This window comes from Phocoena phocoena, chromosome 9 (assembly GCF_963924675.1).
Source record: "Phocoena phocoena chromosome 9, mPhoPho1.1, whole genome shotgun sequence".
In the NCBI taxonomy this organism is placed as follows: Eukaryota; Metazoa; Chordata; class Mammalia; order Artiodactyla; family Phocoenidae; genus Phocoena; species Phocoena phocoena.
Window position 1 is genome coordinate 78,730,189 of NC_089227.1, and position 144,179 is coordinate 78,874,367.

At 37.1% G+C, this 144,179-nt stretch overlaps 3 protein-coding genes and 1 non-coding gene across 6 annotated transcripts in view; 2 read left to right on the top strand and 2 right to left on the bottom strand.

The window, feature by feature from the left end:
• Nucleotides 1–21,996: 21,996 nt before the first annotated feature.
• On the bottom strand, nt 21,997–76,759 carry IQUB (IQ motif and ubiquitin domain containing). Its single transcript, XM_065884198.1, has 12 exons — nt 76,339–76,759; nt 73,904–74,038; nt 70,604–70,765; nt 70,342–70,514; nt 69,971–70,126; nt 57,130–57,340; nt 48,342–48,517; nt 40,098–40,268; nt 37,554–37,730; nt 28,012–28,260; nt 27,126–27,311; nt 21,997–22,179 (listed from the first exon to the last, which is right to left on the bottom strand). The coding sequence occupies exons 1-12, from the start codon at nt 76,757–76,759 to the stop codon at nt 21,997–21,999; spliced, it is 2,400 nt and encodes a 799-aa protein (XP_065740270.1).
• On the top strand, nt 58,237–58,296 carry LOC136128617 (U7 small nuclear RNA). The gene has a single exon (XR_010656208.1). It is a non-coding gene; the product is annotated as a U7 small nuclear RNA (small nuclear RNA).
• A 13,233-nt stretch (nt 76,760–89,992) lies between the features above and the next one.
• Nucleotides 89,993–103,202, bottom strand: NDUFA5 (NADH:ubiquinone oxidoreductase subunit A5). 3 transcript variants are annotated; one of them, XM_065883996.1, is made up of 5 exons: nt 103,165–103,202; nt 102,813–102,857; nt 98,587–98,703; nt 93,360–93,425; nt 89,993–90,299 (listed from the first exon to the last, which is right to left on the bottom strand). In XM_065883996.1, exons 1-5 carry the CDS (start codon nt 103,183–103,185, stop codon nt 90,198–90,200), a joined length of 351 nt encoding a protein of 116 aa, XP_065740068.1. In that variant the 5' UTR covers nt 103,186–103,202; the 3' UTR covers nt 89,993–90,197. The 3 variants fall into 3 exon arrangements, with proteins under 3 accessions (XP_065740068.1, XP_065740069.1, XP_065740070.1); XM_065883997.1 differs by lacking the exon at nt 102,813–102,857 and having other exon boundaries at nt 90,138–90,299; nt 103,165–103,185; XM_065883998.1 differs by lacking the exon at nt 98,587–98,703 and having other exon boundaries at nt 90,138–90,299; nt 103,165–103,185.
• Nucleotides 103,203–131,537: 28,335 nt separating this feature from the next.
• The window catches only part of ASB15 (ankyrin repeat and SOCS box containing 15), a 20,480-nt gene continuing 7,838 nt past the window's right edge, over nt 131,538–144,179 (top strand). The window contains exons 1-6 of the mRNA XM_065884102.1: nt 131,538–131,644; nt 133,233–133,285; nt 133,372–133,503; nt 134,640–134,798; nt 141,220–141,465; nt 143,165–143,336. Coding sequence (XP_065740174.1) covers nt 131,538–131,644; nt 133,233–133,285; nt 133,372–133,503; nt 134,640–134,798; nt 141,220–141,465; nt 143,165–143,336 — 869 coding nt within the window. The remainder of the gene's footprint in view (nt 131,645–133,232; nt 133,286–133,371; nt 133,504–134,639; nt 134,799–141,219; nt 141,466–143,164; nt 143,337–144,179) is intronic.

A 144,179-nucleotide genomic window follows, 5' to 3' on the forward strand; every position in this document is an offset into this window, starting at 1 on the left:
TTTCTCCAAAGAAGACATACAGATGGCCAAGAAGCACATGAAAAGCTGCTCAACATCACTAATTATGAGAGAAATGCAAATCACAACTGCAATGAGGTATCACCTCACACTGGTTAGAATGGGCATCATCAGAAAATCTACAAACAACAAATGCTGGAGAGGGTGTGGAGAAAGGGAACCCTCTTGCACTGTTGGTGGGAATGTAAATTGATACAACTACTATGGAGAACAGTAGGGCGGTTCCTCAAAAAACTAAAAATAGAATTACCGTATGACCCAGCAATCCCACTACTGGGCATATACCCTGAGAAAACCATAATTCAAAAAGACACATGCACCCCAATGTTCATTGCAGCACTATTTACAGTAGCCAGGTCATGGCAGCAACCTAAAATGCCCATCAACGGACAAATGGATAAAGAAGATGTGGTACATATATACAGTGGAATATTACTCAGCCATAAAAAGGAACGAAATTGGGTCATTTGTAGAGACGTGGATGGACCTAGAGAGTGTTATACAGAGTGAAGTAAGTCATAAAGAGAAAAACAAATATCGTATATTAACACATATATGTGGAATCTAGAGTAATGGCACAGATGAACCAGTTTGCAAGGCGGAAATAGAGACGCAGATGTAGAGAACAAATGTATGGAAACCAAGGGGGGAAAGTGGCAGGCGGTGGTGGTGGGATGAATTGGGAGATTGGGATTGACATATATACACTAATATGTATAAAATAGATAAGTAATAAGAACCTGCTGTATAAAAAAATAAAATTAAAAAAAAAATTTTAAAGTTTAAAAAAAGAACCTATTTTGTTAAATTTTATAATAAAATGTATATAGATTTACACACATATGTCTCATGTATATATATATTATATGTAGTATATATAATAAAATCTTCATTCCATCCTTTTAATTTACCTTATAAAAATTTCATATTTACCATATTCTACATATTAAGAATACATAAAAATACAGAGTAGCTACTGGATAAACTAGTTTTTAGTAGTATATACTTCTTTCTTTTGTTAATACATAGGAAAAGCTTAATCTTAACACCTAAAGAAATTAATGGAGTTATTTCTGACTTTTCATACATAATTCTTTTTTAATTATTCCCCAAAGCTGAACATCAGAGTCTAATATATGAATGTATACCCATTTATTCAAGGAATACTATCCCTCTTAGCATCCTCTTTGCTTCTTAAATAAATTATATTAGTTATTCATATAATGCATTAGTAATGAATAATTACATAAGTTTTTGTCTTTAAAACCTTCCAAAAACTTACAGTAGTTATAGTAGCTACAGTAGTATTCATTACATTAGTTCTTATATAATTTTAATCTTGCATTGACTGCTTTTTATATTTTATGAGATTTATACCATAATTTATCTTAGACATTTTTATTATATCCTGAAAATGCATTATTTTGTAATTGTTTATGTAAAGTGAAAAAGGGAGCCAGACTTTCTGACAGAAAGGAAGTCTAATTTGACTGATTGTGTTGATTGTGAGGATTGGCTTTGTTAATTACATTAAATGGCAGATATTATACAGAAATTTATGTTACTTCAGGTCCTCCAAGAAGCACGTGCCAAGACAGAATCAGACAGGCAAGAGATTTACTAGGAAAAAATCCTGTGGAGAAAAAGGAGAAAGGAGCTGGGGTTGGCAGGATAGCCTTTAGACTACAATGCAGTTCTGACACCTACGAAAAGAGAAATTGCTACTGTATCAGTTTCACCTTGGAAACTGGAAAGAGCATCATTCCCACTCTTGCAACAAAGAAAAAGCTAGAAAAATGTCAAATTAACAAGTTTCCTTTAACCAATCAGACAACTGAGGGCACAAGGCAAACAAATGACCAGAAATCTGCGGACAGGGGCTTGCAGGGAGAAGCAGTTGCTTATCTATGGTGGATGCTGTCAGATACCACAGATACCAGTAAAGAGTCAGCTGAATAAAGTTAATAAATTACAAAGGGATGAGTGTAGGCCAGTATGAGTGTGAAGTTCCTGAAGACCAGATATCCAGAGATAAAAGGTGTTCATATTTCTTGCACGCTTTTCCTCCAAAAACCTCAAAAGGCACTCACTGAAATGATTGGGAAGAATCTAGAGAAAGTTCCCTGTGGTACAGTTTGGGAGAGGAATCAACAACCACCTCCGAAGAACTCTGACTATACAGTTCAGATGTTACCCTTCTCCTGAGCCTATCCAAATTCTGGTCTGGTTTGTGTTTATTGTAGACCTAAAATTCTGGAAATGCAAGCACCACAGAGATTATCTGGGCCAAATAGTTCACTGTAAAGATGAAGAAATTAAGTTACCTATCCAAAGTTAAATACATAGCACAATGCAGCATCAGAACTAAAGCCCAAGTCTCCTCAAATGTCCCATAGTACCTTTCAATAACACTTTCTTATTCTTTAGCTGTGGTATGCATATACATTCCAGCCTAAACGACACATATGGGAACACTATAAAATCTTAATTTAGATTTCCTGTTCAACCTTCGGAATTAGCCACATTACTCTAGCTAATGCGTGTGTAAATGAGACAAACATACTGTGGATAATATTAAAGTCAGAAATGCTAATTGGCATTTCTGCTTTGGACAGGTGAAGTGGGGCTGCATTTCTCTACCTGAGTAACATTGGCAAATGAAAATACAGACCGTTGCACAGAGTGTATTATTTAGTTTCCTGATTGGCACCCCTTCCCAGGGATATGGTCAATCTCTTTCATTAAATATGAACTCACTTATAATGCATCATCAGAACAATTCAGAGATCAGAAAAAGAAAGCGAGAGAGAAAAGAGAAAACTCAGATTGATTTGATATTAACAGTTGAAAACATTCAACTTCTGGGTTTCATACATGAGTAAACTACTAAATAAATTTAGTTTGAATGAACACTCATTTCTTAGATTGAGTAGTTTTAAAAACCTAATAAATTCAGTCGATCTGATATACTCATATATTATTTTAGAGGAAGTAATTTTTATGCCCAAAGTGAAATTATGGACTACACATATAATTGCATATGAATAAAAACCTGCCTCAAATTTTTCTTCTCAGAAATGTGCCTTTAGGTTATATGAATCTGAGTAATATTATATGCACATAGTCAAATATATAAAAGACATGTGACTGAATATTTACCTTCAAAAATATAGATTTTATTCAAAGAATAGCACTTGACTATTTTGCATTTCTATAAAATAAAATTATATTGCAATTATAACATATTACATTTGTTGAATATAGCTAAAGCACTGCCTAGAGGGAAATTTATAGGATGAAATGTTTCTATGAGGAAAGAAAAGAGGTTTCAAATCAATTCACTAAGTTTCACTTGAAGATTAGGAAAAGATAAGTATTAACCCCCCCAAAAAATAGAAACTATGACTTAATAAAAGAGCAGGTATTAATGAAATATATAGCAATCAGTAGAGAAAATTAAAGTACCAATAAAAGAAGGCAGAAAAGATCTTATTTTCAACAAATGGTACAAGAACAACTAGATATCCTCCATATTAAAAAAAAGAAACTTTAGAACCAGAGTAATTTCCAGCTACTGGCCTATTGCATTTGAGTTACATCGTTCAAACTTTTGACATTATGCACAGGATCACTGATTTTTATATACAGTTTGCAAGTGTTTTAAATAGAGTTTAAAAAGAAATTATAGAGAAAAACACCAGTTCATTAAGAGTTTTACCATGTGTTATTCAGGAGTGTTAATGTTCTGGGGAGGGGGCCTGAGGGGGGATAGAGAAAGTGAAGGAAGAGAGAAAAGTATTGCATATGTAGATTTAGTATTGAATAGAAATTGTTATGAATATTTAAGTTGTATTACTGTTTGAATATTTTTCATCGCAGGCATGAGTTAATTTTATATAAAATAAAAATTTTCTTTGTAATTTCAAAAAAAATTGAAAACCAAAAAAATTAAAAAGCTGATTCACTTTGTTATACAGCAGAAACACAAGGTTGTAAAGCAATTATACTCCAATAAAGATGTAAAAAAAAATTTTTTTAATTAAAAAAAGAAAGTTTAATCAATCCTTATCTCACATAATGTACAGAAATTAATTCAAGATGGATCAAGGACTTAAATGTAAAGCTTAAACTACAAAGTAGAAGGAAATAATATCTGCTCAACTTTGGTGAAGGTAAACTCTTCTTAGAGAGGAAACAAAAAGCATAGACCACCAGAGAAACAATTGATTAATTGGACTTTAACAAGTTAAAAACTGTTACTCATGAAAAGACACCATTAATAAAATTAAACAGAGAGCCAGGGTCTAGGAGAATATCCACAATACATGTATCTAAAAAGGACCTGTATCCAGAATTTATAAAAAACACTTACACCTAAATAATAAGAAAAACAATCCAATTAAAGAATGGGCAAAACACTTGAAAAAACATTCCAACAGAATGCATAAGAATGATCAATATGAACATGATAACCGCTCAACATCATTAGTCATCAGGGAAGTACAAATTAAAATTACAATGAGATGCCACTTATATCCACCAAAATGACAAAAAGACCTACACCACCAACTGCTGGTGAGGATGCAGAGCAAAGAAAATTCTTGTACGCTGTTGGGGTGGGGGTATAAAATAATACAACCAATTCTGGAAAACCGTTTAGCATTTTCTGCTAAAGTCAGAGATATACCTAGCCTACAACCCAACAATTTCAGTTCTAGATATTTACTCAATAGCAATAAAAGCATGTCTGTTAAAAGGCTTGATAAAAGAAAGTTTATAGGAGCTTATTTGTAATAGTCAAAAAAACTGGAAACAATCCAAATAAAATATCACTCAACAGTAAATATCAACAAACTGCTGAGACATCCAACAACATCAGTGAATCTTGAAAATGTTATATTGAGCAAAAGAAGCTAAGCACAAGAGTCCTTTATAAAACTCAAGAACTGGCAATGCTAATGTTTGATCATTGAAATCAGACTTGTGATTATCTATGGTGGGTAGGAACTGACTATAATGGGTCACAAAAGTACTTTCTAAGGTAATGTAAATGACCTATAACTTGATTGTCATGTTGGTTATACAGGTGTATACATTTTTTGAAATCCATTGAATTATACATTTAGGATCTACACATTTCACTATTTACAAATTTTACCTCAACAATAAAATGATGCAATAAAAAATTAATTCCTTATGTACACTTCAGTCACTGCAAATAAAAATTGTAAATAATTATAAGTATATTGGGGGACTTGGCATCCTTTTTATGAGTCAGACATTGCCAGACTTATGTCTTATAAAATATAGTTTTTATTAAAAGAATAACTCGACTATTTTTGCTAGTTCTTATTCATAGCATTATATTCATAGCATTCTGTATTGATGTTTTTAAAACAAAGCATCGTTATGATGTGTCAAATACCTAAGGCCACTTTCCTTCTCCACATTTCCATAACTCATGGAGGGAGACTGAACAGTACGTGGCATTTTGGCTTACACAATAAAGTTTATCCTTAAGAGTTATTCACAGGGAAAAGATGGTTTAAAAGGCAGATCAAGATGAGCTAGGTCAAATAATACCATAATTAAAAAGCTGGAAAAAAACAGCAGACTAAATTTGTGCTAAAAATAGTTAATATCACTGGAATTTTGTCCAAAGAAAACAATTACAAAAATATATTGTTAATATAAAACAGCTAGAGATTTTGTTTAGCAAATAAGAATTTTTTATTTTCCATTAGAAAGCAACTTAAAAATTTTTTTCAACTCAAGGGTCTTTTCCTGGCTACTTGCTGTGCATAGTAGAAATTAGTTTCTTACTCACACTGGGAGACCAACTCCAGCTGGTTTTATTCATATCGATTTAAAAACAGGAAAGGAGAATAGAGCTATCGCAATATATAATTTTTTATCCTAATAATTGATATTTTTAAAACTTTCACATTGCTAGAGAATATTTGTAAACTAATAAAGCCTAAAAAGTTTAAGACCACATACAGTTCTTTGTTTCAAAGCCTCCTGAAGTTTGAGAGAATTACTGGCTTTACAAATTAGAAAAGAGAGAATTAGTGAGTTGTCTTCCTAAAATTGCCCAGCTGCCTCTAATTTGGGAAAGATAAATGCAGGTTAGGAAGACCATTGGAAGCTGCCAAACACAAGCATTAGCAGGAAGCCAAGCTGAGTGGGAGGAGAGAGACAGCAATCCATCTGCAGATAAAGCTCTTGTGAAGTTGGGGAAGTTTTTTTCTGAGGAAGTGCCACAGAAAGTTCATAATAATTTCTTGAACACTTGTAAAATTCATAGCAGCAAGGTATCAGCAGTAGCTGTTCACACTTTATACACCTGAAACCTTCACCTCCAGAAAGTAGAGTTCTGTCTCTTTTGAATCGTTTTCATGTACATTAAAAGGAAACAGTGAGAATAAGGGATCACACTTGGACCAAATTAGGATACAACGGCTTTGGACGAATCCCCACAGTACGTGAATAACCACGTAGGGCACCAAGAAGATGACCGGTCATTGAAGGGTAAACCTAATTCTGTGTGTCTCCTATCAACATACTGCATATGAAATAATAAAAGAAAGATTATACTGGTTTATAAAACACTTAAGCAAAGAAACACTAATCCTTCATTAAACATTTAACACTTCCTGTGTCCCATATATTTTATATACACACTCTAATTTTTAACAATCCTGCAGCTGAAATAATGCCAACTTCACTTTACAGATGAGGAGACACAGAAAGACTGCAATTATTTGTCTGTCTGTCTACATGGGTTCCTTGAGGGCATGAATAGTATTTTACTTGACATATGGCCCCAAGGCATAATAACTAGTCCATATTAAACTCAAGAAGTATGTGTTTAATAAATGAGTAAATGACTGAATGAGGTACAGTTGGGCTGACCTTGCAAAATACATAGGACTGGAATAAGCAAAAGCAGGGGAGTGAAGGTGGAAAAGAAAACCGGGAGGAATATCCAGCATGTGAAGACACACTTTATCAAAGAGGGATAGGCTTATAAGTATAGATGATAACCATTTGAAGAGCTATTAGGAAAGAAAAACGGAATTTCCTTCTTTCAATTACTTGTCTTGTACCTAAGTCAATTCACAAATCCAATACTGATGTAAAACACCAAACTTCAGTGTATCATTCTGTTGGAGAGTCAGAAAAAACACAGACTTCTGACTTGTATAAAACTTTATACTCTGTTCAAATCGATTTGTGTGTGCATCCCCTATATTCGTCTTCACATCAAGTCACTCGAATCAGCAATGATTAAACATTGCTGAATTCTGTTTTGATACGCTCTTAATTTCAGTTTCGACACGATGTAAAAATGTCAACTCTCTAGAATCTGAGAACAATCACTCTTCGCATGTATTTGTTAAGATTATAATTCAATTCTGCATTGTGTATGGGAGAGAAGAAATTCAAATTCAGTTTACATTTCACAAACATCTTGCAACAGCTGTCCACAAGATCCTATGAAAAGCAGACTTTGACTCTCGGTCATTATCACAAACTGTCCATATTTGAAAGATTCATAGTTTAGTATGTATTTTCCTTTCCTGATTACATAAATATGCACATTTATGGGAACTTAATGGAAATATTTCCTCCTGAATCATTAAGGTTGAAAATTCAGTATAGGTATGTATTTTTAACATTCATTGATAACATTTTAATCTATTTTTATGTGTATTAGATTTTGTTTACTGTAAGAAAACAAAAATGTCTTTAAAATCTGCAGTGCATTAAATTTAAGTTGGTAAAAGGATTATCAGAATTCTCTCCAAGCTAAGAGCATCCAGGGGACTTCTAGTTCCCAATCCAGCAAGTAAAAGCTTAGAAGTCACCACTTCGCCCTAACAAGTAAAAAGCTAAACAAACTGAAAAAGCAGCAACTCTTCTTAGATCTGTAAGAGAAGTGAAGTCACAGGACGAACCCCTACCCCCAATATTGGAGAGAAAAACAGGCAAATACAGAGAATCACAACCTATTGGAGCAGAAACCTCCATGGGAACCAGTGCCAGGGTAGGGACCCTGAACTGTAATTGATGAATTGCTAGAGGCTCAGTGTGGACAAGTCTGAGAGATAGAAAATCCAGGGGAATCCAGGCATCAGAGATCTCCACATTTTGTAAGTTTTATTTCCTGGAGCTCTCTAAGATTCTCACAGTGAAGATTAGAGAAAAATCCCCTCATGCTTAGGGGGAATGGGGAAATTAATCATTTCAAAATATGCCAGATTATTCAGTTCTTTTGAACAAGCTCTGCCCTCAGGAGAAACTATTACCAGAGACAAACCTACTGGGACTTTATCAGCACCTAACGGACCCGGGAGAAGGGAAATACCCAACTCCAGCTCACTCTAGCCCATCCTGTCCCACTAAGTGGGAAAGAAAAACGAAAACAAAAACCAAGAAGTACGTGTGAAGTTCAAAATCCAGACTCACTAAAAGACCGACACTCAATCACAGGACTACAGAACCCTTCCCCTCCCCGTACACCTTACCACCACTACTAAAGTCCTATATTACAGCAGTTCCTTTTACCCAGTTAATGACCCATTATTAAAAAAAAAAATTACAATATATACTAAAAGACAAACAACACAGTTTGAAGAGACAGAGCAAGCATCAAAGCCAGATCCAGATGTGGCAGAGATATTGGAATGATCAGACCAGAAACTTAAAACAGCTATGATTAATATGCTAAGGGTTCCAATGGATAAAGTAGGCAAGCATGCATGAACAGATGGGCAATGTAAGCAGAGATGGAAATCCTAAGAGAGAACCAAAAAGAAATGCTAGAGATCAAAAACACTGTAATAAGTGCAGATAAAACGAAAACTTTTGTTTTTCTTATTCTTAATTAATCTAAAAGATAAATTCATTCAAAATCATAGCAAAAATGTATTCGGCTATATATACACTCATGTACACTTATATATAAGTGAAACAAATGACAGCAATGATACAAGGGATGGGAGGGAGGAATCAGGATTATTTTGTTGTTATAAGGTACTGGTACTACCCGGGAAGCGGTATAGTGGTATTTGAGAGTGGACTCAGATTAGTTATAAAGGTATATTGCAAACTCTAGGGTAACCATTAAGTAACACTTAAAAAAAAAAAAAGGTATAACTGATGAGACCATGAGAAAATTAGAGTAAATATAATAAAGAGAGGAGAGACAATAGATTCACATAAAATACTCAGTTAAAACCAAAAAAGACAGAAAAAGAATGGAAGACAAGAGTAGAAACAAAGAACATGGGTAACAAATATGAGAGATATTACTACAACCAAATAACAATCACTTGGAAAGTCACTGGTTTAAATGCACCAATTAAAACAGAGATTGTCAAAGTGTATCATAAAACAATACGCACCTATATGTTGCCTACATAAAACTCACTTTAAATATAAAGACAATTTTTATACAGATTAAAAGTAAACGATTGGAAAGAGATATTCTATGCTAATACTAATCAAAAGAAAACATGAATAGCTATATTAATTTTAAATCAAGCAGATATCAGAACAAGGAAAGTTACCAGGGATAAAGAGCGGCATTACATAATGATAAAGGGGTCAATGCTCCAAGAGGACGTAACAATCCTTAATGTGTTATGCACCTAACAACAGAGCCTCAAACTGCATGAGGTAAAAACTGGTAGAACTGCAAGGAGAAATAGATGAATCCACTTTTATAGTTGGAGACTTCAACATCCCTCTATTAGAAATAGATCCAGTAGGCAGAAAATCAGTAAGGACATAGTTGAATTCAACAACACTTTCAATTAACCGAATATAATGGATATCTACAGACTATATACTCCAACATGATACACATTTTTCTCAAGCCAAGAGCATCCAGTACTTTATTTTTGACTAAACTTTTTTGGTTCTCCCTCAGAAAGTCTTTCTTTTAAATATATATTATGATTCTATAAAATATACTGTGTGATAGTTTTTAAAGTCCAAAATGAAATTTCATAATGCCCGTTATGGAATGATACATTATTCCTATAAAGCAACATGGTGTATTGCATCTGTAAGGGTACCATAGCATACTACCTGGAGTATAATTTGGAGTGGCAAGGGAGTCTTATTGTGAGACCTAACGAGAATAAAATAATCTTATATCCAAAAAAATGTGGAAAATGTTTCTTCTCAACCAGGTATTGGTAGCTCTCAACCTGTGGAAAAGAAAAATTATGACCTGTTCACTTAGGACGACACACTAACTTAACCATTTGGGCTCTCTAAAGAATTGTTTTGTGAGTCTCAAAATCCAATTCACTGTGAATATTACTATGAATATTACTGTGTTCCCTGGAGAGATTCCTCCCTGTGCATAAAAGTCTACACACTCATTGAGTCCAAGGTTGAAGGGATGTGCATAGGTTATGTAGTATAATAGTGAAACAGGACACACTCAGCCTTATCCTTTTGTTCCTAGTCCTGTGCATTCTTAAGATAAGACAGCAGCATCCATTAACCAGCTCTACCCGTTGTTTCCCAGTCTATGCATTCTGGCTGTGAGGGAGACACCACTTATTGGCCAAGGATTTAAAGCATGTGCTGTATCCTGTAGGACAGCACTCCAACCTCTCAGGGTGTTGACACCCAGATGGCGCCATAACTGACCCTTTAGTAGGCCATGCCAGAGTTTTATCAAGTCAGGTATTTCTGGGTAATAGAGACATGGTAAGATTGGTGAATTCTGTGAGCATGACCCATTGTCTCACTTCTGCCTCTGTAAAGCAAGTTCTTTGATTGAAGGTAATATAATACATGATACCACAGATGTCACATCTGTAACCAGAGCTGCAGTTGGCATCATCACCTGATTATCTTTTTTTTTTAATTTATTTATTTTTGGCTGTGTTGGGACTTTGCTGCTGCACACGGGCCTTCTCTAGTTGCGGTGAGCGGGGGCTACTCTTCGTTGCAGTGTGTGGGCTTCTCATTGCGGTGGCTTCTCATCGCGGAGCACAGGCTCTAGGCGCACGGGCTTCAGTAGTTGCCGCATGCAGGCTCAGTAGTTGTGGCTCACGGGCTCTAGAGCACAGGCTCCGTAGTTGTGGCACACAGGCTTAGTTACTCCTCGGCATGTGGGATCTTCCCAGACTAGGGATCAAACCCGTGTCCCCTGCACCGAGGCGGATTCTCAACCACTGCGTCACCAGGGAAGCCCCATCATCTGATTATCTTTATGATAATCCACAGCTTTTCTTTAAGATCTGGATAGGATCTGCACCAGCCCAAAGCATAATTAAATGGGACTGTGGTAGGAATCCTAACCTTCCCAGTATTTGGTGGCATCAATTCCCCCATCGATGCAGTATTGGTTTTGGTTTACTTTTTCTGTGGGAAAGGAGAGATCTGGAGGACAGTTTCAGGGACTTTCACTTGGCCCTTTCTATTATAATAATCCTCACTGCATAAACAAGGAAACATATGGGAGAATCCTGCTAGTTACTAAGTACATGCATTTCCACTTTATATTCTAACCTTGGGGAAATGAGCACAGGATGGTTCTGTGGTTGCCAGGCACTCATTGCTGAATTGATTTGGAGCAGGAACCAGCTTACTGCCTAGCCATCACAGACTCCCAGTAAGCCACAGTGATGTTTTGAATCTCTGGAGATCAGAGTCATCTCAGAGCCAGTATCTAAGAGCACTTACAAGGTTTGGGTATTTGTTTCCTCCTGGGCACTGTCAATGAGATAGGTCCCACTGGAGAAGGCTTGGAGGAACATACACAGTAAACACACGTTTGTGGAAGAGTCATTCTTTAAAGAGAGCCAGTCTCTCCCCACATAAAGAGTCTGTGGGTCTGTGTTAAATTAATTAAACAAGAAAGCCATTAGACTGAGGGAGCTCTAATGCCATGGCAGCAGCGTACATAAGGAAACCAAAAATCTAAGCCTGTAAATGTCTCAGGGTTATGAAATCAAAATGCTAAGGACAACCAATCACAAAGACCCAACTAGGCTTTAAGTTATAGCCAATCAAATAATTTCTGTTCTCCAATTGGAAAAGAAGTAAAACTCTCACTGTTTGCAGATGACATGATACTACACATAGAGAATCCTAAAGATGCTACCAGAAAACTTCTAGAGCTAATCAAGGAATTTGGTAAAGTAGCAGGATACAAAAGTAACGCACAGAAATCTCTTGCATTCCTATATACTAATGATGAAAAATTTGAAAGAGAAATTAAGGAAACACTCCCATTTACCACTGCAACAAAAAGAATAAAATACCTAGGAATATAAACCTACCTAAGGAGACAAAAGACCTGTATACAGAAAACTACAAGACACTGATGAAAGAAATTAAAGATGATACAAACAGATGGAGAGATATACCATGTTCTCAGATTGGAAGAATCAACATTGTGAAAATGACTATACTACCCAAAGCAATCTACAGATTCAATGCAATCCCTGTCAAATTACCAATGGCATTTTTCACAGAAGTAGAACAAAAAATTGCATAATTTGTATGGAAACACAAAAGACCCCGAATAGCCAAAGCAATCTTGAGAAAGAAAAATGGAGCTGGAGGAATCAGGCTCACTGACTTCAGACTATACTAAAAAGCTACAGTAACCAAGACAGTATGGTACTGGCACAAAAACAGAAATATAGATCAATGGAACAGGATACAAAGCCCAGAGATAAACCCATGTACATATGGTCACCTTATCTTTGATAAAGGAGGCAAGAATATACAATGGAGAAAAGACAGCCTCTTCAATAAGTGGTGCTGGGAAAACTGGACAGCTACATGTAAAAGAATGAAATTAGAACACTCCCTAACACCATACACATAAATAAACTCAAAATGGATTAAAGACCTATATGTAAGGCCAGACACTATAAAACTCTCAGAGGAAAACATAGGAAGAACACTCCATGACATAAATCACAGAAAGATCCTTTTTGACCTCCTACAGAAATGGAAATAAAGACAAAAATAAAGAAATGGGACCTAATGAAACTTAAAATCTTTTTCACAGCAAAGGAAACCATAAACGAGACAAAAAGACAACCCTCAGAATGGGAGAAAATATTTGCAAACAAAGCAACTTACAAAGGATTAATCTCCAAAATATACAAGCAGCTCATGCAGCTTAATATCAAAAAAACAAACAACCCAATCCAAAAATGGACAGAAGACCTAAATAGACATTTCTCCAAAGAAGATATACAGATTGCCAACAAACACATGAAAGGATGCTCAACATCACTAATCATTAGAGAAATGCAAATCAAAACTACAATGAGGTGTCACCTCACACCAGTCAGAATGGCCATCGTCAAAAAATCTACAAACAACAAATGCTGGAGAGGGTGTGGAGAAAAGGGAACCCTCTTGCAGTGTTCGTGGGAATGTAAATTGATACAACCACCATGGAGAGCAGTATTGAGCTTCCTTAAAAAACTAAAAATAGAACTACCATATGACCCAGCAATCCCACTACTGGGCATATACCCTGAGAAAACCATAATTCAAAAAGAGTCATGTACCACAATGTTCATTGCAGCTCTATTTACAATAGCCAGGACATGGAAGCAACCTAAGTGTCCACTGACAGATGAATGGATAAAGAAGATGTGGCACATATATATAATGGAATATTACTCAGCCATAAAAAGAAACGAAATTGAGTTATTTGTAGTGAGGTGGATGGACCTAGAGACTGTCATACAGGGTAAAGTAAGTCAGAAGGAGAAAAACAAATACCGTATGCTAACACATATATATGGAACCTAAAAAAATAATTTTACAAACTGGTTCTGAAGAACCTAGGGGCAGGACCGGAATAAAGACTCAGACGTAGAGAATGGACTTGAGGACACGGGGAGGGGATCAGGGTAAGCTAGGACAAAGTGAGAGAGTGGCATGGACACATGTACACTACCAAATGTAAAACAGATAGCTAGTGGGAAGCAGCCGCATAGCACAGGGAGATCAGCTCTGTGCTTTGTGACCACCTAGGGGGGTGGAACAGGGAGGGTGGGAGGGAGACGCATGAGGGAGGAGATATGGGGATATATGTATATGTATAGCTGATTCACTTTGTTATAAAGCAGAAACTAACACACCATTGTAAAGCAATTATACTCCAATAAAGATGTTAAAATAATAATAATAATTTCTGTTCTTTGTTTCCACACTTTCTCAATATAAATCTTTCCCCTGGTTCCTTTTGGCAGAACGCCCCTAACCACTTAAGGTTTGACACGGCCCAATTCAAAGAGATTGTACTCAAATAAACTCTTAAAATGTTTAATATGCCTCTATATTTTAACATCTGTGAAATAGCTTAAGTTTGAGAACTCTGGTAAAAGACCAAGATTCCTCACTACCATACCTTAACTAATTATTTTTCTGACCTTTGGAACTGGAATTTTTCTGCTCATATAGAACCATACTGCTATAGTGGATTGAAAGGTGGCTCCTAAAAAGATATATCCATGTCCCAGTACATGGACCTGGTACATGTGACCTTATGTGAACAAAGAATATTTCCAGATGTGATTGCATGAAGGATCTCTAGATGAAATCATCCTGGATTACCCAGGTAGGCCCTTAACCCAATGACGAGTGTCGACATAGAGACAGAAGAAAAGACACAGACACACATAGAGGAGGAGGCCCAGTGACCACAGGGCAGAAATTGGAGTGATGCAGCCAAAGCAGCCGAAGAATGCCTGGAGCCAGCAGAAGCTAGAAGAGCAATGAGGAATTCTCCCATAGGACATGCGGAGGGAATGAGGCTCCGCTGAACCTTGATTTTAGACTTCTGGCCTCCAGAACTGTGGGAGAAGAGATCCCTGTTGTTTTAAACCACGCAATCTGTGGTAATTTGTTACAGCCTCTAAAAAACTAATACAGCAGTCCATTTCATGCCCATGGATCTGATCATCAATTAACCATTGTTATAAATCCCTGCAGGAACAAACCACTCTGCCCCTAGGGTTCTTATTATAACTGCCCACTTTTTTCTGATGCTTAAGTTTCAGCCTCACTTCTAGCACTGGGGATTGCATTATTCCCATTAAACCAGGCTGTCAAATTCCACTGCAGCCACCACTGTCATCTCCAGCTTACAGGGAACAGTCACCACAGAGTTTTTCAAGGATCATAATCCACTTACGATCGCATTTTTTAATGTCTTGGTGAAGACCCTCTTGTGGAGTATAGACACCTTTAAGAGGCATCTGAGAAAGTTGCACATAACAGATCCACTCCAACAACCCATCTTCCTAATATTTTCCAGGGGGAGTTCTGGCATTTCAAGCTCACTGATATAGGTCACTTTTGAGTTTAGGCTCCAGTTAACACATATAGCAATTCTCAGGGCCTCAAGCCAACACATTAAATCTTGAATTCTAGGCAAGAACATCAATTTGGCTTGATATAATCTTTTGTTTTATCCTTTTTAGTCTAACATCCTTACAATAAATTCTTATATATACTCCCCTGAATCTAAGTAAAAATTGACACGCTCCTGAAACTCTTTCAGTATACAGGCTAACTCATACCAGACCATACATTGTTCTTCCTCACCAGTATCCTTACCTAAGCATGAGATCTAACCTGGGTGCACATCTAATTGACAAGACAACTCTACACACATTACAATCAGGCTTCAGACTTAATCCTTAGCCACGTATTCCCTGTATATGCAGGAGATAATTTCTTTAGAGCTGTCTTAAGGGCTTTCTGAATTTCTGTCTGGGTCTGTATTGGACATTTAAGGCTTTCAATATATCCATTTCTTTATGGACTCCCTCTAGTGTAAGAATACCCATCTTATGCCACAATCTTTGTCATCAAACTGACTAATTGCATTTCATCTCCCTAAGCTTATCGGCCATCCTGCACCCCGTTCCATGCCTCCACTGGCGCAGTTCTGAGTAATCATGATGCTACCACACACTGCACATTACCAGTGTCCCATTTCCTATATGGAGGGTACCCACGTGCTCTTCAAACATGTAAGCAGCCCGAGCCTAGGATTACATCTTAAAGTCCGTTTACTGGGACCACTCTTGGTACCAATTACTGCTTTGTTCATGGTCCAGCAGAACCTGTTGGCAGATTCAAACTGGCTAATTTGAGAAGTATTTAGTAAAAGGACTGTTTACAAAGGAGATGACATTGTTTAAGGAAATCAAAAAGAAAAAGTGAAGCACCTTAACCCAGCTACAAAAGAAAGCCATTATCACCCATAAGCTGAAGAAGTAAAGAGAAGGAATGAGCCCCAGAACTCAAAGAGAGTTGAAGAGTAGGAGGGATGACCGTCCAACCACAGCTGTGGTCTTAGGCAGATAAAAGCAGTCACTTGACAACAACAGACCAAAAGGCAGATGGGAGAAGCCAGGCTAATAAATATCTCAACCTCTTTCTCTCAGACCTCAAATTTCCTGCTGATGCTTCCTATTGACCAAACCCAACTGAGGAATATTGTGCACTCATTGATGCACTGCATAAATATCAGCCTCCAAGGGCACGAAGATGAGAAGAGAAGGGGGGAAGGTAGAACTGAAGAAGCACATGAAGAATATCCGGGAAAAACCATATGCTTTTATCTTTTAATACACTTTTTGGATTTGGTTTGCAGTCAAATGCTCTACCACTGAGCTATTCCCCCTATTTGCTAATATTTTGTTTAGGATTTTTGCATCTATATTCATAGTGAAATTGGCCTATCATTTTCTTTCTTGTACTATCCTTGTCAAATTTTGATATCAAGGATATGCTGGCCTCATGAATTGGGGAGCATTCATTCTATTTATTAGAAGAAGAATATCTAGTTAGTAGAATCAGAATCTTTCATTCCTTTAATGCTCAAAAGTGACACAAGATCATTTTATTTGCGTTACATTGGACAAAGCATGCTACATAATCCTGCCTCACTTCAAGAGGATGGAGAATTGCAATCAATCACCCAGTGTTCCTGGAAAGAGAAGAGAAACCGCATTTTGTACCTCTTGACTCATTTCCCTTTTTTTTGTTTTCCATTTCTAAGGTTATCTGTATCAAGAACTGTGAAGTATCTGAAATGCTGTCCTAATTGCAAGGTAACAAGTTTGGTGCCACAAGTTCATAAATGATAGTAAAAGACATGAGACTCCTGGGTCAGAGATAAACCACAATTTATTTTTCACAGAAACAGCAGCAGCCAGAAGATCAGCATTTTGCTCTAAATCCCTCAGGGCGACACAAAGTCCAGAAGACACACGCACACAGTGAGCTGCTTCATAGACTGGGAATGCTGGGCTTAGAGACTCTGAATCTTTTACAGGGAACAGTGAACGCTATCTCTATCTTCTAAGACTGCTTGCTTTACAAACATCCTTGAAAAAAGGAGAACTAAGTACCTCTGCTCAAAAGACGTGCAGAAATGTTAAAAACCTATGGAGAATTGTTTCGCAACTGACTTTTCATTTTAAGCCTACTTGCATACCCAATGTAGAGATAATTCTCCATTTATATTGTGAATAATACTTTATCAAAATACAGTAACTTCTTTTGCTCTTTTTCTTCTTGATTTCATCCTCGATATTAATATTGCCACTAATTATTTTGTTGTCTATTTGTATATGACTGATATAGTTTTACTATGTATCTTTAAATGTCATTTTATTGGGGGTACATATCTGGTACACAGCTTGTAGTTCACTCCTTTGATACCATATAAGAATAACTATCCTTGGGTTTCCCTGGTGGCGCAGTGGTTGAGAGTCCGCCTGCCGATGCAGGGGACACGGGTTCGTGTCCCGGTCCGGGAGGATCCCACGTGCCGCGGAGCGGCTGGGCCCGTGAGCCATGGCCGCTGAGCCTGCGCGTCCGGAACAGCGGGAGAGGCCACAACAGTGAGAGGCCCGCGTACCGCAAAAAAAAAAAAAAAAAAAACAGAATAACTATCCTTTACTAGAATTTTAACCCATCCAAATTTATGCACTGTGATATTTTTAATCTTGTTTTTCTCTTATATATACTTCCTATTAACCTAAAAAAACAAACAAAACCCCTTTATTTCACAAAAGTTCTCAAGTTTGTCACTGTTCCCTTTTTCTCTCTAGAAATGTGGAGTTTATAATTCAATTTTCATTCTGCTAGCAGTTGCCTTTAAATTTTTTAACTAAATATTTGAATACCAACTTTCCTACCTATATATCCATTTACTCATCTCCCCTTGAAAAGATTTGGAACACTTTTATCCCTCTGAACCCTCCTACAGCAGACATTTAGTGACAATACTCAGGGTATTTTTTTGTTGTTGATTCATATTTTTGTTTTTTGCAGTATAGATTTTTATTTGAAAATTTATTTTTGTTCATTGCATTGTTTCATAACCATACAAATCATGATCATTTAGAAAGGATTGAAGTTGCAGTGCTCACTGCCATTTCTCATATACGGTATCATGCCCAGACCCTACCTCCATAGTTTCAAGGTCAGCTGGAGGACAGAATGAGTACACAGACTGATGACATGCTTCCTGCCTAACAATGTCTTCCTGTTGTCTTCACCAAAAATAATTTGCCTGAAAGTAAAATTCTTAGGTCATTTTTTCACCCTCAAAATTCAAAAGTCTTCAACGGAAGTGTTCCTCCTTCACCTTCTGGCACTTAGTGTTGCAGAAGAGAAATCTATGCTGTTGTTATTGACTTTTTTCCTTGTGGCTTTTCCTCTTCAACTTGAATGCTTATAGAATTTGTCCAATATTTCTGAAATCCAGAAATGTCATGAGGTTGTGTCTATGTATATCTCTATATTAATTTTCCCAGTACTTGGTAGATCCTTTATACAGCTATGGATATATGCCTTTTTAGCTTAGGGAAATTAGCTTTAAATCTCCCTTTGCTAATTGTTCCTCCTCCTCTACTCCATTTTAGGCTTATGTTATTTCTAGTGTAGACAAAGCAAAGCTGTTACACTTATCATTTTTGCTCATCTTCCTCATTTCTTTGACTTTTCCTCTGAATTCAAGGGGACTAGCTTTTTTTTTTCTTTCTGACCGCACCGTGTGGCATGCAGGATCTTAGTTGCTCGACCAGGGATCAAACTCATGCCACCTGCATTGGGAATGCAGAGTCTTAACCACTGACTGGACTGCCAGGGAAATCTCTAGGGGACTATCTTGAGCTAATCCACCCAATCCCTGTATTAGCTTTAGCTTTCAAGTACCAAATCTGCTCTTCATTGCCATTAGTGTGTTGTTTATTCTAATTCAGCAATTGTTTATTTTGTTGTATTTATTTATTTATTGTAATGATTTATGTAATAGCAATTTTTCCCAGTATTTTTTTCCAAAAGATGAAAAATGCTATCAAATGTCCTTAATATAGTCGAGATCTGTTAAATGAATATTTGTTCTCATTCTTCAAAAGGATCCCTTTTTTGATTTTTGAATCTTTACGTATACAGTGACCATCTTTTGTCAGCTTGTTTTTGCAATACTGGGATATAAAACTTTGTTCTGTTCTACTGTTTAGGTCTCTATCCATATAATATAGTCCTCCTAAAGGAGAAAGAAGGAAACACCTTCTACAGTTTCATTTGTTAGTGGGCCAGGGGAGGTGTGCTCATCAGGTCATAAACTAGAGAAATGCAGGTCCTTCTAAGGCAGGGGAATTTAACTTCTTAACTGGTTGCTGTCCAGTACCCTGGTGCCAGGATTCTAGTAGGCAGAAACCGGACTTTTTCCCTGCTGGCTGCTCTCTAGCCTGATACCATCTCTAGCCCCTTCTGCTGTGGATTTTTGGAGACCTGTGTAAAATGAGAGCTGTAGTTCCAATGGGATGGAAAAGAGTTTCCCAGAAGAGTTGACCTCATTAAGCAAAGTCTCTCTGTTGTTGAGCCTGTTTTTTTTTTTTTTTTGGCTCTTTGTGGTTATTTTCCCAGCCCTAAATTAAGGTGCTGCCCCTTTTCATGTATGATTCAATAGCTCTGGTTGCCTGCCCTCACTCTGCCCCCCACCAGTTGTACTCCACAAGTCTTCCATTACTATAAGCAAGTGCTTTACTCCTAGGGCAACAGAGGAACTCTCAAAGTCCTCTATTTGCCCCTATCTATTGCCCCCTTGCTGCCTGCTGCCCCAGCCCTTCCTGCTGCCTTCTCATGCTCTTCCTACTCTGACCTGGGGGTTTCTCCCGAACTGTCTTGTGAAAACCTGGTCATTTCCATTCCAGTGTAAACCCACTTTTGTCTGTGTTAAATTTTTACCTGTTTATTAGTGATCAGAATGGTCCCCAATCTAATCCTATCTGTAATTTATTGCTTCGAAAGTTCCCAGAACATCTGAATTGTCTATGAAAATTTGAAAATAACAACAGCTTTATAGTGCTTCCCTTTTCAATGTTTGGTTCCTTAAAAACAATAATCATGTGCCATGCTTTTGCTAAGTAAAAACTCTGTGGCTATCCTAGAAAATATGTTGCTAAAATGTTGGTAAATATTTATGTGGAATAAATATTAATATTTAGATTGAATTCCTTGACTCCTTGATCACTAAACTTGAGAGAACAGCCTCATTAATTACTGATTGAAATTAAGAGAATTCTCTCTCTCTATATATATATAATATATATACATACGCACATATATATACTTATATGTAAGTATAATATATGCAAATATATATATTTATGTTGTGTGTGTATGAAATATTGCTACTTGAATTATAGCTCTTCACTTTCACTTTTAATTCTTCTCTCTAGCTGGATGCCTTCTCTTTAGCCAGCCAAATCCACTCTCCCACTTGTCTCCCCTGATCTTTACCCTGAAGCTATATGAATTATGTCCACAGACTTCTATTTCTTCTGCTTTCCTTTTGGGTTCTTCCAATGGGAAACCCAAGCAAGAGACTGGAGGAAGAGAGAAGTGTGAGGTCTGATATTTATTTCTCTAGCTCATGAGATCACCTAGGGCCCTGAGAGTTGCTCACTGATCTTCTCAGTTATCTCCTTTACACTCTCTTTCTGGGTTCCCAGACCGTTCCCTCCCCAGATCCATTTGAGATTAGGGTAGACACAGCTTATGTGATAGTGACCCTACACTCCTACACTATTCCCTTAGTTTCCTTACACACTGCTCACGCTTTATAAGAAGTCCCTTTGTAAATAAACTCTCTTTGAATTATCCTATTTTGAACGTATTTCCTGTTAAGATTGACTCATATACCGTTGTTCATCATTGTACGTCCCTGACATGCATGTGGTCAAGGTTATTCCTTTGGTTTATTAGGGAAAGGAACTGTTATAGTTTACTTGACCATTTTTATTGTTCTTACAGAGTTTCGTCATTGCCCCACAGGGAGTTTTTCTACCATAGAATAAAATATAGTTCCACTGTTCACCCTGTTTTCCAGTATGGAATGAACTTTTTTGTTTGTTTGTTTTTTCATTGAAATTTTGAGAAGAATGGAAGATGAAAGTAGAAGATAAAATGTGAAGATTCAAATCCCTATATTAAAACATAGCATCTTTTATCCTATATGTAAAGATTTTCATGAAGGAGAATTCTATAATGTTTCCTCTCATCCGTATACTGACTATTCTCCTATAACTACATTTTTTTCCTAAAATAAACGTTTTGAGTGGAAAGTTAAGCCTAGCTTTTGTTTGTCTGTTGATTTTAACTGTAATATAATGTCGTTGAAATTTTTAAAAATTTTAATGTGAAAATAAGTAAAAATAAAATGTTCTCTTTAAAATATTAATTTCAGTAACACAATTATATTTAAATTTAACACTAACAATAAAGCATTTGTATAGGGATGTTTTCTCTTCATACAACTTACGACACTATGACGAACAATTAAAATCAATAAAAGATAAAATGCTACTACCGTACTGTGTGACCTCTGTATTACTCTATTAGCAGTGGACAAAAGTGCTGATCATCAAACAAATAGTCCTGGATCTTTTAAGGACTAGGCCTGTGGATATGTATAATCTTAGATGTTGGTTCTGATTGATGTTTCTTTCTGATCTCATCTACTTCACCATCACCAAGTAAAAATGAAGCCAGCACTGGAATTTGTGAAAAATAGTTCTTAGCCAGGAAATGTTTGTGTTTGATCTTGTGAATAAACAAGGGTTCATATCCCTGAAAAGAAAAGAAAATCAAATTCTATTAAATGTCACAAATATATTTTGCCAAGTAAAAACACTTTTATGCCTCAGTGCCTTTACTTCTCAGTTCTTTCAGCCCAGAAAACATTTATTCTCACTTTGTCCATCATCTTTCGGGGCTCAGCTTTTATGACGCTTTAACCTGGAAGCCTTTCTTGATTCTCCCTCTGACCTCTCTAAGTCTAAACTAACCCCTCCTTCTTCCATACTTGCAAGCACTTTCATGTATTTTAATTGTAATATCTAGTTCATTCTGCCTTGAATTTCACTATTTACTTGCGAGTCTCTTCCATGATGATAAGGAAGGCTCCTTAAAGATTCAAACTGGGTCTTTTTTAAAAAAAATATTTATTTTGGCTGCGCTGGGTCTTAGTTGCAGCACGAGGGATCTTTTTTTAGTTGTGGCATGTGGGCTTCTTAGTTGCAGCACTAGTTCCCCGACCAGGGATTGAACCCGGGTCCCCTCCATTGGGAGTGTGGAGTCTGACCCACTGGACCACTAGGGAAGTCCCTCACACTGGGTCTTTTTCATACACGTGTGTCTTGGCACCATAAGGTAAAGAGTCAATCAATATTTTTGTGTGAATGCTCTTGTCACCTTAGTTCTCTTTAAATCTATTTCAATACTGATACAATTACCCACTTGAATTTTTTTTCCTAAAATTAGTCCTTCCCTCTATATCTCCAGAGTTCAAAATAAAGATCACAATGGTGCTGTGACAATGTAAGCTTCTCTTTAGTCACCCCTTTTACTATCTAAGATATGAGTCCCTGCACTGTTTCTCTTGTGTTTCTCTTCTGTCTTCTAAATAGAAAATAACTTTCTTGCCTTTATCAAATCTTTGTGTCTTTCCATTTTTATTTGTTCATGATTAATTTTTAGGCTTCTTGTCTCTCCACAGCTATAGCAGCACTTTGAACTTTCTCTGTTATGTAGCTTTGCCACATTATAAGACAATCTGTTTTCTAATGAGAGGGGCACACTGCTACTTGCCAACCCAATATTCATCCTCTCTTGCATTTATATTTAGAGGCCCGACTCTATATAGGGGCCTTATTTTGTATTTTGTGATGTGCTCAGCTTTCTTAGGCTTTATTATAGCTAGGGGTGGCCATATGACAAGTTTCTGACATGTGTGTGTGTGTGTGTGTGTGTGTGTGTGTGTATATATATACATATATACATATGTGTGTATGTGTATATATATACACACATATATGGCAGAAATATATATATATTTATATATACACACATGTATATATGTACGTTTTTTAAAAAGAAGTTATTGGATAAAGCTTACAGGGAAGCTTTTTAGGAGTGGGAAGTACCTTTAGGCTTTTGCCATATCTAGGAGGGGGATATAATGCAGAAGATGAAGTAGCTATCTGTCTCTAAGAGTACACAATCATTAGGATTAAAGCCAAAGGTTAAATATGGCTGAGGAAGAAGTTAGAAGGCCTGGGTTTCTGAGAGCATTGTGGAGCTACCATACAAGTCCCCAGATGCCAAACTCTGGATTCCTATTATATAAGACAACTAACCCCATATTTGATTAAGTCATTATACTGCTTAGTCTGTTATTTGCAGCTAAACTCAAATGCAACTGAAACAATGAAGTATTTCCTTGCTTTTCCCCAAGCACTTATCACAATATCCGGCAGACTGAAAAGCAAATTCTGGTTGAATTAATAAATACTGTCTATTCTCTTTATTAATCTTTTTTGCTTTTTGTTGTTTTGGCTGCGTTGCGTCTTTGTTGCTACGTGCGGGTTTTCTCTAGTTGTGGCAAGCAGGGGCTGCTCTTCGTTGCGGTGCATGGGCTTCTCATCACGGTGGCTTCTCTTGTTGTGGAGCATGGGTTCTAGGCGCACAGGCTTCAGTAGTTGTGGCACGTGGGCTCAGTAGTTGTGGCTCGCAGGCTTTAGAGCACAGGCTCAGTAGCTGTGGCACACAGGCTTAGTTGCTCTGCGGCATGTGGGATCTTCCCAGACCAGGGCTCGAACCTGTGTCCCCTGCATTGGCAGGCAGATTCTTAACCACTGAGCCACCAGGAAAGCCCCTCTTCATTAATCTTAATTGACTCTTCTTTTCAACCAAATCACAAATACTACCTGTACCTCCTCCTAAAATTTGTGTTCTGAAAGGTTAGGTATCTCTTTACTAAGATATTTCCTTACTAAAGATCCTTCCATAGTGTCAAGTCAAGATAAAGAAAGCCCTGGAGAAAAGGAGCCAAAGGATGTGGCATTCTTAAAGAAAGCATTATGTAGAAATATCCTAGGCTTATTTTAAAGTTTCCTCTCTATGGTATATATGTATATATACACAATGGAATATTATTCAGCCGTAAAAAAGAATGAAATTCCACCATTAGCAACAACACAGATGACCTAGAGAGTATTATACTTAGGGAAATAAGTCAGAGAGAGAAAAACAAATACTCTATATTATCACTTGCATGTACAATCTAAAAAATAAAACAAATGTATATAACAAAATAAAAACAGAGTCACAGGTGCAGAGAAAAAACTAGTGGCTGCCAGTGGGGAAAAGGAAGGCAAGATGGGAGTATGGATTAAGAGGCACAATCTACTATGTATAAATAAATAAGCAACAAGAACATATTGTACAGCATAGGCAAATATGGCCATTGTTTTATAATAACTTTAGAGTATAATCTATACAAATATTGAATCACTGTGCTGTACACCTGAAACTAATATATTATAAATCAGCTATACTTAAATTTTTTTAAAAAAGTTTCCTCTCTACAGACAAATTCACCAGGTCAAAATATTCATTTAACCTTATTCCAACACTTCTTAGCCCATATTTCATTCAAGAAATACTAACACATTTCCGTTATACAACATTAAACAAAACATGTGGAGAACTTTATAGGTTTTCAAAGTGCATAAAGGCAAAAAGTAATCATTAAAGATGAGAATAGCACATTATGGTACATACAATAAAAGGAACAATAAGTAACTCTTAAAGAATAATATAATATGGAAAAAATATCCAATATCCATTATCCCCATTTTATAGATGAGAAAACCGGGGCATTGAGACATTAACAAACCTGCCCAACTTCTCCCATAAGTGATAGAGTCAGAATTCAAAGCTCTAATCTACTCTAATCCTTTAGACCAATTTCATGTTTTTCGCTAACCTTTATAAAATTTTGCAAAGCAAAGAAGGAAGGTCTTAATGTCCTGCAGATCGTTAGTGACAGAAATGGGGAAATACTGGGTCAGGTGTCTTGACTTTAAATCCACTATTGTCCTACTCTGGCCATTGCACACACCAGGAGAAACTGATCTGCCTCATATACAGTTCAAAGAACAGAAGTCTTTTTCCATGCTTTTCCTACAATTTGTATCATGATTGCAGGAGTCAAGATTATTTTAATTTTTGAGTAGTTTTTTACTCAATGAGATAGCAAATACCTCTGTGCATTTAGGAAATTCTGGAAATTACCAGGACATAAACTATTCTTTAAGTAGGCTGAATATTAATACTTAAAAGATTATACCAGCCCAAAACCATAAAAAGGCAAATTTTTTAGTTTGTCTGAAATGACAATTATATTTGAAGTCATTTCTTTATTTACACTAGGGTTGCTTGGCATAAACGGAGCTCTATTTACAGAAATTCAATAAGATCCTGAAATTAGAAATGCATGTGAATAGAACATTTAGTTTGACACTGCAGTAATTTGATTAAATACACAAAGGGAGTTGTGTGCATGAATTGAAGAAGCAGTGGAATATCAGCTTTGGGAATGAACTTCAATCCCACTATGGGTCCTATATGAAACACTATTGCTAGTATTGGCTAGGCTTTCAGTGATTAAATATTTATGAGGCAGCTTAGTTTACTAAATATAATATTTAACATAGCTTCAGTTTCTTGTTACCCTTTCCTTCAGTCCCTAGAGTAAAATTTTTCTTAGCCTGACTCCTAATGGAAAATTATTCAAAAATTTAAAACTTTAACTAGTTTCTCCTCTTTACTCCTTCCCCCTCCCTAATAAAAGCACAGGCAGGAAATAGCACGATTCAAAACGACTATTATATTTGAAGTCATTTCTGTATTTTCCCTTAGCTGACGTCTTGCATGGAATTAAAGTACAGCAATTTAATCAGCAGAAGGCAGAGAATCAATATCAGCTGTTGGGATCATAGGCTTGCTTAGTATAAACGGAGCTTTCAGGGAACTCATCAGGGACCCCTCAATTCTGTTCATCAAAATGTTTTACAGATTGCATCTTATAAGTTACTGGAATTAAATGGTATTTAATTTTTACAGTGCTTTCCCCACTCCTAGTTAATTGGAAGCAAATGAAAAATGAAGCCTCAGAACTATACCCCATCAGTATGATTGTCATTTAGGGCACAAAATTATGAACAGAATTTATTTGAGAATCTACCGTGCTTTTAGGCAGACTTGTGATGATTAATCAAAGGACAGACTTTAGGTTTCAAAATACCTATCTGGTGATAATATTCATTTATTCATTCAACAAATACTTATTAATTCCCTAGTCTGTGACACTGTTGTAGGTATTAGAGATATAGACACAAATAAACTAAACAATATCCCTGTTCTTATGGAATTTACTGTGGAACTAATGTGCTTGAACTTGCTATTATTAGGAGGGTCTGGTTTCATGTTAGGTACTTGAAAGACTTTCAGATGTCTTATCTTTACCTTTTAAGTGTCTTAGCTTCCTTTCAATTTTAATCTCTGCCATACATACCATCCATGTATTTTGTTACTGTTATCCATGGGTTCTCTGTTTCTTAATCCAATGGAAGTATTTAACTTATGCATGGAATGTAGTAAAAGGCAGTCAAGTTACCTCTAATAATTCCAATGACCAAATTAAGGTCCCAAATAAAGTTTGACCTCCTTACCTCTTCAACACTCTTTAGCTTGAGATGAGCAGTGCCTTCATCTTTGGTAAGAAGAATGCAGTTCCAGGGCGACCACTCCAAGGACTTATCCCACCTGACCATGACCAGATCATTGAGATCGTTCCAGGCACTGAGCACTGACTGGGATGCCCAGATGTTCTCAGTCAGGTACTGAATATCTTGGAGCTGCATGTCAAAACATTTGTGAAAAACAATGTTTTCTTCTAAACATAAAATTTTAAATTATTCTATTACTTGAGAAAACAAATTATACTGAGTATATTTTTTAAAGGAAAACATTATTCATGAGGTTTTCTGTGCACATAGCTTATTTCTCATCAAATCTCTGCTCATTCTGCCCAAACCATAATATGTTACCAATCTCACAGTCATGACTGCATCTTTAACCCAGAGTAAGCTGTGTATATTTCTTCCAATATGCTAATTTTACCTTACATTTATATGGTATTAAGTACTTTTCAAAATTCATTAGTAACTATCATCTTATCCCCAGGGTTACTGCAGATCATTTTATTCCCATTTTACAAATGAGGAAATTAAGATTTAATAAAGAATAAGCAATTCGCTTAGCGTTACTAAAAACTATTGTTTTAATGAAAAAAGAGGGAAAAGGGAAGAAATGAAATAAGTGTTTTAAAACTTTTTTAAAAAATTTTAAACCATATTAGCTAAAGCTCTTGAAATGACTTTCTGTCACAAGGTCTGCATATATAAACTCAGAATTGCCAGAGAGGCAAGCTTCACAAAGAATAAACATGGGAAGGAGAAACATTATTTTAATAGGTTTGGATGGGAAAGCAGAAATCTTTTCTGTAAAATCAATGGACAAATTTCATCCATGATTGGCAACATTTAGTGATCATACCTGCATCAGGAAAGCAATTTTAGAATCATCTTCATAATCAGCTTCTGAATAGTAAAGTCGTTGAAGTAAACATTTGTACTTCAAACATGATTCTCGTTTTCGAGTCTCATTGTCAAGGTTAATGCAGTGACGACAGCGGTAAATGTGGTGTGAGGTGCATGATACAGCAAACTCTGTAGAAGGCAAATAGAGCTGGCAACTGAGGCAAAAGTAAATCTTCTTATAAAACTTCAGTGGGTCTTGAGGGACCTGAAAGAAAGAAAGAAAGAAAGAAAGAAAGAAAGAAAGAAAGAAAGAAAGAAAGGAGGGAGGGAGGGAGGGAGTAAGGAAAGGGAGGAAGAGATGAAGGAAAGGAAGGAAGGAAGGAAGGAAGGAAGGAAGGAAGGAAGAAAGAAAGAAAGAAAGAAAGAAAGAAAGAAAGAAAGAAAGAAAGAAAGAAAAGAAAGGAAGGAAGAAAGAAGGAAAGAAAGAAAGAAAGAAGGAAAGGAAAGAAAGAAAGAAAAAAGAAAAGAAACGAAAGAAAGAAAGAAGAAAGAAAGAAAGAAAGAAAGAAAAAGAAAGAAAGAAAGAAAGAAAGAAAGAAAGAAAGAAAGAAAGAAAGAAAGAAAGAAAGAAGGAAAGAAAGAAAGAAAGAAAGAAAGAAACTATAACAACCAGGCCAAATGCTAAGGGCTAATTTATCTTAGAATGAGATAACAAGTTGGTTAATTTTAAAGTCATATTTTTTCCTTAACTTCCTACTCTATACAAAATTTAAATTTCAAGTAGTATTCATTTACCCTGCCAAAATATTAAAAATCTCTATTATTCATAAACTTTTAGATATACATGGTAAAATCACCTAGAAAATTAACTGACTGAAAAAAATGAGTCGGTAGAGGCTTTGAGTTACAATAGTAAGAAAACTTCCCAAGAAGAAAAGAAAAGAAAGTGCTTTGGCACTTATTTTTAAGAATTTAGATTTTTGGTGCTATGCTGTGTTAATTATTTTTACAGGCAATAGCTAGATTCACACAGAAATTAAAGCCCACTAAACCAAGTGTTCTCATTTCATTTATCTTAACACTAAATTTAGATTGGCTCAATTATCAATATTCAAAATTTGAAATTCTGCATTATATGGTAGTTCTATTTTTAATTTTTTGAGGACCCTCCATAATTCTACATTTCCACTAACAGTACACAAGGATTCCCTTTCTTCCACATCCTTGCCAACACTTGTTACCCTCTGTCTTTTTGAGTAGACATTTTAACTTTGGTGAGATGATATTTCACTGAGCTTTTGATTTGCATTTCTTTGATTAGTGACAATGAGCACTTTTTCACGTACATGTTGGCCATTTGTATGTCTTCTTTGGGAAAATGTTTATTCAGGTCCTTTGCCCATTTTTAAATTGGATTAAAATTATTTTGTTATTGAGTCGTACATGTTGTTTTTGATACTAATTCATCGGATAAATGGTTTGCAAATATTTTCTCCCATTCAATAGGTTGCTTTCATTTTGTTGAATTCTTTCCTTTGTTGTGCAAAAACTTTTTAGGTTGATAAAATCCCATTTGTCTATTTTTGCTGTTGTTGCCTTTGCCTTTGGTGTCATGAGCAAAAAATTGTTGTCAAAGCCAATGTCAAGAAACATTTCCCCTATGTTTTCTTCTAGGAGATTTACAGTTTCAGGTTTTACATTTAAATAATTAATCCATTTTGAGTCGATTTTTGTATGTGGTGTGAGATAAGGGCCCAATTTCATTTTTTTTTGGCATGTGGCTGTCTAGTTTTCCCAACACCATTTATTGAAGAGACTGTCCTTTCCCCGTTGTGTATTCTTGGCTCCTTTGTTGTAAATTAATTGACCATATAAGTATGGGTTAATTTCTGGGCTCTCGATTCTGTTTCATTGACCTATGTGTCTGTTTTTATGCCAATAATATACTGTTTTGATTACTATAGCATTGTAATATAGTTTGAAATCAGGAAGCGTGATGCCCCCAGCTTTGCTTTTCTTTCTCAAGATTGCTTTGGTTACTCTGGGTCTTTTGTGTTTCCATACAAATTTTAGGATTTTTTTTTCCTATCTCTGTGAAAAATGCCATTGGAAGTTTGACAGGGATTGATTGCACTGAAGCTGTAGATCACTTTGGGTAGTAAGAACATTTTAACAATATTAATTCTTCCAAAAATGTCTTAAATACAAAACAAACAATAAAAGCATGATCCATTTTAAAACTGAACAAATTGAACGTCATCAAAACAAAAACTTCTGCTCTGTTAGAGATACGGTTAAGAGAATAAAAAGACAAGCCACAGACTGAGAAAATATTTGCAAATCATGTGTCTTACAAAGGACTTATATGCAAAATATATTAAAAATTTCAATAACGAGAAAATAAGCAACTCAACTGAAAAAATGGGAGTGACAAAAGATGTTGAGACACTTCACCAAAAAGATATATGGATGTCAAAAACATGCATGAACAGATGCTTAATATTATTACTCATTGGGAAAATGCAGATTAAAATACTACACACCTATTAGAATTCCAAAAATGAAATAAAAACTGACAATACCAAGTGCTGACAAGGATGCAAAGCAACTGGAACTCTTATACATTGCAGATGAAGTGCAACATGGTATAATCAGTTTGGAAAAACATTTGGCAGTCTTTATACAGGTAAATATGCATTTACCATATGACTCAACAATCCCACTTCCTAGGTATTTAACCCCAAACAACCAACTTACACAAAAACTCACAATTGAGTGTTCGTAGTGACTTTATTCACAAAAGCCCAAAACTCTAAACAATTTAATGTCCTGCAATTGTAAACAGATAAATTCTGGCACACCCAGACCATAAAAATATTATTCAGTTATAACAAAAAACTAATGATACACTAAAAAAATATGGGTGAATATCAAATACAATATGCTAAATGAAGGAAGCCAGTCTTGAAAGACTACAGGCATACCTTGGAGATATTGCAGGTTCAGTTTCAGACCACTGAAATAAAACGAATAATAGCAATAAAGCAAGTCACATGAATTTTTTTGTTTCCCAGTGCATATAAAGTTATGTTTACACTATACTGTAATCTGTTAAATGTACAATAGCATTAAGTCTAAAAAAACAATGTACATAATTAAAAATACTTTATTACTTAGAGATGCTATCATCTGAGTCTTCTTTTTTCTGGTGAAGGGTCTTGCCCTCCTTAAGGGCTACTGATTGGTCAGGGTGATGATTGCTGAAGTTTGGGGTAGCTGTGGCACCTTCTTAAAATAAGACAATCAAGTTTGCTGCACTGATTGACTCTTCCTTTCATTATGCTAATGGTTTCTCAGTAGCATGCAATACTGTTTGACAGCATTTTACCCACAGTAGAACTTCTCTCAAAATTGGATGACTCCTCTCAAACCTTGCCACTGCTTCATCAACTAAGTTTATGTAATATTCTAAATCATTTGTTGTGATTCCAACAACCTTCACGGCATCTTCACCAAAAGTAGATTCCATTCCAATAAACCACTTTCTTTGCTCAGCCATAAGAAGCAACTCCTCATTTATTAAAGTTTTATCATGAGTTGGAGCAATTCAATTACATCTTCAGGCTCCACTTCTAATTCTAGTTCTCTTGCTATTCTCACCACATCTGCAGTTACTTCCTCCACTAAAGTCTTGAATCCATCAAAGTCATCCATGAGGGATGGAATAAACTTCTGCCAAACCCCTGTTAATGTTGATATTTTGACCTCTTCCCATGGGTCACAAATGCTCTTAATGGCATCTAGAATGATGAATCCTTTCCAGAAGGTTTTCAATTTACTTTGCCCACATCCATCAGAGGAGTCATTATCTATGGCAGCTATAGCCTTATGAAATGTATTTATTTATTTTAAAAAATTATTGAAATATAGTTGATGTACAATATTATGTTAGTTTCAGATGTTCTACATAATGATTTAACATTTGCATACAATATGAAATGATCATCTGGATAAGTCTAGTAACCACCTGTCCCAGTACAAAGTTATTACAATATTATTGACCATATTCCTTATGCTGTATATTACCTCCCTGTGACTTATTTACTACATAGCTAGAGGTTTGTACCTCCTAATCCCCTTCAACTATTTTGCCGCCCACCCCGCTCCGACGCTCTTACTTCTGGCAATCACCTATTTGTTCTCTGTATCTACAAGTATCTTTTCGTTTTGCTTTGTTTTTTTTAGTTTTTAGATTCTACTTATAAGTGAGGTTGTGCAGTATTTTTCTTTCTCTGTCTGACTTATTTCACTTAACATAATGCCCTCTAGATCCATCCATGTTGTAGCCAATGGTAAGATCTCATCTTTATGGCTAATACTCCATTGTGTGTGTGTTGGTGTATATATATATATATATATATATATACACACACACACACACACACACACACACACACACACACACACATACCACATCTTCTTTATCCATTTGTCTATCAATAGATAATTAGCATGCTTCCATATCTTGGCTATTATAAACAGTGCTGCAATGAATACTGGAATACATATCTTTTCAAATTAGTCTTTTTGTTTTCTTTGGGTAAATACACATAAGTGAAATTGCTGGGTTACATGGCAGTTCTATTTTTAATTTTTTGAGGAAACTCCACATTGTTTTCCATAGCGGCTGTACCAATATAAATTCTACCAACAGTGCACAAGGGTTCCCTGTTCTCCATATCCTCACCAACCCCTGTTATTTGTTGTCTTTTTGATGATGGCTCTTCCACAGGTGTGAGGTGATATCTCATGGTGGTTTTGATTTGCATTTCCCCGATGATTAGTGACGTTGAGCAGATTTTCACACGTCTGTTGGCCATCTGCATGTCCTTCTTGGAAAAAGGTCTATTCAGGTCCTATGCCCATTTTTAATCCTGTTGTTTGTTTTTGATGTTGGGTTGTATGCATTCTTTGTATATTTTGGATATTAACCTCTAATTAGACATTTCATTTGGAAATACCTTCTCCCATTCAGTATGCTGCCTTTTCACTTTATTGATAGTTTCATTCACTGTGCAAAAGACTTTTAGTTTGATGTACTCCCACTCACTTATTTTTAGCTTTGTTTCCCTTGCCTGAGGACACGTATCCAAAAAATACTTCTAAGACTGATGTCAAAGAGCATACTGCCTAGGTTTTCTTCTAAGAGTTTTAAAGTTTCAGGTTTTACATTTAAGTCTTTATTCCATTAAGTTGATTTTTGTATTTGGTGTGATAAAGTAGTCCAGTTTGATTCTTTTGCATGTGGCTGTCCAGTTTTCCCAACACCATTTATTAAAGAGACTGTCTTTTCCCCCAGTGTGTATTCTTGCCTTCTTTGTCATAGATTAATTGTCCATATAAATGTAGGGTTGTTTCTGGGCTCTCTATTCTGTTTCACTGATCTATGGATCTGTTTTTGTGCCAGTACCATACTGTTTTGATTACTGTAGCTTTGTAGTACAGTCTGAAGTCAAGGAGCATGATACCTCCAGCTTTGTTCTTCTTTCTCAAGATTGTTTTGACTACTCAAAGTCTTTTGTGTTTCCATACACATTTTAGAGCTATTTGTTCTAGTTCTGTGGAAAATGCCCTTGGAATTTTGAAAGAGGTTGCATTAAATCTGTAGACTGCCTTGGATATTATGTGATTTTAACAATATTAATTCTTCCATTTGTTTGTGTCACCTTCAATTTCTCTCATCAATGTCATAGTTTTCTGAGTACAAGTTTTACCTCGTTGGTTAGATTTATTCCTAGGTATTGTATTCTCTTTGATGTAATTATAAATGGGATTGTTTTCTTAATTTCTCTTTCTGAGAGTTTGTTATTAGTGTATAGATATGCAATAGATTTCTGTATATTAATTTTGTATCCTGCAACTTTACTGGATTCATTGATGAATTCTAATCGTTTTTTGGTGTTATCTTTAGGATTTTCTCTACATAGTATCATGTCATCTGCAAATAGTGATAGTTTTACTTCCTTCTTTCCAATTTGAATTCCCTTCATTTCTTTCTCTTGTATGATTACTGTGGTTAGGACTGCCAATACTATGTTGAATAAAAGTGGCAAGAGTGGGCATCCTTGTCTTGTTTCTGATCTTAGAGGAAATGCTTTCACCTTTCCACTATTGAATATGATGTTGGTTGTAGGTTTGTCATATATGGCCTTTATTATGTTGAGGTATGTTCCCTCTATGCACTTTGTTGAGAGTTTTTATCACAAATGAATGAAGTTTATCATAGCTTCTTCTTCACCTATTGAATTGATCTTATAATTTTCATTCTTCAGTTTGTTAATGTGGTGTATCACACTGATTTGCAGCATTGAACCAATCTTGCATCCCAGAGATAAATCCCACTTGATCATGGTGTATGATCCTTCCAGTGTGTTACTGAATTCGGTTTGCTAACATTTTGCTGAGGACTTTTGCATCTATGTTCATCAGTGATATTGGCGTGTAATTTTCTGTGATGTCTTTGTCTGGTTTCAGTATCAGGGTGATGCTGGCCTCATAGAATGAGTTTGGAAGTATTCCTTCCTCTTCAGTTTTTTGGAGTAGTTTGAGAAGGACAGATGATAACTCTTTTTTAAATGTTTGGTAGAATTTCCCGTGAAGCAGTCTAGGCCTAAACTTTTATTTGTTGGGAGTTTTTGATTACTGATTCAATTTCATTACTGGTAACTGGTCTGTTCATATTTTCTATTTCTTCCAGGTTCAGTCTTAGGAGATTGTATGTTTCTAGGAATTTATCCAGTTCTTCTAGGTTGTCCACTTTATTGGTGTGTAATTGTTCATAAGAATCTCCTATGATCCTTTAATTTCTGTGGTGTTGGTTGTAACCTCTCTTTCATTTCTGATTTTATTGATTTGGCCCCTCGTTTTTTCTTGATGAGTCTGGCAAAAAGTTTATCAATTTTGTTTATCTTTTCAAAGAACCAGCTCTTAGTTTCATTGATATTAGTCTCTTTATTTCTGCTCTGATCTGTATTATTTCTTTCCTTCTACTAACTTTAGGTTTTGTTTCTTCTTCTTTTTCTAGTTCCTTTAGGTGTAATGTTAGGTTGTTTATTTTGAGATTTTTCTTATTTCCTGATGTAGGCTTGTATCACTATCAGCTTCCCTCTTAGAACTGTGTCTGCTGAATCCCATTGATTTTGGATCATTGTCTTTCCATTTTTATCGTCGCCACGTATTTTTTTTATTTCCTCTTTGATTTATTCAGTGACCCATGTTTAGCAGCATATTATTTAACCTCCAAATGTTTTTACCTTTTGTAGTTTTTTTTTCTTGCAGTTAATTTCTAGTCTCATAGCATTGTGGTTGGAAAAGATGCTTGATATGATTTCAATATTCTTAAATTTATTGAGACTTGGTATTAACCTTCATAAAAATAAAGAGAGTTAGGGCTTTGCTATGGAAGAGGCTTTGGCTTATGGAAATGTTATGGCTGGTTTGATCTTCTATCTAGACCACTCAAATTCTCTCCATATCAGCAATAGGGCTGTTTCATTTTCTTAGCACTCATGTGTTCACTGAAGTAGCACTTTTAATTTCCTTCAAGAACTTTTCCTTTGCATTTACAAGTTGACTAACTATTTAGTGCAAGAGGCTTAACTTTTCGCCTATTTCAGCTTTCGACAAGCCTTCCTCACTAAGTTTAATCATTTCTAGCTTTAAATTCTCCAATTTAAAGGGAGAGGTGTGCAACTCTTCCTTTCACTTGAACTCTTAGAGGCTGTTGTAGGGTTATTAACTGGCCTAATCTCAATAATGTTGTGTCTCAGGGGATAGGGAAACCTGAGGAGAGGGAGAGAGTTGGAAGTACCACCAGTTGGTGGAGAAGTCAGGACACACACACGTCAATTAAGTCTGCTGTTTTATGTGGGTGAGGTCCATGGTGCCCCAAAACAATTACAATAGTAACATCAAAGATCAGTGACCACAGATCACCGTAACAAATATAACAATAATGAAAAAGCCTGAAACATTCCAAGAATTACCAAAATGTGACAAGAAGACACAAAGGGAGCAAATACTCTTGGAAAAATTGTGCCAAAAGACTTGCTCAATGCAGGGTTGTCACAACCTTCAATTTGTAAAAAGAAAGAAAAGAAAAAGAAAAAGAACACATACACAGTATCTGCAAAACTCAGTAAAGTGAAGTGCAATAAGACATGGTATACTTGCACATAGCATATCATTCCATTCATGTGACACTCTAGGTTAGGTATAACTATAGAAATAAAATTCTGATCAGTGTTTGCCAAGGGTTAGGTAGCCAGGGGAAGGGCTGATTACAAAGTAGCAGCATGAGGGAATTTGGGGGAGGTGATAAGACTATTTTTTATCTTGATTGTGCTGTTGGCTGTTGATTATATGACTCTGAATTTGTCAAAACTCACCAAAAAGATTGAATTTTACCAAAGGTAAATTTAAAAAGTGAATAAAATGATACAATGTTATATGAATGTGTAGAATATTAAATTCTATTATACTACTGCAAGCATATAAAAACTGAGTAAGTCTATAGAAGACTAAAAGGTAGCTTGGAAAAATGAAACACCGATGTGAATAAGAAATAATTCAATGGTCAACTTTTCTATTGAACTTTTGTTATATTTTGAAATTATCTTGCAATACAGTTAAGTTTCAAAACTTCATTAAAAAGAAAGAATATAAAAAATAAACAATTTTAATTTTTCTAAAAATTTTGACTAAATATTGAGATTTTGTTTATGTTAAAAAAGCAAAATACATGTTTAGTCAGCTTTTTAAACAGATTATTAGTCTAAACATAATCACTGGAACAAAACGCTGTTTCAAATTCTTTAGTAAACCACCTCCCCAAAACTTTACTAAAGGTGTTTTAAATAGTTTTGCAAAGTAAGAAGGCAGTAAGGCACTTATCTTGGCTTTAGAGAGAAAAATCCCCAAAGGAGGCTAAACATGTTAGAGTTGGAAAAGGTAGTTTAATTCAAATACGTGTTACATTTGAAGTTCTCGCAGGATATCTATGTGGATCTGTTCAGTAATAATTATAACTCCATGATAAGTATTATAAAGGAACACAAACAGGTGCATGTAGAATATCAGATACGAAGAGTTTAACTTTCTCTGAGGCCTAATGAAGGAGGGTACATGTGAATTGAGTCTTAGAAAATGAAGAGGAGTTGGCTGGGTAAAGTAGGGGACAGCATTCCAAGTGGAAGCAACAGCACATGGAAAAGCATGATGGTGTGAGAGATCATGATGTGTTCCACACACTGTAATATTCAACTGGATATTTAATCCAGAGAGTAGGAGAGAATTCAAGCTTGGAAATACAAACAGAAAAAGCTAAATGATTCATTTATCAACATAAAAAATATCATTCAAAGGAGATTTCACCAATAAGATGGTCTTCCACATGGACCTCCTAGTAAGGTATTAAAGCAAAATCTGCATATACTTCGACTTACTATAGCACGTCTTAGAATTTTGATAAAGGAACACAGGGAAGAAAAGGTAGAGTACCTTAAGGTGTCTTGCAACTTCTGGATTAAACAGAGGTGTTTTGATGTAATGAAAAAAGAGTGTTGCAATCCTTTTTCTGAGTCCTTCAAGGTTCTCATGTTTGACTCCTCTCATCATAAGGTCAACCTCCCTGTCAATCAATTCTAGAATTTCCTGAGTCAGTTTACATTCATGTTCCTGTGTAAAACACAACCATATTCAGTATAGAATTTTAAAAATCACTAGTTTTTAAAATTATCACCCAAACAAACTGAAAACTACATTCCAAAGGTAACAAAACATTGCTGACATAAGTATAAATTGGTGCCACTAATTTAGAAAAAATTTTGACATTATCTAGTAGAACTTAAGATATGCATAATCTACAACCCAGCAATTCTACTCTTAAGTGCTTTAAAAAATGTGCACGGAGTCATCATTCACACCAGCTCAAAATGAGAAACAACTAAATATCCATAAATAAATTGATTACAAAAATAATGACGGCTTATTCATACAGTAGAGTATTACCTGATATATGGACATGAATTAACTAGAGCTATATACAGTAACAAGTTTAAATCTTACAAATTAATGTTGAGCAAATGAAGCAAGGCACAAAATAATACATACAGTCTCATTCCATTTAAATAAAATCCAAAAATAAACAACACTACACCGTATTATTTAGAGATGTATACAGAGGTGGTAACTATGAAGAAAAATCAAGGAAATGACTACCATGAAAGTCTGTATGGTAATTACTTTTAGAGGACGAGAGGGTGAGTTGCAGATATGAAGAGAAAGAGGGACGTTGGCAATGTCCCGTTTTGGGGCCAGAGGGCAGTAACAAGACTGGTAGTTTTATATTTGCTAAACTATACACGTATATTTTATACATTTTTTTCTGCATGTTTATATAATTCACAATAATCTTTAACAAAGTAATAGAAATGATGGTGATTGAATAAGAAAGCCCAAGTAAGAGTGAAGTGATTAAAACAGAAGGATTTAGGAGTAATAAAAGAGAAGTAAGTTGCTCCAACTGCCCAAGAGGGACTACAAAAAACATAGTTTGAATGAAGGAGTCAGAGGGTAACGTCAGTAACTGTAAAATAATGCTCTTCTCTTCTTTTTAATATGTACTTGGTATGGCTAATACAAGAGTCTGCATCAGTGGTCTTTGACCCTGAGGGCACATTAGAATGACCTAGGGAAGATTTTAAAAGATTTTAACAGTGCCCTCACACTTGAGAATCTGATTTAACTGCTCTGAAATGGGGCCTAGATATCATTCCTATTCATTTATTCTCATACTCTCTCTCCCTTCCTCTGTGTATCTCTTTCTCTCTTTCAAGCTCTCCAGATGATTCTAACATACACCCAGGTTCAAAATTCACTGGTCTATATTAGCAACTGTCATCAAAATAATACTTATTATTTAGTGAGGGCTCCCTATTTGTAAGCATTGAGACACATAAATTATATATTTTATTTATATTCTAATACATACGTATGTATAAATATATACACATATATATGTGTGTATCTTCAAAGCAACTAATTTTACAGATGATGAAACTGATTTTCAGAAATATTAAATAACTAATCTACGGTTGTGCAGCCACCATAAACACAGCCAGAAATCCAGTCATGCTTAAAAGCCTTAATCCTCCATCAAATACTGTTAAATAAATGTATATGTGGATATATTAGGTTAAACATATTAAGACATGCACAACTTATCTTTTATGAGTCCATCCTTTGGTTTTTTTAATTAACCAGCTAATGGTCCTAATTATGTCAGGTAAGAATATTTCTACTGTACTCTCTACCTGCACTCTCCTTTTGCCAATTTGGTCTTTCTACTGCCCTCTACAGATACCATGCTTATTTCCCAGCTCTGGACCTATGGCTTCTCCCCTCTTCCTATCTCTAGCTTCAAAGGCATAGTCACTTGACAAACATCTCTGAAAAGGCTGTCCAGAAAAAAGGCAGTCAATGCCTTATTGAGTCCATGCCTCTGCTTTCAAGATGGGCAGAAATATGAGAGACCTATGGGGACTTACCTTCCAACAAGAACCATTTACTCAACTACTTAAAGTGCCTTAAATCAATAACTGATGAGGAAAAGGAGGTAAAAATACTTATACTGATGCTGCATTAAAACTGCTAAAAATAAAATTTTCATTAAAAAGTGTGAAAATATATAGCCAATAACTGCTGTTTTATTGAACTGAGTTGAGTTCTAATCTCATGCTGTATATATCTACATTCATTGCAAAATTAAGGATACATTTACATTTAGAATATTCATTGTGTTATATTTACTTTTGTATGTGTCATAATATATAGTTTGAGAACTTGTAGATAAATGTTAATGCATAAACCATATCCTCCCCCAATTATACCCAAACAATACAGTTGTTCACAAAATAAAATTCATATATATAGACATTTATTATCTTTATAATTACTTAATACAAACCATCTTGTTTATTTTAGTATTCAATTTTTTTATTGATAGTGGTAGTGATACCCAAAAACTAAGAGAAACTCACGTACCTTTACAGTATGTTTGAGTGTTAACAGCACATCCAGTCTCTCATCTTGAGAGATATTTTTCAGCACAATGCAGTTATAGATGTTTTGCAGCTCTCTGGCTCTGATGGTGAATTGTGTATCCATCTCAATTATTTTGCCATCAAATGTTCTCCATAGCTTTGGAGCTGAACACTTAAAAATAATGTTTATAATTATCAGTTAATTAAAAGTTCAAAAATAATTTTGTTCCTTCTACTATAAGTTAACCTTATTATCATGTGCTTTAAGGAATAAAACTATCACTAAAACTTAAGAAAATTATTTGAAGAATTTGTAGACCATGGGAAAGTAAAACAATTTAGGAAAAAAAATATGAGAGAGCTTTAGTCTGCAGAAGTACAAACACTTCCTCAGGATTCAGAATTTGCTACTAATTTGTACTAACTAGTATGATGGTTAGCTTGATGGATTTATGAAATAACCCCTGGGGAACAAAGCATGCTATTTAGAATGCTAAAAAAATTATCTACTTGGTTCAATTATACTGAGTTGTATGAATGTGTCTTGATCATGCCTTGCCAATTGAGAACAACCCTTGTGGGACAATGATTACAATCCTCAAGGCATTAGACCTACAGATATAGCAATATGGGCCTCAGTTACAGTTCTGTTTCCTATAAAAATAAATCTATAACAAGTTCACAGTTCTTCACAAAGCAGATGTCCATAGGGAAACAGCTGTATTTAGCTATTTTAGCAGTGCTGTGGCCCCTGCCTCCCTGACAATGGCTAAGATTCTCACTTCCTACTTCCAAATCTGGCTTGGTGCCTCCCAACATAGCCCGTCTCCTGAACTGAGGGTCAAAGATGGAGCCAACTTGCCCTGAAGCTCATGTGAGGAGTCCCAGGCTAAGAATTCAGAGATAGGAAATGGAGTGAGTCCTCCACTGACTCAGGACCACAACAAAATATTTAAAGACTATGTTTGCCAGTGCTTTTGTTCCCTCCTACTCAAACTATTGAGACTTTAAGAGAAGATGCATTGACCTAGAAAGAGCACAGTGAAAATTCACTGACTCTTCTACTTTAAGGTATAAAGCTGCTCAGTTTCTTTCCCCGATTATAATCTATCAAAAAGGAGGCTATGTTGATCACGATTTCTAACTGTCCAAATGCTGCATTTTTGTAGACTGATTGGTAATTGCTTTGGAGACCCGTAGTCCAATTTATGCCATACTTGCAAGCATTTAAATCTTAGATTTGATATAATTTAAAGTTTAAATAGAATCCTATGCTATGTATCACAATAAATCATCAGGAATGTAGAATAGCCAAATAGAGAAACCATTTAAGGCTGTATTTAGTATGACAGTAGTATGAATTTCTAGTTACAGCCTCAATTTACCTTTAATTTTTTTACATTTCATATTAGCTAAATTACATTGAAAACTACAAAGCTACCATTTAACAACTATATTTGATATGTTTTCAAAGTAATGGCATCATTTTCTGATCAAAGGTAAAATGAACGTTGTGCAGAGCTAGGAATCTTCATCAGAAACTTTAGATCCTCAGTTCTAGTTTTAATCTAGCAAATGAGAAGCTGCAGCCCTATGATTAATTTCTATTTTTAAGCCATAAATCTAATATTAAATAATATAGAGTTAATTAGCAGATTTATAAAATTAATAAAATTTATTAAGGATTACAAAAGGGAAATAGCTCAATAAGAAAATATTTTATGATTTAATTATTATCACTTAGAAATTTTTAAAAATATATTGTTTTAAATGGATACAGCCCTGTTTGGGGTAGGCCTCAGAGTGTTACTGAAAACTAATGTTTGCTGCAAAGCTCTTTTTAAAACCTTTAAGGAATAAGCAATCTTAGGCTAAGTTTCATATAGCAATATTCTAAAGTCTAAAGCCTTAATCTTTGTGCACAGTTTTCCTCAGGGTGGCTCTATTAAATGCAATTTCCCTTCTTCCAGTAATGTGATCAATATCTTTAGCTCTTCAGGCTGATAAGTTATTTCATTTGTAATAATCCACGTACAATAACCTTTTAATGAAATGCTTAGTCCATCTACTTTATCGTGGTTTTTTTTCAGCTGTTGTATTGATTTAACTCTACCTTTCCTCCAAGTTTTTAGCCCCATCTAAGATACTGTGATATAGTAATACCTTGGATTTTTTCCAAATATATTTAACATCCAAATCGTTTCTACCCTTCGATTTTTAACTTAAATCCTAACTTTTCTATAAAGATTCCTAACTACTATGGTTTGAAACCACTGAAATCACTATTATCTGTCCTATTGCACACATAAAAACACACACACACACACACACACACACACACATGCAGTGGGGCAATGCAATTTGTTCTATAATTATAACTCTATTTCTCCCTACAGATTATAAGAAATAAATTTCTTATGTAGTCTTATATATTTCACAGGGCCTACAGTATTCATTCATTCATTCAATAAGTATTTATTGTGTTTACTATAAACTGGTCAGTGTACTAGGTAGCAAGTAGATAAATTCTAATTTCATGAAATCTTAAATCTAAGAGCATAGAAAGATTAATAAATAATTAAAATAAAAGTTGATTATGCTTGATGATGCAGGTAAACAGGTAACTACAGTTTGATATGAAGCACTTAACTGGTGAATAGAAAATAATATCTAAGACAAAACCTGAAGAATAACTAGGAGTTAACCAGATTAAAGGGAACTGAGTGATATAAGCAAAGATTCCTAGATTTGAAGTTTGAGTTCCCTAGTGTAAGCACTGAAATGACATTAAAAAAATCTGTTTGGCAAAGTTGTTTTTATATTTGGATTTATTTCTGCCAACACTGATAACCTGGTCTTCAAGTCTAAGCTTCTCTGATTGCAGGCCTTAAGTTATTTCTTTTATTCTGATGCAGGAAAATGTCAACTTTGCTTATTTCTCTTTCTATGTCTTTTTTTCTTTGAATGCTTTGACTGCAATAAGAGATGTACAACAATCATGTTCTTAAACTGCTTCAGAAAACAGGAGCATAATAAATTCCACTTAGCTGCCAGCAAATGAAACAGCATAGACTCTGGAGGAGAGGAACAGAAGAACAGCAGGAAGACACATTTTGAGGAAGGGAAGGTGGAGAGATAAAAACCTTGAGAGCAGCAAGCTTCCACAAAAGAGAAGAAATGGCTGCACTGTGAGAGTCGGTCTTTTCTCTCTCCTAAATTAATACTCTAGACCCTCAGGGGGCAAATTAAGAATAACACTAACCCTCCAGAGCTACTGGGTAGTGACCAACTTTTCTTTTACACAGCAAAGTGGTTTTGTCCGTCCATAGAGAACACCCCTGTGTACTGTGGTACTCAGAGAGAGGCAAGAGCTGGTTGCATTTTTCTATCCCATTACCTGTTGGCCACCTGAGTAAGGAGAAAAAAAATTCAATGACACAGCTAAAGTAGATTGCAGTTTTTTAGCTTGTGATTTTGAAAAGTGGTGTGTAAATCAAAGAGAATCAAAGAAATAAATGGCCTTGACTCTAGGGAAAACCTCTTGCAGAAATTCAAATTGTCTCTTTACACAGTTTGGGTAAGCAGTACCCAAGATATATTAGAAACTGACTGATGATTTTTCATTCAAATTTCTTGACCTGAATTTCTTCACCTCTGTCTATTTGTGAGTTTTTAACATTTGACAACCTGTGGATGTCAATGTTTGATGTGATAAAATTACAAATTATTTAACTAATGCTTCAAAAATCTTTAAACTTTTTATGGAGAATGAAGGCTTAGTATAGAATCCCTAATAACTGATTAGTTCATTGCTTTTATTGGACTAATTTAAAATAGTAATCATTCCCTACTCATTTAACATCCAAATCAGAGAAATTCTGTGTCCAGGATAAGAAGATAAAAAATAAAATATTAGTTCAATACACTACATAATACTTAGACACACTGAAGTTAAACTAAAACCAAACCATAAAATTTTATTTTCCAGAGTTATTTCCAAATTATGGGAAAGTAAATATTCTCTTTACATATCTGTATGTTATGGTGCTAAATGTGGATCTAAAATCCGCGTTATGGCCCTGGTTGTTAGCGTTAACATTTGAAAAAACTCTGACCTTATCTAGCCTCAGGGATTACTTATAAGCTGTTTTTTCTTAGCAATCAAAAAAACTGTAGAATAAGTTACTTCAAGTTTCACGAAATCAACACTGACTCCTCCTGAATGTTTATTGGAGACAATGCTAGGCATGGGTAGGGTGGGATAGGCATAAAACGGAAGAGAACTGTTATAACTATTTACAACAAAAGACTATAAAATCTACCTTAACTGTTTTCTATGATGTTTATCATGGCACCATATCCAAAAAGGTGATTTAAATGACTTTGTATTAGAATAACAACGATTTCACAATTTACTATAACAGGTTAAAAGCAGGTCAAAAGTCACCGTTGGTCAATATTTTTAAAGAATGGACTAATTAGGCTACGTAATGGACTGGGGATTGACCTCAAGTGCAGTTGTTCCATTCCGTGGTTGTGTTTTGTCTTGCCCTGTCAAAACTGAGGTAAAATTCTCTTGTATTCTCTTGTATCAGCTAAAATGTCCATTTCCTCTAAGTCTTAGCCTGGGGATTGGTGAGATTAACTGGTTTATCAGCTGGGGTGACCACAGGTTCAGAACCCCAATTCTAAAACCTATGACCCACACAAAAACCTATGACCCACAAAAAAGCCTTTCCCTTGATTTCTACAAGTTCTTGTGGCTAACTTTTCCATCCTTCCTGTCATCTTCTGATCCTGCATCTTTGTGTGCTGCCCTGAATCAGTCATTAAGGCCCAGTCATTTCTCTTGCTCCTTTTCCTCTTATGAAAAAAAAAATCACCTTGCACTTAATATTTCAATTATTAGTGATATAATTAATGAAGTTACAAGAAGCCACATTGTGTCCCACTGCCTTCTAACTGTCCTCCCTCTACTCTCTCTCCTGGCAACACTCGAAAACCTCTTTTCCTGGGATAGAGCAATTCTTCCCATACTCAGGATCCTTTAGGGTCTCAGATTCTACCCCAAAACTTATCAAAGTATTTACCAAAAAAAAAAAAAAAAATCTTCCTTCCTCACAGGAATTCTCATGAACAAAATCTCCCCATCTCATCTTTTTTGGTGACATTTAAAGAACTTCTTACAAAGTTATACTTCATGACAGAGAGTAATCGTCATCAACTGGCTCCAGAGGCGCTTTTATATGTTGGGACTTGATCTACCTTTGGACTCTCTATAATTTAAAACATGTTTAGGGACAATGCTAGACATGAAGCTGGAGGTTGGGGGATGGGGTGAGGGGTGTGCAGGCATAATGAAGAATAGACATTGTATAAGTATTTACAACAAGAATTTAAAATCGCTTACAGGAAACAAAGCAGCAGATGAAGCACAAGCAGGAAGTCCTGTACAAGGTTCAGCCTTAAATAAGGAAGGTAAGTACCACCCATCTTCCCTGTCCACTGGCACCTGAGAGGCCTCCAGCTCTTTCTTGTGCCCTGGGTCCATGCTGTCCTCTTAAGGTTAACAATCAGACACATAAGGAACACAGTTCCCAGTGATGAAGCTGGATTCAACATAGAGCAACTTGATAAAGGAATAAGTTTAGTTCAAAATATGACTCTGGAGAAGTATGAATATTATGGCTTCCATACAGTAGAACTCAGCTATTCTAGAATGAAGATATTCAAGAATTTGAAATGATAGTATCTACATTGCATATTTTCTCATAGTACCTGAAATATAAAATTACAAATCACTGGGGCTTCCCTGGTGGGGCAGTGGTTAAGAATCCGCCTGCCAATGCAGGGGATACGGGTTCGAGCCCTGGTCCGGGAAGATCTCACATGCCGCGGAGCAGCTAAGCCCGTGTGCCACAACTGCTGAGCCTGTGCTCTAGAGCCCACGAGCCACAACTACTGGAGCCCACACATCACACTACTGAAGCCTGTGCTCCACAACAAGAGAAGCCACTGCAATGAGAAGCCCGCGCACCACAACGGAGAGTAGCCCCAGCTCGCCACCCACGCACAGCAACAAAGACCCAATGCAACCAAAAATAAATAAATAAAATATATAAATTTTTTAAAAAAAATTACAAACCATTATTTCTTTCCCTTATTTTTCCTCCCTACCTTCCTCCACAAGCACTTATTGATACTCTGTGATGAGCACTGAGCTAGGATATGAGGCTATGCAGATAAAAGATGGCTCTTGCCTTAAGAAACTCAGAATCTAGGAAGGATTTAGACATGTAAACAGATATAATGAAAACTGACCACTATGTACTAAGACAAAAATGAAACAGAGTCTTATGAAGGTATATAGTACAGGCTAAAGTAGGAGGATCAGTGATCCTTCCTGGAAGAAGGGACATCTGAGCTTGTTTTGAAGGGTGACTACTTGGTTACTGAAGAAGGAAGGAAAAGATGTGCCATGTAGAGGCCACAGCAGATGCAAAAGCATTGAGAGCATGTGGTCTTTCTGTGAACATGCAAGTAACTGAGCGTAGCTGAAACAGTACGGCTGTAGTGTGCAAGCAGAGATGATAAACAACTGTGGGATGGGTCAGGTGTGCCAAGAATCGACTATACAAGTCCTTGTTCCTTGAGGGCAACAAGGAGGGCCAGGGGCAGAGTTGTGTTGAATGAGGTCCCTATGGCAACAATACGGATGATGGAGGAGGGAATTAAGAAGTGAGACTGGAGGTCGAAAGCCTCACTTGGGGACATAAAGTAATCCAGATGGGAAGGAAATCCAGATCCAATTAAATCAGTGTCAAGCTTACACACACAAGGCAAGACCTGTCTCATGACAGCCTCTCAGAGGAGATAGGGAAGCAGGAGAGGGGAGCTGTTCCATAACATCTCAGAAGCTTCCCATCCTCTCCAGTGCCAGCAGGATCACAAGGCATTCCACCAAGACTCAGATTAGCTGTGGTCCAAGTCTTTGTTTACGTGGCGAATTTGGATATACGCAAGGTCATCAAGGTGCATGGCAGAGCCACTTCCCTGTAGGCAGTGGTAGTGAGTTTGGAAAGGAAGAAGTAAAGAACTGAGGAGATTATTAAAGTAATAGAACAGACAGTTTGGTGGCTAAGTGGGACGTCAAGAACAATGCCCAGGTTTCTGTCTGAAGCAACTTAAGTAGATGATGAAACATTCACAGAAGATAAATTATGCGAGTGTTACAGAAGAGGATCAGTTCGGAGGTGAGGGGTCAAGGAAAGGTAAGATGATATGACTCAGGGGTTGACATGTCAACTTGAGGATTACTCTCGGGACATCCAAAGAGCAATGATAGTAGGCAATTCAGGATGTGATTTGGAAGCTCCTAGGAGAGGTCTGGCCTGGAACTGTAGGGAGTTCCAGGATGCAGGCAGTAGTTAAAACCACAAGAAAAATTGAGATCAAACAGGAGAGCGTATAGGTAAGGTGAGTGGGGGGCATTTATAGCATCAAAAAATATGGTTTTTAAGAACAAATGTTCTCAAATAGCAAGAATCATACAACCAGAATCACTACAGGAGAATATCTTGAAGAACTCCATCCCTTTTCTTCTGGTGGCTGGATTGGCTTTTAATTGTTTGGAAAGATCAAGTTTATAAAAGGAAATTGGTCACTATGGAAACAGGCTATTCAGTATCAAGCAGGCAGTTTCACCACAAAAGGGTAATTACTTTAGTTTTTCCATTAATTGTATGTTTTCATGGTTTTCATTAATCATATATCCTTTGGGTCAGAAATTTCTAGTCACTTAATGAGCTGGTGAACAAAAGCAGAAACACTAGTCTATAGCTATTTCCCCCAGGTTGCTTACTATGGGGCACTGCAGATCCAGACATTTTGTGACTTCAATACTCTACATTTTATCAGGGCGTGCAATTCATCTAATTTCTATAGCCAGCCTAAGTCTAAATGAACAGAGTCACAAAGGTGGTGTCTCCATTTTTCCCTTCATAGCTCTTTTCTTAAGAACACGTTAATTTTATGTGACTTGTCAATCGTTATTCTAGGCTGCAGTGAAAATCTAAAGCTGTATAAGAAGAAAGAAAAATATATACAAAATTTAAATAAATATGTCACCAAAATACTAAACAAAATTCACACAAATTCTTACAATGTAAGTCTCTTCTTTAGTTCATTATTCTATGTTTTTAAATTCAGGATACATTCATATTTAAATAATTGTTACTTCAATAACCTTATCCAAAAAAGCTTGTATCGATGTTTCCTGGTTAGCCGTATAAGCGATGTATCTATGTCTCCCAATGCAAGCAATTATCTGGGTCTCTTTTTCCAGGAGTTCACACAAAGCAGCTTTCCTTTCAGCTCCAGTGAAAGACTGGTTAATGCGTGCAAGTTCTTCTTGCCTCCAGACTAGAGGAATAACATAAAAGACTCTTGAGTTTTTAAAATCCCACATCTTTACAGAACATTTTTTACTATCACCTCCAGACAAGTGTATTTTATTTTTATAACAATTTAAATAAAATTATATATGAATAGAATCATTCATATTGTACACCTGATATATGAAAAAAATAGGATGAAGTAAAAGCTGAGAGACGTAAAGCAATAAAAGTAGAGTCAAACTAACAGAAGCTGTAAGACATCAGTACAGATCATGTCAAATTATGCCTCCAAGTAAGCATGCACACCCCCCAGTACTGAAACAAATATGGCTTGGATTTGTGGCAGCCATGAACGTGTCCTGCTCAGATCTCCCTCCAAGAGAGTACCTGTAGCTAGGAGTACAGGTGGCCAACAGTACCAGCTATAGCACTTCGGATCTGTCGCCATATTGGAGCAGAGGCCACACTTTTCCCACACTTACTCCCAGTCAATGAGTAAGAACCATGGGAGAAGCAGGGCCTGGCCATGTCTGCCCAACAGTGGTCTCTTCTGTGGTCAATCAGAGCTGACCGTCAGGCCGGCTCAGACTTCCTCAGAACTCTACTTGTTTGAAGATCTCCATCCCTCGTCCTCATTCCTTTCCTCTCTGCTTTCACAGGTTGTCAACCTACATCTCAATCTGAAGACTTTCTTTGCCTTTCCCTGCTCTCTCTTCCCTTTACCTTTCACTTCAAACTCCATCTTGGTGTCTGCTTCCCCCAGTACCCAAATTGACAGTTTTATGTAGAAATGTTGACTTCAATTATTTTCTTCACTATTAGCACTTTTAGAACGATTTCCCATTTTTTTTACAAAACCCTAATTATATCAGCAAATGTTATAAAGTGATTACATTTAAACTTTACTCAAACCAATAAATTAAGTTAGAATAATATTTACAATATTTTAAAGTGTTGGTTACTATCAACAAAGACTGTGATGCACATTACTATATATAAAACAGATAATCAACAAGGACCTACAGTATAGCACAGGGAACTCTACTCAGTACTCTGTAATAACTTATATGGGAAAAGAATCTGAAAAAGAATAGATATATGTATATGTATAACTAAATCACTTTGCTGTACACCTGAAACTAACACAACATTGTAAATCAACTATACTCCAATATAAAATAAAAATTAAAAACAGAATGTGTTACATGAAATACATCCTAAAACCAAACCATAAAATGCCAAAGAATAGTACTTTTATAAACTCACTTTACCTAAAGATTACACCATATTCTCAAAATTAACCTCAGAAAATACAGAGTGCAAGATCCTATCCCAAACTTAAATGAATCAAAATGGCTGGGCTCAGAATTTTTTGTTTTAACAAGTGTTCCATTCAATTCCTATACATGTTAAATTTGGGGAAGAAAACTGTTTTATATCCCATATTTCAAAAGCGTCAAACTTATTTATATTAAAGGAAAAATAATGTTGGAAAGAACCTTAGAAATTAAACAGTTCAACACCCCTCCCCATCTCCCAGCAGCTTGGACAGGTTTAATTTGCTCACCCTGGTCCTGGTCCTAGCCTGTGAGGCTAAACAGTCTATTCTTTGCACCACATGGCATCGAAGACAGCTGTCACAGTCCACTTAGGTTTTCTCTTTTCCAGACAAAAACACTTCCCTTTCTTAAAATGCATATTATTTGACATAATTTCATGTCCTATCCAGGCCTAGTTCCTCTTTAATATATGGCATACCAAATTTCTGACAAGATGGAGGTTTATATACAGGCTGTTAACTCCAACTCCTCTCTCCTAAGTTCTTCTAGAAATGATACAGGAAACATGAAATGGGGGAGGAGAGGGAGAGACCGGAAGCAGTACTGGAAATCAGAGAGAGGTGTGATCCATGCGGTAGAAATCTCAGGGCAATTTCCGTAAGACGCAGTGCAGATTCGACTGGAAGACACTCAAGGAGGCACAAAGGTCGTCCCCCAAACTGCTGTTGTCTCATCTCAGAAAGTGGACCCTCTAGCAGAAGGTAGTAAACCTTAACTCAGGACTCAGAACTAGAGAAAATGGTAGGCTATGAATCCATTTGATAGTTTACCTGTCTTAAGAACGTCTTTGAAAAACTTTAAGAAGGAATAAAAGAAGAATGCTTACATTTCAAATCATTGCAGAAAAGAGTAAAAATCATAAATGTTTGTGCAGAAAAAGACAAAAAAATTAGAAATAAAAAGCATAAAGCAAGATGAGAGAAGCAAAATCAGGCATAATCGTTATATTGAAAAATATGAAATGGTTCGATTTTTTTGACTGAAAATAAAATATTATGGTTTTTTAAAAATTCAATGACATGATGTTTTTGGAAGGCACAAAGTGATGCCAAAGACTAAGGTTAAACATAAAAGGATGGTAAATATGAACAACATAAAAGACAGATACAGGGCTTCCCAGGTGGCGCAGTGGCTGAGAGTCCACCTGCCGATGCAGGGGACACGGGTTCATGCCCCGGTCCGGGAAGATCCCACATGCTGCAGAGCGGCTAGGCCTGTGAGCCATGGCCGCTGAGCCTGCGCATCTGGAGCCTGTGCTCTGCAACAGGAGAGGCCACAACAGTGAGAGGCCTGCGTACCGCAAAAAAAAAAAAAAAAAAAGACAGATACAGCAATATTAATATATTGAAAATAGGGAGGAAAACACTCAAAATTCATCCCTTGGGATAGAAGATAATTTTATGATGAAAGGTATGACTCTCATGAATATTTACACTGAAAATCACATCCCATCAAGCTATAAAAAGCAAAACTTGTATCAGTTATAAACACTACTGTGGTGAGTATATTTTATATTATATAAACATAAATAAAATACAAATGAGTTAATCTATGACAGTCAAGTAAAGAAGAATTAAAAACAAAAAATATCTGACACAGTATGATTAACAAATTTAAATTAATTAATATACATCAAGCTCTGAACACCAAAGTCTGAAAATATATCTTATTTTCAAAGTTCTATGAAGCATTTATATAAAGTTATATAAATTCTAGGAGTAGGAATGGAAGAAAACATAAATCCCCCAAATCAGAAACGTCGAAAACTGCATTTTTTGACACAGTACAATTCAACTACAATTAATAACAAAAGTTAAAAAAAGAAATATATTCCCATCTGCTTGGAAATGTATGTAATACTATCAAAAATAACATTTTAATCAAATAAGAAGTAAAAGGTATGAGTGTCAACAATTAAGGAAAGAAAAATAAAAGCACTACATATCAAAATGCATAGGATGAAACAAAAATTGCAGTAAGGTCAATTTGGGAGAATTTTACATAAGTAAGCCTCATATTTAAATCAGGCACCTGAAAAGTGTGTATTGGGGCAGGGACCCGGGCAGAGTTATAAAAAGATGTAATGTATGTGACAGTTAATCACAAGCCTCCTCCTGGAAGGTCATGTCTTCTGGGCACACCTCCCATTCTCCATGATTACTGAAAGATAACAGTATGGCTTTGATCCCCTGGGACATACATTTGGACTGTGAACCTGAACTCATTTGAGCCATATTTGTTTTCTGCTCTTCACAGAACATGGAAGCAAAACAAAAGTAGAAACAGTGACCTACTGTTCTTTATTCTGAACAAACATTCCAAAAAGTCATTCTAGTCTTTGACATTCATCACAATTCTTTTCAATGTGAACTTATTAGGTGCTTTACTACTGGAAAGCCATATTTACTTCATTAGCCATGTAATTCTTTCCTTTTATGTAGAGATGATTTATTACTTTATTGTCAGAATGATGAAGCTTCAGAGTCTCATGAACTACACTCTGGCCATAGAATCAAGCCTATTTTTTATCTTAACTTCAAAAATCCTAGTTCCCTGATCTGGTTATTATATCAATACTTGTCAAAATCCTATCACTTCTTCGCCAATTCAAAATACTCAACTGCAATTTTTGAGCAATTGTTATCTGAAAGAACTCTATAAAGTTTGATGGTACATACAAAAGTGAGAAAGACATAATGCCTTCTTGAAGGAGCGAACGTGTCTCTGCTTCTCCCTAGTTGGATAGACTGTAAAATCCTTCCACTGGGACAGAATTTTTGTTTGTCATTACATTTATCTTTACCCCAAAGCCTGACATTTTTCACCATTAGTTTTAAAGACTTCCTTTGGGTAAATCAACTCTTGACATAAGATTACTTCCTCTTATCTTCTATTAGATATGATTCAATCAAGTAAAATGTATTCTTCCAGGCATGATTACTCTCTCATCGTGTTGCAGGGATATTTCAGAATATATTACATTTATATATAATTTATATAATTAGAAATATTTTCCTTCTTCTATTAAAATTTCAAGTTTACTTTAATACTAGTCCCTGAATCGAAAGGTAAATATCTCAAGTCATGTTGTTTCTGGCCCTCCTCTGTTATAACCACTGCCTTTCATGATATCTAGTTTTATAATTTTATCATATTATTTCTTCCTCCTCTCAAATTTCAATTTGAAATAATCCTGATCAGGTCAAGGACTTGTCACTTGTGTTCTTTATAAGAATCCCATTCTGTCTCTTACCAGGAATACATTATTCAGATACTGTACAGTTTGGTCTATTCGAAAAGAGGATTTGTAAATTTAAAAGCTAAATTGTGTTCAGCAAAAGGATTGTAAATTTAAGTGCTAAATTATGTTATGAAAGTCCAGAAAATCCATGATCGATGAGCTTTTGGTTGGTAAAAGAGTAGTTTTACCAACCAAAAAGCTTTAAAACTTTGACAATATCCATATACTAAAAGGCAGTATATGAATAAAGAGGAAGATTGCTTGCTTGTGGAAATAACAACTGAGAATATTTACCTCATGGGATTATATGGATGTCCCCAGAAAGCAAATAAAAACTGAATATTAGTAAGCGTATTTTACTTCCCAGTTTTACATTAGAAACCTTTGGGACCAGTAATAAATTTAGGCCACTAGGATATTTAAGCTATTCTGCCAACCTCAAAAAGCAATACACGGATCTGCTAGATTAATCCTTAAGTCCTGGGTGAATCTGGAGCTATACATATGTGTATTCAAATACAGTTATATCCATATATATTCAGATTTTGTATTTTGCTTAAATTATTAGTATGACTTTTAAAAAGGAAACAACCCAATGAAGCTAATTAGAAATATGAAAATAATGGACCTTAATTCCAATAAAATTCTCCATAAAATGAACAAACTTCCTGTAAATCTACAGTAAAGGATAGAACATGGCATCAGAAAAATACCATGACCCACTACTAATAAGGAATAGAAAAACACAGGAACCAGGAACAGCTATATAAAACTGATTTTATAACTGATTTGACAGTTTCCAGAACTATACAGAGAAGATATTGAGAAAAATGAGAGATTCTTCCTGCTTTCATAAAATATATGCTCCCTGGGAATGATAATAAAAGCCAACAAAAAAAAACTGGAATCCTACATTAGTTTGCTAGGGCTGTCATTTGCAAAGTACCACAGACTGGGAGGCTTAAATAACAGAAATTTATTTCCTCACAGTTCTGAAGGATTGAAGTTCAAGATCAAGGTGATGGCAGGATTAGTTTCTCCTGAGGGCCTTTCTCCTGGGCTTGTAAAGGGCCACCTTCCTCCACTGTCTTCACATGACCTTCTCTCTGTGCATGTCTGTGTCCTAATCTCCTCTTCTTATAAGGATACCAGTCATACGGGACTAGGGTCCCATATGAGCTCACTTTTTCTTCATTAGTTCTTTAAAGGCCCTATCTCCAAATACAGTCACGTTCTGAGGTACTGGATGTTAGAACTTCAACATCTGAATTTGGGGGGAACATAATTCAGCCCATAACAGATGTCAATAACCTCCAATATTTTTAAAGAAAAAGATATGAAAGCAACCGGTTCCTTTCAAAGAATACATTTATCTTATAACCTTAACTTACATTCTTGAACAAATTACCTAATTTCCAGGGTCTGAAGTTCAACTATAAAATGAAAGGATAGCACTAAAATATAAAGTCCATACACATTCTAAAATTTCTGAGATCTAATAAGCTTGCTATTTCCAAACAAGAAACAGCAGAACATACAATATTTTGTCGGTCACTGGCAGTTTATACGCATCTGCTTTTTAAAATTCTTATCACAGACTGGAAGCATGAATGGAAAAAAACCAAGAAAGATTCAGACTGAAAGCCCAGGGCCAGATCTGTCAAAGGACTGGGGCCAGCGAGTCTCCAGAAGCTAGAAGTCAAGGGAACTTGAGATCAAGAGGTAATAATTAGAGACGAGTCAGAAAACACCATTTCCACAAGTTAAAACAAGACAAAGGGTAGAAGTTTCAATTCAACAAACATTTATTAGACATAATGAACAAGGTCCTATCTGGTGTCCTAGGTACAGACATGGACAGTTAAGTGAATGGTATGCACAGAGAATAATGGGGCAAGGAAAAGAGGCTCTGAGCCTAATCCATGTTGATAAGAGACGTTTCCTCAAGATAATGACTCCTATACTGAGTCTGAGATAAGAGTGACCAGTCAGATCAATGAAAGAAGTTGCCCTCAACATACTGATATAAGAAAAAAAAAAAAAAGACATAAAAATCAAAGACTGTTGGGTCTTCCCTGGTGGTGCAGTGGTTGAAAGTCCGCCTGCCAATGCAGGGGACATGGGTTCGTGCCCCGGCCTGGGAAGATCCCACATGCCGCAGAGCAGCTGGGCCCGTGAGCCATAGCCGCTGAGCCTGCGCGTCCGAAACCTGTGCTCCGCAACGGGAGGGGGCCACAACAGTGAGAGGCCCGAGTACCGCAAAAAAAAAAAAAATCAAACACTGTTGCCCAGAGATAGTCTTGTCTTTGATACAGCATATTATCTTATATAGTTAAATTCATTTTCCTAAATTGATATCATTTTGCTTTTATTACTAAGCAACAGGTTACCTGGAGGAAAAGTTAAACTTTATTAGGAGTTGTAATTCAAACTATGCAATTGTCACTATGAGCCACAAGGGGGCAACAGTTTCAAACACTGGAGTAAAGAATATGGAATGAAAACTATAGTAAATAGAAGAGCTATGTAAATTACTGAGCTTGTGAACCAGAATTTTAACTACAACAAAACAGAACTTTAAATTATTCTTAGAGTTCTAATTTAGAATTTTAGGCCTGGAAGAAAACTAAGAGATGTCTCTTTTATGTAAGAAATTTCATTTCCATTTTCTTCCATTTATCAAAGAGATAAATGTATTACTATTGCTTGTTAGACCTAGTGTTTAATTGTATCATCTTCAGTAAATAGCATATTATCATATAGCTATTTAAATAGACCTGATATCTGACACCTAAAATTGTATTCGATTAGAGAGGAAAGGATGACCTGAGTAACAGAGCACGTAGTAATGTCCACAAATAAACAGTATATAAAGAAACAATGTTATAGTAAGAAAATTTACTTTAAGTTAATATTATGAATAATCATAGAGAAGTCAAAGACTATTATTTCTTTGGATAAAAAACCGTATTCAACTAAAAAAATAACTGAGGCTACTTTTAATTTTTTTAATTCTTCTATGTCATCACAAGAGCCCAACTTTACTTTCTGGTATCTAAGGTAACAACTCTTCTGTTCTGGTTACTTCTAATTTAGAGGTACTCTTGGGAAAGCAGAAGCTAGAGACAGTTGCATGGCTACATCCTTGGGTTTCCCTTCATTCATTCACTTATTCATTCTACCAGTAATTGTTGGGCATGTGAGCTAAACACAGAAAAAGAGATCATCCAAAAAATAAATGAGTCATTCATTTACGGAGCTTACAGTCCAGTAGTGAAATTAATGTTAAAAAAAACGTATTGTGGTGTTATAAATGAAAAGTTGGTGTGCAGTGAGAACCATAAGATGATAATAGGATGTCCCAGTTGCACTGTCAGTCACAAAAGGCTTTGAGTATGTGATATTTAAGCTGAGATTAGAAGGTAGGTATTGGGGAAAAGCTTCAAGGAGAACAGTGTATATACTGCCCAAAGTAGGGAGTGATTGGCTTGTTCAAGTAATGGAAGTTTTTAACTGTGTCAATGACTAGCACACATCCTATGGAAGAAATAAGCCATAAAATCAAATGTGTAGAGAATATATATACATATACATATATATATATATTTATAATCATTAGTAGAAGGGAATAAAAAGGTATCTCCTGTAAAGAGCAGAATCAGAGACAGAATGCTGGACTGAGGGGTTCAAGACAGTTCAACTCTGAGTTCACAAATTCCCAAGACCATCAGAGAAACAGACTGGAGAATACTTTCTCTTTTTATCTCATAGGGATGAGTAGCAAATGAGATAACATACTAAAACTGAATAATTCACAGAGCTGTAGTCACATTTTATTCATCCATTGTTAATATAAAAGCGTTTCCAATTTCACACCAGCCTTAATTCTTCTCCCAAATGTAAGACATTATTCATCTTTTAAAATTCTCTAGTCCAGATACCCCAGACATCTTCCTAAAATAATAAGGTCTCCCTTTTGTCTTTAGTAAACCTGTTTTTCCTACTAATGAAAAATTATAAAATTAATATTTTATGCAAAGCCTATTTCAAACTTACGTTCCAGTGCATTGTAAAGAAGTTCAAAATCTTCTTTTGTTTGAGGATTATGCCTCCGGTAATAATCCAATTTCATCCACTCTTCTTTTTCTCTTATCTTCCTTAGTTCTTCCTGTGCTTCCCACTGCAACCTTAACATTTTCTGTCTTTTTAAATTGTCTACCACAACTTTAGCATGCCATCGTCTGTAGTAAGTCTGTATCACAATTACCTATACTTAAAGAAAATAAAATATGGTCAACCTTATTACACAATGAAAGGCAACAATGACTATTTCTATTCCAATTCAATAAGTACTGAAAAATACTGAGAGTCTAGTTTCAGTTCTATGCCATGTATTCTCACATACATTATAACAGAAAGGTCATAGATAATGCACATCAGCTATCTGAGTTTGAAATCTAGTAGCAAGTATACCTTCACAGGAGGCAGTTAGTATGAAGTTAAGAGCACAGGGTCTGGAGTACAGCTTAGTTTAAATCTTCCCTCTGCTACTCACTAGTTAGTTAATTTGGATAAGTTACTTGCCATCTCTGTACTTTAGTACCCTCAGGTGCAAAACAGTGATAATAATACTATGCATATAAAGTGCTTACCTCAAGCCTGGTACACCACATGTCCTCAATAAATACTATTATTGTTATGAATACTATGTATTGTTATCTACTTTTTCTTAATTTCCATTAGCATAGGCTCATATCTTTTAAAAAATGGTATTTACTAACTACACAGTGGGTAGGTTATATGTGGAAACCACCGAAGCAAACATGTATTTATTAAATTGTAAGAAAAATATATATGTCTGAAGGTATATAATACAGTACTAGAGTCACAAAAAGCTTGCGATATAACTGAGAGATTTTTTGTTTTTATTTAGTAAACTCATTTAAAAAAAGTAAAATATAGAGAGGCTAGATCAAGTTTGAGGGTAGAGAATATGCTGACACGTCCCTTCCCCTCATCTAACCCCTGATGACTACAGAAAAATTATAGAAGCAGAAATCAATAAAGATATTGGATCATACTGAAGGAGTCCTCCAACAGAACAGAAACTTTAAAGAATTCCCTTCAAGAAAGGAGGCACGTGGAATAAATTGAAGAAGGAATTAGTGTTACAGCTCTTTTAAAATTTGTCTCAGGTTTTCTGGTCCACACCGGAAAATCCCCCACGGAGCAGGGGTGGAATTTGAAGGAATCTACAGCCTAATCATGCACTGGAGAGGCAAGCTAGAAAACACAGAAGTGTCTCTAAGATGTTTCAACCTCGAAACTGGTGGATCCTGTGAGCAGAAGGGGTCTTAGGGCAACTAACAAGGTGACTGCTTGAAAAATGCAAAAGGGACAGGCTCCTCTAAAACAATTTAGGTAAAGAGCATCAGAGGTATTTGCCTCTAGGCAAGAGTGGTTGGTGTCCCAGAAAGCTGGTGACTCCCAGAATGAATAGAAGCCCCCTCTCCAGAAAACTAGCTCCTCCCAGAATCAAGCCTTGAGCATCCCTGAAAGCCACTGAGGTAAGGCTACAGTAAACAAATATGTTGTAGCACTTTGGACATCAGAAATTTCAAATACTCTTGAGTACACACCCAAGAGTAACCAAAGATTTGACAACAGCCAACAGAATAAAAGGTTCCTCATTCAGTGTAGGAGAATTTACATTTGTGTGAAAGAGAGTTACTAGAACAGAGGTTCTCAAAGTATGGTGGCCAGCCCACCAGCAGCAGCAGCATCTGGAAAATTGTTAGAAATGCGGATTCTCAGGCCCACCCCAGAGTTAATGAATCAGAAATTCTGGGGTGGGCATGGATTCTGTATATTTACAAATTTTCCACATGTTCTGCTGCATGTCAAAGTTTTAGAACCACTCTTTTAGAGTAAAACAAAACAAAGCAAAACAAAAAACAAGACCAGACTAGATAGAGTTAACATTTTCAGAGAGAAAGGAAAGGCTGTTGAATCAATACAAAAGAAGGAACAAAAGACTGTGACAACATTTTTATCTTTGAAATTTAAAAAAAATCAGTACAATGTGTTTATCTTGGGGGCTATTAAACTTGTTAAACTCATTAAGGATACTAAAACACAGTTGTTTAAACAACTTAGTTTTTCCCTTCTCGCATGATACTCCAGGGATTGGCAAGCAGTTTAGGACTAGTAGGAAGCTCTGTGCTGTATTACAAATGGCTTCCTACTTGTGTTTCCTAGTGGCTGATCTTCTAGTCAGTAGAATGGGGGAAAAGACAAAAGAACTGCAATCCAGTCACTTTAAGAGCAATACCCAGAAGAGGCACACATCATTTCCCCTCACATTTCTTTTTTCCAGGCCTTAGTTCCTTGGCCTCACCAACAAAGAAAAGAGGTTATAAAATGCAGTTTTCAGTGTTGCAGCCTCATGCCCAGGTTAAGCTTTACTACAATGGGAAGAATAGGTTCCTATAATCTATTCTGCTGATCTACAGAACATACAGAGTCTAAGAGGGAATTAGTAAGCAAGAAACTTAGACAAGAAAACCTTTTAGAATGCAGGTTGAAAGGTCGTAAAAATTAGAAAGAATGGAGGAATATTAAGAGCCATGGAAGATAAATGTAGACATTCCAAAATATGTCTGATACAAGTTCCAGACAGAATGAAGAAAGTTGGATTAGAGAAACTGCTCAAAATATAATAGAAGAGCATTTCCCCAAACTAAAGACATGAGCTCTCAGATAGAAAGGATCCATCACCAAGTCTCAAGCACATCACAGTAAGGTTACTAAGGATTAAGTGAAAATCCTAAAATCTTCCAGAAAGAGGAAACAAAGAACTGAGAATCCCATTGACATCAGACTTTTAATCAAAAACAGCTTCAAAGATATAAAATAAAATAATTTTGAAAATAAGTTTGAATCTAACCTTCTACACCCACTCAGACTAAAACCCAAAATGAGGTTCATTCAATAGGACTTAGATGGTTCACCTCCCATGTGTAATATCTGAAATAATTACTAGAGAATATGTTCCAACAAGAACAATAAAGAGGGGGAGGCCTTCAAGACGGCAGAGGAAGTAAGACATGGAGATCATCTTCCTCCCCACAAATACATCAAAAATGCATCTACACGTGGGACAACTCCTACAGAACACCTACTGAACACTGGCAGACCTCGGACTTCCCAAAAGGCAAGAAACTCCCCACGTACCTGGGTAGGACAAAAGAAAAAAGAAAAAACAGAGACAAAAGAATAGGGATGGGACCTGCACCTCTGGGAGGGAGCTGTGAAGGAGGAAAGGTTTCCACACACTAGGAAGCCCCTTCACTGGCGGAGATGGGGAGTGGGCAGGGGGGAGCTTCAGAGCCATGGAAGAAAGCACAGGAACAGGGGTGAGGAGGGCAAAACGGAGAGATTCTCGCACAGAGGATAGGTGCCGAGCGGCACTCACCAGCCTGAGAGGCTTGTCTGCTCCCCGGCCTGGGCAGGCGGGGGCTGGGAGCTGAGGCTTGGGCTTTGGAGGTTGGATCCCAGGGAGAGGACTGGTGTTGGCTGCGTGAACACAGCCTGAAGGGGGCTAATGCCCCACAGCTAGACGGGAGGGAGTCCGGGAAAATGTCTGGACTTGCCTAACAGGCAAGAGACCATTGTTTCGGGGTGTGTGAGGAGAGGGGATTCAGAGCACCACCTAAATGAGCTCCAGAGATGGGCGGAAGCCGCAGCTATCAGGTCGGACAACAGAGATGGGCGTGAAATGCTAACACTGCTGCTGCCATAAACTGCTAACAGCCATAAAAAGGGAAATCGACAGTAACACAATCAGAGTAGGGGACTTTAACACCCCACTTTCACCAATGGACATATCACCAAAAATGAAAATAAAAAAGGAAACAAAAGCTTTAAATGACACATTAAACAAGACAGGCTTAACTGATACATATAGGACATTCCATCCAAAAACAACAGAATACACTTTCTTCTCACGTGCTCATGGAACATTCTCCAGGATATACCATATCTTGGGTCACAAAACAAGCCTTAGTAAACTTAATAAAATTGAAATAGTATCAAGTATCTTTTCTGACCACAACACTATGAGACTAGATATCAATTACAGGAAAAAAAACTGTAAAAACTGCAAACACATGGAGGCTAAACAGTGTGCTTCTAAATAACCAAGAGATCACTGAAGAAATCAAAGAGGAAATCAAAAACTACCTAGAAACAAATGACAATGAAAACACGAAAACCCAAAACCTATGGGATGCAGCAAAAGCAGTTCTAAGAGGGGAGTTTATAGCAATATAATCCTACCTCAAGAAACAAGAAAAATCTCAAAATAAACAACCTAAACTTACACCTAAAGCAATTAGAGAAAGAAGAAGAAAAAAAACCCAAAGTTAGCAGAAGGAAAGAAATCATAAAGATCAGATCAGAAATGACTGAAAAAGAAATGAAGGAAACAATAGCAAAGATCAATAAAACTAAAAGCTGGTTCTTTGAGAAGATAAACAAAATTGATAAACCATTAGCCAGACTCATCAAGAAAAAACGGAGAAGACTCAAATCAACAGAATTAGAAAGGAAAAAGGAGAAGTAACAACTGACACTGCAGAAATACAAAGGATCGTGAGAGATTACTACAAGCAACTATATGCCAACAAAATGGACAACCTGGAAGAAATGGACAAATTCTTAGAAAAGCACAACCTTCTGAGACTGAGCCAGGAAGAAATAGAAAATATAAACAGACCAATCAGAAGCACTGAAATTGAAACTGTGATTAAAAATCTTCCAACAAACAAAAGCCCAGGACCAGCGGGCTAACACCTATCTTTCTCAAACTCTTCCAAAATATAGCAGAGCGAGGACCACCCCCAAACTCATTCTACAAGGCAACCATCACCGATACCAAAACCAGACAAAGATGTCACAAAAAAAAAACCTACGGGCCAATATCACTGATGAACATAGATGCAAAAATCCTCAACAAAATACTAGCAAACAGAATCCAACAGGACATTAAAAGGATCATACACCATGATCAAGTGGGGTTTATCCCAGGAATGCAAGGATTCTTCAATATATGCAAATCAATCGATGTGATACACCATATTAACAAACTGAAGGATAAAAACCATATGATAATCTCAATAGATGCAGAAAAAGCTTTCAACAAAATTCAATACTCATTTATGATAAACTCTCCAGAAAGTAGGCAGAGAGGGAACTTACCTCAACATAATAAAGGCCATATATGACAAACCCATAGCCAACATCGTTCCCAATGGTGAAAAACTGAAGCCATTTCCTCTAAAATCAGGAACAAGACAAGGTTGCCCACTCTCACCACTATTATTCAAATAGTTTTGGAAGTCCTAGCCACAGCAATAAAAGAAGAAAAAAAATTAAAGGAATCCAAATTGGAAAAGAAGAAGTAAAACTGTCACTGTTTGCAGATGACATGATACTATACACAGAGAATGCTAAAGATGCTACCAGAAAACTACTAGAGCTAATCAAAAGTAGCAGAATAAAAAAATTAAGGCACAGAAATCTCTTGCATTCCTATACTCTAATGATGAAAAATCTGAAAATGAAATTAAGGAAACACTCCCATTTACCACTGCAACAGAAAAATAAAATACCTAGGAATAAACCTACCTAAGGTGACAAAAGACCTGTATGCAGAAAACTGTAAGACACTGATGAAAGAAATCAAAGATGATACAAACAGATGGAGACATATACCATGTTCTTGGATCGGAAGAATCAACATTGTGAAAATGACTATACTACCCAAAGCAATCTACAGATTCAATGCAATCCCTATCAAACTACCAATGGCATTTTTCACAGAACTAGAACAAAAAATTTCACAATTTGTATGAAAACACAAAAGACCCCGAATAGCCAAAGCAATCTGGAGAAAGAAAAATGGAGCTGGAGGAATCAGGCTCACTGACTTCAGACTACACTACAAAGCTACAGTAATCAAGACAGTATGGTACTGGCACAAAAACAGAAAGATAGATCAATGGAACAGGACAGAAAATCCAGAGATAAACCTATGCACATATGGTCACCTTATTTTTGATTAAAGAGGCAAGAATATACAATGGAGAAAAGACAGCCTCTTCAATAAGTGTTGCTTAGAAAATTGGAGAGCTACATGTAAGAGAATGAAATTAGAACACTCCCTAACACCATACACAAAAATAAACTCAAAGTGGATTAAAGACCTAAATGTAAGGCCAGACACTATCAAACTCTTAGAGGAAAACATAGGCAGAACACTCTATGACATAAATCTCAGCAAGATCCTTTTTGACTCACCTCCTAGAGAAATGGAAATAAAAACAAAAATAAACAAGTGGGACCTAATGAAACTTAAAAGCTTTTGCACAGCAGAGGAAACCATAAACAAGACAAACAGGCAACCCTGAGAATGGGAGAAAATATTTGCAAACAAAGCAACTGACAAAGGATTAATCTCCAAAATATATAAGCGGCTCATGCAGCTCAATATCAAAAAAACAAACAACCCAATCCAAAAATGGGCAGAAGACCTAAATAGACATTTCTCCAAAGAAGATATACAGATTTCCAACAAACACATGAAAGGATGATCAACATCACTAATCATTGGAGAAATGCAAATCAAAACTACAATGAGGTATCACCTCACACCGGTCAGAATGGCCATCATCAAAAAATCTACAAACAATAAATGCTGTAGAGGATGTGGAGAAAAGGGAACCCTCTTGCACTGTTGGTGGGAATGTAAATTGATACAGCCACTATAGAGAACAGTATGGAGGTTGCTTAAAAAAATAAAAATAGAACCACCATATGACCCAACAATGGTAGCAATGACCCAACAATCCCCCTACTGGGCATATACCCTGAGTAAACCATAATTCAAAGCGAGTCATGTACCACAATGTTCATTGCAGCACTATTTACAATAGCCAGAACATGGAAGCAACCTAAGTGTCCATCAACAGATGAATGGATAAGGAAGATGTGGCATATATATACAATGGAATATGACTCGGCCATAAAAAGAAACGAAATTGAGTTATTTGTAATGAGGTGGATGGACCAAGAGTCTGTCATACAGAGTGAAGTAAGTCAGAAAGAGAAAAACAAATACCATATGCTAACACATATATATGGAATTGAAAGAAAAAAAAAAAGGTTATGAAGAACCTAGGGGTAGGACTGGAATAAAGACACAGACGTAGAGAATAGACTTGAGGACACAGGGAGGGGAAAGTGTAAGCTGGGACAACGTGAGAGAGTGGCATGTACATATATACACTACCAAATGTAAAACAGATAGCTAGTGGGAAGCAGCCGCATAGCACAGGGAGATCAGCTCGGTGCTTTGTGACCACCTAGAGGGGTGAGATAGGGAGGGTGGGAGGGAGATGCAAGAGGGAGGAGATACGGGGATATATGTATACGTATAGCTGATGCACTTTGTTATACAGCAGAAACTAACACACCATTGTAAAGCAATTATACTCCAATAAAGATGTTCGAAAAAAAATCAAAAAACAAAATAAAAAAATAAAGAGAACAACAACAACAAAAGAATAAAGAGGAAAAATTAAAGAAGCAAAAACTTCCAAAAAAGGTTTTAAGCTAAATATAACATATTTGAAAAAATTCATATATATTACATTGATGTAAATATATAAAAACAATAGGAAGTTATAATTATATAGTAAATTATAATGATGTAATATACATACAATTGTAATTCCAGATCAAGTCCTCACTGAACAGGAGGAGTGAGTGAGGAGGAAGAAGAAATGAAGAAAAGCCTGCTAGGGTCCTTGACTTGTTCATGGACAATATATAGAGCCTGATTAAATATGCATTTAGTATTAAAAAATTAAGGCCATTAAAATTTTTTTAATGAGTAACCACTAGAAAAATAGAAACAAAGTACCTACTTCTGACCTATGAAAGAACAAAAAAAATGGAAAAGAAAACTTTAGTCAAACCAAAAAAAAAAAGGTTAGTAAAAAAAAACAAACAAGAATAAATAATAAATCAAAAACAAAACGAGATGGCAGTAATGAGTACAAAAATATCAGTAGTCACACATAATATAATCTTGCTTACAACAAGAAAGATATAAATACCAAGCACTGAACTCAAGAAGTTCAAGAATAAAATAAACATGATACAAATAAAAAGGTATCTATCAAGATAGAAGAACGTATTAAATTGAAATGTACTCCTTTTACTGTCTTTTCACCAATCCCTCTGTTTACAGTTCACACCTCACTTCCATCTTCCACAGAACCTCCAATTCACTTTCCGAGATTCTGTGGGGCAAACTGATTTGGTTCTTGATGCCAGCCCCCTTGGCAGGCATTTAGATTTTCACTTCCTCTGCTCAAGTAAGTCAACGCTTCCCCATCTGCTTTACAACTTTAAAAAATCGACTGACATTTACTCTTCTCTCTTCCCATATATTCTTTGTTCCTGTATGTTTATGCTTTTCTTATTCCCTTAATATCATTTTATCCGAGTTTGGAAAGTGTTGTAGTGTAGTGTAGTGTTGTTCATTTCCCCACCTAATAACCTTTCTCTCCGACTTCCTTACTAACAAAATCTCAGTCTTACTGAGGAGCAACAATATGAAACTTTAAAAATGTAATTATCACATAGTCCCAGCAGGGACAGTGAAGTCACATGACCCAGTTCAGGTTAATGAGATGCAGGTTGAATCACTGGCAGGGGCTTTCAGGGAAAATTCTTGAATGGCATCCATGGGACATGCTCCCTTGACGTCTCCCTTCTTGCAGAATGCAGACATTATGCTGAAGGTTCATTAACCATTTTATCATCATATAGTAACAAGTTCATGATAGTAAGATTAATTATTAGAGTGGAAAGGTAAAAGGAATTCAGGTTCCTCATGACATCACAGAGCCACCAGCCAGGCCCCGTACAGTAAGAAATTAAAAATTCATTTGGACTGAGAAAATAAGAATCCATCAGGCTTGAATACCAGGCACGAATAAAGTCAGCTACAAAATTAATAGGAAGCAATATTTTTCCCAAGGACACTCTGCAGGTTGTTATGACATTAGTAAAATGTCATAACAACCCCTTCTTTGAGTGACTACTATTTTCTTTCTCTCTGAGAAACTTTGTTCTCTAAAATCATAATCTATCATAAACTTTGCTGTCTGAAATTAGATCACTAAGAATGAAACACCCCACTCTTGCCTGGAGGATCTGTGTTATTTTGACAGAGAGAAGCAGCCTTGATTTACAACGAACGTGCTGAACTTCAGAGAAGAAACACATCCACATCTCTCTCCTAACTTTGTTACCAAAGGAACAGGACTCTTTGGTCCATGTCTCAGTCCAGACTTGATGCTGATCCATCTACACACAACCTTGTACAGAGACAATCAAAATACTGTAACACTTAAATTTCACCAAAACTTCATTCCTCCCCAAAAGTCTATAATAACTCCCCCTTTTCCTTTTGTGTAAATTAGTTTGGACTGAAAACGTAAACATTTTCAGGCTGGAATAATTGCAGGCACTGATAAAGTCAACTACAAAGTTAGCCGCGTGGTTCCCCTGCTGAGCAGTCTCCTTCAGTGCAATGAGTCAACAGCCTGAGACTACAGGCTCCTCTCTCAATGTCCTAAGCTAATTGGGCTAAAGCAGCAGTCTAGCTCCAGGTTTCTTGTCACGCAAAAAACAAAATCACTGCTTTCAATTCTTTTTATTCAAGCAAAATGATGCTAGGAAGTAGCAGAGATAAAATGCATATGCTTTGTATGTCATGTTTAACTGATATCCCAAATGTTTAACAGGGTAAAGGTGTCCACTTTTCCCCAACTGATCAATGTACTTCTGAGCAAGACCTGCAATTTTTCATGAAAATTGCAAACTTACTCTAAAATTCATATGGAAGAAAAACTTGCGTTAATAGTCAAGACAGTCTTGAAAAGGAAGAACAATGAGGTAGAACCTAATGGACCAGGCCTCAAAATGTATTACAAATCAGTAGTAATTAAAGCAATACATTACTGACATAGAAAAAAACATATACATTAATGAAAGAATGCAGAAATCAGAAACAGATGCATATATATATGAAAATTTAGTATACATTACTGTGGAGAGAATAAACTTGAATATTCATGGTACTGAGCAGTTGGCATTACATTTGGAAAAAATAAAATTTAACTCTTCTTCATATCATTTTTAAAAATCCAGATAAAGTTGTACACACACACCAACTATAAAAGAAAGTTATACTTATGACTGTGGGATGATACAGCCTTTTATAACAATACATAAAATGCAAAAACCATAAAAGGGAATATTAATAAGTTTGACTATAATGAAAGACATCATAAACTAAGTATGAGTGATAGGTGGAGAGAAAATATAAAAATATATTTAACATCTATAAGGAGACAATTTTTTCAAATAATATGTGCTACTGGTGAAGTCAGCATGGAATGGGCTCTTATAAATGGTTTATGCATACATCATTTGGTCCAAGATTTCTGAAAAACACTTGGTAATATCTAAAACTTTTAAAAAGTCATCAGTTTTTCCCCTAGTAATTCAACTTCTAACATCTTCTCTAAGTATTTTTTAAATGCACACTACAATTTATATAGCATTAAGATTTTGATGAAAACATGTCTAAATGTCCTAAAAAAGAAAGTAATTAAATTATAGTGTTAACATTGTGGAATAAAATAATGCCATTAAATTGTTTATAATAAATACTAAAAGGTAGAGAAATGATTGTGATATAATGTTAGGTGTACAAGAAACTTCTTTAAAGTTCCATGTATAATTATCTCCCAATGGAAAGAAAAAGAAAAATCTGACTGAGGAATTTTCTGCAAATTTTTTTTATGATTAATGCCATTTGGAAAAAAAGAAGGAAATTACTATATTGACTATGTTTAGGGTTAGATACTGAATAAATTTTTGTTTAAAATGTATGGTGACAGAATATCAACAAAGAGACAGAAATTTTTAAAAAAAGAACCAAGTGGAAATTTCGGAGTTTAATAGTAAAATAATTGAAATGAAAACACAAAAAACAGGCTCAACAGCAGATCTTAACTGGCAAAAGAAAGAATAAGGAATTTGATGATAGATCATTAGAAACTATCCACTCTGAAGAAGAGGGGGAAAAAAGGTAAAGGAACAGAGACTCAGAGATCTTTAGGACACCATCAAGTATACAAGCATACACAAGTACTAAAGGGAATTCTCCAAACTGAAAGAAAATGATATTAGATGTTAATTTTAACTCAAATGAATAAATAAATAGCACCAGAAAAAGTAATTATGTAGGTAAAATATAAAAGGCTATATAAATATATTTTCCTCTTTTCTACTCTTATTTAAAAGTCAATTGCATAAAAACAATAATTATAAAAGGAATTACAGGGTTTAGAACATAAACAGAATGTACATGTTTGTATGATAATAGCACAAAGAGGAAGGGATAAACTTGGAGTTCTATTGGAGCAAGGTTTCAATACTTTATTAAATTTCAGTTAGTATTAATACAAAGTATGTTGCTATAAATTGAAATGTATATTCTAATCCCTAAATTACACTTGGAGCAACCACTTAGCAAATAACTAAAAAAATTTTTTAAACAATAAAGCAATAATAAAAAAGACGACCTCATTAAAATTGGACAAAGTATCTGAATGTACATTTCTCCTAAGAATATATATAAATTGTTAATAAGCACATGAAAAATATTCAGTATAATTAGCCATCAGGGTATGCAAATCAAAACCACAATGAGATACCACTTCACACTCACTAGGATGGCAATAATCCAAAGGTGCTGATAAGGATATGGAGAAATTGGAATACTCACACACTGCTGGTGGGACATAAAATGGTGCAGCTGCTTTGGAAAACAGTCTGACAGTTCCTCAAAAAGGTTAAACAGAATTACCATATGAGGGCTTCCCTGGTGGCACAGTGGTTAAGAATCCGCCTGCCAATGCAGGGGCAAGGGTTCAAGCCCTGGTCCGGGAAGATCCCACATGCCACAGAGCAATTGGGCCCATGCGCCACAACTGCTGAGCCTGCGCTCTGGAGCCCACAAGCCACAACTACTGAAGCCCGCATGCCTAGAGTCCGTGCTCTGCAACAAGAGAAGCCACCGCGATGAGAAGCCCGTGCGCTGCAACAAAGAGTAGTCCCTGCTCGCCACAACGAGAGAAAGCCCACGCGCAGCAACAAAGACCCAACTCAGCCATAAATAAATAAATTGCCATATGATCTAGCAATTACATTCCTAGGCAGATACCAAGAGAAAAGAAAATACATATCCACATAAAAACTTGTACGTGAATGTTTATAGCAGCCTTATTCCTAATAGCCAACAAGTAGAAACAAATCAAATGTCTATCAACTGATAAATGGGCAAACAAATTGTGGTATATATATTGGCCTACCTACAGTAGGTATATACAATTGGGTACATACAATGGAATATTATTTTGCAATATAGATTGCAATATATTGATACACTTTGCAACATGGATGAGCCTTGAAAACATTATGCTAAGTAAAAGAAACCAGTCACAAAAGACTACACATTGTATGATTACATGTATATGAAATACCCAGAATAAGCAAATCAATAGAGGCAAAAAGTAGATTAGTGGTTGCCTAAAGCAGAAAGATTGGAGGGAAATAGGGGCTGGCTGCTATTGGATGTGGAATTTATTTCTGGGATGATGAGAATGTTCTAAAATTGACTGTGGTAATGGTTGCATAACTCTGGTTACACAGTAAAAAGTCATTTAGTATTCACCTACAATAAAAGTTATCTTACCGCCTTTAATCTTTTAGCATGGTATTCTGCTGCTGAAAAATATTTTCCTGGTGCTACCAGTTTATCAGTCATATTTGATACATACACACCAATTTTAGTCATCTGTGTGGATGTTGTATTTGTAGTTTGCTGGAGCTTTCTTCTCTGAAAAACTGTCTAAAATAAAAACATTTTAAAAATTTAAATAAATATCCACTATATACACATAAAGTGAGTAAAGAACATATTTTCCTACACATTTAAGTTAATATCTTTTATTATTTTAATTACCATATAATTCCCTAGAAGATTTTAATTTTAGAGAGCTACACAATAAAACATTTTTTGATTCTGTAGCTTCAAAAACCTACATGGAAAAATAAAAATATTACCTGTGTATCCCTACAAAATGCATTCAGTTTTTCAGGAATCTTTTTAGGTACAGTTTGTGTTCCAGCATTGTGATATTCCATTCCTGTTACTTTATGTCTGAATCCACCAAGAAATGGTTTGTGAAAATCAGATTTTATAATCTCAACAGCTACTTCCTGGTACTGATCAATGCCTGAGGAGATAAAACCAAGATTAAATGAAAGTTCAACTACAAAGGGACTCTAAAAAAATACTTTATCTAAAAGATATCAAATAACTAACCAGTTTGTAGTCTGACAGTTATGATTTGAGAGGCATCACTTGATCTATCTATTCTTTTGATTGGATATAGATCTGGATGTAAAGAAAAGATTTCCACTTGGACAATATCGTGGGGCTTAACTCCATGTTGTAGTAGCATCTCATGGTCTTTAATAATCATTCCTAAAAATGAGATAAAATTATAAGAAGTGTTATGGCAAAGAAATGATTATATGTATTCATTTTAAGGGATGGGAAACATCAATGATGCTTATATGAACACATATTGTTTAATTACCAAATAGCGTATTGATGATGTCCACCTCTTGCTGTATTATTAGTATCAAAAACTCCACAATGGAAAAAATTAAGGTGGTACTCCTGAGCAAGAATTCAGCATTATAAGTAAAGTAAAAATACAACTCTCAACTAATAAGAAATACAAATATACAATAACCATGCAACTTTAAACATTTAAAAATAAAAAACACATTCTATAATATGAGCAAAATCATATTCTAAACATCGATTCTCTAAAAAGTCACAATGTTTTATACATAAGCATAGGACATATCCATATCAGGGAAAGCCTGATTATTTTAATACACACTCCTAATGTATACACTCAGCGTTCTAAAGAATCCCTTCCTTTCTGTTTCTATAATCAGAAATTCATATAAATTAATTCATGCCAAAGTAGAGCTAAGACTCAGTTTTTTGCTGAAAAAAGTGTACATCATCACCTTACTTTTATGTTTTATTGCTTCAACTTATACCCCCAACCCCACTGGTTTATTTCATAAACTGACTATAAATTTCTTTCTATATTTTAAGGCATACATAAATACATACAATGTTACTGGCTGCTGCTTTGTATAATGATAGAAACTATTACAGTTTTCCAATGTATGTTCTTTCTAAATTACAATTAGGAATTTAACATAGCAAAGGTTTGTTTTACTCATTCTTAGAAATATGTCAGATACCAGTAGTCTATTTTAGCTATGTTCAAGAAAGCACATTCAAAAATATTTGAGTTTTGGGCTTCCCTGGTGGCGCAGTGGTTGGGAGTCCACCTGCCGATGCGGCGGACGCGGGTTCGTGCCCCAGTCCAGGGGTATAAGTTGGGCCGTGGCCGTGGCCGCTGAGCCTGAGCGTCCGGAGCCTGTGCTCCACAGAGGGAGAGGCCACAGCAGTGAGAGGCCCGCGTACCGCAAAAAAAAAAAAAAAAAATTAACGTTATATGGATTTTGCAATAGGTTGAATAATGGCCCTAAAATATATCCATGTACATTCCTAGAGTCTATGGATGCTACCTTATATGGAAAAAGTAACTGCAGATTTTATTAAGTTAAGGATTTTGAGATGGGTAGATTATCCTGGATTATTCACATAAGCCTTAAATGTAATCATAAGTGCCCTTTAAGAGGAAGGAGGAGGGAGATTTGACTACAGAGAAAATGATATGACAGAAGCAGAGAGAGATTTAAAGATGTTATGCTGCCGACTTTGAAGATGAGGAAGCCCAAGAATGCAAGAAATGCAACTCTAGAAGCTGGAAAAGGCAAGGAAGCAGACTCTCCCCAGAGCCTCCCGAGAACAGCCCTGCTGACACCTTGATGTTATCCAAGTGAAATTGATTTAGGATTTTTGGCCTCCAGAACCATAAGCAAAATAAGTCACTAAATTGTTACAACAGTCATAGGAAACTAACAGAGATTCCTCTTCCAACTAACACAGAGCCCTCTTCAGCCCTCTAATTATTTCTGTTGTAGGCTTAGTCCCACCAAACTTGGACTCCAGTTCTACTATTAGAAGAAAGTACCTGTCTTAGAGAGTGGTTGTCACAGATTCAAGCTCTTTTTTTATTGCTGCTGACATAAGCCAGTGGCGATGCATGGTATTTACACATAAAGAAGAAAAGTCATGAAGTGCAAAGAAATAGATTCTTAGGTACCACTGGCCAGGTGCTCAGTCTCAAAGTGCTCTCTCTTCTCCAGTTTTGAACTTCACCTTATAGTTAATGCCAAGCAGTTCCAAATTCCCTTTTTGGAGTCATACCTACATTTAAGTTCAGACTCTGCCACTCATAAGCTTTGGGAATTTGCAGAAGTTCCTCAAGCTTTAGTTTCCATCTTTCAAAAAAAATTAATAGTAATACCTACCTCCAAGGATTGTTGTGTAGATTGAATGATAATGTGATAATGTAGGCAGAATATTCTGTAGAAGGACTAGCACATAGTAAGTGCTCACTGAATTAGCCATCATCATCAACATGATCATTATCATCATCAGTATCATTATTGTTACAATAACTATTTAAATTTTAGCTTTGTTTCCTCAATCAAGCTTTAGTAATCTGTTGTTTGAATACATGAGCATCTTACTATTGGAGCACATTCATTACAATAGTTTTCTAAAAATAATTTTGAAACAGAACTGATTGTTTTTCTCTGATTTGGCAAGGAGGAAGAACTTCATAGGTGTGGCTTATTCCTTTTTAGCACTTCGGATTTTCCCACACAAAAAATGTTCTTATTGCCCTAGAAACTTGTGGCATCTTTATAAGTTAATATCAAACTTTTTAAAATAAAATATTATGATCTGTGCAGGCGTATTCTACAGAAACATTTCCTGAGCTATTCTAGTCTGCTTAATTCTATCACAGTTATTAAGACCTCAGCCTCTCATGACACAAGGCTAATATAAGGTGGGCTACTCAATATTGCCCACAAAATATAAATAAAGTTGAACATCATCAGAATGTGAACTGATCTTAATGTACAGAAGACTGATAAACCATTTTCAGTCCTCTTCTTTTTCTATATATACATGCTTATTCATCATCTATCTTTTTAACCTCATTTCCTCCTACTTCCCATATATAATTTACTTCTATTCCCTCTAAATTCCTTACCACTTCCCAAAAGTCCCAGGTTTTCTCACCTCTTTGGGACTTAGCAAAAGTATTATCACTTTTATCAGATGAAGCTTTCTAGAATCTCCCAGTTTCCTTCCTCGCTATTCTCACAGTTTTTTGAACATATCTCCATCAAAACATTTACACACTGTGTGGTAACCACTGCGTACATCTTCTTCCTTCCTAGTCTGTAAACAACTTGAAAACAGGGATTTTGTTTCATGTTTCTTTATATCTTTGGCTCTTAGCAAAGTATTTGGAACAAAGTATGTCCTCAATAATAATGTGTTGAATGAATGAATATATAACCACAGTATAATGTTCAAACAGTAAACATGAAGATATTTAGTTTAACAAATCAAAGAGAAGTCTTGATAAGTTTTATTAGCCTCCAAGCTTACCTGCACATCTTATCTGCAGGACAGAAGGTGGGACACCTAATAGAGATGAAAAATGATCCTTGAGGCATTTTAGAACAGTGTGAACTTTAAAGGGCATTATAATTTTCTGGCCCACAGGAAGAAGTACAACTTTTACTGTAGAAAAAATAAGAGAAAAAAAGAATCATAGTTAAAAGCAAGGGTCAGCATCATAGAATCCACAGGCAGAGAAATATGGGACAATTTGTAATCACATAGAATGCAGGTTGTCTCTGCCATGTTCTCCCACCACACCTCCGTAATAAGAGCTACTGTTCATTTTCTAAGAGGAGAAGTGACAAACATTCAGTTGCAGCATTTTGCTTTGAAAATCAATGCATAATCTCAAGAATTAGCATCAATGGTCAATGCCTGCTCCCCCAACTCCAGCTCAAAGTTCAGATCTCTCTTGCATTGCCTTATATGAGGATCAGTGCACGTTCGAGATTACCTCCTTGCCCAGAATACCGTGAGAAGGAGGAAATGAAACTAAAGTGCTTTTAAAGATTCTTTTAAAATCATTTAAAATTTTTAAAGATTCCCAATATCTGGTATATATAATTCAGATATAAACATAGGAAACATCTCAGAACATCAAGTGTTTTTGTGTAGTATTACAAAGGGAGACCCTGAGACCTGAACTTAGAAACATACATGCTTTGATTAGATATTTATACCATGCATCAGGAAATCAGTGTGTACTCATGAAGTTAAGAAAAACCAATAGGGAAATTTTCAAAGAAAATTTTCCTTGACCTTGCGATGACAAAAGATTATCTAAGTCCATTCTTCTTCCCATAATTGATTTATATCTATAGCTGGTAAAATGCAAAACAGAAAATCATTGTTTTTTACAAATATCTGGAATAACTATGCACAAATCTACTTTTCACAAAAATGGACATTATGTAGCTCACTCCCAACTCTATAAAATAAAAATCAAGACACATGTTAAAAATAGAGAAAAACTGTTATTATAAAATGATTATCTGTTCAGAAATTATAGGGAGGGTATATAATACTTAAAAACTAATTATGATGGGATAAACTTTTTACTTTTATATCTACAGACTTTAAATTTTAATGGAGAAGATATAAGTAAGATGGAGTGGAGAGTACACACGTAGACCAAAAAGTTTCATATATTGCTAGATGCCTGACATGACAGTTTTCATAAAGCTCTATGAGACATTCATCACTAGTCCCAGCATGAAATGTAACAAGGCATTATTGATGCTAAGGTTCTTTAAGCTTGTTAAATATTATTTTCACAGTTCTCTCTTAGTAAGAGAACACTCTCACAGATGTTACATTATCAGAAGGCTATTTTAATTGTTTACTGGATTCAACATTCTATGATTAATGTATTTTAAATTTTCCATAGCAGTGACTTCCTAAGCTTTGGGAAGGGAAAGTTTGTTCAGGAATCTGTGAGCCTCAGGAAGTACAGGACCAAGACCACTTTTTAAAAAAATCATCATATATTTGGTAAAAGCTATAATCACAGGGAATCACAGAATTATCAAAAAATGGAGCCCAAATTCACAATGAATAATGTAATTGAGGGATAACAACTTCAATTAGGCATAAATGGGCTTGATTACTTCTCCTCCTCCTTTTTATTCTTACTTGTGTGGACACACCACACAAGAGCTAACTACTCCACTAGATTCAAAAGCTACATTGTACCAGCCAGACTAAGCTGCTGTTATTGTTAAATGATGACCCATGTTCTCCACTCTATGGATGGAAACTCTCTCCAAAGTTATGGACAAGGGAGGAAGGAGCAGTCAGTTAACCACCCAAGTAGAATTCTCCATGTAACCACATTCTTGCTGCTTCCCTTCTGCTTTGTTACCAAGAATGTAGTAATAACTTCCACATGCCATGTGATCAACATTATGTCTTTAAAATTAACCCATAATGAAAGACAACAATGATTTTTCTGAAGCTTAATATAAGTTAACACTAAGCAGAAATATGGAAATACGTAAAAGCAACGAGATATGTGGAATGAGTACTGTATATGAAACTAGAAAAATATGGTGTCAAGTTCCCATCCCACTTCTTGCTAGTTATGTACAAATAATTCCAAAATGGCATGCAAAAGAATTACAATTATACTCAAAAATTTCTCCCTAAACATTTTAAGAACCTATTTTATTTTGGAAAAACAGAGACAACACTTTAAAATTTATTGATGCTCCTTTATTTAGGGAAGTAGATACTGCAGAATAAAGGAGAGGCTTCACACATAATTAAGAGATTCAAGTGGCATAGCCACAGAGGTTTGGTGGATAAGAGAGTGGGAAAGTAATATCAAATATAAAATAAATCTTCAAGCAAAAACAAACAAGAAAAAACAACCATTCTTCAAAATGAGGCGGAAAAAATACCCTATCTTCCCTAGGTAATACCTGTTGCTGACGAATCTTTCATTGATGTTTTCAGAGATTCCTTTACAGCCTCTATTTTTTCCAGAAATGCCAGAGAATCTTTTGAATATTGTTCAGCTGACTGCACTGCATTATCAGATTTAGCTAGAGACTCTCCACTGTCTCCTGGAGAATATGAAACTTGTTCATCTGCCGTAACGTCTTCCATGAGTTGCTTGACATCATTTAGTTCCAGGCTTAAAACGCTCTGGTCACTCGGCTCCTCAACACGTTTTTCACGGCCCCCACTAGATGGTTCTAGTTCAGATTCACAGTCTTCAGTTTGATCTGACTCTGGAACCTCTTCTGAGGGAACTGGAATATTGGTAGTCCCAAAAGCATCCTCTCTTTCTTTTGATGAATCAACATTCTGAGCATCAGATCCTTCCTCCTGGTCAGACATTGTCCTGAATTAAAAAAAAAAAAAAAAAAAAAAATATATATATATATATATATATTTACTACATTTAAAACTTCTACATCAAATATCAAATTCATTGCTGGCATACAGCAATGTTCATAGTATACTACCATGTGGCTCATTATTTTTTTAATATTATCTTAGTAATGGCATTAGGTAAAAAACATTGGTGAATTTTTAATAAAAACACCACAGAAAGTAAAAATGTGTACCAAAAAAAGAACCTCAAAACACAATAAATTTGAGAGAAATATTCTATGAAGAATATATATATATTTTTTTTTTTTTTTTTTTTTTTTTTTTTTTTTTGCGGTACGCGGGCCTCTCACTGTTGCGGCCTCTCCCGTTGCAGAGCACAGGCTCCGGATGCGCAGGCTCAGCAGCCATGGCTCACGGGCCCAGCCTCTCCGCGGCATGTGGGATCTTCCCGGACCAGGGCACGAACCCGTGTCCCCTGCATCGGCAGGCGGACTCTCAACCATTGTGCCACCAGGGAAGCCCTGAAGAATATATTTTTAAAATTCTAAAATATATTGTCATCTCTTATTCAATGAACAATGCCTTGTGAAAGAAAAATTTTTTTCAATAGCCTTTTTTCTAAAAAAGTCTATTTATGCTTCTGACATTGCAACTGAATAGAAGCTCCAAGGAACCTGACATCTCCACAGCAACTATATGCTGGAAAGTACACACTGTAGTAGCTTTGCTCTCACAAATTGTAGCAGAGATGTCCAGTGACCTCTGTCCCCCAAAACAAACATATCAACAAACAAATGTGGGTTGATCTTGGAGCTAACTAGGGCCTAAGCTACAGCAACCAAGACTTTTAGCTTGGGAAACAGTACGACAGCATACAGGAGCTTGGGCCAGGGTGGGCCAGAGCAGCCCAGAGCCAGGCATCAGAGGCAGGAGCTGGATCAGAGCAGTGAGAAGGCAGTATAGCCAAGAGCCTACCTATAGAGGTTGGCAGCTAGGAAAAGGGGAAGTGACCCTGAGGCTGATTTCCAAGGCAAAAGCACAGGGAAGATTAAAACTTGAATAGTAGTGAGATGGAAAAGCTGTGTTTGGAACTTTCACTTAAGCATAGATCCTTATGGAGAAAAAAATTAACCTTAGTGAAGTTCTCTGGCTACCAGATGACAAATTAAAAATAATTAATAACAATAATATCCTGAATAAAAATGTATACTTGTTGAATTCAATGAATACAGCATTAGAGCTGAAGAGAGAACTAGTGAACTGGAAGATAAATCAAAAGATTTTATATAGACTGTTGCAAAGAAATAAGGATATGAAAAATATGAGAGATTAAGAGCCATGGAGAAAAGAATCTCCCTGCCAACTCAAGGGGACATGGGTTTGAGCCCTGGTCCGGGAAGATCCTACATGTGCGCAGCAACAAAGATCCAACACAGTCATAAATAGATAAAAGAAAAATTTTTTAAAATATATTAAAAAAACAACAAAGAGTGTGCAACAGAGACTGCACGTAGCCTGTGAAGCCCTTTTCAGAAAAAGTCTGCCAGCCCCTGATCTGACATGTGTCAAATTGGAGTCCTAGAAGAAAACAAAGATGGAAGGGAGAAAATATCATAAAAGGTAATGGCTGAAAAATTTTCAAAACCAATTAAAAATATGAATCTAGGGGCTTCCCTGGTGGCGCAGTTGTTGAGAGTCCGCCTGCCGATGCAGGGGACACGGGTTCGTGCCCCGGTCCGTGAAGATCCCACGTGCTGCGGAGCGGCTGGGCCCGTGAGCCATGGCCGCTGAGCCTGCGCATCCGGAGCCTGTGCTCTGCAACGGGAGAGGCCACAACAGTGAGAGGCCCGCGTATGGCAAAAAAAAAAAAAAAAAAAAAAATATGAATCTACAGGTCCAGGAAGCACAATATAAAAATATACTTAACAGGATAAATAGAAATAATTCATAGCCATTTATATTGTAATTAAATTACAGAATAACAGAAAATCCGAAAAGCAAACAGTGATCAAGGACATATCATCCACTGTTTTGAATCATATTTGCTGGCATTAATGCAAAGGAAAGAAAAGTAAAATCACTGCAATTTCTCATCAGAAAAATAGAAGCCAAGGCAATAATTGACTAATTAAAAGAAGGTTAGCACATGACTAATTAAATTAGCACATGACTAATTAAATAATAGACTAATTAAAGCTATCAACCCAGAATTGTACACCCAGCAAAACTATCTTTCAAGAAGAAAAACAGAAACATTTACAAACAAGTTATCACCAAGATATCTGCTCTAAAGGAACTTCTAAAGGATACAATTGAAGAGGAATAAAATGGGCCCAACGTAAGTCTGAAGTGCAAGAAGGAAAGGCAAACAAATAAATCATAAACATATGGGTAAACCCAAATAAATATTGTCAACACAAAATAATAGCAGAAAATTAAAATATGAGACAATAAGAATATGTAACTGGTAAGGGAAAGATGACAATAAACTATTATCAATTCCTTATACTGTTTACAAAATTGAGAGCTATGATATTCTTAACTCTAGACATTGTTAAATTAAATATGCATAGTTAAACTTCAAGAACAACCAATAAAAGAACTGAAATAAAGTTTTAAAATTCCGGAACAATAAAGAGAAAAAAAATGAGACAAAACTGAACAAAACTTCAACTTTTAAGAAGTTCGAGAAACTTCTTTAGGCTCTCATCCACACACAAAAATCTTCCTTTTGGTTATTTTCTCCTATAACAAAGTTTAGTGTCCTGATTAGAGAGAGAGCACCGTAAAGAAGCCTTAACTCCTAGCAACATAATTATCTACCCTTTTTGGAGAATCTGAGATAATGGTTTTGTTTCTATCTGGTGGGTCATCCTCCCCCCAAAATGGCCAAGATAGCATCTTCTAAAACAGCAACAGCAACAAAATCAAAAACTTCTGCTCTTCAAAAAAGACAACTAGAAGAATCAAAAGGCAAACCATACACTGGGATGTAGTTTTTTGCAAAACTCTTAATCTGATAAAGGACTTGTACACAGAATATACACAGAACTTGCAAAACTCAATAATAAGAAAAAAAAACCAGTGAAAAAAATGAGGAAAAGATTTAAACAGATCTATCACCAAAGAATATACACAAGAAAGCAAATAAGCAGAGCCAGGACAAGATTGAGGCAAGCGTGGGACCTGCGCTACCTTATACACGCACTTGCACCTGAGAATAAATGCCTCCTAAAATTTTAGACCTAGTTGCCTCAGTTGCCTCACTCTAACCCTGGCCCTGAGTACAAGCACATGAAAAATGCACAATATCATTAGTCATTAGAGAAATGAAACTTCAAATCACAATGAGATTTCACTACACATCTATTAGAATAGTTTTAAGAAAATTTTGGCCCAACAATAGCCAGTGAGTATGAATATAAGTGGAGCTCTTTCATATGCCTTGAGGCAAAAATGAAAACTGATATAGCATTTGAGATAACTGTTTGTCAGGTTTCTTGTAAAATTAAACACATTTATCATATGACCCAGCAATCTGTATCCTTTACCCATGTGGAATGAAAAACTACATTCACTCAAAACCTTCACACAAAAGTTAATAAAGGCTTTATTTTTAATCACCAAAAACAGGAAACACCACAAACGTTCCTTAGCTGAGGAATGGATACACATACTATGATGCATTCATAAAATGGAATACCACGCATAAATAAAAAGGAATAAACTATTGATACACACATGTGTGAATCTCCAATAAATTATGATAAATGAAGAAGCCAATTCTAAAGGCTACATACTGTATTGTTCAATTAAGTGAAAAAGCAAAGCTCTTGGTTCACAACCTCCAGAATTCCCTGGGTAAAACAGAAATTGAGCCTGGTACACAGAGGGCAAGGAGAATCGAAGAAAGAGGCAGACCGCTCCAGACTTCAGGTGGCAGGTTTAATAAGCAAGTACACTTACAAAGGAGGGTTGTCTTAGGCAGCCTAAAGACAGTAAATCTCAACATCTACCCGCCAAAATCCTGAGTTTATGAGATCTTAACTGGGTTCAGTCAGGTATACCGTTCTGATGGTCTCAATAGCACATCTCCTAGTTCAGGAACAATGGGCAGAAGGTACATTCCAAGGACAGGGGAGGGGGAAAGAGCCTCCGATTGCCCCCCTGGGTAGTGGGTAAACCGGAGGTCACGTCCTTTCAATGACCTCTCCTCCACCAAAAGCACACACCAGTATGTACAATGTTACAGATACTACTTTTGTATATGTGTAGAATACCTCTGGAATGTGAACTGGAGGACAGGGAGTTGGGGAACATGGGTGCAAGACAGATTTTCACTGTTCATTCTTTTTACTGTTTGAACTTTTAATTATGTATTCAAGGGTAAATGATATAATCTTTAAAAAGTTGTTTAAGGGCTTCCCTGGTGGCGCAGTGGTTGAGAGTCCGCCTGCCGATGCAGGGGACGCAGGTTCGTTCCCCCGTCTGGGAAGATCCCACATGCCGCGGAGCGGCTGGGCCCGTGAGCCATGGCCGCTGAGCCTGCGCGTCCGGAGCCTGTGCTCCGCAACGGGAGAGGCCACAGCTGTGAGAGGCCCGCGTACCGCAAAAAAAAAAAAAAAAAAAAAAGTTGTTTAAAAAGAAAAAAATACACTCTACTATGATTGCATACCAAAACGTCCCCCTTTCACCTACAATGCATAATTTCGTTGGTGTATCCAGAATATTAGTGTAAGTAGTATGGCAGGGTTCCAGTTTTCCCTTCTACCAAATAGCCTTGTTGAGCTTTTAAGTTTCTTAAGAGGGCACAGCAAAGACCGTGGGTGGAGAGGAGTGAAAGAGGAATGTCTGAAAGCGCTCTATTTACTAAAGACTAAAAATGGTCACCATGGATGGCTAAACATTTTCTAATGCCAGACTGGGTTGCACACACGTCTTGCTTCTATATTATTAACCGTGATAAACACTCGGGGTGGGAGGTGAGGTACACCTTCCTAGCTTGATGCCGCTACTTCCGAATCCCAAATTAGAGATAAGAGCCAGAAAAGGAGCCAAGAAAGATGGGATGCTTTGCAGTTTTTGGGTTTTGTTTCTTTTTGCGGTACGCCGGCCTCTCACTGTTGTGGCCTCTCCCGTTGCGGAGCACAGGCTCCGGACGCGCAGGCTCAGCGGCCATGGCTCACGGGCCCAGCCGCTCCGCGGCATGCGGGATCTTCCCGGACAGGGGCACGAACCCGTGTCCCCTGCATCGGCAGGCGGACTCTCAACCACTAGGCCACCAGGGAAGCCCATTGCACAGTTTTTTAGGCAAAGGTGAAACATTCCCGAGTGGCCATACAGTCCCCAGAGCCCAGGTTGCATCAACGCCCCGCACAGAGCCCTCGGAGTCCAGCGCCTTAGTCACCCGCTCAAGGTCGACCTAGGGGTCGGGCCAGTCTAGGGCAGCCAGAACCTGTCCTCCTACCTAAGAAACGCAGTTAGTCGGGTAGAAGCGATTTCCCGAGCTCCTAGAAAGCCGACTCCACACGCCGAATTCTCTGTTTCCGGTTGTATCCTAGCAACCTCCCCCGCACCACTCCCGCGAGAAGAGGCGGTGCCCGCGCTTAGAAAAAAAGGGTCGAGCGATGGAACCAGGGGAGGGGGCGGAGCCAGGGGAGGAGCGGAGAGAAGGAATGAAGCAGAGTTTGGGGCGGGGTGAGGGAGAGAGCGGATTTGTTACCTACTCGCTACCTAGGTCCGAAAGTGGTTCTGATGGTAACCACTCTCTAAGCTGTCTTTCACGCTTGTGAAATGGCACAGTTCTCCGAACCAAATACTGACAGCGATTCGCGTTATGGATATAAAAAATCAGGGTTAGAGAAAATGTAAATATGAAGTGTGAGTGAGGGCTTAAGCAAAGGAGAACACAGGTGTACAACAGGTGCCTACTTGCTTTTCTTAAATTTGGAACTTGGCTCTTAGCTCCCTTGCAGCCAAACAGAAAAGGGAGATAGGAGCTATTAAATAATTCCCCTTTTAAGTCAGGAGAAGCAAAGCTATTGTTAATCACTGAATTATAAACGCTGTTTTTCCCCTATGACTATAAATTCTTTAAATTGAGAAGGTTTTTAAAGAAGCACGTATTATTGCGGGAAAGGATCAATTGTGTTCCTATTGTATATGTAGTAACAAACTTCATGTGGCTTCATAATAGCTAACATTTATTATTATTTGTTACTAAGCACTTACATATACTTCTAATTTAAATTTTACGATTTTTTAAAGGAAGAACTGTGATCAGCTTCCTCTTACTAATGAGGAAACTAAGGCTCAGAGAGGTTTGGTCGGGGGGAACCAGAAATAAACCCAAGCAGTGTGACTCCAGAACTTCCATTTTAAACCACTATTCTATGCTGCCTTTGACCTAAAACCGTTTGATATTTAAAAAGGATGTAAGATTAATTAATAAAATTAAAATTTGTGTTATATATAGTACAGGTCCATTCTTTCTTCATAATGTTCAATGTCATCATTCCTTTATGCCATTCTGTTGAAATTGCATTCTCCTCTCCCCAATAACTTCCTAATGGCCAATGTAATTTTTTTCCGTCTTTATCTCATTTTAAAATAGATATTTCTTACTAGAACAATATAAAATATGTATTATATTCTCAGATGAAATTGGCTTTGCTAATGGTTTTAGATTACTTTTTTTTTTTTTTTTTTTTTGGCTGCACTCGGTCTTAGTTTCAGCAGGATCTTTAGTTGCAGCATGCGGGATCTTTTCTTAGTTGCGGCATGCCAGATTTAGTTCCCTGACCAGGGAGGGAACCTGGGCCGTCTTCATTGGGAGGTTGGAGTCTTAACCACTGAACCACCAGAAAAGTCCCAAAGCATATGCATTTAAATCATTTCATGAATCCACATATTCATGAAGAGCAGAGAAAAGGGCATTTTGATAACCACTAGGGTTAGTCTCTCATGAATAAACCAGATGTTGCTGGAGATATGCAAATTCTTCCCAGTGATCCCGTACTCCCATCTTCAAAATCATAATGTATCTTAAATTTTACTAGTAATGAGAGTTTAATTGGTTTTAAACACTCACCTTTCTGGGTCTCCTGTTTAAAATGTATCATTCACTGCCCTCCCTGTTAGGGACAGTATGAAAAGCTAGATTTAGTCATAGAGGCAGGAGATGGAGGGATGAAAACCTGATGGTAGATAACTTAAGTACTTCACCATCTTAAATGTGACTTGATACCCACTATATGTTCATATTTTATTTATAGTTTGCTGTGGAGGCGATTTTATACAACTCAGTTTTACAATATAAGCTTAACTTAATTGGTAGGCTTCCCAGGTAGTCTAGACAAGTTGGAAAGCACATCAAAATCACATACATATATATGTGTATATACACACACAAACACACACACAGATATACGGTTGTTTGGTTATATAAAATAAATGTAAATGCAAGCTGAAAATAACCAATCAGAAAAAGACCCTCAATTCTGAAGGTGGAAAAGTAATTTAAAATACCATTTTACTTTTCACCATAAACCTTTGCATTTTTCTCAGGATTTATTGCCCAAAATGACTTATCTTTATTTCTCATGAAATAAGAATCCACCTTTCTTTATCTCAGCTTTTATTTATACATTTCTTTTAAAGTATTTTTATTTTTACAAAGATGCCATCTAGTGGCTTTATGAAATCAAGCATTTCAAAGTATTTCCCATTGTTACTTCATGCTAAAATGCAAATGAATGAATCAGAAAAAAATATTAGAATAATTTAGACCAAGAACCTGAAAATTATTCTTTAGAAATTACCTGTAAGAACTGAATTTGGATCATAATACCTTTATGAGCTTTTTAAGAGACTGGAAATACAGATCCATAGTCCCTTTTCTGAAAACTTAAGAGACAGATGTGTTTGAAATTCAGGTTTTTTTCAGATTTTTGAAAGGTAATATGGACATATACTGTATATTCTGTAACACCTTCAGTGGGTCTGGGGAAGTACTCCAGAAGCAAATACATTAATACTTCTGTAACAAAGTATATTCATAATCACATTAAAGTGGGATAAAGACCATAAACAGCCTTTTCTCAATTCAGGTCAGGTTTTGCTTCCAAATGAATTATTAAAACACTTCCCGTTTTCAAACATTTTTGGAGTTTAGAATTTAGATATGGAATTGTGGACCTATTTTACCCTAAGAACCAACCCTCCAGTCACAGAAAAAGAGAGTTAAGTGAAATATTATCATAAAATAGTAATGTTTACCTTTAGAAATGCCTAAAATGTTCACCTGAAAAAGAAATCAACATATTTGAAGATTATGAGAAATCTCAAAAAAGAATCTCTGCAATGCTTTTCATTTAGTCATGTATAGAAAGAAGCTAATTGACCATACATATCATGTACACACACAACAAAAAATAAGCAACTAATATAAAACTAAAGACCACTTTGAAAACTCTATGTTAGTAATGTGTGGCAAGTTAAATTTATGAGTTCTATAGTACATTCCAAAAAAAATCTTTTTTAACTTTGGTTTTCTATTTCTTGTTTCTATATATGATTTGCCATGTTCCCTTTCCCCTGCCTCTGTTTATGAAACCACGTGTTGAAATGTCATCATTCTCAGCCCAGATCCATTGTGTGACTCTTTTGAGCACTGTCGACCCTCATTAGACATGTAATATGAATAAGAAACAAACTTTTGTTGTATTAAGACACTGGGATTTAGGGGTAGCCTATTCTAATTAACTATTTTTCTCATATTTTCCTTCACTAAGGATAGTTTTGGCTAATTACCTCTAAATGAAAACATTCGAATAAATTTCTTCAGTCCCCATCAATAATTCAATTTCTGTATCACATTCCCACTTTGATTTTGTTGGGAAGAAATTTTCCTCTACCCTTCCAGAGTCTTCTGCCTGGTCAAAGAATTAAGTTGACATGAGACAGATTAACAAGAGAAAATCACACAAATTTTAATAACACATACATGGGAGAGACCCAGGAAGACTTGAGTAACTCACCAAAATGGCTGAAACCCTCACACTAAATACCATCTTTAGCTAAAGACAAGAGGATGTTGTGGGTAGTGGTTTGGGACTTCAGAGGGGAGGAAGGCATTTCACAAGGATATAAAAGAGCGAATGTTTGGTAAATAAATGTTTGCTGGGCCATGCAGAGACAATGGAACACGGAAGTTTTAACAGACTTTGCTAGGTTCCTCCCTGTCTATACACCTAGTTCATACTATAGTTATGTATGGTGATAGCTTCCTTCAAAATTTCTTCCTGAGTCTTTTAGGCCTTGATTGTTTTCAGCTCAAAATAATCTGCATACCACAGACGTATTGGGGTGGCAAGTTTTGCTCCCCTACAATTTCTTGTGAATTCTATTGAAAATAAACCTCTTCATTCTCCTCTAAACCAAACTCCTATCTTCTCATTTACTTTTTTCTCCATTGTAATTGTAGTATAGGCTGCCATCCCACCAAGTACTGTGTTTCAAAGGAAATTCTGACCTAAGATGCAAAATACTACTCATGGTATGTTTGGTGATTCGTCGCTTTACCCTAGACCCCAGAACACACTTGCATAGGCAGTTTCTTTAACTTCCATTTGTCTCTATAGCCCTTGAGAGTGGGAGTAAAAAGAAAAGGCTGATATTAACTTATATGTGGGAATTTTCTTCGATGGAACACTGTTGATTTTCTCCCTTTGAAGAAAAAATGTGAGGGTAGCAAACTGCCCTCCTGTGATTAAGAAGCCTGATATAGATAACTGGGGACGTGGCAAGGGTTCAAGCTCTAGTCAGTCCTCTCTTCAGTTGGAGAACACGGTAGGCAAGGTCCTGCAAGACCTGAAGATCTTGCCTTTTTGAGAAAAATGAAAGTGATCTTCAATTTCATGGGAGAGTTCCTGGGTAAACAGTAGAACACAGACTCTGGAATACTGTCTTGGCTGTTAGAAGGAATTAGAAGAGCTGGCCCAGTGGGAAGGCCCATTTGAACAGCCTGATGAAGCATCAGGTAAAGAGACTTAACTTCTGAAGGCAACACAGCAAGTCTTCCCATTGTAGTAGGTCCTAAATTCAGCTACTTAAGAATCTGGTGACAAGAGTCATGTGGATTTGAGGAAGCTCTCACCTGGACCCAAGTGAGAGGCAGGCAAACCGGCTAGGTTGACCAGCTGGGTTGACCCGGGGAGAAGTTGCCCTGCACTCCACTTTGCAAATGTGGACGAGGCAGCCGTCAGGGACCCTTGCACTTAAGAGAGCTGGCCTCAGGGCCTCTGGGGCCCCTCCAGCTCAGAAATGGAGGCTGACAGGTTGCTCACCCCTGCACCCACCAGCATCACAATAATGTAAGCTGCCTGATCTTCTCCATTTGATAGATTTGACAGAAGGTTGCTTTCCTTTTTATCTAGTATCCTAATCTTCATTGCTGTGCTCAAAAATAAATCTGCTTTGCCTTGTAACCACAAAAAAGCTCAATTAGCTTCACTTCTCTAACTATACTTTAGGATTAGAAAATGAAATTAAAACAGAGATAAGCTTCCTTACTTCCATCCTCAATTCTGAGGGAAAGGAGTCAGGGAGTGGAATAATGGGGAAGAGGCAAAATGACACCTGAGGTCTGGCGGCACATGATGGCTGCCACTGCTGGCAACATATCCTTTGTATTCAGAAAGGCAGACAACTTCCCAGCTTCTCCTGATCAGAAAGGCTGGCAACCCTCAAGGCTGAGCCATATCTTGTGTACCCAGGATAGCCATGGCTCATACCTATTATTCTTATCACACTTCCTTTCACTCTCACAATCATTACACGATGAATAATTATATGCTTATCCTAGATATAAGCCATTTTCATCCCAAAGGAAAGAATGCCAGAAATTTGAATATTCTGCACTCAGTCCACAGACTGGAAAAAGGGGGCATCACTTTGCTGCTACTTTCTTCTTTGTCTGCAAAGCTCAAACTGATTAGCTTCTTTTTCTTGAGGTGCCTGGATTAGGGTGATTTACTTGAATGAGACCTATGAGGAGCCCAGGGAGACTGAAATGGGCCACTCGGAAAACTACTCAAATTAATCTAGAAGCCACTCAGCAACAACTGAAGATCTTTAAATAGAAGAATCAGCTGCAACAGATCAGGAAAGGTTAATCTGGAAGTTTATAAAAAGCACCTGGAAAACATCTGCAGCCATAAAAACAATCAGGTGTAAGATTATAGGGGCAGTCGGAATGGCAGCTAGGAAGTGTAAAAGAGTGGACCACCACAGTGATGTCTTTAAAATACCTATCCCATTAACATTATCTGCCTATGATCCATACGAAGATTTCTGTACAAAATGAAATCCAGTTTATTACTTTAGTTTTTTATAGGTACTTTGACAGAAAAAGTTAAGAAAGCAGATCTATATTCTTTTTTTTTTAGATCTACATTCTTTTGGTGCAGTCCAACCAGTACAGGCAGGAGGGACAGCATCCCAAGAATATTCATTAAAAAAATATAATGTTTAGGAGCATGAGTTCTGGAGCAAGACTGTCTAGGTTCAAAAGTTAGCTCCACATCTTACTATGTAACCTTGGGTATGTTATTACACTGTCTCTTTGCCTCAGTTTCTCCAGGGTCCCCATGTTGCCTAATTGCAGGGGAGCACTACTTGCAACTGAATTCTGGTTTCTTTTTCTGGAAAAATTTGCAGGATCTCACTCTTAAGAGTTGTAATGCAGATCTAATGAGTAACATTAGTCAAGTACTTAGAAAATTGCCTTTTCTATTAACAAACAGTCATTATTATTATTACTATGACTACTACTGCTATTCTACAACTAGCATTTTAATTTCTAATGTAAACATCATATAAGGTCCCCTTTTATTAACAGCCACAGGAGCTCTGCTGGTGAAATATATAAGATGCCAAGGATCAAGGGAGAAATGGAGCTGGAAGTATGTATCAAGTCATCTTTCTGTTTTCATGTAACCAAAGGACCTGAAAAAATTGTTGGCCAGAAAAATAGCTTTAAAGCACCTATGCAAACATGCTTTAAGATCATATATTTTGACCTCAGTAAAATTATATATTAAAGCAAATGGTTAGAACTGAAAAGGAAGATATATTCATAAATTCAACTTCTTTTACAGAGAAGGAAATAAATAGGTTCTTTTGAGAAACTGACCACGTGCCTCGACTTAGTCACTGAGTTCACAGTAGTGCTAGAGCCTGGGAATGAGAGCCCCTGGACTTGTCCCCAAATGCTTTTCCCACTTCCCACACAGAAGCGTCCTCTTGCAGTCTGACTGCTAAAAATTAACTCAATCCACTTTAAATATTCCTTTAGCATTCAATTTACAACTATATAAGGGGAGAAATATTGGAAAAAAAGAAAAATACATTTTTTTCCCTCATTCCAAAAATTCTAAAAGGTTCTGTTTGGCCACAAGAGATAGCAAAACACATATATACATGCACACATACACACACAAAAATAAAAGTACATTGTTCTTATCTTTGAAGGTAAGAACTACCAAATTTAAATACATAGAAATGATAGGAGGCTAGGTAGAAAAGGTGAGGACATATGAAAAGTAATTTTATTTTTGTTTAACCTTAAACTTACCAAACTGCTTCTTTCTTTGAACAGCATTTATCTTGTTTGATACCCAGCTGCACTCATATTGGAAATTAGTGAAAACTACTTAATGATTCCACTTTGAAGTTATAACCATACAACTAAGATGTTTTGAATATAAGCCTATCTGTAAGTCAGATAAACTTTAAGAACTCTTAGTGTCTCTTCTTTTACAGAAATTCTATCTCTATCCTACTGTACTTCAGTTGATCAAGAAAACTAAAGGCAAAGGGCCAGAAAGCTAACTTCCTTAAAAATGAGACAAAAGGAAAAGTTTTTCCAACTACCACTATAAATAAAAATTTTTCTTTCAAATACCAAATCAATTTTCTCAAGTGTACAATGAATTCTAATTTGATAGGTATTTTTCTTACTACTTCACTTCAAACAGTGACCTATAAATTTGTTTAAACAACAATAATAATTAAGTACCTCTTATGTTTTTTCAGAATAAAAAAATTAAATGATGTGTTGAAGATACTACTAAAAATACTTCACCTTTTGAATATGGCCCCTGCATTGGAGATCTATAGGAATTTTTCCAATTAACTTTCAAATCTTCCCACAACATTTCTGTTTTAAAAAATATTTTTGAAATAATTTGAATGAATGCTCTACAAATCAAAAACCGATTCACAAGTCCCTATTACATAATCAACGATTTTATCGTCTCCTATATATGTTCTGTATCAGTTTTCTTGATTATAAGATGTCAATAATATGGAAATATTTTTAATACAACAGAATATTTAATTACATCAGTTTCCCATAAACACACAAGTCATTTAATGATGTTTATATTGGCCATTTCCATTGGTTGGCAAGAGGCTCTTCCACTAAAGGCTCCCATGGTTTCCATTGCACCATTTTTCTTGCCAGACTTAGTTCATTTTCAGCCTGTTAATAAGAAATTTTTAAAAGATCGTTTGATTATATTGTCTAATAGATATTTATCACAGCTAATAACTGAAATATAAACTAGTAGAGCTACTTCTTTCATATTAATACATAATAAGCTGTTCCACCATCACATGTTGAACATCATTAATTAAATTACCTTAATTCTCACAGCTACACAATCATCATGAGTAAGAAAGGATGGCTTTTATAGTGTTCAAAAGTTTAGTTGGTGAGTTTTTGATCTTAATTGTCTGTTTCACCATTTAGACTACAAATTCTCTGAAGAAGTATGTCTCTTAATCTATGTTAATGGCTTTCAAACTTTATTTTACCATGGCCCACCGCTTAAAAACTTTTTTTTTTAACTAAGGGATCCACAAGATGCACATACAACTAAAACAAAACTAAAAATATCATCACCTTTACTAGCTGTCATACACTCTATTTTCTATTGAATGTAAAAAAAAAAAAAATACTAGTCACAATCCACCTAAACTGATTTCATGATCCATAATCCTTTAGACACACAATCTGTAAAATTGTGATCTGTGAAGTGTAAGAGAATACAATAGTTGTATTTTTATTGATCAATCAAATCAGTTTCCTTAATCAGATTATGTTACATTTAATTTTTCCTCTCAAACACAATTTACAACACATTTAACAAATATATTTTAGCTATCTTTTTTTTTTAACATCTTCATTGGAGCATAATTGCTTTACAATGGTGTGTTCGTTTCTGCTGTATGACAAAGTGAATCAGCCATACATATACATACATCTCCATATCTCCTCCCTCTTGCATCTCCCTTCCACCCTCCCTATCCCACCCCTCTAGGTGGACACAAAGCACTGAGCTGATCTCCCTGTTTAGCTATCTTCTTATTTCACATTTTTTCCACAGCAAAAAGACCTATGACAACTCTGGCCAACTTAGAAGAAGAACACTGTTGAACACTTGTCAGGACATCAGAGGAAGAATTCAAACACAGAATGAATGCTTAGTTTCTATCAGAGGCTATAATTATCCAGTTAAAAGGCAATGCCTCGGGACTTCCCTGGTGGTGCAGTGGTTAAGACTCTGAGCTGCTAATGCAGGGGGCCTGGGTTTGACCCCTGGTCCAGGAACTAGATCCCACATGCATGCTGCAACTAAGAGTTCGCATGCCACAACTAAGGAGCCAGCAAGCCACAACTAAGGAGCCCGCGAGCCACGACTAAGAAAAAAAAAAAAAAGGCAATGCCTCATTTATGCCAGTGGTGCGAGACAGCCAATCTATGTTTAGCAGCAACAGTCTAAATGTATATAAACAAAGAGTTAAAAAGAGTAGATAAACAGAAATCTGGGGGTAGAGGTATTTCCTAATGCTGAAATGAGAAAATACTGATTAAAACAATCCCTAAGGATGACTCTCTCTCTGAATGCCCTTTGACTTTTGTCTCTTGAACATTCATGCCTTCTCTATGTCCCAAAAAAGTCACTGCATGCTGAGGAGGGTTCCTACCCCTGAACACCACTTAAGTCAGCCCTACTTCAGGGAGCTGGACTCAGCTGGCATGTGGTGCCTGTATCCACTCCCTCCCTCTTCTCTGGCTTCCGACACACTACCCTTTCCTCATTCCTCTCATATGTCCCTCTAGAAATGGGCTGTCCAGTACGGTAGCCACTACCTACCTGTGACTACTGAGTGAGCACCTGACATGTAGCTAGTTCAAATTCAGATGTGCTGAGAGTATAAAATACACACCAGATTTTAAAGACTTAGTATAAAAAAAATGTAAAATGTCTTAATGTTTTACATTGATGATATGTTTCAATGATATTATTTTAGATCTACTGGGTTAAATAAAGCATTATTAAAATTTAACCTTAGCATAGCACATGAAAATTTGAGAACTGCACAGATAACGTAAAAATTAATGTACTAGCTAAAGTTATGATCAAAGTGAAATCAGGTAAAGAAAGAGGAACAGAAGGAAGACAATAATAATAAGTTTGCATTAAATTCCCATAACACTTTATCTAGTACCATATTCAACCTGGCAAATGAATAGGAAGGCCAAGAAAATAGGCCTCTGAATGACTGAAACAGTCTACATTTATAGAAAGCTGTCTGAATACTCCATTCTTCTTTTAACAGAGCCATCTAACAATTCTTTCAAATTTATATATTATGTCTATTGGTAAGAGATTTTGATAAAATCAAGCAAGAAAATGTAAGAAAAAAATGTTTACCTTTTTTTAAAATATGAAAAACGTAAAAATTACATGAAATAGAATTAAACATTTATCAGACCCTTATAAGGGGAAGACATTCTAAACCTATATATAATATTGGGAAGGAGGGGAGATTAAAAGGGGAGTGGGCAGAGGGAGAGTGATTTGACCAAGTAAAAAATTTTAAAACCTCTACATATGGGAGAGAATAGTTAAAGTCAAAAGGCAAAGAACAGACTAAAAAAAGAAAAAAAAAAAAATATAGCAAAAATTTAAGGTTAATATCTTTTATTTGAAAAAAAACTCAAAGAAATATATAAGAAAAACACTAAAAACAAATGACAGAGTAAAAACTTTAACAATATAAATTACAAAACACGAAATACAAAAACATATTTTAAGAATTTAACCTTCAAGAGTCAAAAATAAAACTACATTTTAATTTTATGACTCAAAAGATCTGTATTTTTCCATATTAAAAATATAGTAACCCTTTAAAATGTAAAAATATATGTATCTAAAAAGATAAATTATTCAAATAGCAATAATACTGTGTTACTAATTTGAACTAAGGGAAGGCTAACAAGAACATGCTAATTAAATTCTAAACTTCCAACAAAAGCCTCATAAATTCAAATTATAATCAATGATAAATATTTAACTGACATACACATGTCAGAGTATGCATTTTCTTATGTGGTTAGTCTTCTATTGGATGAATTGATATAAATTAAGAAGTTTAGTTTTCCTTTCTTTCCGGAATGTGAGTTTTGTACCTCTATAACATTGTGCCTTTGAACATTTGAAGCTAAACATCTGAATATTCAACTTTTCTTTACCTGAAGAATCACCTCTTCTATTTGGCCTCCCTGAAGTTGCTCTTCTAATTTTTTAACATTTGGTTCCTATAATTTAAGGGAAAAAAAGAAAAAAATAGTTAAAGAAGCACAAAAAGCACTTAATATGACAAATATAATTAATTTTTCTTTCATTGTACCCTTGCTAATTTTTACCAAATATCTGGTTAAGAGCCATTTCATCTCTGTACTATTTTATTGCTTTTCTGTCTTAATATTAAAAGTGTTAAACGTTTATTGATGTGCTTATCAAGGGTAAGAATATGATGTTTAATTCAGTTTTTCTAAAATATGGATTTTAAAATAATACTTTATTTTCTTAGTACTTCCTATATTTCCTCTTAAGCATTAGCATTAAAAATAAATGCTACCCTATGACCCAGAACTCTACTCCTAGGTATATGCCAAACAGAAATGCATAATACATTAACCAAATGACATGTTCAAGAATGTTCACAGCAGCATAAATTACACCCCCAAACCAGAAACAATCCAAATGACCATATATAAGAGAATAAATGAATAAACTGTAGTATTTGAATATAATAGAATATTATAGAGCAATGAGAATGAACAAATTACAACTATATGCAACAACATAGATGATTCTCTCGAACATATTATTAAGCAAAAGAAACCAGACAAATACATATTGATGATTCCACTTATAAAAAGTTCAAAACCAGGCAAAATGAATCTGTGGTGTTAGAGGTCAGAAGAATAGTTATCTTCAGGAGGGTAGTAACCTTGAGAAGAACAAGAAAGGGTTTTGGCATTCTGGAAATGTCCTCTTTTTTGATTTAGTGTTGACATGTGTGATTACTTTGTGAAAATACATCAAGTTCTACGCTTATAATGTCTGCACATTTCTTTATGTACATTATTCTTCAATAAAAGGTTACCTGAAACTATCACAACATTGTTAATCGGTTATACTCCAATATAAAATAAGAAGTTAAAAAAAATAATTAAAAATAAAATAGCCACTGTGCTTCCCCACTTTGACTCCAAAAAAAAAAAATGTTAATATAGTAACTAGAACATTCAAAGACATATATTTATTTTCTAGTAGACCAAGCTTTTTGAGAGCCAGAAACCATGATCTATATATACACATGCATATGTAAATAAGGTGTAAATAGGGTAGCTTCTTGGCCTATAAATGGAGTGAAAAGAGGGAGAAAAAAAAAGTTACTTTCTACAGGAATTGGCATCTGTCTCAGGGCATCTGCTGGCTGACCCAAGATATCTGTATGGCTTGCTCCTCCACTTCCATCAAAGTCTTTGCTCATACATCTTCTTCTTAGTGAGAACCACTCTGATAATTTATACTGTGGTAGGCTGGAATAATGCCTCACAAACTGTACATGAACTAATCCCTGGAATCTATGAATGTTACTTTATATGGCAAATGTTTCGCAGATGTGATTAAGGATCTTGGAATGAGAAGATTATCCTAGATTATCTGAGTGAGCCCTAAATACAATTATAGGTGTCCTTATAAGAGAGAGGCAGAGGGAAATTACACATGGAAGAAGAAAAAGTAGACTGGAGTCACTCAGCCACAAGCCAAGGAATAACAAAAGCCACCACAGCTGGAAAAGGCATGGAATGAATTCTATCCTAAAGCCTCCAAAGGGAGTGCAGGCCTGCCGACACCTTGATTTTGGCCCCTGATACTAATTTTAGCTTCCAGAAATATAAGACAATAAATTTCTATTATTTTAACTCACAAAGGTTGTTGTAATTTGTTACAGCAATCATAGAAAACTAATACATATTGTAACACCCCTCATCACCCTCATACACACCATTCTTCCTTCTTTAATTTCCTTCACTGCACTTACTATGTTCTAACACACTATGGAATGTACTTCTTTTTTTTTTTTTTGCAGTACGTGGGCCTCTCACTGTTGTGGCCTCTCCCGTTGTGGAGCACAGGCTCCGAACGCGCAGGCTCAGCGGCCACGGCTCACGGGCCCAGCCGCTCCGTGGCATGTGGGATCTTCCCGGACCGGGGCACGAACCTGTGTCCCCTGTATCGGTAGGCAAACTCTCAACCACTGCGCCACAGGGAAGCCCTGGAATGTACTTCTTTATTCACTTATTTTTCCTATTTATTTCTTTGCCTCCCATCATTAATGTATAATCTCCAAGGCAGGGATTTTTATGTTTTGTTCATTGCCATGTAGGCACTAGCTTCCATGCCCAGAACCATACGTAGCATATGATAGACATGCATTAAGTGTTTCTTGAATAAATACAAAGTAGTTAGAAAAGAGAGGGAAACAAAGCAGATGAACATGTTTGAGAAAGACTGTTTAACTCAAAATGACTGAGCTAAGAAGCCAAAAATTAATAACAAAACAGGGAAGCTGGTCACTGTCATGATACCCAGGAGGGAGAATGTAGAGAAGGCAAGGAATATTCAACATTATTTTCAACTCAGGAAAAGCCTGTGTTGGGAAAACAATTCAAAATTTGTCTTACTTAAGTTGGGTCAATAATGTGAGTTTTATTTACTAATGGCATAATGCCACCAAGCTTAATAAGGTACCATGTACTGAATGCTCATTATATGCTTGCACCTGTGTTAAGCACTGTACATATATTACCCATTCAGTCCTAACAACAAGTGTTCAAGGCAGGTATTATTATATCCAAGTTATAGATGAGGGAATTGAGACAGAGAAAATGGGCAATATGCCAACTCACAAAGTATTAGAGCTGAGATGAAAATTTTGGAAAGACCACAAACCAATGCTTTTCACCACTATGCTATTACTATCTCCCTAGTATAATCTGAAAAAAATATTTACTTTTATTTCCATTTTAGGCTTAGACACTTTATAATCATTACAATATTCCCTGAAGATTCCATGGCTCTATGGGTGGGATTAAAAATCTGCGTTAATTTTATCAAACAGGATTCAGCAATACAGCTATTACATAGCGCTTGGTGTTTTTAAAAATTATTTGTATACAGCCTTTTGGATAAACAAATATTTCTAAGGACCTTATTAAGTGTCAGGCTCTAAGCTAGATTCTTGGGATAAAAAGATGAATGCAATTCACAAGTAGCTTATGGACTAGTACAGAAGACATAAAAGGCTTCACAGAGGAAGTGATGGATCTTGAGGACTGAGTGAGAACTGCCTGGCAGACAAGGTAAGGGTATTCCAGGAAGAGGGAAGAGAAAATACAAAGAAACCAAAAATAACATTGCATGGAACTCACATAACTGTCAGAAGTCTGGTATTACTGAAGTATAGTGTACAAAACAAGAAATGACAAGATAAGACTGAGAAGATAACTTAGAGCCAGATCTTGGGGGGGCTTCCATACCATGCTAAAGACTTCATCGTATAAGCCAGTGGCTCCCAAACCTGGCTATACGTCAAAATCATGCAGATAAAGGTAGCTAGATGAGTTTCACACAACCAGCCCAGCATAAATCCTTAAATTCAGCCTTTGAGAAACACTGAACAGGAAACCATAGTAAGGGTTTAAGCAGGAAGATCTCATGATCAGATTTACATATTGAAAAAAAAACTCTATTGACAGTGTGGGGCATATAATGAAATATGATAGAACTAAACACAGACCAATTTAGTTATAAGGCAACTGAAACAGCCTAGGTCAGAGAAAAGAATTTTAGAACTATTAAGTGAAAGCAATGACAGTGAACTCTTCTTTGGGTGACATTGGCAAAAGTAAAGGAAAATATAAGGATAAGTTTTCTTTTTCTTTTAAGGTAGGAAAAAGCTAAATACATTTTGAGGCTAACTGAAAGATGATAATAAAATGGAAGGCTAAAAGAGAAACAGAGAAGAAATGATTAAAGGGGAACACGGTTATGGAGAAGGAAAGCAGAGAATAAAAGACAGTTGAAGAGACTGACCTCATGAAAAGAAAAAGAAATTTCTTACATGAGATGGGAAAAAATGCATAAGCCCATTTTCCTTAAAGAAAGATGAATTCAAAAGAAATGTTAATTTCCCTTTTAGAGACCTGTAATCTGTGAATTACTTCCAGAACTGCCAAGATAAGAATAAAAGCTCCAAATCGAATTGCACTGTTTTGCCATATACCTGCAGAAAATGTAAGAATTCTCTCTGGACTACAGAGTTTGGTGATCTAATAATAAGAAAACTATATTAGGGCCACTTATTACATGTATAAGTGGTCCTAAACTTTTGGAGTTTATGAACACTATTTTGGATAATTACAAAAGTCCATGAAATAACTGCTAGTGTGGAAATTTAACAACAGTGCAATATAGTTTGGTATAAAAGAAGTAGCAGCAGTCCATTGTGTGCCTGTCTAGGGCCTTTGATTCAGAAGCTGTAAAATGCTTGTATTAGTCTTCCTGGGCTGCCATAACAAAATACCATACATAGACTGGATGGCTCAAACAAGAAACATTTATTTTCTCACAATTCTGGATACTGGAAGTCCAAGGTCAAGGTACGACAGAGTCCGTTTCTGGTGGGAGCTCTCTTCCTGGCTTGCAGACAGCGACCTTATTGCTGTGTCCTTACATCGCAGAGAACACGAACTCTCTGGTATCTCTTCTTAGAAGGACACTAATCCTACTGGATCAGTGTACCACTCTTATGATCTCATTAACCTTAATTACTCCACACTGCAGGGTTAGGGCTTCAACATATGAATTTGGGAGGACACAAACATTCTGTCCATAACAAAGCTCAATATAATATTTGGTAGTTAAGAGACTAACTTGGTCCTCTTCTTTTTATAACAAAGCACTTTTTAAAATAGTTATTCCTGACAGTTGTTAAACACAATATACATATTTTTTTCGGTTTTGTTTTCATTCTTCTCTACTCTAAAACTAGAAAAATGAAATAAAGATTGATATATCTATAGATAAGAAGTAAAAGATCAATAAAGGACTAGACAGGTAAGAGAGATAAATGAAAGCTATAATGTTAACTTAAGGAAGGGACTTGATCTTATTCTTTCACTCCTGTATTTATAGTGCCTGTCATATAAAAAGTACTCAATAAACAGGAGTTTGATGAATGAAAGGGAGAAAGGATGGAAGAAATGCATGGAGGGAAGGAGAATAGAAAGGAGAGTCTGCAGAATATGCAAAAAGTAATCAACTGAATTTTTAATTTTTTTTTGTTAAATGTTGCATTGGATACCACACATCCAAGAAAACAAAATCAAGTTAGCTACTTACCGCTTTAACCATACTCAGCCTCTCATTTGTAATCTGTTCTGTATACTTTCTATATGCTGCATTTTTAGGGATTTGTCCAAGAACATCAAGAATCTTTGTATACAATATTTTTAGCCTCTGAAAAGACAAAAAATACAAATTTCCAGTTTAAAATGTCACCAAAGATTTAAAAAGTCTCACCGATTATTTAAAAAAAAAAATTCACAACTATTTTTTAAAAAAGCATTTAACTTTTCCTTGCTGCAACTTCTTCATGTCTATGCCTATCGATCCCTTTACAGCTTAGGAAAAATGTGAATATAAAGATGGAAACTTTTCATATTTGTATGTATGACAAAAGTTGTACAGAAGTTAAAGGTATGATAACAAAAATAAAACTGCATTCTAACTTATTGCTAACAATCTTTTTGGTAAATTAAATCACTTACTAAATCAGTATGTCTCAAATTGAGGTCCTAAGCACTGCAAATTCTGATTTTTAAAAAAATTTTTATTTGGATTTCTATAGAAATAGAAAAATATATAAGCAGTATATTATCAGTATGATCAAATTTAACGGAATGTAGTGATGATACTTCAGTGCTTATGCTTAGCGACTATGATCAAGTTGGTACGATGTGAAGATTTCACCAAAGGCTCAACAGAAAAAAGCAGCAAGAAAACTGAGTCACTGCACATATTAAAGCAGCACATATTAAAGCACACTGAACTTAAAGGTCAATACAGCAGCCAGCAATAAAGTCATACGATAAAAAGTTGTTACAGTAGACCCTAATTCACAGTTCATAAATATTAAGTATAATCATAAATTACATATGTGATGAGAATTTTTCATTATTTCTTTGAAATTTAATTTGAAATTTGTTTTAGTTTAATTGTATTAAACTGTAGAGGCTAACACCTAATTTCATTCATATATAGTCACCATATATATGAATAAACAAAACCAACCTTAAGGGTCTCTAAGAATCATTTTTATTAAAAAGTACTCTGCATATTTAGACATTACTTCTATATTTGAATATGATGTTCTGTAATAGAGGGTATTTTACTATACTAATGTAGAGCTTGTTAGATAACATATAATCTAAATTGTGTGTGTGTGTGTGTGTGAGTGTGAGTGAGGGGCGGTTTAGCCTCATTTCTTCTCAACTTTAGCAAAGGGCATGACAATAGAAAGGCCTGGTAAGAGACATGGATTCTAAAATGGGGAAGTTAATAATATCAGCTTCATAGGATTTTGTATAACTTAGAACAGTACCTGGCACACATAAGTTTCAATAAATGTTAGCATTATTATTCTATTGGGGAAAGAAGAGTCACATCAGCAGATGTGAGAGAAGGTTTCATAGAAAAGGCAGCATCTGAGATAGACCTGGAGGGATGGTAGGACTTAAGACATTTGAAGATGTTAGAAAAGGCAATCTTACACATAGAATACATACAGAGGATTGAATGGCAGAAAATACAGGTAATGTAAAGTAATTATTCTATAGTTCTATTTCCCTTGAACTGTGTTGTCTAATATAGTAGCCACTAGCCAAATTTGGCCATTGAGCACTTGAAATGTGACAAATCTGAACTAAGATGTGCTGTTAAGTGTAACTACACACTGGATTTTGAACATTTAGTATGAAAAAAAGACTATAAAATATCATTAATTTTTTATATTGATTATATATTGAAATGGTAATATTTTGGATATGTTAGGTAAAATAAAATATATTAACTTTTTCCTTATTAAAAAAAAAGTGACTCCTAGAAAATTTTGTACTACAAGCATGGTTTATATTTATGACTTGCATTATATTTTTATTGGACAGCACATGGCTAGAATATAGGACACAGAGAAAATGCTTTGGAGATAAGGTTGGAGAAAAAGCAAATCAGACTGTATGTGGTTCTGCAGGGCAAGTTAAAGCATTTGGGCTTCATTATGTGGGCAATTAAAAGATTTAGGGAAATTGTGATTAGATGTGTGCTTCAGAAAAATTAATCTGGCAGTAGTGAGTTAAAAGAATAGGATAAAGGAGCAACAGAGAAGAAGGCCAGTAACAAGGTTGTTGCAATTCTCTACACAAGAACAAGGGACTAAACTGTGGTAATAATAGTAGGACAAAAAAAGAGAGGTCACAATGGAGAGTTGTCATAGAAAAGGATCAACAAAATTCATCGCTGGAGTGAACATGAAGATAAAACAGTGTAAGAGAAGTATCAACTATGATGTCCAATTCTCAGCCTGCAGAGTAAAAAGACTTTGATACCATCAAGAAAAGTACTCCACAGTGGAAGAAACAGATTTAGAAAGGGAAAACCATGAGTTCAGTTTTAGACAATGAGTCTAAAGGCATTATGAACTCATAACGAGTACAAGACATTAACTCAACAAACATTAGTTACTGAGCACATACCATGTGCTAGCATAGTTCTAGCAGTGAACAAAAGAATAAAAAATCCCTGTCTTGATGATAACCTACAGTCCAGTAGAGAGAGACAACATACAAGATAAATCAGTAGAATACAGTCCGTTGAATAGTGATCTGGAGAACCACTGTAAGCACTTCTGTATTTAGAGTGAAATAGAAAAGCAGTGGTGAATTCTGAGGAAAGGAGTCACATGACTTGACTCACATTTTAGCAGGCTGACTTTTGTTGAAAAAAGATCAAACTGAGGCAGTGAAAAGCAGGGAGAGGCAGTTAGGAAGCAAATGCAATTATCCACAGCCATGATGATGGCGGCTGAGAATACGGTAGTAGAGGAGGTGGTGAGAAGTAATCAAAATTTGGATATAGGGCTTCCCTGGTGGTGCAGTGGTTGGGGGTCCGCCTGCCGATGCAGGGGACACAGGTTCGTGCCCCGGTCCGGGAGGATCCCGTGTGCCACGGAGCGGCTGGGCACATGAGCCATGGCTGCTGAGCCTGCGCGTCTGGAGCCTGTGCTCCGCAATGGGAGAGGCCACAACAGTGAGGCCCGCGGACTGACAAAAAAAAAGGATATAATTTGAAGGTAGAACCCAGAGGATTTACTGAAGTACCCAATGTGGGGTGTGAGAGAAAGAAAAGAATGAAAGATGATTTCAAGGCTTTTGACTGAGTGAATAGAAAAATGGAACTGCTGTTCACTGAGATGAGCAAACCTGAGAGAAGAGCAGGTTTTAGGGAGAAGATCAGGAACCCAATTTTGGGCATGTTAAGTTTAGGTTGCCTGCCTGACATCCAAGTGGAGATGTCCACTAAGTAATGAAATATACAAGACTTCCATAAAGGGAGAGGTCAGTGTGCTTGCCACGGAAACCCAAGAGTTATCAGTGTGTAGGTGGTATTTAAAACCATCGGAATGGGTCCAGACACCAACAGAGAGCGAATACAAATAGAGAAAAGGCCCAAGAACGAAGTCTTAGAACTCCACCATTTAGAAGTAGGGATATGAGGGATAAGCAGAAAAGGAGAAGGCCAAAAGAAGTAGGGGAAAAAAACACACCAGGAGATTGAGGTGTCTTGAAGCACAGTAAAGTGTCTGATGGACAGTGCCAAATAAGTCAAATGCTGCTATTGGGTTAATAAAGATGAGAAACGTGAGCTGACCATCGGATTTAGCAGCATGGTGACCCTGAAAAGAACAGTTCTGGCCAAGCCTGACTGGAGTTCCTTCAAAATGGATAAGAGAAATAGGAGACCGTTAAGTACAGATACCTTTTGAGTTAACCTGTAAAAGGGAAGGAAGGAGAGAAACGGCGTGATTATAGGAGGGAGGAGAACGATCCAGGGAGGTCTTTTTTTTTTTTGATGGAAGAATGTCCGAATACTGACGGGAAAGACCTACTAGAAGGGAAAACTGATGACAAAAGGCGGCAACTGCTAGGCCGCTATCTTTGGTAATCGAAATTGTACAGAATCTAAGGCACCTAAGAAAAGGTGAGGCGGGGGAAAAGGTGGAAAATGACGATACAGATCTGGGAAGACACTCGCAAAAGTACCAGTGAGCCACTAGAATGCCACGGAAAAACTCAACAAGAAGATGGTTTGAGAAAGAGATCATGGCAAAACAACCAAACAAAAACGTGGTACCAGATAAACCAGGTACTAAATGCCGCTGTTGACTCAAGAGCTCACGCAGTTGTAATTTGGGGCTTGCAATATCTGTATCCCGTTAACCATTGAAGAAACAAGGTCGCAGGGTTCTAGGCTTCCTTGGAAACTCAGGAAGGAAGAAAAGAGGTACATACCTCGTGTGGACTCTCACATACAGCCAATCCCACAAGGCCAGTGGTCTGTTCAAAAAACAAAACACGATTCATGCTGTTTACTACAATTCCCCGCGTACCCACGCTAAGACAAGCAAAACCACTACTGTCCTGGCTAAAACTGGCCTAAAACCAGCTACCGGTCTCTCAAAGCCGCTGGTTCGGAGTTTTCTTCTCCCTCTCCCATCGGAGCCGCTAAACTGGTCACCCCTAAGGGCAGAGCAAAACGAGTCCCCCAGAAACACCGCCAAGCCTGTGACAGTTCCGGCCACCACCCGCGGGCTGACTCCATCCCCACAGTCTAAATTCCGTCAGTGACCTCCACCCGCCTCACCTTCTTCAGCAAGCCCGCCATGACAGCGCCGAGCAACCAGGACGCGCAGCCCTCTGGGAACTCGCCCAGACCCGCTCAATCCACCACAGAGGCCGCCATTCCGTCACCTTGGAAACAGCTTGGCCCCGCCCCCTGAGGCTCTTTACCGGAGCAAAGGCGCTGCACCGCCCATTCCTAAAAGAAAAAGTGACGCATGCGCAATGAGTGCACAAGCCTCTAAACCAGGAGGGTGGGGCAAAGGTTGCGTTAGGTGTCTTATGTCTCAGTTCCTGTCCCTCTCACGCTGCCTGCCTACCCAAAGGTTGGGCGAAACCCTCCAAGCTACAAAAACACACTAGGAGATTGAGGTCATAGTCGCTCTAGGAACCTGCATTCGTCTTAACGTTTGGTGAATTCCTCTCTTCCACAGCGTAAAATGAGGGTGGTCGTGGAGCTTTCGTCTAACTGATCTCTCAGGTGCAAAGGTTAGTTCAGTATTCTCAGTCTTATGAGGCAAAGCAGAGCCAGAGGACACTTCCCATCGCAAGCCTTTTCTCTTTCATTTTACTCACTGAAGTACAACATCCATTTTCTCATTTTCCCAGGTGAAGTGATAACCGGACCATACCCCTTTTTTTCACTTACCTCTACAAACATGTACTGAACACCCGTTATGTGTTAGTTGCTGGGACATAGTTTGTAAAACAACATCTCACATCGCGAGATTTACAGAACAATGACGAAGACATGCATTAATAAGTAATTTGTTAAGTGTTCCAAAAGAGGTTTGTGCCAAGTGCAATGGTAGCAGGGAAGAAGAAATAACTGAAAATTGTGGGATGACTGGAGTTAAAAAGGGCATTTGCTTAAAAAGTCAATGGGAGAAGAGCACAACAAATTGAGAATATATATAGCTTAAATGTTAAAACAACCCACAGAATGAGAGAAGATATTTGCAACCACATATAATCACCAAAAGATAAGTGGTGCCTAGAACATATAAGGAACTTAACATAAATCAGTAAGAAAAGAACTATGAATTGGGAGATTGGGGTTGACATATATACACTACTATGTATAAAATAGATAACTAATGAGAACCTAATGTATAGCACAGAGAACTCCATTCAGTGCTCTGTGGTGACCTAAATGGGAAGGAAATCTAAAAATGAGGGGATATATGTATATGTATACTGATTCACTTTGCTGAACAGCAGAAACTAACACAACATTGTAAAGCAACTATACTCCAATAAAAATTAATTAAAAAAAAAAAAGAACTAATAACCAGAACAGGTCTTCCTGCTTCCATTCTTGCCTACCTCTCTGGAATATATTAAATGAGTTAATATATGTAAAGTGCCTGACTCAGTGCGTGGAACACAGAATCACACAAGTGATTTTGTTATTTTTTATTTTGCTGTTATCATTCTCAACCCAGTAGCTAGAATAATCCTTTTAGAAAATACTTCGTTCAAAATTCTTCCATAATTTTTCACTCAAGATGTAAAAACCACGGTTCTTGCATCTGCCTACAATGTCTCACATGACTGTCCCCTCTGCCCCTCACCTCTCAGACCTAACCTTCTAGCGCCCTTCTCTATACTCAGGTAGATGCTTTTCTAACCCTTTCTTTGGAAAGCCCTTCCACCACCACCAGATGGGTGCATGACTCACTCTCTCACCCCTTTCAAATCTTTGCACAGTTTTACCTTCCCAGTGTGGCCCGTCCTGGCCATAAGATTTAAAATTGTGGATTGCCACGAAGACACTCTTTACCCTCTTCTCTGCTTCAGTTTTCTTCATAGCCCTTAGCAACTTCTAATATGCTATCTAATTATCTTACTTATATTGTTTTGGGGTATCATCCTTTCTAGAATATAAGCCATATGTGGATGGAAATTATTTTCTACCATATCGCACGTGCCTGAAATAGTACCTGGTACATAATAGGCACCCAACTAATATATTTTTAGTGAATACAGTAGAAAAATAAACAAAAAAATGACTAGACAATTGACAGTAATGGAAACAGGATGAGTCAACAGACGTGAACAGACGTGTTAAACAAGGAAATGCAAATTAATTATAATTTTACTGCCATCTTATGGACAAAAATTAAGGACTTACAATACCAACTGTTAGCAAGGATGTGAAGCAACAGGAATACTCATACACTGCTGATGGGAGTGAATTGGTATAATCACTTTGGGGAATAATTTTACAGTAGTTAGTTGAAGATGTGCAAAACCTATGACTGAAAGCCATGGGTGGATTTGAATTTTGTCCCCTTGGGCACAAACTGACACTGAGTAATAGATTAGCTTGATCATATGCTCCTCTCTTCTCTTTGAATAGCTGCCCCTAGAAACATGAGCTATGGGGATATAATCTTTCCAGTTCAGATTACCCAAGAATTAGGCTTTACCATAACTTGCATCATAATTTCCAACTTCTAGTATTTAAATCATCCACAATTACAATTCTGGACAGAGTAAATATATAGTAATGAACATGCATGTGTCAATGGCATTTTAAAGATACACATGTGCATGGATGTAAACACATACATAAAGTAACTATTGATTTGGAACAAATCATCTGATGTACCCATTTACTTCTACAAAGGTGACGTATCTATTTGGACACACTAGATTAGATTCAGAAAACCACATTAGGACTGGGAAGAAATGCCCCTCTTTTTCAAACCAGACAATGCTGAAATAGTCACTGGAACTTAGATGAATGGAAGTTTATGAGGTCACAGTCTTTGTTCCCTGACTCTCCAGATTCTTAGAATTTTTGCCGTTGTGGGATGTGTTCTAGAATGTAGAATCATGGTATTATAAAAGATGCATGTGTTTTCATTGGTTGTAATTTTGGGTTCAGGCTTCTGCCGTACGACATTTGCTGAAGACACCACTGCTAAACAGACCTAGCTGATCCTGGCTAAGGTACTGCATAGATAACCAGTTCTATGTGGTGGGAAATTGTGTTAAGTTTTCTGAGCTAATCCCTTTGCAGAGGTGCGGGGCTATGTATGGAAGGGGCTTGATAGTGGTGTCCTATGGCTGGTGGCAGTAGAATTAGCTACAAAGGGAAATCAACCTTGGCATCTGTGATATCAGAAGGGGATTTGGGAATGTCTTAATGTGAGTAGCAAGGGCACCAAATGCACTATATTCTGAGGTAAGAGTTCCCAGATAAATGTTGGAATCCTCGTCAGGAAGAAGACAGATGTTCAAAAGTTCTTCTGCAAATAAAGTTAGCAGGCCAGGTAACTTAGAGTTAAAATCTGTAACACAATTTTCTCTGCAGGACCTCTAGCCTACCCAACAAGGGAGTTCTTGTTTCTCCAAAATTAATTAACTGGAAGGGTTAGGACCTCCTACACTGCTTCTTCATGACACAGACTCTTTTGTGAAGGGCCAGATCTTACCCAAAGTTAAACAGTTAGAGTATTTGCCTAGAATATCTTCTCAGGAAGATTTTACCTGAGAGAGGGACGAGAAAAGGAAGAAAACATCTCAGTTTTCAGGGCAGGAGGAGCTCATTCCTGAAAATCTAGAGGGAATGAGTACTGCCTTGGTCACTTTCCCCTTAGTTTTCATGTCAGGGGGCAGAAGTGAAAATAATCTCGACTCAGGGAGTGTTCTTTCCCCTCCCAACTTGGTAACCAAAAAAATTCATTTTTCTGAAGTTAGTTCTTAGAACAGACCTGACATATTAAAATGCTAATAGTTTGGATATTATCCATCTCTTATGCCTCCATTCATATCAGGCGTGTTCAAAACGATTTGGATTTTTTTCCTGGATTCTTCTTTATCTACGCTATGGATACTTCTAAAAAGTGCTCGTACCAGATAACTGGGTGTTTCCAATATGGTAGTTTTTAGAACTTCATTCTAAATTGGGCTGTAAGTCAGATAAAAGCCATTACCCAGTTTTATCTGAGTGGCTATTGGCTTCCAGGTGTTTGACTTGTCTAATGTGTAAAAATGGAGCTAACCAACACTCCCACCCAGATTTGGATTAAGTTTAACAATTGAGATTAAACATAGGCTATTGAAAAACAGAGAGAACCTATGGGACGATGGAATAATAAAGATGTCTGTGGGGACATATCTAGCCGCATTTCTATGTACGAAATGCTACCACTTCTTATTAAAAAGCAAGAAAGAGGGACTTCCCTGAAGGCACAGTGGTTAAGAAGCGCCTGCCAATTCAGGAGACACGGGTTCGAGCCCTGATCCAGGAAGATTCCACATGCCGCAGAGCAACTAAGCCCGTGCGCCACAATTACTGAGCCTGCGCTCTAGAGCCTGCGAGCCACAACTGGACCCGAGCACCACAGCTACTGAAGCGCGCGTCCCTAGAGCCCGTGCTCCACAAGAGAAGCCACTGCAAGGAGAAGCCCGCGCACCGCAACAAAGAGTAGCCCCCACTCGCCGCAACTAGAGAAAGCCGGCGTGCAGCAACGAAGACCCAACGCAGCCCAAAATAAATGAATAAATTAATTAATAAAAGCAAGAAGGAAAAAAAGTGATGAAAGGCAGGAAGTTGTTTGAGGAAATAAAAACTATTTTGTGAGACTAAAATAAATATTTATTAACATAAGAATATACTAATAAAATGGTAATAAAACAATAATTATTTAAAAAATAAATATTTTAACAGAATTTAGAAATAGGAAGATAAAATTAGGTATAAGAAAAAAGTTGAAAATGCTGAAAAGATATGATAAATGTCAATATTGTATTTTAACTAGTCTCTTCCAAAGTAAAAGTTGAAAATGCTGAAAAGATATGATAAATGTCAATATTGTATTTTAACTAGTCTCTTCCAAAGTAAAAGTTGAAAATGCTGAAAAGATATGATAAATGTCAATATTGTATTTTAACTAGTCTCTTCCAAAGTAAAAGGACAAATTAAGCGAAGTAAAACAACCAAGATAAAATGGGAGGAGGGGGAAACAACAGCTAAAGCAGAGAAGGGACTTCAGAAATATGAGAGGAAGCATATGCCTATTTTTAAAAACTGGATAAGCAGTAGAAAAACTAAATAATCTTTCATTAAACAAATGTATATTGATTGCTTACTTTGTATCAGAAGCTGCAATGGGTCCTAGGGTTCTGTCAGTGAACCAGACTGACAGGTGTCAGTCATCAGGGAGCTTTGTTCTAGTGGCTGGACACGCAGTGAAAACATAAATCAATTAATAAATTACCAAATGAGATTATTTTCAAAAGGGAATGAATTAACTGTGTTAGGATACATGGATACCTAGCGCAAGAAAACCTTTCTGAGAAGGTGACATTTATTCTGAGGCATGAAGGAAGAGAAGGATCCAGTCATAAAATGTGAGTTAAAAGAGTGTCCAGGCAGGGCTTCCCTGGTGGTGCAGTGGTTGAGAGTCCGCCTGCCGATGCAGGGGGTTCGTGCCCCGGTCCGGGAGGATCCCACATGCCGCGGAGCGGCTGGGCCCGTGAGTCATGGCTGCTGAGCCTGCGCGTCCGGAGCCTGTGCTCCGCAACGGGAGAGGCCACAACAGTGAGAGGCCTGCAAAAAAAAAAAAAATGTCCAGGCAGAGGGAGTAGTAAGGGCAAAGGTGTGAGGAGGGAGAGTGCCATGACTGGAGTGTGACTAGGGTAGAAGGGTGAACAGTAGAGTGGCAAGGACCAGGTTGAAAAGATCGTGCAATGGGAATGGTTTAAACATGGTATTTTACTGTCTGATTTACACTTTTAAAAGACAACTCCAATTAATATTGGGAGAATGGATTGCAGCAGGGAAGGAATAGAACAAAGAAATGGTTAGGAGACTATGCAGTAATCTGGGCAAGAATGATAATGGTTTGAACAATCTTGTAATAAGATTGGCAGTGGAAGAGGGCAGATTCATTGTTTAATTTGAAAATGAAACCAACAAAAGCTACAGCTAGACTGGATATGAGAGGGGAAGGAAAGGACAAATGAAAGAAGAGCTCCTAGATTTCTGGCTTTAGCAATAAGGCAGGTAAAAATTCATACCTAAGAATTTTTTTTTAAAGGAAAAGAATGAGTTTCAAAAGTTTAAACAGATAAATATTAGCCAAATTATAGACTAGAGAAATAAAATAGCAAAACCAAAAGATGAGGGTTTCAAAAAGGAATATTGGAACTCATCAGACCCAATATTTAACACCCTCACACAAAGTGAAGCAAAGATCTTTGGCTAAAGCAGCTACCAGCACCCAATGGATATTCCACTTCCTACCTCCTCAAAGATAGGGCTCCCTATATTAAGACGCGTGGGAGCCTAAGGTGCTTGGGTCATTTCAGGACCAAAAAGAAAAAACTGACTGGAGGGGACCCTTTTAAAAAATAATTATAAAGCCAAATACTGTTAGGTTGTTCTAGCTGCTTTTCCCTTCTACCCTCAAACGCATCACAGCCTACTTACTCTGAAGAGTCCCACAGAGGAAAGCAAACTGGGAAAAAAGTCATGTTTTACTGGGAGCATTGAGCAAGACTCTCAGAGAGTAATGAAAGAATAAATTTAAAGAGTTGCTCACACTAGGGACTGGCACAAGGAGAAATGGACATGAAAACCAGAGTGATGACAAAAGAGAAAGAAAATCATCAGCGGCCTCCAAAACTTCTCATTAAAACGATAGAAATTATTATAAAGGTATCACAGTGGAGTTTTAAAAATATCTTTTAGTTTATAAATTTCAAACCTCCTTTTAATATTCTTTTAGGGTCCTGAATATGAATCCATATGCTTTAAAACTTTTTGGAAACTTTTATCTAAATTTCGTGGTCAACATAGCTTTAATTCCCAAGAGCTCCTTTATTTCCCATATATAATATTAGATAACATATATATACTGTAGTAAAAAATAGTCTCAGGGAGATTATACACTCAGGCATTTTGGCCTTTCTCTATTACAACTGAATCCTGTAATATAGAGATATAAAGTATCCAAAATTACCTTTGTTCCCCATAGAAAGCCAGTTAAGTTGACTTCATAAGCCATGTAGTAAGTTCGCCAGGAGGTGGTGATAAAGAGACAGATGTTAATGGCAATCTTGGTAACCTTATACCATTGACGGGATGAAGAACTTTATTTCTTTTAGATGCTCTGGCAAATTCATTTGCTAAGAAACCTAATAAGCAGTACAGCATAAAGGACTTTGGTCTAAAAAGTCTCAGATACATGTAGACAGCAGGAAAACAAAATCCAATCCAGGAATGGCTAGGACCCAAAAGAATTAACCTGTCATTTCAAAAGTCATTACTAACAACAGTAAATAGCAGGATAAGGCGGCCTTGACTGTGTGGCCTTCTATGACATTCAAATGTTATTGCATGCATTTTTAATAGTTGGAGGATGTATGAGATTGACTTCAGGGGCAGTAAAAGAAGGAAGGAGGTGGGGAGTCAGTATGGCACTGTCAGCGCCTGGAGGAAGGAAGGCAGTAGGGAAAAGGAACAGGCTGAAGAAAGGTGAGCACAGGTATTAAAAATCCAGCCGTAAGAAGTGGAACCTGCATACCCAGCTTAAGGCCAGTCAACAAGGTGGAAAAGGGAAGCTGAATGGAATTCAAATAATACCCTACAAGCACGGTATAGCCGTGATGGTTGTAGGGGACATGGTGGTGAGACTCTTTTTTTAAAATATTTATTTATATATTTATGTATTTATTTATTTGGCTGCGTCGGGTCTTAGTTGCGGCACGTGGGATCTTCAATGCCAGCCTTCATTGTGGCATTCGGAATCTTTAGTTGGGAGCTCGGAGTCAGCCGCTGGACCACCAGGGAAGTCCCAGGTGGTGAGACTCTTGAAGAAACTGAGAGGCAAGCATATTAAATATAATTGATTTCTCTGGTAAATTACAAGAAAGAGGGTGCAGAAGAGAACTAGAGTGTGATGGAAATGCCTTACTATGGATAACTGAGACAATTAGAAATTAGAAGTAAGTAATGATTGCTGTTATTACATTTTTGTCTAAGAAAAAGTGTTATGATGGGGTATGATTAAATTCTTGTCAACGATACTGAAAGTTTACAACTATTGCCATAGTCCTATTTCTTCAGCCCACCCTTCCCAGACTGCCCCTTCCACAGAGGCCTGCACGGGTTGCTGCCGGTACAATACTCATGTCAGCAGTCACGTGATGCCTTCTTGATCGGCCTTTATTTTGGGGATACTCTAAGCGTGGGCAAGGAAAAATTTCAGTGTCCTCGTTTACTCCAATAGGTATGCCTGCTCACCTTTACCTGTAGGCTTCAACCAACCCACCTTTACAGATCACGGTCTGAGCAGATTGGCCCAAAAAGAGTCCTTCAGTTAACCAGCTGTTAGTTCTGCAAGGGACACAATACAATAGAGATACCAAGCAATTTCTCCCTAGCTATCTTAATTTTGCAGAATCAAGTAGGCTATATATCTTACTTCTTCAGCCCTGCCCGTTCCCCATTCCCACTGAAATTTATATATTCCTTCTTCTAACACATATACCCCACCCATACGGGCTCTAACTCAAAGTAATTATGAACTGAAAAGAACTCTAAGCAGGAATCAGCTTCACCGTTTATTAGCTCTATGGCTTGGGGAGGTCCTTTAACTTCTTTGGATCCTGACGAATATCTCCATCTGTAAAACTCATGATGGTTGGACAAGGTCATTATTTTCTGGAAGGTAGTTCAAGAACCCCTAGCTGTTCCAAATTGTGTTCCAGGGCATTCCGGTCAATATAAATTGCAATGCTATTTGTTTCAATTTATACTTTCAAGTGATAAAAATTATTTAAAACTTCCCATTAAAATGGAAATATTTGAGAGCCTCCAATAGCACAGCAGGTGACTATGTGCTGTGGTTAGTGAAGGTCAGATGATTTGGGAACAGTTCATTACACATATACAGAGAAAGCCTCAACCATTTTGACTGTTATTCAGTATAGTTTTTTAATTTTGGAAGGGATATTAACATTTATACAGCATATTGACATTTATACAGTTAAGATACAGAACACTTCCGTTACCGTAAGGATCTCTCATATTGCCTTTTTATAGCTACTTCCAATTCCCTCTCATTCACTCCCCCTTTAACTGTTGGCAACCATTAATCTGTTCTCCATTTCATTTCTATAAATGAAATCATACAGTATGTGATCATTTGGAATTCACTTTTTTCACCCAGCATAATCCTCTGAAGATTCATCCAGATCGTTCGTGTATCAGTAGTTCATTCCTTTTTATTGCTGAGTAATATTCCATGCTATGGATATAATACAGTTTGTTTAACCATTTACCTGTCAAAGAACATCCAGGTTGTCTCCACTTTTGGGCCATTACAAACAAAGCTTCTATGAACATTCATGTTCAGATGTTTTTAGTCAGTGTAAGTTTTCATCGCTCTGGCATAAATGTTCAGAAGTGCAATTGCTGGGCCGTATGGTAGCTTTATATTTAAGTTTTTAAGAAACTGTCAATCTGTTTTCCAGACTGACTATATCATTCTACATTTCTACCAGCCATGCATGAATGATCCAGTTTTCCACATTTTTGCCAGTATTTGGTGTTGTCACTGGTTCTTTTTTTTTTTTTAATTTTAGTCATTCTGACAGATGTGTAGTTATGTCTCATTGTGGTTGTAATTTGCGTTTCCCTAATGGCTTATTGATGTTGAACATCTTTTCATGTATTTATTTATCATTTATATAGGCTCTTCTCCCCCCAAAATGTGGTAACTATGTGAGGTGATGGGTGATGGGTGTGTTAACTTGATTATGACAGTCATTTTACAATATATACATACATCAAATCATCACATTGTACACTTTAAATATATACCATTTTGTCAATTATACCTCAATAAAACAAACAAAAAACATTACCAGCACACCACTAACTTTAGCTCATCCATTTCTCTGATTTCCTATGTACTCTAAGTTAGTACTACATGGCTTAGAAACAGTTTGGTTTCTGTTTCCTCTTTGCTAATTTTGAGAGCAGAAAACATGATTTTTACTTCTTGTACTTTCCCCTGGCACTTTCTACAGAGCTAGTCAGAAAGTAGGTGTACCTAACAAATATACCGAAGTCAACTGATAGATTGTTAAAGCTTTGAGGGAATCATCAGTGCTTATAAGTGGTGGAAGGAACTTGGATTTGAGAACTATAAAACTTTTTCTTCTTTTACCACCAATATTTTGTTTTTACTTTCAGCATTTCAGACTTAAAAATCGCTGAAGGGAAATATTCAGCCAGGCTCTGAAGAAGTGCTCCAGAGCTTGGGCATAAGCTATTCTCTATTCTTCACATGCGTATTTTTGGCCTGAGGCTGCACTATTTAATTTTTATTTATTTATTTTTTAGTAATCTCTATTTACTGTAGCAATTCATTCAGACAGCTAGACAATTTTTTCCTTAACCTACTGCGTTTTGTTCAAAAGATCTTGTACCAATATTGTTTATTGAAGGATGGATTCATTTCTTAGCCAGTAACAGGATCAATGTCAAATTGATCCTTTTCCTTAATCAATGGTAAGCTCTTTTACATTTACTGATGACAGATATATTTGCTCTGGTTTTTGTAGTTTTTAAACATATCTTTTCCTAGGCAACCTGTTTTTATTTTTTATTTAGTTCTTCAGATATTTAGAAAGGCTTTATTTTTTGTTTCATGATTATATTTAAAATATTACATACCTCTCTTGGTTTCCAGTTTTCCTAGACAGTACCTGTTAGTTTCCTACTAGGAAAAATTGATAAATTATAATGTTCCTTTTTTGTCTCTCCCTGCTCTGAATTTCCTCTCTCACCTAATTTTAGTAAAAAATATTACTTTTCTTAGTGTCCACCTTCATATGTTAAATATTTTTATACTCCCATGATTTAGTACGTCAGATTTACTTTTTTTTTTTGTGGTACGCGGGCCTCTCACTGTTGTGGCCTCTCCCATTGCGGAGCACAGGCTCCGGACGCGCAGGCCCAGCGGCCGTGGCTCACGGGCCCAGCCGCTCCGTGGCATGTGGGATCTTCCCAGACCGGGGCACGAACCTGTGTCCCCTGCATCGGCAGGCGGACTCCCAACCACTGCGCCACCAGAGAAGCCCCGGATTTATTTTTAGTCACTTCACTCCTAGCTACACCAGATGAAGCAATAAATGCCACTACCTTCTTTTCCTTTTTGTCCCAAATTTATGTTAATTATCTCATATCTGTGTTGTCAGGGCATATAACATCAACACTCTGTCCTGTAACCTTAATTCTTACATTTCTTTTATTATTAGTTCTACAGTAAACATATTTTTTCAATATTCTCTGCTGTTGAGGATGGAAAATTTTTCCCCTGCCCCTCTTGGTTATTTTGTCTGGTCTAGTAATTAAATTGACACAAGGCAGATTAACAGGGGAAAACAATTAATTTTGCATGCACAGGACTTCATAGAAATATGAGACTCAAAGAAGTGACCGGAGCAGGCAGCTTTTATACCTTTTAGACAAAGAAACAATACATTTGTGAAGAACTGACAAGACAAAGAAGTTTGGGCTTGAGGTAGTAAATTGGTAAAGAAGTACACGTTTTGTTTATACACCCTTCTTGGCCCTGCACTTCATATCTCTGGAGATAAGGATGTCTCTTTGCCTTCTGGTACAGGGAAGGTGCCTTTCACATGAGAGATTTATTTCCTCCTTTCAGGGGAGCAAGAAAGGGTCAGAGTGTCCTTCTCAGGCCAGCCGTTTCTTACATAACTTTAATTCAAGATAATTAATATGCCAAAGTGGCATATTTTGGGGCATCCTGCCCTGACCTCCATCACTGTTAATGATGTCCATACATCATAGTTACCCGTCATTTATTGTTTGGCTGAATTAATCCCTTAGCCGTTTGTTTATTTTTTCCTACAGGTGATGATCAAATCTCATCTGAATTTATGCTGGTTTGTTATACATGTCAGCAATTTCTGATTACAGCAAAGTGATTCAGTTATATATACGCCAAGCATAGTACCTTGCACATAGAAATTACTTTTAAAATATTTTGTTTGTTTGTTTGTTTTTGTTTTTTGTTTTTTGCGGTACACGGGCCTCTCACTGCTGTGGTATCTCCCGTTGTGGAGCACAGGCTCCGGACGCGCAGGCTCAGCGGCCATGGCTCACGGGCCCAGCCGCTCCGCGGCATGTGGGATCTTCCTGGACCAGGGCACGAACCCGTGTCCCCTGCATTGGCAGGCGGACTCTCAACCACTGCGCCACCAGGGAAGCCCAAAAGAACTGATTTTTATATTAATGGCCCTTTTTCATAAAATGAGATAAAAATGAGCTGAGAGAGATTTTTTTCAGAGAGAAAAGGAGTAGGAAAAGGAAGTAACGTTCCTAAATTTAGGGGCATTGTATGTGCGTCTTATGAGCCCCTAAACGTAAGAACACTGTGTCTTTCTTCTTCATACTGAGAAGCAGGGCAGAGGGGGAGGAAGATGGGAAATCTCTGAAACGAAGCCTGGACAGTTAGTGAGATGATTCTGGAGCAGAAGACAAACCAAAATGTTGCTAAGTCCCGTGGTCAGTTCTTAGTCTTCATCTTACTTAACCTAGCAGCGGAATTTGATACAGTTGATTGCTCTCTCCTGCTGCAAATGTGTTTCTTTCCTTAGCTTGCATTCTGTCTTGTGGCTTTGGTTAGCCACAGGGCTCATCCCTTGAACGCCTTTATTTTTATGTCTTTGTGTATTCATTTGGTGAGCTCATCTAGCCTCATGGCTTCATGTATCACTAATTTGTTTTTCCAGCTCAGACTCCCCCCACAAATGTGGACCCATGTTCACCTGCCTCGTTAACCTTTCCTCTTGGACTTTAACAGTATTTCAAGCTTTACATGATCCAAGCTGAGGTCCCATTCCTCCCCTCTAAACCTGCTCCTTCTGGGACCTTTTCCATCTCAGTTTATGGCAACTCTATCCTTCCAGTTGCTTAGACTCGATCCTGGTCTCCCCTCTCACAAACCCAACATCAAATCTAAGACAAATTCTGTTAATTTTACCTTCAAACAGGGCAAGATACCTGCATGTTAGATGGTGAAATGTGCTCATTACTGTATCCTGAGTGCCCAGAAAAGAAAGCCCCCTTGAAAGTACTCATTTACACTGACACTGGGTGGTCCAGACCTTCAGGATGGTAGCCAGACTTTCTAAGCTGCATCAAAACACTTAAAAAAAACCCTCAAAACTCAACTTGATTTTAGTATTTTTGAATTATAGTATTCGAATTCAATATTTTTGAATTAATACTTTGAACTATTTAATATTTTTGAATTATAGGAAGTGTGAAAAATTGTCTTATTTGTACGGTAATTGCATATTAAATCCTCAAATCAAGCTACAACTAAGCTGCATATAATGTATGATAGTAGAAATTCCATTTTGGAAAGATCAGAGTGTTTTGTCCCAGGACTGACACTATTTACTAGAGGTAAATCTAAGTCTAGCAGAAATAATTACATTTTTCTAGTTTCCTGACAGAATCACTAAGCTTAACTTTTATACTGGAATTGTTTGAACAAAATGGTGAATCAATTTTGAAATGTAAAAAATAAAGATCTGAATGCAAGTGGGGGGCAATACCAGGATTTCTTAATGGTAATGAATTTACACTGAAATTTAAAAATTTTAGCATGGTAAGTTTTCCTCATCAAATTCATAAAATTTTTCTGAAACAGGAAAGGTCAAAATGCTCTTTTTCATAATTAACTACTAATTGATGGAATGTCATGCATGAGCAACTTCAAAAAAATCAAAACATAACGACAGGTGCACATGGAAAGATCAATTCTTTTCAGAAAGAACAGAAGAGAATACTGGATTTTCAGTAATTCAAATTTTACTTTGGTTGTCAATATAAAGCTCTATTATACAGTCTTGATTATGATGATGTTTAGTTTATATAAAACAAGATACTAAGAGTAGTGAGAGTCCCCTTGCCTTAGCGCTATCAATTTAGGATATGTAAGAGGTCAGAATTAGGAAAGACTAGAAGAAAAAGGCTCAAAATACTTTGAGTATCCGTTAATGTAAAACCGATCTGTCTCTCTTTAAAACTCAAATGTGTGTGCGTGTGTGTCTTTTATTCTCTGACCCTCTCCTCCAGAGCCTACTTATGTCTTATCTCTCTTACCAAATTTGGACTTCTTTTCTACTTATCCTCTCTGCACAAATGGTAAACTTCTTCAGGACTAGAATAGTGTGTCCCACTGTCCGACCCCATCTTGGCATGCATGCCTTGAGCGGTCTAGCACCACATTCTGCATATACTAAAATGTCTGCATGTGTAGAATAGACAACTGAATGCGATAGTTGTTTTAATGTCCATTTTATGTCCCAGGAGTATGATACTGTTAGTAAGCCCTGTGTCTGTAGAGTGATTACTATTTTTTCAAAGAACTTCTGTAATTATGCTCTTATTTTATTCTCATAATGATATGAAGTAATGAGAGCAGTATTGTTACACAGGTGGGAACTAAGGCCCAGGCATTTCAACGGTTTGCCTTAATTCACAAAGACATGGTCAAATCTGAGACTAAAATACAGATTCCCTGCTTTCTTTTAATTCAGGGTTCTTTCTCTTGATGCCCTTGAAATGTCTCTCACAGTATTGAAAATTAAGAGCTTTGTTCTAAAAAAAGAAAAAAAGAAAGGTCGACCTGCTTTCTTAAAATTCACTTTGCGTCAGTTTTAATTGAATCAACCTTTAGCTAAGTTAGACAGGATATAACTGCTAACCTACATGAACAAGTCACCAGTGTTCGGCAAACCATTTAGCACATATTTGATGCGTGCTTTCTCTGTGGCAAGGTCTTTACCAGACACTGGTGATGAAGTGGGAAATGTAACTGGGGGCCAGTACAGAATACTCCCCACTTTTTGCCCATTATTGGTTTAGTGTGCTTCTACAGCACTGCCTTACTAAAAACTACCCTCGCATCACTTGCCTTTGTGCTGCTGTGTGGAAACAAAATGACGCAGTGATGTCAGCAATGCAGTTTCTCCCAGGGGCCTGTGACGTCAGCGCTCCTGACGGAAGGCGGTGCTAATACATTTGACTCACGGTTTCAGTTGTGTTCCAGTCTGAAAAAAACAAAAACAAACAAAACAAAACAGTAGAAAGCACAGCAAGAACAAACAACCAATTATCAAAGTACTGGTAAGCATACTAAAATAAACGATTGCTTTTCTCACGATTTTCTACTCTGTTTTATACACAGCTGAAATAAAATACGCATTTAAAAAAAAATAACAGCCCCCAAGACCAAAATAATGAACAAGTGCAGAAAGGAAGGAAGGAGAAGGAGAAAATCTGAAATATACCAAAGTATAAAAATGAAGCCAAGTGAGACATACACAGTACTGCTCCCTAAACTACAAAATAATAGGGCAGAACAAAGTAGGGTTCTCCAACATGTGTGAATGACACCGTTTTGCCCAAGAGGCAAGATAAAGCTGCAGTCTGATAAGGCTTTTATGGAGAATGGGCTGTATCAGAAGGGAATATGGGGTGCCAAATGGCTTTGTGGGGTGGATGGGATAGTAGTAACAAGAGCTGTATTTTAAATTCTCAGTCAAAGGCCTGCAAGCCCCATACCTGTTTTCAGGAACACAGAGTACCTGTGGGCAGGTGAGAAGTGTGGTGGCAGTGGGTGCCTTAAATGTGAAGACTGGGAAGCCGCATGGCTCCCTGGAAGTTCACGTACAGCGCTGCCCAAGTCTCCTGTTCCCAAAATAAAAGTGGGTGGTTCCAGGGACAGTCCCTTTAACACTTTGCTGCAACCATTTCAACCTAAGGTTCCTCGTATCAGTTGCTAAAATTATCAACTTGACACAGGACATGCATTTCTTGCTATATATATATATAGAAGGGACACCTATTTGGATGTCGGTAACGTTATATGTACCTTCCTCAGAACAGCGGTAGTATTCAGTAGTCGTTCACTGCTTGATCACATCCTCACTGAAACTCACCCTCACCTATAAACCACGGGTACACTGTTCAAAAATCCAATTCACTTTGTTTCCATTTGAGAAAACCAGCAGAAAAAGCCAATTTCCAAAACAGTCAAATGTGGAAGTGATCATTAGCATTACGAATAGGTCATTCTCTTAAATGTTTGAATTACTCAAAGCCTGCTTTACTGTGTGTGTATAGATGATTAGCTAGTTGAGGGATAGAGCTCATCAAAATGGTGAGTGCCATGGTTATTGTATTATTATTATTTTTATTACGGTTATTATATTATTACTCCCATATTACAGATGAATAAACTGAGTCTCAAATTTTAAATAGCAAATCTAAGATGACAGAGAGAGTAAGTGGTGAGGCAAGACTTTTTCATAGGTCTATGTCATCAGTAGCATATTTTCATTTATTTACCACACCGTTTCTCTTTTTTGTTCTTTCTATTATTTTAAATATTGTACGATATAAGTAGATCTATAATAACTATTATATAAATGGATAAAACAGGCATAACTTTATTCACATAAGAGCAGAAATGTCCCTGAAATGTACCAAACTACATTTTTAAATGTCAGGTATAGGTTTTTTTCATAAATTGGATTATACTCTAAACCTTCATATGAATTTTTAATATTATAAGTTACAAAGCTATAAAAATTAGTTTCACAATGTTGCTTGCTTTTTATAAGAATTCTTTATTGAAAAATTCTAAATCAGATTAATAATTATAAAATGTGCACAATGTTCTAGCCTTCAGCCTTAACTATTTCAAGACACAGTTAATGGTGGTATAAATACAAAATATTTCTTGGGGTTTGCTCCAAGGATGACAGAAATACAGCCTCTTTTATCACAAAGAGGAGGTAGAACCTCTGACTTCACATTTATGGTTTCCACATTTTGAAATAAAACTGGTAAATTCACTACAATCCATGTGTTTATTCATTAACACTAAGTACAGAGAATGAATCAGAGAGATAAGAAGAAAAATTTAAAAAAACAAAAATAAAAGCACACACGAAGCCTAGCGAGTAGAGAGTTCCAGGAAAAAAGGGAGGGATCAATAGCAGCAAATCCAACAGAGGGCCTGAAAAATAAGAAATGAAAAGTGTCCATCAACCTTAGACACTAGGAGGTCAGTGAGACCCTTGAGAAGAGTTATTTTAAGGGAGCGGTGGGGATGGAAGCCAGATGGCTTTGTGAATGCTGACAGTGGCCGAGTTAATCCAGGGATACCCATGTCAAAACAAACTTAAGGCAGATTATTTTCATTAGAAAATCAGTAAGACACTAAACTTTATTTTTTAAAAGAAAACAAACAACCCTTCCCAATTAAAATACTAATTTTCTGCTTGCTTTATCTCTGCTGCTCACTTTAGACTCTATGTTTTATAACTTGAGCTAAAAAGTCTTGATCAGATTAGATATCACTGAATGTCATATCCCCATCCGTGTATCAGACTGGCAGGTATGAAATGCAAATCAAATGAAAAACAGTAAATTCCTACAACAAGAAGATCATATTTAATGAGATTTGACATGAGTCTAAAAGACAAAGAATGAGAAAGAGTGTGTTAAAATTGACTAAAAGTGGATTTGGATCTGCAGATGCAGACTCACAGATTTGTCTCTTGAACAACTGATTTAAAAATATTTTAAAATTCTACTTAAGTGGTTTTGCTTTGTTCCTTCAGCAAGGACCCTCATAGCAGCTGGGTTGGCAGATCATTTGTTTTCATGAGAGCTCTTTGAACCAATCAGGACCCAGATAATCTTATTATACCTCTGTGGCCATGTGTTTCTTGTGATGAGGGTCCAGAGAAATCTCACTTTACTATGTGCCAGGAATCGTTCATATTTCAGTTGTACAAGGTCAGATCTTAATTTAGCCACCAACTGGGTACTTAATTTTAGATACACAGAGGAACACATTGGCTCCAAGACACTTCCTCTGATTTAGGAAGGCAAGGTCCTGGATAAGAATGACAAGATGATAATTCCAAAAGGTGAGAGATTATGAAATATTTTACCTGTTCCTCACCAACTAGCTTCAGTAGTCTAGTATTGGGGATATTTTGAAGAGATGGAAACACGTATTGTGATAGCTTCTCATTACTTTCTTTACCATTGATCACCTGTCTAGGGCCTTTTTAATTACAGAATAAAGCCAGGGTTGTTTCATTCATTTACAGAATATTAACTCAATTGCATAGTTATTAAACTTAATAAAAAATAGTATCATGAGAAAAAGAGATCAAGAATGAATATGCTCATAGAAAGTGTCAGCATAGACACCGTGGAATGTCTTAGCTAGCCCTGGTTTCTGAGAAAAAAATTAAATGATTTTTGTGAATAATTAAATTTTTATCAAGATGTTTTTAAATCACTTATAACAAAAGATGGATGCTTAATATTCAGATTGAAAGGATTCCTTTAAATTCTTTTAAGTCAGATGGAAAAAAAAGGATCTCAGTAGAATTGGGAATTCGCTTCTGGAGATTAAATCATAGAATCTTGAGGTTGGAAAGTCCTTAGAATTTATTAGAGACCATCACCCATCTGGCTCTTACATGAATAGATAACTTCTAAGGAACATTCTACATCTAAAATGAAATGATTTCTGTGAAATAGCAGTAATGTGGACAAGGAAATCCTAAAACTGCTTTGTGCTGAGAATGTTATATTATTGTCATAAAATATCATAATTCTACACTTTGTTGTTTTTATGGGAATACCTTGTTTTGAAATGAAAATCTACCTAAAATATTTGTATTTCCACTAGAGTTGTTTGATAGGTTTCTGAGGCTTATGAATATTTGGATTATAAAATGAGACACTTTTGTATTAATTCCATCAGAGTAGCTGAGTCATGACTTACAGTACAGTGGTCAAGCTGTGTGACCTCTAATGTCAAATGACTGGGTATGTATCTACCTCTCTGCCACTCACTAGATGTACAGGCTTGGACAAATTACCTAACCATTGTGTTCCTCAGTTTCTTCATCTGTAAAATGGGGGGGAAGCGTGTCATAGAAATTGCATGACATAAAATATTTAACATACTTAGCATAATGCATGTCACAGGTAGGCACTTAATAAGTATTGCTTATAATAAGTATTAAATTCAATAAGACAAATATTTATTGAGGGCCTGCTGTGTGCTTGACTCTCTGCTAAACCTTTGAAGGGAGGGGAGTTATTGGTGTTGTTTCTTGGGAAAAGTCTAGAATGCATTATTTAAAGACAGTAAACTCCTTGGTGCATGGATCCTATTGCCTTGTGTCTAGCAATGTGCCTGGAATATAGCAGACACTGAATACATATTTTTGAATGAACGAATAGGATGGTCTGAAAATCCTCAGGAAAAATAATAATGATTACTGAGAACTGGTGAGTCAACTCTCCTCCTTTGTCTTTTTGACTTAGTAGAGAAGAGGAATGTAGTAGGTACCATGCGTCTGTATTTCAACAAGATATTTGACAGTATCTCTTGAAGACGGTCTTGTTATCATAAAGGAGACATTAATAGTAGATGGTGGTGTCTTTGGGAGGATTTGTAACTGGATAAACAGCTTTTCTTGAAGGGTGCTAAATAATAGATCAATGTCAACCTGAAGGCCTCTTTCCTGCGCCAATTTCTCTTCAACATTTGCATTATTAATGGAGCAGGTAGACATATAGAAGACATGCAAATAGAACAATATTTGGAGGGATAGAAAATGCATTATCTCTTAGCAGACTGAAATAAAATTCAAATCTAAAAGAAAGAAAGAAACAATAGGATTAAATAAAGAGTCCTACCCAGAATTGTACAGCAATAATGTGGGGGGGAAATATGACTTGTAGAATTTAGGGCAACAGAGGTCCAAATCAAGTCTGTAAATATAACAGCCCCAAATTCATCTGAACTTGGGCTAAATTAACAGATCTTCAGTTTCTAGCAAAAGGGAGGTGGTCACACCTGCTTACTGTTGTGTTGGTCTGACTACAGCTGTCGTACTGCCATCAGAGCCCATGGTCCAGAGCCACTTTTAGAAAGAGATGGATAAACGAGTGTGTTTACAAGAAAACAATCAACATGGTGGAGGAAAGTGAACCCACATCATAGGAAGAACAGTTGTCCAGGTCTGGGCAGAGAAGCCTCAGTGGAGACCTGACAGCCTTCCTGAGAGATGTTTTTTTTTTTTTTTTGCGGTACGCGGGCCTCTCACTGTTCTGGCCTCTCCCGTTGCGGAGCACAGGCTCCGGACGCGTAGGCTCAGCGGCCATGGCTCACGGGCCCAGCCGCTCCGCGGCATGTGGGATCCTCCCGGACCGGGGCACGAACCCGTGTCCCCTGCAGCGGCAGGCGGACTCTCAACCACTGCGCCACCAGGGAAGCCCGTGAAAGATGTTTAAAGGGCTCTCATGTGGCAGAGGAGCACATTTTCTCAACATGGTTCCGAGAACTAGAACTAGGATTATAGAATTCGAGGAGATGGATTCAACTTAAATGTATTTCCTAATTGTTAAAGCTGGCCAAAGATGAAGGGCTGTGTGGGATATAGTAAACTTCCTGTCACTTTGCTGTTCAAGCTGAGGCTGGATAACTACTTGTTGGGCATCTTGGAAATGGAATTTACAAGTGGGGCTACCTAATGCTCTTTAGCTCTGAAATCAGGTGATTCTAGAGAAAAGGAAGGAGAAGGAAATAAGGAGTGTGTTAGCATACCTGTTCAAGAGCGAGGACTAGAGCTGAAACCACCAGACAACCCCTAGACTTCTACTTCTCCATTCCAGAGGGGTTCAGTCACAGAAAAATAACAGGTAATATTTGTTGACTACTTGCGACACGTCAGACACAGCTAATAAGGCAGCTAAGCTGGGAGGGCAAATTCAACTACTGTCTCCAGCAGAAAAAAATCACTGGCCTGTATATAATGTCAGAATAATGTATGAAGAGATGCAATGGCTCATTATTGAGTTTTTAATGGAAAAAGATTGGACAAGCGCCGAACAGGAACTTCTGCCCTGTTCGGATGAAACAAATATTTCAGGAACAAATATTTTTAGAGGGAGAATATATGTATATCTATATATGTATATATGTATTTCTATATGTATATATGTACAAATACACATAAACATACATATATGAACAATACTTTTTATTAAGGTCTAGAGATATTTAATTTTTATTGTTATTGTAACTAATTAATGTAGTGAGAACCTTTTTACTCACCCTACAATTCAACTGTGTAAATAAAAGGCAGCTATTTTATAATCTATAACGGGCTTCATCTTCCTCAGGAGCTGCCACTCATTAATTAGTGGAAAATAAGTTTGGTGTCATGCAGACAGACACAATAACTTAGGTAAGGAAGCCTTTGCTTGGATCAGGTAAACAGATCAGTCTTTCATATTTCTGCTCCTCCCCAAGCCAAGACACTCTCTCCACCAGGGTTCACCTGCTTTACTATAAACGTGGGTACTTTCCTCTCTTCTCAATGTCACCGAGGTCTGGCCTGCCAGGAAGTGACCTATCTCACCACCTGTAAGGCTCAGTCTGTGAACCAGATACCAGGCCAGTTTTCTGGAAGACTTTGCAACCTTTGGCTCTATAAAATCAACCTTAGTTCCCTCAAAGTGTCTGGTCATATCTGATTAAATGAACCTCATTCTCGTATATGACACTTATCTATGGCATTATTCTTCAAGGATATGAATTTTAATAACTATATAGTTTTCCATAGCTTGGGTGCACAATAATATCTTCTACAAATTCCCTCTTGTTGGACATTTGATAGTGTTTCTAATGTTTTGGCAGTTTACATATGGCAGAGGTGAACATTTTCACATACAAATCTTTTTCCACATCTCTGAATTTCTATATGATAGATTCCTACATTTAGAATTACAGACAAAAGGATAAGTCTTTAAAAGAATCATGGCATCATACCAGCTTGTGATAAGGGCATGTCTGTGAATAATTTGCCTTTTCATGGGCCATGTCTGCTCTATTCTTTTCCATCCTTTTGTTTATATTCCTCTAGAAATCCACATAATTGTGAACCTAAAGCTCCTTCCTATTCTACGTGAGTGTCATTTTCAAAAACTAACATACATCTTCAGCCATCTCTGTCACAATTGAAATTGCCTTGGAAATCAATAGGAGGGAGTAAAAATGTCTAGTTTTGTAATATGAAACTAGAGATAAGCAAAACTAGTATGACAGGTTTTATCACTAATGTTTTTACTTAGAAATTAAACCTCAGTTAGTGCAGCCCCAAAATTGGATGTGAACTTGGCAAAAACATACATATAACGTGGAGGAAAAATACAAGGTTAATCTATTCTTTTGCTAATTTTAAGAGTAGAATATATTTGATCATTCAATTATTTATTTATTCAGCAAATACTTAGTGAATTCTTATTACATACCAGATGTCATACTTAGTGTCTAGAGAACAATATGTCCACTTCACCTTTTTATATCCTTTCTAAAATGTTGAGTTGTAACTTTTTGAGGCAACATAAAAGTAGCATTCATTTTGTGGACTAACATTGTGTGTGTGTGTGTGTGTGTGTGTGTGTGTGTGTGTGTGTGTGTGTGGTTTATCAGAACTAGTTGTGCCGTTAAGGAAGATGCTATTTCAACTGGTCTAGTTCTCCTTGTCATTCATAGGATTTCTCTCTAATAGAAAAGGCAAATACCACGAAGAGGGAATTGCTGTAACTTATTACTTGTAAATAGAAGTTACCTTTGTCTGTGCGTTGGAACCCAATTCTGACAGTTTCACGTCCCTTTGAAATCTCCTGGGGACTAGTTGACTCTGTTGCTGAAATCAGCCTAATAAAGCCATTTATCTGATTTGCTACTTTGTGCTACAAGATTCTGAAAAAGCAAAAGTGTGTAGCCACCAAATAAAAAACAAAGTTGTAACAACATTTTATTTATTTTGATTTCCATATGTCTTCAATATTACATAGATGAAGGTCAAAATGAAGAAAAATGAGAATGAATATTGTTTTGTGTATGAAAACTGTCTTTTTCTAATAAAACCAAAATGTGAAAATGCCTTTTAACTAAAGCTACTCCTCTCATGGGACAAATCCTGATGATTCCCTCTGGGACCTCTAATAGATAAGCTCCTTGCTCCAGAACCATTGCACTTTCAAGGTAAAAGAAAATTTCCTCAGGATATCAGTGTCCCCAGTTCCACACAGCAGAACCTGCACCTCTTTCAGAACCTCAAGAGTGTTTATTTTGAGGCTGGCCCTGAATAAAGAACACCAAATTTTACTGTATTGCCCTTTTCTTATCCCCTCCTGTCACCTTCCACTAGATTCAGTCTTCCCCACCCCATGTCACCCTCAGCAAATAATCCAAGAGATCCTGGTCCTCCATGGGGGGCCAGTATGGTGTTACTGGCATTTTAAAAGGGACACTGGAAGATGGAACAATAAGCCCCAAGGGACAGACTCTCTCACTGATGTAACAGAATTACACTGATGTGACAGGTGCTGAGGTAGGGTGATATTTATGAACACAAAGTCCTTCCTTGCATCATGGAAGCATCTGTCCACTCCGGGAACTCTTAAGACCAGCCCCGTTTAGAACCCACAGACACGGTTTCAATTTTTTATGCCTAAGACAGAGCATGTGAGTGAGTGATGTAAGCAGACTTGGATGTAATTGTAAGCAAGCCAACCAAGCAATTCATGGGGAACAAAGTTATGCTGGGCCCGGTCCAGGGGGAAGGAGGACCTTGGTCCCACGCTTTAGGAGCTCACAGGTTTCAAGGGAAGGTCTGAGGGGCCTCACAAACTCATCAACAGTATTGTGGCAGCCTGGATTGTGGATTGAGGGGAGTTTAGAGAATTCAGCGCCGAGAGGCATCATATACCCGTGTTCACCCCTGCATCATACCTGCAACATCGTCCCAACCCCTTGGCCACTTCAGTCAGGCACAAACTGGAATGTTGATCCAATTTTTTAGGCAGTAATGTTTAGATTCCAAGACAAAAAGTATAGAATAAAAGCAAGTTTACAATACCTCAGACCACCGTAAGCAACACAAATCTATTGCTCAGAGCTGACGATAAAGATTGATGTGTCCCTGGAAGCTATTTTTTAATTTTGGAAGTTATTGTCGTCAAGAGCTGACTGTTAAGAGCAAGATCAGAATGTTTTCTTTTAAGTACAGCAGACTGTGGGTTGTTTTCCTGCAGCTTTGGAAAGACATTAAAAATGAAGTTACCGTACTCTATCCAGACGCTACTTAGCAGCTCTGTGACATTGGGTGGGTCTCTCAACCTCTCGAAGCCTAAGTTTCCACTTATGTACAATAAACCTCTAATACCTACAAAGTAGAATTGGAGGATTTAAAGCAAGGCAGTGTACGCAAAGTGCTTTGCATGGTGCTTGAAACAAAGCAAGCACTCAATAACTTACGGCTATTATCATAATCACCATTTTTATTATTACCAAAGTTATTCTAAAACTTACAGGATAACCAAATCCTTTTCCCACCATCTTACTCTAGGATTTTACTCAGCCCATCTGACAGTAAACTAAAAATTCTTGATATCTGAATAATACATTTAGCATTTGGAAATCCTTAATTTAGTGGTTCTTTTCCTGGGGTACATGAAAGGGCTTCAGAGGATCCATGAATTCCCTAAAATTTTATGCAGAATTTTGAGTGGGCATGCATCCCTCCAGAGAGAGAATCCATTGCTTTCATCAAACGTGTTCCTGACTCTAAACAAGGTTAACCAGTGCCTGAACTGAAAAGGCTAACTTTCCAATGATAGTCCCAATTATTTTGTAAATCAGCTACTTATGGAGAATAAATAAATCTCACTAATGGGCTTATCCAGAAAAAGATTGACAAAAGATTATCTAGAAAAGGTCAATTAATTATCTAGACTGAGAAGTGGGGTTTTTGTGAATAAGTCTTAAATGATGTCAAAATATTATTTGGCCTTTCCTCAGACTCCTGGTTGGTGCTTTATTTAAATAATTTTAAATAAAGGCTGGCAGTAGACAGATATATCTCCTTTTGCTCTTCTCATTGCATCTTGATGTCTCTGGTTCTGTTCCAATGATGCTCCCTTGATTGTCTGTCTGACACCTTAGAGTACCTGCGCACAGGTCTTCAGTTCATCCCAAGCTTTCAGGAAAATGTTGGAGACAGTTTATTTTAGATGGGAGATGTTCCATGTAGTAGCAAGACTTTCCTCACCATTTAGATCTTGCTGTTGTTAGGGATACAAAATAGTTAAGAGTCTTAGATAACATCCTTCTGGATGGTAGTTAAAAGGACATTGAAAAAAAAAAATAAAAAACTTTCCACAGAGCAACTCAGTTCTCTAAGGAGTCTGTGGTGTCTCACATACTGGAAGCCCAAATTTCAAACAGGTTTAGAGTTAAGCTGGTGATTTAAATAGGCGAAAGTCTCTGGATCCCATTACTAATCCCAGAACCATGCAATCTCCTCATCTCCACAGTGACATTAGTGAGACAGGCGACAGGTGATGCCACACTGCTAACTTCATCGTCAAATCATGCTGCCAGAAGGGACTCAGGACTTGTCTGCCAGTAACGAGTCAACAACTTTTTCCCAGTGATCACTGAGAATGGCACTTTCCTATAGTTGATTAGGAGTGGAATTAGAGAGAAAAGACATAAAGGACAAAGAAAGTAAGGTGTTTTTTTTTTCCCCTCAGAAAACTAATAGTCCAAGTGAGAATATAAAACATGAAAATGTGAAGAACTTGCAAAGCTAATACAAAATGAGTGTAAATCCAGATGTTGGAAAAATACTATATAAGAGGAGATATTCATGGATGAAGAGGTCCAGAGAGGAGCTGAAGAATTTCAGCAAGGGTTTCCTTCCAAAGGAGGAATGGCTGGAGCCAGGCTTGAGGCCATGGGGACCCTGAGTTGGAACAGCTGGGAGGGCCTTGTGAATAAAGAGGAATAAGATGTAAAAGCACAGATGGGAGAACAATGAAGCCAGACACAGGGTGGGCAATCAGATTCATTTAGTTAGAAGATTCCGTACTTGAGGAAAATGGTCAACTCTAAGAATAAAGCAGAACCTAGATTATGTTAGGTTCACTTATTAGCTCATTCATTCATTCATCCAACACCCATTTATAGTCCACATACCTTAAGATGGTACTTCTCTTGGCTCTGAAAGTAGACTAATTCTCTGCTCTTACTGGGTCACGTTCTCGGAGAAGGTAGACAATGAACAGAGAAACAATAGATTTTTTAAAATACCACTTGAGTCTACTTGGTGAATAAGGTCCCTCGGGTACGTGTCAGACTTTTGAGGTTGCTGAGATACCATGGCTTTCTTTCTGAAGGAGAGTAACCAAATCCTGAGGCCCTTCCACTTTGGGAAAAGATTGGAAGACTGGATGGTAAAAGGTGTCATGTCTATCTCTCCTCATTTATTATCCAAAACACTAAATAATCCGCCCTCTTTTTGTTTAACTTTCTGGTGCTAAAAAATTTTCATCTGAGTTCAGGAATCCCACAGGCTATAAGCGCTTTGGTGCAGATGAAGAAAAGATGCTGCTTCCTTGGGGAAGCACCCTGCCAGCGTGCACAACTCGAGTAGGGGAGATTTGGCTGGATTTCGTCAACCAGGAACACTTGTGTAGCGCACATCCTGCACAACCGTTCATGGTGGCTCTGATTTGGTTGAAACAAGTGGATTAGGGAGAACTGAACTAGCCATCAATAAATGACGTAAGTCAGTCCAGAAGCCTCTCTGTTTTTGACTCTTTTCTTCAAAAGCAGGAGTCCATTTTAACCCTGCTTATTGTTTAACAGTTCCCACAATTAAGCCTCACTTAATAAAGCTGGTCCTTACCACACCCGTCTTTATATTAGCAGTTCCAGCCTCCCTAACTGCATTAAGGATGCCCTTCCGTCAAGGTGTGAGAAAGGATCTTTCCATGGCCAGGAATGCATGTAGCACAAGTCCATAAAGGTGGATTTCCTAAAGCACCCAGAGAGCCATGTGGTCTATCAAACCCATCTAAACTGGTCAGTAAAGAAGTCCTCCAAGTGCCTAAGGCTGTTTTTTGTCAGGTTAATGCTCTCTTGTTTTATTTTAGAGTTCTGGACTTCTGAAAACTGTTCGCTTCATTGTGAGACTAGACAGTCTTTTCTTTCTTTCTTTTTTTTTTTTTGGTATGCGGGCCTCTCACTGTTGTGGCCTCTCCCGTTGTGGAGCACAGGCTCCGGACGCACAGGCTCAGCGGCCATGGCTCACGGGCCCAGCCGCTCTGCGGCATGTGGGATCTTCCCAGACTAGGCCTCGAACCCGTGTCCCCTGCATTGGCAGGCAGACTGTCAACCACTGCGCCACCAGGGAAGCCCTAGACAGTCTTTTCTTAAGAAGAACAGTGCTTAAAAGTTCTCATTTCCTTCTATTTGAAGTTTCCTTCGTGTCTTCTCCACTTGCTCTATCAAATTTCCTGATGGCAGGGCTAAGTCACTACATTTGTGACATCCTGTTCTCTCCAACTTTAATTCAACAGTTGTTCATTGGGAAGCTTCCCTATGCCAGGCACCTTTTAGAGTTGCAGGCGATGGCAGAGATAAGTGAGGTAGAGCCCTTCACCTCAAAGAACATAGATTTTGGTAGAAGGAGTTGAACACAAATACAGAAATAACTGCAATTCAAGGCAGCCAACTCAAACCACGGGTGTGAAGAAAGGACTAAATCAGCAAAAAAAAAAAACACACACACACACATGGCTTCCCTGGTGGCATAGTGGTTGGGAGTCCGCCTGCCAATGCAGGGGACACAGGTTCGTGCCCCGGTCCGGGAAGATCCCACATGCCGCAGAGCGGCTGGGCCCTTGAGCCATGGCCGCTAAGCCTGCATGTCTGGAGCCTGTGCTCCGCAACGGGAGAGGCCACAGCAGTGAGAGGCCCGCGTACCGCAAAAAAACAAACAAAAAACCCCACACACAACAGACAGAGAGTAAAGAATGTGAAAGGCTCACCGTTCTTTATTCCTACCCCGTCTGTCTTCTCAGAGTTTTGAACTTCTAATGTGCTGTGTAGAACAATGTCTTGAGAAAAAACATGGGACAAATTAGTATGTCAGAAGTGTGGAAAAAGTAATTCTTGTAAGCCCAACTATAGTCATTACTCAAAAGAAAGTCAACAATTAGAAAATGTAGACACCCAAAGGGCAGGTAATTAAGGTTTCAAAAGTTAGAATGGGTGTTATATATACAATATGGATTAAAATATTAACTGCATTGTGTTTGTTAAATGAGGAAAAGTGAATGCATTTTCATTTTGCGTCTTTCAGGTAAACTCTATATGCGCTTCTGTGGCATTTGCTGATAATAAGAATTTGCCTCTTTCAAAATGATATTCAGTCATGGACGCTAATGATGACCCCGATGAAGATCATCTTACAAGTTATGATGTTCAGCTCAGTATTCAAGAATCCATTGAAGCCAGCAAGACTGTGTTTTATCCTGAAAGGTAACATTCAAATTGACTATCCTCACCCGAACTTTTTCATGGCCTTCATTTTGTTGTAAAGGGAAATGAATGACATTTCCTGAGCCCTCCTCCAGGAAAATGCTTCCCTTTCTTTTGTGGCGAGGAATTAAATACCGTACAGGAGCTCCTGTGCACAGGTTTAGCTATTTGATCTTCTACAAATCCCCGTCTCCTGTGGAATATGGAGATTACCTAGATGGGAAATTCCCAGTTGAATTTGGTTGTATATGATTGCCTATTTCCTAAATTCCTATGGAATCAAACAGGACAATAAATAATGTGAACCAATTTGCAAGCACTGTTTATACGACGAACGTATAGCTAAGTATACAGAATCTGTTCTGCTACTGACTCAGGCAGCCTTTATAAGAAATGGGTTCCATGGTGCACCTTTAAAATACGAAGAATAATGCTAATTCACCTAGCCTGTAAGTTTAATGAATGGGAAAAGAGTTGAACAATTTTATTATATATGACAAAGTAATATATAAACCAGAGCCTATTTCATTATCTACTATTCAAGTGACAGCAGTTAACAAATTTCACATAAAATTGGTGCTTTGTGTTGGCAAGAGTTATAGAGTCTAAAACTGCCAAAGTAAATTTATGTCTTGAATAGCATACATTATACTTCTGACAAAAACAAACTTTAGTTTACCTTTACATTCTATTATAGTATTTAGAAGCCTGTATTCTGAAATTCTGAAGTGCTTTTGAAAAGGTTCAGTGCTATAAAATTATTGCTTTTGAGCTTTTAAAAAATGGACATATTACATTTAAATTTCTGATCTCGTTAATTTTTCCCTCATCTGCAACAGATTTTAAAACTTCAGAGTTCCCAGGAAGGCATTCACAGTCCTAGAATACCAGTGGATGCTTCTGCTTTAATAGAATTAAATCAATTTCTTACGAAATACCTTGTTGCCTCTGAATAAACACACACACCAGAGAACTTCCTTGAGGGCTGACAATGACCTGCTGGGCCAGTGATTGGGAGTTTGTTCGGTAAATGCTCAGCCTATTTTTCACTTGTGGATCAGTTGCTTAAAGACTCTAACATGCAGTGTAGAGCATACACTCCCAAGTAAGCAATCATTAATTAGCAATTATTAAGTTCAAAGCAACAAACCTTTATTGAGCATAGTGTCTTTAAAGTTGGGAGAAGCCTTAGAGATGTTCCTATTTAATCTCCTCATTCTACCAATGTAGGAACCACCAACCAGAGAGGTTACTGGCCTCCCCAGGATCACAAAACCACAAAACCTGAACCCAGCTCTTCTGACTCTGACTCCAGTTGTTTACCCCTTTTTCATTGCCTACAACTAATTTCAGAGACGATGTTATAATCTTGTTTCTCCATCGTCACTAGTGTTCTTAGGTCCAATGTATCATAAATACACTCTGTATCTGACTTTTAGACATTTATGTTTTTAAAGTAGATAAAATCAGTTGTGTGCATTTCTCTTAGATCTTGATTATTAAAAGTATGTGCAAAAACTAAATAAATGTTTTGGTTCCTTGAAGTGTACCATGAATACAAATATGGCTTGTTTTTCTTTCTCTGTAGATTTGTACCACTAAGTGATCAAAAGAGAAAGCTGGTGGAAGCCATAAAGCAAGGTAAATGGGTGTATCACCTACAGTAGGATGGACTGGAGATTCTACTTGGCCAAGAGATTTGTTATCAGCCCATGTGTTTATTTTAGGTCACATTCTTGAGCTCCAGGAGTATGTGAACTATAAATATGCATTGGATGAGGCTGATGAAAAAGGATGGTTTCCATTGCATGAAGCTGTTGTTCAACCCATTCGACAAATACTTGAGGTTGTCCTGGATGGTAAGAGAACATAAAATCCCCTTGACCAAACTGAAGCCATAATGTAGATGTTATGGAGTAATCCCAATGAACATAACAAGCAAAAAGAAAAATTAGAATAAAAGATGATTTGCAGTTTAGAAAAGGCAGTACTCATGCTTTAAACTGAGTACAAAGATCGGTACATTTTGTGGGGTTCAGGGTTCACCCTTTGCATCCTCCTAAAAGTATGACACAGGTTGGTGGGAAGATGTTTGGTGATTATCACTTAAAAGTTTGTCTGCAGCATGAATTAATTTATTTAAAATAAAGCTTTTTGCTTTTAGAAGTCAGTTTAAAATTTTCGTCTTGAATTGTCTCTTGAGTTAGTGGTATCCGAAAGAGTATTATTTAGTACAAGTAGTACTTACAATATCTATCCTTATATTACATTAATTTTTTCATAACGCAAACAATAATTATTGCGGTAAGCTTACCTAGGGTTAAATATTAATAATAATTCTGATGTTCTAACATAGCATTTTTCACATCTCAGCATCTTATAAAACAATTTGAAAGTGTTCTACTTTTCAACCTTCAATGTTGCTCCCTGATTCTGCTGTAGGAGATAATGATAGCTACTGGATAATTAGCTATCCAGCTAGCCAGCCAGCTAAAAAAATGTTAAAAACAGATAATTAGACAGGTAGACAGGTAGACAGTCAGACAGACAGAAATAGATGATGTTAAGCATGGTATTTCTTTTCTGACATATTCTGACTGGATACGTTCATTCAAATACTTCTCATTCCCACATTCACAGACTTCATCTGATTAAAAAGCAATTTCAGATGCAGTTTAAATAATAACACAAAGGATTGGGGATTTGTTTTACAATTTATTAAGAAATGAGAATTCACAACCCTTTATCATTTTTTTAAAAAGGCACCTTGAGACATAGATGTTGGTTTGCTAGCTGTCAACTTGATTAGCAAGACCACGCTCATCTACTTCTACTCACTGTCATTTGCTAGACTTTAATCATATCTCCTTTTAGTCTCCCCTTTTTCATCAGTTGACTTTGTTCAATCTACTGTAGATAATATTGCATCATTCTGATCTATATGATATCCTTTAAGTAAAGATTTTTAACTTTACACGATGCTTTCATATCTCAGCATCCTATAAGACGCTCTGGGAGTTCAAGACCTCTGATGGAGAAACACCCTTAACTTTGGCAGTCAAAGCTGGTCTGGTGGAAAATGTAAGAACTTTACTAGAGAAAGGAGTGTGGCCAAACACCAAAAATGACAAAGGAGAGACACCCCTTCTGCTTGGTAAATGACCTTTCTTTCTAGAACTTTTATAATTTGAGATAAATAATATTTAATAAGTATTTATTGGAAACCACTGTGTATTGATTGGCTAAAGTTGTGTGACCTCATCTCCTTCCATTCCCTGAGGTCTTCCCCTAACCCCCATCTCACCTGTCCTATGATTTTGTTTTTCTATCCCACAAAGAGGTCAAATGTGAAAGCTCTTTCAGCAACAATTAATCAGGAGGGATCCGAACGAGGAGTTTTATGAGGCCAGGAGTGCCAATTCTAAAGGAATATTCTCCAACTGGGGTCCAGCTATGAGGAAGATCGCACGTGTGCTCTGTAGCCTGAATAAGGAGGCAGAAAGGGAATTCCAAAGAGAGACGTCAGGTCCACAGCAGGACAAGGAAGAAGAACTGAAAGGCAGGAGATCCAGCAGATTCTGAGCACACAGGTGCAGCCCTGGGCACCACTAGGGGGCTGCCACTGTGACATAACACAGGAATGGTTGTAAGCCTGAAGGTGGCGATTATCTATCAGCTTCTTCTCAGGCTTGTGTATCCTGCTGCTTGCTGACAGATAAGAATTAGCAGGTTTGTCTGTAGAAGTGGAGAGAGATGAGATTAACTACAAATGACCAAAGATAACCTTTCCTTCTCTTAGGGACATAGGTGTGGAGTAAGAATTTCGGCTTTGGCACCTGAGATCCTTGGATTTATTTTGCCCCCCATTTTATTGAGATATAATTGACATATAACATGGTATCAGTTTAAGGTATACAACATGATTTGATATACGTCTATATCACGAAATGATTATTACAAAAACTTAGTTAACATACTTCACTTCACATAGTTACACATTGTTTTTTCTTGTTTTGAGAACTTTTTCTTTTTTAATTTATTTATTTTATTTATTTTATTTTTGGCTGCATTGGGTCTTCGTTGCTGCTCACGGGCTTTCTCTAGTTGCAGCGAGCAGGGGCTGCTCTTTGTTGCGGTACGCGGGCTTCTCATTGCGGTGGCTTCTCTTGCTGTGGAGCACAGGCTCTAGGCACGTGGGCTTCAGTAGATGTGGTGCTCGGGCTCAGAAGTTGTGGCTTGCAGGCTCTAGAGCACAGGCTCGGTAGTTGTGGTGCATGGGCTTAGTTGCTCCGTGACATGTGGGATCTTCCAGGACCAGGGCTCGAACCCGTGTCCCCAGCGTTGACAGGTGAATTCTTAACCACTGTGCCACCAGGGAAACCCCAAGAACTTTTAAGGTCTACTCTCTTAGCAACTTTCAAATATACAATACAGTATTGTTATGTGAATGTTAATTCTAGCTGTGAGATTGGAGTCATGGACCACAGTTTCCTCCAGTATAAAATGGAAATGCAACACCACCACGCAGAATTGTTATAAAAAATTAGAGAAAAATATAAATATGTAAAACTCTTGCCACATGGTAGATGCTCAGGAGAAGAGAGACGTTATGAAATAGTGTAGGCGTGGCAGGAAGAGAGGGAGAAGCCTTGAGATTGTGCACCAGCAGTTACAGAGGAAGCAAATAAAGCATCACGAGCTGTGGGCCCAGCGAGAAAACAATACCACAGCTCCTGTCTACACTAAAAATCACTAAAATTTTTATTTATTTATTTATTTTTGCGGTACGCGGGCCTCTCACTGTTGTGGCCTCTCCCGTTGCGGAGCACAGGCTTCGGACGTGCAGGCTCAGCGGCCATGGCTCACGGGCCCAGCCGCTCCGTGGCATGTGGGATCTTCCCAGACCGGGGCACGAACCCGTGTCCCCTGCATCGGCAGGTGGACTCCCAACCACTGCGCCACCAGGGAAGCCCTAAAAATCACTAAAATTTTTAAAACAACCTGAATATCAGTAACAACTCGAATATCAGTAACAGAAAACTTAGATAAGTTGAACATCAGTAAAATATTTACATTTGACAACATTAATTCAACAACATCAGTGCAACCAACGTTTACTGAAAAGTCCCAGTAAGCCAGCATGTGCCGGACAGCATGGATAGAAAGATGAATGTTATGATCGTCTTCCTCTCAAACAGTCTAGCAGGAGAGCCTAGATATGATTGAAATAGAGTATAATTAGTGTTAATACATGCTATAACAAAGGTGTATATTCAACGTAAATTGGGGAAATAAGAAAGCAGTGAATCTGTGAAGCTTCTAAAGAGAAAGTTGCTCTTGAGTTGTGACTCGGGGGGATGTAAAGGGGATCGTCGGCAGACAGGGGAGGGAAAATCTCCTAGGCAAGCCTTCGCCCCTGGACAAAATTGTTACATGAACAGTGTCACCACAGCGTAGGCGCATTCCGATCTGACTCCTTACTTACTCTTGCCCTGTGTCAGAGCTTTCAGCCTTCCCAAATTCAGATTAAGTTGGACAAACTTATTGTTACAGTTAGGGTAGAGGTAAAGCTTCCATAACAAAACAGACAAACACAGACACACAACACAAACAAACAGCAATGACTTCAAAAGGAAGAAGTTCATTCCTCTCTCACACAACATTTCAGAATTGAGTGGCCTAGGGCTGGCAGGGTGGATATGCCTCCTTTACACAAGACTTTCAGATGTTACCTTTTCCAGCCAGCAGGGGGGAGGAAAGAGGCAGCCTTGGGAAAGCATGTTGGCCTCTAAGAAGATGACCTAGACCTTGTACACAGCACTTCTGTTCATACCATGTTGTTCAGATTTTGTCACATAGCCACACTTAGGTGCCAGGGAAGCCGGGATATTTAGTCTCTACCTGGATAGACTGTGAACAGCTAAAACTTGGGAGCTTCTCTTGCTCGAGGAAAAGGGGAAACACAAGTACTGAGGAAGAGATGATTTTTCTCTGCATACATGTTACCAGCCTTTATGTCACAGTAACATGGTGCTTTTCATAAATGAACGGAACTGTTTTCCTGAGCAGGGACAGATACTAAATGGAATATCACCTCTGGTTGTTTCACCACTATTAGTGTGATCTACTATTTTTGTAAAGGCATATACCATGGAGTATTTGCATGTATTTGTTGGTGTTTCTATAGTCTTTGATTTCTGCAAAAAAGATACCCTTTTCCAGAGTTTGTATACTATCTCACTTTGCAAATATACAATTATTCTCTACTTCCTATTCTCAATCCACTCATGTTCTTAAGGGACAACTAAGTCATGGTTATCCCTCATTTGTTTTCTTTTGGTTTCATTTAAATTTTTCTTTACTGCTTAATGCCCACAACAGAGCATTAAGTATTTATATGCATTTCAAAGACTCCATTGTTGATCTCTCTACTCTAGCAATAACTAAAGTATGGGAAAGGAGCTTGATCGTTGAGTTATCAGAGTCAAAATAGAATTAACATTTGGAAATAATATTTTTAAAAACCAACTGGTACCATCAAAGATAAAATCAAAGTCTCATGAAGGAAATATTATGGAGGTGTTCACTTATGTCCCTATCATCCACATTTCTGGAGAATAGGGACTCTCCTTGGGTTACCTTCTTCGGGACATTCGTTGTGGAATCTATGTCAAGTCTTTTTAAGTTCATAGGAAAATGGATCATCCATGGCACTTTCTCAGTTTTTTCTTGAATTTTGGGGCTACTTTTGGCTACTCACAGCCCATTAACATATAAAGGAGAGATAAGAGAAAAAAGTGCTCTTTTAAAAAATAAATTTTGATGTGCAATGCCATTTTTATTTGTCTTAACCTGTCACCATTATCTTTGTCTTTATTTATGGAATACTCCTTAGATGGAAAAAAAAATCACTTTTGGTCCCTTCAGGGCACTTTTTCCCCATCAGCCACCTGGCCCTTACTTATGGTACTTAGATGTATTACAGTCATGTTATACAGTTACTTGCTGAGTGTAGATATCTCATTTGTGATGATCTGACAGTTATTAAATGTTTTCTGCCCCTGGACTCCCTCTCTACCCATCCCTCTGAACCTGGTGTAGCCTTTCTCCAGTAGCTTAGCCACAAGATTATCCTGGCCGGTGGGTCCCAGGGTACAGAGGAAGCCGAGGGAACTGTCTGGCACAACATCTCAGTTCCACTGCCCTCCATTTTCCGAGAACATTATGCCATTACAATTCAGTTAATTTTACTTCAGACATTTTCTTTCTCACAGATCAATACATATCCTCTCTACTCCATCTCCTCTTTCAATCTTTAAATCCTTGTCAAAATACTGCAAAAAAAAAAAATCTCTTCTCTATTGGTATGTCATATGAGTCAGAAGATAACTCACTGCTGAGATTAAGTAAATTATATGAGCAAAACACATATATCCAGAAAGAAAATGACAGAATTTTTTTTTTTTTTTTTTGCGGTACGCGGGCCTCTCACTGTTGTGGCCTCTCCCGCTGCGGAGCACAGGCTCCGGACGCGCAGGTTCAGCGGCCATGGCTCACGGGCCCAGCCGCTCCGCGGCATGTGGGATCTTCCCGGACCGGGGCACGAACCTGTGTCCCCTGCATCGGCAGGCGGACTCTCAACCACTGCGCCACCAGGGAAGCCCCGAAATTTTTTTTAAAAAAGAAAAGTGCCAGCAAACTATAAAGTGTTCAATACTGCCTATAACCAATGCAAAATTCTCTAATTCCCTAACTCTTCAACTGAGGCTTGTTTCCTCTAAGCATATAAAGATACATATATGTGAAATATATTTTTTACTTCATATATTATTTAATTTGTATTTTACTTAGCTACATTACACGAGTTCTGTACCTTGTTAGTTTTCATTATTTTAGCCAATTATTTGTTAAGAATGTCTTCATGGGTTAGCTTGGGAGGGGTTCCCCATGATTTTGATTATTATTTCTATGAGAAATAAAATGTATTCTTAGTTCCAAAACTTAAACTGCAAGCAAAGTTTTAATTATTTTAAGTTGAATATGGCTTATATATGCTGCTATTTTCTTGACAAAAGACTAATATCTCTAATCAACATGTTCCCTGAGTCAGACAAAAGGAAAACAGATCATGAGGGAAGAGGTTCATTATTTTAATACATTTTTTCTAAGTAGAAAAAATGGAATAGGAGCAAGAAGATAAATGAGGACACATTATCTCTTAGTTTGTTTAACTTATTGATGTTTGCAAGAGCACCAGCCAGGATGAGGTAATTCACTGCAATTAGAGCTGCCAGTGGCAGATGGGTGATTCAGAGAAAGGCATTTGTCAGCAGACTCTGCTTCAGACAGTAAGCAGAAGAAAAACTGAAATCTCACTGCCTGATGGCTTGCCTGCCTCCAAATGAAATAGGCCAAGTTTGTCTTCATCCTCCTTTTATGCCTTTTGGAGCCCTTTCCCTTGCCTTGGCCTCAGAGCCTTTCTGGATTCTGCCTCCTAGCTTCCCGGGATGTTCTATGTGGCCCTGCATGTCCTCCTGCCTTTCCCAGCAAAGGCCCAGACTCTGAGTCTCTCTTCAAACAGAAGACAGTGTAGGTTTCTTCTCCAGCCTGTAAATTCCACGAGGGAGAACTACGTCTGTCTTTTTCCTGTTGTCCACAGTGCCTAACTCAGTGCCTTTCATATAGCCAGTGCGTATTAACTGCATGAAAGGATGAATGAACGAATGAATGAGTGTTAGAGAGTGGCACTCGTCCTGCTCTGTTTCTTACTAAGATTTTACTTGACTGCTAAGAGGAAAATGCATTACCTCTTTGAGAAGTATTTATATCTAAACTGGGACAATCCATTAACAATCCGAAGGGGGGGAAAACTTTTAACAGTGTAATTTCAGCTATTAGAAAAAAACAGAGAGGGAGAGAGACATCCGATTTAGTGAACCTTGGAAAACGTAGTACATTAGCTGTCACTTACTTCACCTATAAAAAAGAACAACTGACCTATCTGGATTCTAAACATTCCTATTGCTAACCTCTCATAAGAGTATGGGAAAGAGAAGTTTATTTAATATTTACTGCTGGATTTGGTGGGGAAAAAACTCATTCTAGAGGGAGAAAAATTTGATAAACATTATTTACACATGTGGCTCCATGATCCTAGAAGTGATGAAATTATAGTAATAATAATGCTTATCATTTATTGAGCTCCTAGTATATACTAAGCATTTTACATACATACATTATTTAACTTATACAAAAGTTGATGTTATTTTCATTTTGTTGATGAAGCAACAGAAGTTTAGAAAGAGTACACACAGCTTCCTTAGTGATAGGCATCCTCTTTTCCATGAAACTCTTACCCATCCTCAGGTCTGTCTTAAAGAAAAGGCAGTATCATCTTGCGCGCTCACACTTCACAATAGGAATTTGGTATGAGAACTAGAAGGGGTGTGAAAAATACAAGAAAAGAAATCACTAATATCTCTTTTGATATTAAACCTGGTCATTAGTTTAATGCCATGTAAGGTATTCATGTTATATGCCTACCATTGACTATTCTTTCTAAAATCATCTTCAAGCTGTGAAAATGGGCTCCTATGACATGGTGTCTGCCCTGCTTAAACACCACACCAGCCTTGACCAGCCCTGTGTCAAGCAATGGTCAGCAATGCATGAAGCAGCCAAACAAGGCCACAAAGATATAATAGCTCTACTACTAAACCACAGAGGCAATGTCCACCTAAGAGACGGATTTGGAGTCACCCCGTTAGGTGTTGCGGCCGAGTATGGTCACTGTGATGTGTTGGAACACCTGATCCACAAAGGTACGTAGAAAAGGAATTGCATGTTGCTGACTTTTCTCCTGCCTCTTGGATCTCCTTTTCTCCACTTCTCACTGGCTCCTCTTCCTCTCCTGAATGTATCTGGGCACTAAGCTTTTGTCCCATCCCTCGATCGCCCCTTCAATAGACCCTTATTGTGCAACTCACTTGAACCCTATGCACGGGGACCTACAAATCTGAGTGCCTGGCCCTGACTGCTCCCAGTTTTCACATAGATGGCTCACCAAGGTCTCACACTCATCTTCTCCTAAATTGAATTCCTCTTCTTTCACACTTTTAATAATTTCTCTCAGCCAAGACTGAGAGCTTAGATTTATCTCTGATTCCCCCATCACCTTCTGTTTCAAATATGGTCAGTTGCCGTGTACTACAGCAACCCTCTCTCTCACCAGTTCTCACCTTGGCAGACCCTCTCATCTGCATCCTCCCATCTTCCCTGGACCAGTGTAATTGGTTCCTAACCACTTTCCTGGTTTCCAGTCTCTCCATCTGCGAATCCATACTGTATATTACAACTCAGCTCCTCTCCCTAAAGGTCAGCTACAGTAGAATAAACGATTCAGAAAATCCTCAGTGGCTCCCCAGTGCCCACTGAATCATGCTCAGGTCCCCACTGCACCATCCTGAATTGTTTTTCCAGGTTTATCTCTCACTACTCCTAATATGTATCCTGTACTCCAGTTAAATAGCCTAGCAATATTCCCAAACATACCTTGCATTCATTCTTTCTGGGTTTGGGTCAGGTTCTTGCCCTCATCTGGAATACTCTCCAACACAATTCAGAGTTAGTGTCTTGAGACACCTCCTCCCTGAAGACTTTCCTAATTCTTCCCAACAGAGCGTGATGCTGTCCTCCTTTGAAACCTCCAAGTGCTTTATACAACAACGGAACCAGGAATTTAGATACCGACTTCTTAAACTGGTTTCTGCCACCTACCCGTTGTCTGACTCTCGCCTAGTTACTTAAGCACCTGGGTCTCAGTTTCCTCATCTGTAAATAAAGGCTAGGACAACATTATCCTCTGTGGGGAAAAGACTAACATTTTTGAGGCGCCCCCCAAATGCAACTTCATTTAATTATCAAATCAGCCCTATGAAATAAGCTGTATTACTCTAATTCACAGATGAGGAGTTGGAAGTTCATAGAAGTAAATAGCTTGCCGCAAACTCTCACAGTCAGCAACAAAACTACAATGCAAACAGATCACTTTCCCCTACATCATGCCTTCTGGTCCTGACCTCACTTGAATATTATACAGTTTGTGCTCTTTGATGATATTTTGTCTCATTTCCCCTCAGAGCCACTTAAGAGAGTCAGATTTATTTATCTTAGCATCTTCTGCTGGGTCACACATGGTGTTTGCACACAGAAGACAGTTGATAAATATTTCTTGAAATCGAGTGTTAACTGCTGTCTCTAAAAGTCTAACTGTACCTTTTTGGGGGAGCCTTTGTTTATCGTGGAAATTGACTTGATTTCTCAGATGTTCTTATGACAGAAAGATTTTCTAATAGAATGAAACATGCTGCATGATTGTTTATTGAAAAGACTGAGAACACAGGTGTTCTTAATTCTATACTTTTAAGTCCTAACCAGAAAGGAAAACCACAGGCTATTTTTAAGGTGATTATCTTGACAGTCTGTCCAGCTATCACTATGCCGCATGTTTTATACTGCCAGGAGGGGATGTGTTTGCTTTGGCGGATGATGGGGCATCAGTGTTGTTTGAGGCAGCAGGAGGGGGCAATCCTGACTGCGTCTCCCTCCTGCTGGAATATGGAGGAAGTGGAAACATACCTAACAGAGCAGGGCATCTTCCTATACACCGAGCTGCCTACGAGGGACATTACCTGTGAGTAATAAATCATAGCATGATCATTTCAAGTGGAAAAACACAAGCTTGTATATATGGTATAATCCCAAATCTATCTATACACCTCCCAAAATCCAAAAAGAAAAAGGAAAAATGTTCACAAGTTTTGTATATCTATATATTTGTTTGATTTTTCCCATTCTTTTTGTATTCTTTTACTTTAAAAATTTTCCACATCGAATTTATACTACTTTTAAAATGAAAAGATATTTTCTTTTAGAAGAAGGTAAGTTATAAGTGAGAATTCTGCACAAGCCGCCCAAATGTGCCTTTTTGTTTTTCTTAATACGTTTAACAGATGGCTACAGGTTTCTAAAAATTTTGCCCTTGGCCAAGGGTTAAAATTTGTGCTACTCTAATCTTTATCAACACCAACAGATATTATAATATAATGTCAAATTTATACTTGAATAGAAAAGTTTCATTATAAATTTAGGTTTCTTTATTCCCCCAAATAAAAAGGCCAGATATACTTTTAAATCACAAAAGTGTGCCACAACCAACATATCAATAGAAATCTATAATCATGATATTAAACTACCCACCATGAAAGGATGGTTTTAGGTAATTAAGTATATTTCATAAGTTCAAAAACTTTGAAATCATTAGGCTTTATCACAATTTCAGTGGTGACATTGGCTAAGTTAAGTAGCCAATGACACGTAATTGACACTAAGTGACACATTGTTAAAGTTCATAAATTCACACATGGTAGCTCCGAATTAGGCACAAGAGATCAACTTATCCTTGCCTGTGGCTCTCATACTTCTCTAGTTCATCAGTCAAGTGTGAAATTCACAGCTATTTGTCACAGGTTCTTTG

Coding starts and splice junctions, on each gene's coding strand:
- IQUB (XM_065884198.1), bottom strand. CDS start 76,759: ATGTCTGACCAGGAGGAAGGATCTGATGCTCAGAATGTTGATTCATCA. Junction 40,269..48,341: donor TACAAGCTTTTTTGGATAAG/GTTATTGAAGTA, acceptor ATTATTTTTAAG/TGTTCAGCTCCAAAGCTATG. Junction 27,312..28,011: donor AAATTGCTTTCCTGATGCAG/GTATGATCACTA, acceptor TTTGACATGCAG/CTCCAAGATATTCAGTACCT.
- NDUFA5 (XM_065883996.1), bottom strand. CDS start 103,185: ATGGCGGGCTTGCTGAAGAAG. Junction 102,858..103,164: donor TGGCGGGCTTGCTGAAGAAG/GTGAGGCGGGTG, acceptor TTTTTTGAACAG/ACCACTGGCCTTGTGGGATT. Junction 93,426..98,586: donor GGCTGAGTATGGTTAAAGCG/GTAAGTAGCTAA, acceptor CTTAAATTATAG/GAACCAAATGTTAAAAAATT.